General features: G+C 40.1%; 1 protein-coding gene across 2 annotated transcripts; it reads right to left on the reverse strand.

The window, feature by feature from the left end:
• Window positions 1–5,299: 5,299 nt before the first annotated feature.
• On the reverse strand, window positions 5,300–79,210 carry xylt1 (xylosyltransferase I). Of its 2 annotated transcripts, none has more exons than XM_079827680.1 (11): window positions 78,916–79,210; window positions 41,074–41,596; window positions 34,804–34,976; window positions 32,791–32,993; window positions 25,376–25,456; window positions 25,038–25,254; window positions 23,927–24,103; window positions 21,283–21,548; window positions 16,573–16,768; window positions 11,670–12,003; window positions 5,300–9,744 (listed from the first exon to the last, which is right to left on the reverse strand). In XM_079827680.1, exons 1-11 carry the CDS (start codon window positions 79,183–79,185, stop codon window positions 9,422–9,424), a joined length of 2,763 nt encoding a protein of 920 aa, XP_079683806.1. In that variant the 5' UTR covers window positions 79,186–79,210; the 3' UTR covers window positions 5,300–9,421. The 2 variants fall into 2 exon arrangements, with proteins under 2 accessions (XP_079683806.1, XP_079683807.1); XM_079827681.1 differs by lacking the exon at window positions 78,916–79,210 and adding an exon at window positions 66,844–66,977.
• Window positions 79,211–144,179: the final 64,969 nt, after the last annotated feature.

Consider the following 144,179-nt stretch of genomic DNA (forward strand, 5'->3'; position numbering starts at 1 on the left):
TCAAGAAGTTTTAAAGATATCTTAATATCCTTTTAGATTCTGGTTCTTAAACTTTTCTTTTGTTATCTTCATGTTAAAGGCCCTATGGTTCAATCCCAGAGATATGGAGATCTTAAAGGTGCACTATGTAAAATTTTTGAGAAAAAAATGTCCAAAAACCACTAGGCCAGTGTTATATATTTTGTTCAGTTGAGTACTTACAATATCCCAAATGTTTCCAACTATTTTTAAATTGTGAGAAATTGCTATTTTAACCAAGGAACCGGGACGTGTGAGGGTATCTGCGTTACCCTCGTTATCCGGTTTTATTCTGCAGAAACGCTTTACTCTTACCGCACTGTGCAACAAGTGCCACAGCAGCCGCCGAGAGAACGCACAGAGTAACGTCATAACACACTCAGATGTATCTAATGTGATAAATGACCGGAAAACTGGAAGTGGCGGCAGCGACTGTGTCATAATAAAAGTCCCCGCGCTCTTCTCATTAACAATCGCTCCAGCGGCCTTGCTCAGCTCCACAACACTCGGTCCTGCTCTGCTTCATACTACAGTTAATAATCGCATCCATGAACATGATTTCTGCCCGAGTCCTATTCCTTTTCTTTTCCACTGGCTGTGAGGTGGAGACCACATGTCCCAAGATTCTGCGCTCAAACATGGCGTCATCAAACTACGCCTTTGTTTTGAACAGGCGACCTCTAGTGGACGGAAAAGTTACATAGTGCAGCTTTAATGCGGCTCCATGAGTAAATTGGTCAATTGTACACATTTTCAGACGCCAAAAAACTAATTTGGGTCCCTTTGCATTCAGCTGATACTTTTTTCTTTTAAAGAGGAATATTTGAACAACAATGTTGAAACTAGAAATGTATAGTTTGTTTCTATCAACACAATTGCATAGAATACACCTGTGCCATAAATATTAGTCTAAAAGTTTTGACAATAAATTACATTTTACAATATTAACATTAAAGTTATTACATTATCTGATGTATTGTAAATAGGAAGTATATATGAACATTTAATATTTTAATATTTATTTTTTAGCCTTACCTGTGGATTATCTTCTCCTTCAACCACAATATTTATTAAAAATATGAATATATATAAGTAAATATGTATATATATACACATACACATATACATACACACATTATTTACTTATATATAATTTACATGTATGTAATATGTTAAAGTTAATATTATTTACATTCATATTTTTATATTTTATTTATATTATATTTTTACAGAGTGCAGGACTCCTGCATTGTCAATACAATACAAGACCAAAAATGTATGCACCTCTTGATGGAAATAACATCATACAACATCATTTTATTTTCATCAAAAGTGAAAAATGTAACATATTTTGCATTCGCTGTCATTTAGCAGTCACTAGACTAAACATTTGCCCAACGGAACAACTGACAAATAAGAAGAAATACATAGGCTCAATCCATCTGCTTGATAATTACCGCTCTGTATTTCTTAAATGTTCACTTGGGCTACATTAAACTCACTAAATTGATTTTTCTCAGAAAGCAAACAAGCATCTATACTACTTCCTAGAATCCAAAATGATGTTATTCTCTCTTGTGGAGGCAGAGGACACGGGCACTTAGCACATCAGATTGTCAGCGTGTCCCTCACAAGCCCCCTTTCTAAGCTCTTCTCTCTTGTTGCGCTGATGTGTGCTAAGCTGGACGTGTCTCTAGACACCCTGTCATAGCGTATGCCGCCGTGGTCCCAGGCCTCCATTAGGTCCTGGTCATCTGAGTGCAGCACCAATACAGCACACTAATGCAGGCCTCTGCTTCAACAGAGAGCCCATTGCTTTCAGCCTGAAACAAGGGAGCAGACACCACTTTACACTGAACATGTCCCTGTGCGCAAGGACCACTTGCTAAATTTACTTGACCTGATACACAAAGCTAATGGCTTGTTTTTAGGTGCATCTGCAGCAGCTCTTGTTTGTGAAGCCTGAAAGGGTCTTAATAATCTCTTATAGTAATAATAGCTTCTCTATCGCACAGTTTCAAATTTGGCAGAAGATGTTTTAATAAAGGCAACGTTATTACATAGATGCTCTGGAGCTTTGAAGTTCTGACATCTCTGATCACCTAGTAGTCTGTTGACTTTGAAGTGAAGTTCAGAGGCTCTACCACAGAGAAATCCACAATCAAGGTGCAGGGGCTGCTTCTAAATGAGAGACTGCTAAGTGCAACAGGCTTTAGTTTTAATCTCCTTTAGAACAAGTTTGAGCGTGTTTGGTGTCTGTACCCAATGGAGTCTAAAAGTTTTTGCAGCTCAGGAGGACCAGTCAGTAAAATATAACATGAAAACTTGCTGTCTAGGGGAAGTAGATTAGCAAGGGTTTCTGCCTGTGACCTAACATTTGTCTCTACATAATGCAAAACGACATGGGAGTCCTAACAAGGTGTACACATGCCCAGAGGGAGGTCACTCACTCATGCCGGCTGATATCTTTCCTTTCGACCACAAAGTGTAGTTGAGCTAGCGGTGATGGTGTCAACTCTACTTCAGTGGAGTATTTGTTTGTTTGTTTCAGTGGAAAACAGATAAAGATGTTCATTCACATAATCCAGGGGCTTGCACATTGAGGCCCATGTGAAATACAAAATAAATGATTGTTAAATACAGTACATTATGCAGGTAATAATTTAATAATTTGTACAGTAAGAATATAAAATTTCCAAGTATAATGCTTGGATACAATATAAAAGTCAATTATTTAATTTTAGGGTAATAGGATGCAGAAACGCAGACTCTACAGATAAATATGTACGCCTGCTTCTGTAGCCCCGCCCACCGACTCGTGGAGCTAAACGGATCGCGCTACCAAGCTATAGACATGGCGAAGAGAGTAATATATTGCGCTGTGCCTGGTTGTGGAAGAACACAGTCCCTGCATAAGCTTCCTTCGGATTATAATATTAGGAATGAGTGGTTAAACTTTATTTTTATGAATATCCAGCTCACGTGGGGAAGACTTTGCACGTGTGTTCATTTCACCGGATTCGTTTGTAAATAAGAGACTGGATTTGCAGACAGGATGATATTACATGAATGCATGAAGCTAATCACTAATGTGAGTAAAAATGTTTTATATGTGATAGTATTGCATTGTTACAGATCAAATACAATGTTACATTGTGTACATGTCTAACTAAACATAACCTACCACTTGATGTTTGAAGGAAAAATACAATCGCGGAAGTTTTGATCATGCTGTCTGCAACTTTGGCGCGTGCGTATATCCACCGATGGGGCGGGCCAAGTAATATAAAATATCATTCATATTAATTGCGGGTGGATGAGAGATAAATCATTGTGTTTGTTCCGGTTGCCGTTTGTCACACACTTTCAAAACAATGCCTCACGCGTACTCATGTGGGAGCTGAAGCTCATTAAATATGCAAAGCTTATCCAATCCTAGCCGTGGGCGTTTATTTCCAAGTCTTCTGTGCGGCACGCCCATCAAAACCCAGTATTTCTTGAGAGAGCCTCAAAACCAGGGCAGAAAAGAGCCTATTACTTATTCATTATGTTTTTGAATGTAAAAACCACGCGAACGTCACAAGTTGACCACAGACAACAGTATACATTTTTTTAAAAAGCCAGTTCATGACACCTTTAAGTTTTCACACAATTGAAAAAGAAAAGATTTTACAAGCAAATTTGTGTACACATTCAATAAGATTATATTTTAATAGTTTGTTTTGGCTTTAGACTATAAAAACCAAAATATTTAAAATATATATATATATTTTGCCTTTATAATATCATACATTGACATCCCCATATCTCTGGTATTGAATCATATAGGGCCTAAAAAAGGACGATTCCCCCCAAAAAAGTTTTAAGAATTAGAATCTTGCTAAATAAACCCATTCAGGATGATACCTTTGCACTTCATGCCATGGTCCTGATAACCCTGTTGGGGGTTATTCTGTGATAATTTAGGCTGGTTGTACATAATCCTTTACATGCCATAATAACTGCGGGAGATGTAGTCATACTTCACTGGATTATCTCACTATCTAGATTAAAAATAACACGATTGGTTAAGAAAGCATACGCGAGTCCTAAAGCGTGACTGCCAGGCTGCAGATGTTGGGTGGGGGTAGCCACAATTAATATCAGTATCTATTTAGCCCTGCAGGATTACATCAGTTTACGCTGTCAATTCAGTGACCGACAGACTAAAAAGGGGAGAGCTGTGTTTCCACGCTGCAGGTGAGACAGGTGTGTTGCGTGTAGCTGCTAGTTAGACCGCCTTTTCCTATTCAGTAAGTCGGTGGAACTTGCACAAGATCGATGGGCTAAAAGTAGCTCTTTGATCCTGGATAGAGGGATACAGGAAGTCCTGAAATCAGCCTCAGGGGACCACACACATCTTTAGGGACAGAGAGAGAGAGAGAGCGAAGAGCCCTCTGGCAGCACCAGATTCTCATCTCCACCCCCGAGTCTTGTAACGCCGTTAAAGAGCAGCGCTCCGCATGTCAGCGGCTTTATCTACTGCTAATGTGACTGTCTTTAGAAGTAGGAACCTCACAGAGATGATTCTCCAGCTGTGTGATATTCAGGCATATCTGACGAGGAGAAATGAGATGACAGAGGAGTTTTTTTTATTCAAAAATTCAGTATGAAGAAAAAAACAGCAAAACCGAGAGAACATTGATACAGAAGGCATTTACAACAGCAGTTTTTTTTTTTTTGGTTTTGTGGAGAAATGAAAGATACAGAGACATGTTCAATGCTTACAGACACAAAGGTTGGGAACAACAGCTAAGGCACAGAGGTCCCCTCCGACTTAAGAGTTTAAATAAATTGTGCAACAGTTGCTCAACAAAACATTCCAGCACAGAGAACAGCAATCTGGCATGAGATTCTCTGAAAGGCAAAAAATGTTCATTAAGAGCCGAACCACACACTCAGACTAGTACAGCCCTTCACAAACCCCTTCACATGAACGTTTTGATGGTCTACAGTGCCACTCAACACACCGACATCTGACCCACTTTGACACTTCTTCTTAAAAACAAAGTTATTTACAATACTTTATGAACGTCAGTCCAATATAAAATACTTTACATTGTCATTCCTACCAAAATAGCTATAGTACAGAAGAGATGTCTGAGTGATGTAGTAATAAATATCATTTTAATGTGAACGTTAGAATAGACATTTCAAATTGTAAGTAATGTGAAAGAAAGAGGTATGTTGCTGTATTTATGAGGTTAGATCCATCCGTTACAGTGATCTTAATGGGATAAAACTTCTGTCATTATTTACAATGAAAGTCAATGGGGTCCAATGTTGTTTCTAACCCCATTAACTTTCATTGCATGGACAAAGATATTGTTAAAAAAAAAATGTTTTTCTGTTCCACAGAACGACATGATAGGCTTGAAATATTTGGCCTTTAAAGGTGAAGTGTGCAATTTGTGTATTATTAGGCATGTTTGTCTTCATGCGGTCAGCGTTAGATCGATTCGAGGGATCCGCAGTTTCTCCAGAGCGACTACACAAGCTCTGACGACTACACCGCTGTTTTACGATTGGCTGAATTCACTGGTGACGTGTTTCATGTTTATTCTGACACCTTAGGTTGCACTTACTCTCACAAATCTGTTTTTATAACAATAAATAGACCCCACTTTATTAGTGTTTCAATTGAACTTTCCTTTATGTACTGCGTAATACAGCGTCTGTATGTACAAGAATATTGAATGAAAAGCATTTCTGTTTCTGTGTATTGGGCAAATATTGCATCTAATCCACATCATCTGTGATAAAGGACGTAGACAAAGGACGTAGTCTCTTTTTTTCGGTCTCTCATTTGTCGGTTAAATCCAGCCGCAGCCGAAGTCGAACACAACCTATTGTCTTAGGCCATGCCCCATCTCCCATTGTTCTGAAACAAGTAACCCCGCCCCAAACTCACGCCACTGCTTGAGTCAGAAGCAGACATGTTGGACTTCTCAAACAAACAGGGCTGCGTTTCTCAAAAGTATCACGAGCCATTGGTGGCCACTTAAGCTTATGATGCTTTTGGGAAACATTGGGAAAAGCCAGAGTTTGCCCTCATTGGGAAGCATTTGCACACTAAACTGGGATAGTGAAAAAGTATTTTAACATTGAAATAAAACGAAACACTTCACCTTTAAAAGTAAAATAATTCTTAACATTAATATTCAACTTTCCCGTGGCTGAATCTTCACTTATCAACAAACCAAGATCGTAAGTCAGAAGTCAATGAGATGTATGTGAATAGATAATTTCATTTAATTTCTCTTTTAAGAATATCAAATCATTTGCACTTTCACATGTACAGTACGGATGTAACACCACTTAGACAAGCATTAGACGCTCTATTAAAAAATTTAAATAACAATGCATTCCAATTTCGCACCCCGCTGGGAACATATGAATGACAAGAGTGCTTTATTGAAAATTTAAGGTCGCATCCTCCTTTGGATCACATGACAGCAATGACATTTCACTGTTTGCGCAGCCTGGGCGGGACACCACCTCTCTGAGGACCAGATAACAATCAGATTGCATACAAAGTGATGGCTAGGCCAGGGTCACAGAGTCCCAGAGGAGACACGCGCTACTCAAATGAGAGAGCGCAACAAGCCACACTAGCCCAGTTTAAATATGGAGTTGTACATTTGCAAAGTAGAAACATAAAAGGTTTGTAAAAATGGAGAAAATGTTGGTCCAATGCAAACTGTAGAGTCCAGCAAGCTTGCAATCTTCCTCACTAAAAATACATCTCAGTCAGATCTGAGAGGTCACCCTATCATTATTATGGTTGTGAGTATTCCGGACGGCCCAGTGTGGAAAATGTGACATCCAAATGGCATACGTGCAGAAGAAAGCGGCTGAGGCATCCTCCAGGCTACAGAGCCCAGGAACTGTAGAAGCCATGTTGAAATTGCGTGGATGCTATACCAACCAGTCCAGCCAATGTCTGTTTTTGTTCGTTTGAGCAATTTATGGCAAAATACCAAACACTGGCTCATATAAAAAGACTAGAATAAAGAAAATGAGAAGCAGCATGACTGGAATCTCAGTTCTTGAGGTCATTTAAGATCATTCGTCCAGTTAGTTTCCTGCTTAACATTTATGAAATGAACAGATGGACCTCAGGTGGAGGGGCGGAAAGGTCTTTACCAACGCCTGTACTAGTACCCCATCTTGTGTTTTTAGTTTGTAATATGGTTGGGATGATAGCCTTTGTAAATAAAGGCAGCTTGTTTACAAAAGGTATTGAATGAGCTGCAAAAACAGCATATAGACATTAGTCATTGACTAAAAAATATCTATTTCATTTATATAAACATGAATAAATAGCCAACTTACAACCCTCAGCTACCCAGTACCTTTGTTCAGGGGAAAAAAAAAGAGGATAAAACAATAAAAAGGCGACGAAATTACATATTTTTCGTGGTGTGCCAGCACAGCTGGCACCTTTCATTTCAAGTTTCAAGTGTCTGAAGGGGAAACAGCATACAGACAGAACAACACTTCAGACTGTCAAAAGCTACTCTACACTCTCAATTCAAGAATTGTGGCCAAGTATCATGCAAGTGTCAATCGCTCCATAGAACCCTATCCCAAAGTGATTCAACTGACTGAAAGTTGATGCCTGATTAGAAATATTAGTATACTGACAGAAACACAATTACTTTGTGCATGTTCTGTTGGCTAAATAGCAACTAATGTCTTTTCATTTACACTACCATTACTACGTTTGGGGTCATGATTTAAAAAAAGAAAGAAATTAATACACACTTTAACTTGATTAAAGGTGACAGTAAAGACATATAATGTTTGTAAAGATTTCTATTTCAAATAAATGCTGTTCTTTTGATCATTAAAGAATCCTGATTTGTTGTTTCAAGTTTTCAACAAAAATATTAAGCACAAATGTTTTTAAAATGAATAATAGCTCCTAAGAAATGTTTCTTGAGCATCAAATCATCACATTAGAATGATTTTCGAAGGATCATGTGACACTGAAGACTAGAGTAATGATGCTGACAATTCAGCTTTGCCATCACAGTAATAAATTACACTTTGAAATATATTCAAAAAATATGCATTCAAATATTTTCAACAATTCAGTGATTATTTTTAATTTGTAATAATATTTCACAATATTTCAGTGTTTTTATGTGTTTTTTGGTCAAATAAAGGCAGCTGTGGTGAACAAAAGAGTGTTCTTTAAAAAACATTAAAAAAATATTACCCTAAATCAACCCCAAACTTTTGAACGGTAGTGTATATCGCGTAACACGTTATATAACCAAAGCTGTAAATGCTCAAATTAAACATTTACTGTTCTGTTTTCAGTTAGCTTGCAAATCTTTGGCCTATAAGCCTTCTAGCACACTTCAGACCGATTAGCCTGGTAGGTTAGCATACGCTAGCTGATCAGTCTGCTAGTTTAGCATTTTTGGCCTTTTTAGCCTGCCAGCGTAGTACAATGCTAACTGACCACCCTGCTGTAACCAATTATTTTTACTATTTCATATTTGTAGCTACCACTTTGGGCTACTTGTATAACCCAAAAAGGCTATTGTGATTATACAGAAGAGGATAACGTGATACTCTTTTGAACAGGCATTACAAACTGCTACCTCTTTGCCTCCAAAGGCAACAGGATTCTGTGGAGTTTGGGATCTTGCATGGCACTGGATCACCTCTACTTGACAAAAACGAAATCTTTTATTCAAAACAATGTTTTTCAACCAATAACCTATTAAAACTAAATAGGAGACTTTATTAGGGGAGTTTCACTGTATTTGATCCAAGTGAAAAGCTTATAAAAAAGGGACATATTTTTCTGAAAACTAAAAGAAACCAGCAATGTTGTGCTAAACACAATTACGTTTGATCTGAAACATTGGTTTTAATAAGGTATAGGTTGAAAAACACATTCCATCATTCACAGTAGGTGCAAGTGTGTTTGATTTGAAATATGGAGGCTTACTATACAAACATCCCTTTTGGTCTTACAACCAGTGTTAAGGTCCTTTCTGTGCTTAATATCCCAATCCCAGCATTCAGCCATAACACCTACACACAGGCATCACCTGCTGTGTCCAGTTGATGAAGATTCAATCACAGTAATTAAAATAAATAAAATATAGAGAAGCCTGACAGCACTCACATCACTAGAGCACTCGGAGGTTGAGATAGCCAGAGGGCGCACTTTTTTAAAATAATCTTTAAAAACTTCCCAGCGTACACTTTCGCGGCCCGTGTCTTGTGTTTGAGAGAGGTCCGCTCTGCTCATATTCACACGAGCGACGCTGGAAAATAAATAATAAAAACAAAAATGACCTAAGAAATGAAAGAAGAAGAGTCTTCAGGGCAGTGAATGCTGCTACCTGATTCGTCCGTTGGTTTTGGTAGGGCCCAGCTGGGACTTTGGGTCCGGGCTGAGAGAGCTCCATACCGTTTCCCTGCAAGTCTGCATGACTGGACAGCCACTGGGGCCTGTTGAACACACGTCCACAGCTGACCACACGTCGCCCAGCAGACTGTCCACCCAGTGCTCCAGCTCGGACCCCGTAAGCTCTGCGTTGTGCTCGGCTGCCTCTACCTGACCCAGGTGGACCGGGATGTTGAGGATGGGGTTCAAGCCGTGGAAACTCTGCTCCATATAGCTGTTTTTGGCCGGCCCGTTGTGTGTTTTTAAAGCATCCTCTGTAAGAGAAGAAAAAGGGTCACACAAGCACTTAATGCAAGCGAAGCAAAACTGGGATTATGACTGAATTTGCTGGAACGTTTTACATTTTTAGACGTGAAAAATAGAGTACAGTCTTCCTGATTACATTTTTTGGGGGGGGGGGGGGGGGGGGGGTGATGACTCAAGAACATTTTCTTCAGCTAAGAGTTGTCAGGAATAAACAATGCTGGTCATTATGGGAGCAATGAACTTTAAAGTATGTTGTGTGGACGAGGTTGTTTTTGTGTGGGTACAAATCTTTAATTACTAAATAAAACCAGTGCTATTTTAGTATTTATATACTATCATAGTATTTTGAGATAGCTTTTATTTTTATATTTTCAGTATTCATTTTAGTTATGTGCTTTTGTCATTTTTGTTAGTTTTTCTTTTAAATTGATCAAAAGTGACAGTAAAGACATTTATAATGTTTCAGAATATTTCTAAGAAAGAAGCAAAAAGACGATGACTCAAGGACTCTACAGACACATGATGCTTTATGTTGTAGCTTAACATCTACGTCTTAGTATAAAAGACTAGTTTCAGTTTTAATATATTCATAGTCTCTTTTTAAGGGATGAAATAAAAATCTACAGCTGGGATTTTACAAAATCTCTATCAAAATGGATAAAAAAACGTATTTAAATATTAAATACAGCTTCACACATAAACTCGACCACTCGCCTGCATTATAACGGCTACATCCGACAGCTAAAAACGACTCATTTAGCTGTGAGGAAGGACGCATCGGCCCTGGAGGTAAAGCTGCAAATTCCTCAGGCTCCTCACACATCTCTCTCCAGCCACCCTGCACAGATTGCCCTCTGTCTCTTCCTGACACCTCTCACCAGGTTCGCCCACCTCTTCCTGCCCAATCCCTTTCCTCCCCTCCATAACATTCCATTTTACGCTCGCCAGGAAGTGCGTGGACAGGCGAGCGTTGTTGCTTACAGCATGCCGACCGACCTAGGCCGCATAAACACACTCCATAAACTTTTATTAGCTGAGGGTGCAGAGGCACTGCGAGCGAAAAGACTCGGTGCCTGCTGTAGACATTAATCATACGACAGTCTGGTAAATCATGTGCATTTATCACCCGCCCATTCCCACGACACACGCATGACAAGCCGCAATCACAACCTCTCCCTCATTAGGAGCGTTTTGAGGACAGATCCGGCTATGACCGCACACCACGCTTATATCAAAATGTCCCCTAATGGGCTAGAGATACCAATCGTGGCCCCTGCACAGTAATCTCTTTGAGTTTATTCCAATGAAAGGTGACCCGCTGTGGTGTATTACTCATTCGTGACTGTGAGCTGGGACTATTTATAGGCAACCAAGCAGCCCAGGCACATAGCTAGACGTGAAGGCAGAAAGTGCCTTTGAAAGCAGGGGGTGGGATGACCTGAAAGGTTGAGGGAGTTTAATAAACAGTGTACCATAGTGTCAGACTATGGTCTTCGAAAAGAGCATGCAAAACGCCAGAGGATTAGTCATTACATCTGGAGGAAAGAGCCTTGAATATGCAAGCTTGCAAGAACACATAAATCAAAGCTTGAAACGTAGAGTATTTTGAACTGCATTTTCTCAAGTGATCAGCTAAGTAATCATTTGATACAATGCACTTACTGTACTTACAGCTTAAGAATTACCTGCATGTAATTACATCTTTAATTAATTTCTGTAGTTACATTTATAATTACACTGTTGATACTTCCCTTACACCTTACCCTAACCTTAAACTTACCCATACCACCACACCTGTCTCTAACTTTACCCATATCCCAACTCAATATCAGCAAAAGTGTTTTGCAATAAACATGAACACAATAAGTACCGGTTTAAAAAAAAAAAGATTCATTCATGAATCATGTCGTCTTTAGTACAGTGTAACTCTCACCTTGGCGTATAGGCAGGTGTTTGTGGTGGGTTAGGGGAGTGATGAGAAAGCGTGTCTCTGCCACGGGGCTCCAGTGATGCAGAACACGTACGGTCCACATGCCGGGCCGCAGGGGCAGGTTCAGCGGAGGTCTGTAGTGTGTAAATTCAGCACTGGCGTCAATCAGGATATCATAGGTGGCAGCGATGACATTGGTGGGGTCAATCCACACCACAGTCACAGTCACATTTGACCCTTTCCCCCATTTCTGCATTCCCACAGGCTCGTCCATGGGTCCCATCAGATTCCCAAAGTTCCGAAATATCCTTTCCTTAGCATCCCAGTCTGTTCCGATCTGATGTATGAGAGAAAAGACAAAGAACAGATATATGACAATTAAACTGATGAGAAAGTCAAGAGAAGTTGCCTAATGTAGTCCCATCAGTTAGGCTCAAGTACCCATTTATTGACACAAACCAGATATGTGCTCCCATTCTCTTCAGATATCATTTAACATCAAAGTCACCTTTAAGTAATAAATAAAACAGTTTATATGGTGGGTGAATAACATCTACTGTTTAAAACTACAGTTTTTAATACTACTTTTTAAGGAAATGTCTTATGCTCACCAAGGCTGCATTAATAAAAACAGTAACAGTGTGAAATATTAAGATTTAAAATAACTAATATAATTTAAAGTGCAATTTATTCCTGCAATGGCGGGACTTTTCAGCATCCTTACTTTAGTAGTCACATGATCCTTCAGAAATCACTCTAATATGATGATTTGGTGCTCAAGAATAATTTATTACTATCAACGTTGAAACTATTTTTTCAGGATTCTTTGATGAAAGTTTATCAAAGAACAGCATTTATTTGAAACAGAAATTTTTGTAGCATTATACATGTTTTTAAATGTCACTTGTGATCCATTTTATGTGTTTGACTTTGCTAAATAAAAGTATACATTTTATTAAAGTGTTTTCGTTCTTTAATAAGGAACTGAAAAATCATCTTTAATTGGAAAAATATTTTTATATTATTATTATATAAATATATCACAACTAGTTTATTACTGTATATTATTTATTATGTTCGATTATATTTCTCATAATATTTTAAGGTTTAAAACTGTTTTAACATATGTTATCATATATCATAGGTTTAAGCAAAATCACTTCAAGGACCCCTTGGGTTCCATATACCCCTGGTTGGGAATCACTGATCTAGAGCAAAGTTGGAGAGGCAGAAACACTAAAAGAGAAGACGAACGAGTTAAGAGAAGGAGAAAGAAGGCAAGGGAGAGAGGATGAGAACACAGTCCTGGGGCTCTGAGACTTTGATGCGTGTCAGCTCGCACCCTCCAGACACTGCACAGGCCTTCATTGGTATGGAAGCTGAACACACTTTCTGTATCCTTGAAATTCAGTCCCCTAAGGAAACGGGATGCCTGAGCACTGTACATACATACCAGTGCCTCCCTAAGAGAGGCGCACAGACGGATATGCAGACAAATGAATTGCACAAGATCCCATCGTAAGTAAACAGATGGCACCAATTGGGACCGCCAGTACCAGCTGAGATGAGCACAATTGCATCAAACGATCAGCAGTGCCCAGTGTAATGTTTCTCCTACTGTGAGGTAATTTGACTTGTGGGATTGGGGGTGGTGGTGGCGGCTTGGAGCCATCAAACGCTAGCACCTTCCAGCCACTCTCAGAAACGACATCATTTCCTACTGAGGACGTGACCGACAGCAGGAGTCTCTTTACGGTCGACCAGTCCCATATCCCTCCCAGGCCGTGCCCGCACCTCAGTAAAACACGGCAAATCAATTTGATCATTCTGTTGAGAAGACGCCTGAGACCCAGCTGGACTTTAAGCACTTTACAGCTCTGCTGTCTTGTCTATGGGTGTCCCCCCTAAGGATGGATGATGGGTACTTTAATGCTTTTAGGAAGTGATGTCCAGGCAAACTCCGACATTAGCTTTTTGCTACACAGATGATTTTAGAATATTACTAGCCAAAAATGTGTATATATGATATATACTACCTTTCAAAAGTTTGGGGTTGATAAGATTATTTTATTGTTTTTGAATGAAATATCTTATGCTCATTAAGGCTGCATTTATTGATCAAACATACAGTAATAACAGTGATATGGTGAAATAATATTACAACTTAAAACAGTTTTCTATTCTAAAACAATTTAAAATGAAATGAATTACTGCGATGGCAAAGCTGAGTTTTCAACAGCCATTACTCCCGTCTTTAAAACAAATAAAAATATATCTGAGAAATTGCATGCATCACAAAACAAATAATATTTATTATTATTCACAATATTATTATTAAACAACTTAAAGTGTTAGTTCACCCAAAAATTCTGTCATTAATTCCTCACCCTCATGTCGTTCCAAACCCATAAGACCTTCGTTCATCTTCGGAACAGAAATGAAGATATTTTTGATGTAATCCAAGAGCTTTCTGATCCGTCCATATTTAATTACCACTTTCAAGGTCCAGAAATGTATAAAAAGCCATCATTAAAATAGTCCATATGACTCCAGTGGTTCAAGCTTAATTTTATGAAGTGACAAGAATACTTTTTTGCACAAAACCCCCCAAAATAAGGACTTTATCCAACAATCTCTTCTCATCTGTGCCAGTCTCCTACGCTGTTGACGTAGTGTAAACAGTGGAGTGCTTTCGAGTTCTGCGGCTTCAGTAGAACTCAGGCTTCAGTAGAACAGTAGTCACTTCATTCTCGTCACTTCATAACATTAAAGTTGAACCACTGGAGTCCCATGGACTATTTTAATGATGTCTTTACTAGATTTCTGGGCCTTGAAAGTGGTAATTAAATAGCTGTCTATGGATGGTCAGAGAGCTCTCAGATTTCATCAAAAATATCTTAATTTGTGTTCCGAAGATGAACGAAGGTTTCTGCAGGTTTCACCAAGTGAAACTTAAGACTTGTAAAGATATTTTTAAGACTATTATGAATTAAATTTAAGACCTATATCACTTATATCATTTATTCAAATTCAACAAAGTATCAGTAAACTTGCAATTACCCATAGCTCAATCCCACCAGGTTTTCACAATATATATATTGTGAAAAGTTTTTTTTTTTTGTTAATCAAAATGACTGATTTTGTGGTGGTAAATTTTGCAGCTTAGAGTGGGAAATATGACCAAAATCTTACAAGCAAACCACAGCAATAAGCAATTACTTAATAGAAGTAAAATGTTCTAAAGTAATTAAGTTTTCAAGTAAGCGGTCAGTAATAAAATAAGAACTTATAAACAAATGACAATAGGATAAATAAATACAACATAAAGATACAGATACAAACAGTTTCAGTACTGTTTTTTTTCCTCGTTGTTGTTGTTTTTGTTGTTGGCTTAACATGACACAGACAGGAGCAGTTATAGGCTATATTAGATTGCTTTCACTTTAAGACCTACAGTAATGCGCAGATCCAATACTGACACACGTCCCAATCTTGTTCACTCAAGACATAACCACCAATATAGACATAATAATGTGTGTATTTGATCGTTCAAGGGCAATAAGCCTAAATAGAACACATTCGGTATATCTGACATCGGTCCGTGTGTCAGTGCCCAATTGAGTTTGTGGTTTACATCGCTTTTATTCTCTTTTTTAGTGCTGTCATACTTTTTAATTTGGTCATTCATTCACTTTGCGTAATCGCTTTGCCTTGTCCTTGGCGCTTATGCGAGACGGCTGGTGAAAAAGATTCGCCTTCGCTCTCACGAACTCGGAACTGGAGAACTATTAGCTGAAGAATAAAATCAGCTTTATTCACTGACTTTACTCAGTGTCTGTGGTAGGCTACAATCAGAAAAAGACTGGCTGTAATATACGATGCATGTTGGTCTCATTTGTAGTCGTAATACAGCAAATTATATTTGGACTAGCGAAAGAAAATCTACAACACCCCGGATTTAAAAACAAACAAATACACGCACACACATTCTAAAGTGCTGCGGGAGCATTTCAATGAGCATTAGAGGTAGCGTTACATGGACATAGGGAAAGACATGATTAAAATGATTTAAGACCTAGAACTCAATACTTCAGCGAGTTAAGACTTTTTAAGACTTAACATTTTGAATTTGAAATTTTTGACATTTTTAAGACCCCATGGAAACCCTGTAATGACACATTTTTTTGTTTGTTTTTTGGTTGAACTAACCCTTTAATTAAACATAGTAGATTGAATGTACACCTTTGGATTAAATAATTTATGCCAGTTTCATCGGCGTAAGCAAGAGATCATTTTTTCATTTCAACAGAATATAAAGAAGTAAAAAATATCCTATTAACTAGCTATAGATCTTCATATCCTGTTTTAAGTCATCTATATGCATCTAACTCTAGTGTCTGAAACCACACATGTACCTTGGCTTCCAACAGATAAACTGAGGGCAGTTCAGCATGAAGTCATTATTTTAACCCCACACTCGTGGCAGACAAATCACTGATTACACCAAAGGGCAAGATGACAGGTATGGCGCTGCCTGACAGCTAAATCAATGAAGAACGTCTGAATTATTGGTTGTTTAACGGAGTATGTCAAGCACAATGTGCAGCAGTGTAAGATTGCCAATAATATTCTGAGGTCAATTTTCTTAGCAATGCATAAATTCTGAGGGTAGTGTGGGGCAATTCTGCACCTATAGACTGCCAGGACATTTTTACTGCAGTGAGCCAGAACGAAATAAGCATTGTCTTAAAACTTTTATTCAATAAAAACTGCATGACGACAGTTAGTTCATAAATAAAAATGACCAACAGAGGACACATAAACATGCCACCCATCAACCTTTAACTATTACAGTATTAAAAAAAATGCTTCTTCTCCAGTGTGTGTGTGTGTTGTGTTTACTAACCTCTGCAAACTGCAGTCGGTTGAATGTATTGGGTGGATTGGTGAACTTGAAGAACTGTTTGGGCATGACCCAGGTCTCCAGGGTTTCTAGTTTGCTGGTTGCCAGGTTGGTGGCGTGATGCCTGACCAGGTATCCCTGGAACTCATCAGACAGGAAGTAGATGTGGACAGACACAGGATGTCCCATGGCATAATACCTACAGGCAGAAAAGATGTCATTCTGAAGTCAGCCATAATAATAATAATAATAATTCACAATCCTTAAATTTAGGGCCCAAAATTAACTTTTTGCCACACAAAGGCATCTTCATTGGGGATTTTTTTCAGTAATATTTCTTACTGGCTATGATATAAAAATATCTATTTTGCATTATATTTATTTGAAAATATATATGCTTGTCCCTAATGTATTTCTTTTTGCTGGCTAAACATAAAGAATATTCCACATTCGATTTTCCCACATACTTAGTCTAGATTTTTTCTTAAATACACTACTGCTAAAAAGTTTGGGGTCAGAAAAAAATAATTTTTCTTTTTGAAAGTAATACTTTTATTCTGCAATAACAAATTAAATTGATCAAAGGTAACAGTAAAGAAATGTATAATGTTAGCTGGGAAGGAAATAGCCACTCCAAACTCACAGAAAGCAAATTCTAGCACAATGCTGATGATTTTTTTATGAACAAAATTAATACTTTTATTCAGCAAGGACACATTACACAGATCAAAAGTGACAGTAAAGACTTTCAGAAAAAGATGACTATTTCAAATGAATTCTGTTCTTTTTATTCATCAAAGAATCCTGAAAAAAGCTTCAGTTTCTACAAGTATATTAAAGGGTTAGTTCACCCAAAAATGAAAATTCTGTCATTAATTACTCACCCTTATGTCGTTCGAGACCCGTAAGACCTCCGTTCATATTCGGAACACAAATGAAGATATTTTTGTTGAAAGCTGATGGCTGAGAAAGGCTTCAGATAGGCCTCCATTGGCATTCAGTACACTTATACTCCCAAGACCGATAAAAGGCACTTAAAATGTCATTACAAAGTCCATCTCACCACAGTGACTCTACAATAATCTTACGATGCGACGACAATAGTTTTTGTGCGCAAAAAAAATCAAAATAACACCTTTATCCAGCTTGTTATTGTCTTCCGTGTGTGCCTCCACGACGCATGCGCGAGAATATGACGTAGCGCCGGGGTTTGGGAATCCATGAAATGCACACTCTAACCCCATTTTGAGCACTACGCCGAGACCTAAAGCACGATCAATGTAGAATTCAACAGCTTAGACACGCGCGTCTTCCTCTGATTGTAAACAAATCACTTCTGGGTCATCTGTCCGAACGCCGGATCTACGTCATATTCTCGCGAATGCGTCGTGGAGGCACACACGGAAGGCAAGAACAAGCTGGATAAAGGTGTTATTTTGATTTTTTTGGCGCACAAAAACTATTGTCGTCGCATCGTAAGATTATTGTAGAGTCACTGTGGTGAGATGGACTTTGTAACGATGTTTTTAGTGCCTTTTATCGGTCTTGGGAGTATAAGTGTACTGAATGCCAATGGAGGCCTATATGAAGCCTTTCTCAGCCATCAGCTTTCAACAAAAATAAAATATCTTCATTTGTGTTCCGAATATGAACGGAGATCTTACGGGTCTCGAACGACGTGAGGGTGAGTAATTAATGACAGAATTTTCATTTTTGGGTGAACTAACCCTTTAAGCAGATCCTTTTGTATCCACAAATACATTAAACAGTTAAGTGTTTCCAACATTGATAATAATAATAATTGTTTCTTGAACACCAAATAATTATATCAGAATGATTTCTGAAGGATCATGTGACACTGAAGACTGGAGTAATGATGCTGAAAATGCAGCTTTACCATCACATGAATAAATTACAAATAAATATTATATATGTATATAATATATATATATATATATATATTTTTTTAATTATTATTAGAAAACAGTTATTTTAAATTGTAATAATATTTCATAATATTACTGTTTTAACTGTATTTTTGATCAAATAAATGCCTTGGTGAACACAAGTGACAAGAAAAAAAGAAAAAAATCTTATTGACCCCAAACCTTTGAACTGTAGTGTATATGTTGTTTTGCAATAAGACATTTTGCACTGTAAAAACCAATATAGGACTTCCTTAAGACCAACTAGTTGACTAGTAATGGTCTTCTCAGGGCTTCGTTAACACCGAAAGCCCTTCAAAAAAATAAAATAAATAAATTCTGAATAGTAACAAAACCGATATTTTCCGAGCGAAGTTTATTTTCTCTAGACGTGGGGTTGTAGAGAGGTGATTGAGGCGCCAGGCTATGAGACACTGAGGCAGACAGACAGAAGGAGGAGCAGCAGGAGCTGATAGAGACGCAGGCGTTCATGCGGAGCGGATGGCTGCTCTTGCGGCGATCTCCACCCTGAGCTCCGTCGCCGTGCTCTCATCAGTATTCCAGCACAGGCTGGAGGTGCTCCATCCCAGCATCGCTTGCCTGACAAGCAGAACAGCAAATATTTACACCGGAGCGGCCGCCCTCCCCCCTCCTCCTCCGTCCTCTGTCACCGCAGGAGGTGGGCAGCACGCAGGGACTAACAGAGCAGCTATTCAAGCGGCCCACCTCAGCCTCTCACCGCTGATGTCACAGAGGGCTGCAAAAAAAATAGAGCTCTCCCTCACTCGCAGACCCTGAGCGCCACCACCCAACCCCCACCGACCAGCAACAACCTCCTCCTTGTGCCTGACGAGTCCCTCTGCAGGGTCCAAATACTGTGGCTCGCTTGTCAGAATGCACCAGCGCTCCCCTCACACAGAAACAGCAGCGACGCCAGGCATTACTGCACTGATAAACACATAAACACAGCAACCAGACTGACAAACTCGGTGCCTTATCCTCTCTCGGCTCTTTCCATCCCTCTCTCTCTTTTCTATCTCAGTAATGACAGATGTTTGGACAGCTGAGGAACTTCAGATCTGCTGCAAGTGAGATCAAACAAAGCTGCACTTCCATCGGCAGACAGCATAAATGAGTGTACACTTATTTCGCTTTCAGAATATCCAGAATGCCAATATACATACGGTTTCAAACAAAACATAATTACAATGAAAAACCCACAATAACAAAAACCCACTTCACTTGAAAACGATGAAATTCTTCCATCATAAACAACATGAACTAAGTTATTATACATAACTAAGTTATAAGTCTAAGTTATTTAGAACAGAGATTGGTGGGACGCCACCTAGAAAGGTTGATCTGGAGTCGCAGACAGAAGGCGATTTTTTTTTTCTTTCAAAAATCTGAACTAAAATCTGCAATATTTCACAATCCAATTTTTTTTTAATGAAGGCTTTAATGGATAAATATGAATGGGTTATGCAGTAAACAGTTAGCCTGACATCGTCATACTCAATTCTAGTCAGAATATGAGTCTGATACTGCTCCGTTGGGCTGTGATTATGGGGCGTGTTTCAACCGAACCAGGAAAGACCTCAATTGGATAGACCCACAACCAATCAGAGCAACGGAGCGACGCATAACGTTAGTTGTCAAATGTCAACAGAACTCGACTGCACTGTGTTGCCAAGTCCGCGGGTTGAAGCGACCCCAATTATGTGATATACAGACCCAGGAATGCAAATTTTAGCAGGCATCCCTTCCAAAATAACACATATTTTACCCCCCAAATGCCTTTTTTTTTTTCAGGAGAATAGATATACAAGATAATTACTCGTCTACGGATCAAGTCCAGACCGAACTGCCTGAGCTCAAATGTTGTGGGCGGGTCTAAGTTCGGCTGGCATCCAGGCTAGTTAACAGTAAAAACCGAAAAAGATCAGCTAATAAATTTACTGTTATAATATAATGAACACAAAATTAATAATCAAAATGTATCAAAACACAGTGAGCTGTACATTTTATTGAAACCAAAATATATTTATTTAAATATAAATCAAATGTAGGCTGTGCACATGGTATTTTGAATCCTCCACATATATTTTGCAGTATTAACTTTATCAAATAATTAATCTATAATTTTAAATGATTAAAAAAAATCTTATTATTTCACATATTTTTCTAGATGACATCAAAGGCTGTGTATCCAATCAAACCCATTAATCTCTCACAGCCAAATGAGGTGCTCTCTTGAAACCCTTGAAAACCATGAATACTAAAAGGTAAAACAAATTACAACCCAAACCACATTAAAAACAGTTTCACTTGCAATGAGGATAAACGGTTTATGTCGACTATAATTTGAGCAATGAATTATTGGTTGCTGAGCACAGAATCATCAACATGCAATACTGTTTGAGAACCAATTTTGGATGTGTTGGGTCATCTCCACCTCCTAAAATGTGGGTCGAGAAGCAAACCCACTGATTTATGAAAATGTGCAAGCTGCTCTTTGCCATACAACAAAAGTCAATGGCAACCCCAAACTTTCAAGCTTCAAGTCAAGTCACCTTCATTTATATAGCGCTTTTTACAATACAGATTGTTTCAAAGCAGCTCATTCAAAAAAGTTATTATACAGGTCAAAATGACTTTAACGTGGTTAAATCTCCTAAACAATACATTCAGATTATAGCTCAGTTGTTATTTACAGAAAATCCTGAAAATGTAGGCAACTAATTTTGTGCTCCAATTTAAAAAAGAAACAAATGTACTGTGTACTGACCTGCAGCTGTTGTCGTTGGGGTCACCCTGTAACGAGTTGGCAGTTCGTGCCAGACCCAATCGGGCGAAGCCATGATAGTAAGTGAGATGTGCGTCGGACAGGCTGTGAATACCATCCTCTTCATCAAAAACATTCTCCCAGTAGGCCTTGAGACCCGGCGTGCCCTGCAACATACTCCCGAACAGGAAGACGTCCAGCTGGTTCACTATCTCTTGATTTACACTGGCTTCAAACTTCCTTGCAAAGAATGTGGGCCTGGTGGTTTGCTGATGGAGACAAAGACAGAGAGAAAAAGAAAGAGAGTGTGAGTGTGAAGACAGAGACGCTGATAGACACGACAGCCTGCTGAGACCTTAGAAACAAGAAGAGAAAGAGAGATAGTGACAGAGCAAAGAGACTGAAAACCGAAAAGCGTGGCACACCATCCAGTATGATGTGCTAGAAAGGGGAAAAAGCTAAAAGAAATCAGAGACAGAAATTCTCCAGAGATAATTGACGGCAAAAAATAAAAATCAAAGTGGCATATGTCTGGTATGAAATGGTGGTGTTGCTTATTATTCACATCCAACTTGGCTCCCCGCAGACTTACATGTGTAACATAAGACAGATAAGAAGAGGGACAACATCTGAGGAGAACCAAAGATACCAAAAATCGTCATGCTTGAAATAGCTTTCAGGTGACAGCAGACCCCTGTCAGACATCTTTCAAGAGACCGTCTTAGAAGATGGAAAAATGAAAACACAAACCTCGAAAGGAATGAAAATTCCCCAAAATGTAAGATTCTGTCATCTTTTACTCATTTCCAAGTCGTTTCAAACCGGTATGACTTTCTTTATTCCATGCAACACAAAAGGAAAAAAATCGTGAACTAATCATTCAGACTGTTAATGAACCGATTCATTGGAAAGAGAGACGAAGACGAGTCAAACGATTCGAATGATGCATAAACAATTAATTCAGACGAGATCAAATAATATATATATATATATATATATATATATTTTTTTTTTTTATAATAATAATAATTGCATGTAAAACAGCAACCACTACAATGCTTTAAAATATTTCCTTTGTGACTTTTTTTGATGAATTTTCATTTTTGGGTGAACTGTCCCTTTAAAGAGAATTCAGTGATTTGTTCTTCGCAAACAGTTATAGAAGGCAAAAATGTGTGAGAAAGGAGAAAGCGAAAAAGAATGTATTAATAAAAGTGATTTGGGGAGCAAGTCCAGGAAGCTCTTTTATATGTTTTGGACCGTTATAGGGTGAGGGGGTAAGAAATGCTCGGATAAAAACTGAACTGCCATGACACATTTCAAGCCTCCCTTCTTCTCCCATTGTCCATTTTCTTCAGAGCTGTCTGTGAGAAAGGAGGTATTGTCACAGGATAATTACTCAACACTCACTATGGGTATGCCTTCAGTGATAATGACCCGCTAAACGCTCACATGCCCTTCCCCCAGCACAGGCCTGAATGAGTTAACCTCACACTCTGTGAAAGACTCCATTATATAGAGGAGTTGTGGCTGCAAACATTTAGCAACGCTCGAAATACGGTGATGATGGTTCTGGGTTTTTAGCCCTCATTCAGAAGAGGAAACACTATTTATAAATAAAACACGGCCAAAATAATGTTCAAATAAAATGTTACTTAAATTAGAACATATGAACATCAAGATTCACCATTATGATGTTCCAAAAAAAAAAAGTGGCTTCATCAGCTGGGCAGTTGTGGAAAAAAAAAAAGTGAGCAAAAGTGGCAAAAGCTGCCTGATGTGGCACAAGGCGATGATGTCATGGTTTGGCACACGAGCGCACAGAAGGGAGTTTATGAGGAAACGGCCTGCCGAACAGACCGCTGCATCGTTTAATGTGAAACCATACCGCAAACACGACATGAAGGTAAATAGAGCAAGAGAGAGAGAAAACCAAAAAGGGGAGAAAATGCATAGTTGCAGTTCTATTGCAGCCGAATGGAAAAAAATAAAGCACAGCCAGCTATGTGAAAATCACCAGGCTGGGAATGACGAGTTTAAAACTCATTTCAACTGGGCCTGTAGCTCCATTTACAGTAGAGAGAGTGAGTCACTGGGGTCGGGCATGACTATGTTAGGATTGACTCTGTACTGGAGGCTAATGAGAGACTTCCAGACCAAAGGTAGGGGGGAGAGAAAGGAATTGGCTGCTGTGGTCAAGCTCCACAGCCTCATTCCACTATACTAGATGCACTACCAGAATCCTTTTGATGAGAGACCGCCTTGCAATTGATCCCTCATCGTCCTTTTCTGCCGGGCAGAGTTAATTACAGATCCCTTGTGTAGGCACGAGTTAGCAAGGCTTTCCTTTAGTTGAGTCTCATTGGATTTCTAATCACGATTGAAATCACTACTGACTGGAGAGCTTGTCTCACACTATTAGGTGTTTGTTTAAGGTAAATTAAAGGCCTATTGTGCTTATTCAGACTAAACAGGACGCGGCGTAGGTCTCCTTCAGGCGTGAGGTCAGCGCTGTCACTGAAAAGGCTTTAAAAGAGTTTAACTAATGATCAGGTTCATTGAACTGTTCCTGTTAGCGCCGGCTGCACTGATACAGTCGGACAACGAGAGGACTGAGAGCATCATGGGAAGGGTACAAGACGCTCACCTGGAAACGGGGCAGGTCGGAGGGCTTGAAGTCGTTCGGCGAGCAGCCGCACCAGTCCACGATGTGCTTGTATTGACACTTGCAGCCCAGCTTTCGATTCCAGTTAGTGATGCGAAGGTTGTTGTCCACCATGCTCTCGCAGTGCGGACTGTTCTCCAGAACTGTGTGGAAGAAGGACTGCGAAGACAGAGCGAGAATCGGGGAGAAGGATGATAAATAGGAAGGGACGGTAGGAGGTGAAGAAAACAGATGACTAAGAGGTTGAAACAGAATAATGACATCTGATAAAATAAAGATGGATGTCTAACAGAATAGCCCTGTCAGGAGGTCTAGTGTGTTAAATGTCTACATCAGTAAAAAAGGGCCAATTGCCTTCTCAAGCCACAATATCCAATATCTCAGTGGTGAATAACTAGATCTAGACAGAGTGAAGAATCCAATTTCGCTGTGCCACAGCAAAAAGCCCTTCATTAAAACTAACACATTGACACAGTCATTTCAAATGAGCAAATACACAATGCAAATGAGCAAATAAAACTATGCAAATTCATTCTCGCTTTTTGGAAATTTACTCAATTTATCATCGTAAACTTCAAACTCTGTGAATAAGTGAGAAAAATTAATGGAATGCCAATCTAGTGAATTAATGTAGCAGAATCTTTGTAATAGTGTGCAATGCACAAGTCATTTTCTTGATCATTATTAGTCTTGTTTTTTATTAGCCTTAAAACTAAATACATTTAATTTACAAGCAAAGACCTTTTTTCAGAGAATATATAATATTATGTCATGATTATATAACAATATTAAACTTTTATTTTTAAAATAATTTTTTACCCCATTTTATTCTGGTTTTAAACATAAACCCAACTCGTACATATATTTAGATTTACGTTTAAAACAATAAAAAAAACAGAGTAAAAGTAATCTAATATATATATATATATATATATATATATATATATATATATATATATATATATATATATATATATATATATATATATATATATATTATCCAAATATAAATATGCACATTTCAAGCAAATTTATGTTTTTTAAAGAGTGTGTATAGTTTTATGAACATTTTGAGCACATTTTGCCGTCTCACCTCCGCAGGTAGAAGCGTGTACGCGTAGAAACGCTTCATGTTGGTCACAAGGTCGTCTTGAGAGTTGATAACGTACTCAACGAACATTCGGTTGAGCAGAAACCAGTCAGAGCCTCCATCCACGGATATGCCTTCTGGAATTTTCCTGTCTCCAAGCCGCCACATATGGGTGTCACACTCGAAGAAAAGCCGGTCCAAACCTTGTTTTCTGATGAATCTGTTGGCAATTATCAACAATGCAAATTACAAATGTATTTTTATTAGTTATAAAAGGCACCCTTCTGTGCGACTGACTCGGGCACCGTAAACCATCAGCACGATCACACGTCAGCACTCACCGAGCGTTATCTCTCCCGTGAGACTTGATGAAATTCATATCTCTGTATTTGGACAGGAAGGCCACCAGCTGATCATTGGTCCTGAGGAGAGATCGAAATAGTGTTGGAAGGGGAAACAGAAAGAGAGAAAGAGTAACAGAGAATTTGCTAATCAGGCTAATGAGCCACAGTGTAAATGAGCGCGGAGCATGAGGGATTCTGGGCGAGTCCAAGCTCACTTACAGAGCCAGATTCAGCCCCAAATGCCAGCTGCCCTGTTTCACCGCATGTCGCAATGCATTGCCTGAATGTTTGTAGTCATTTTTCCCCATATACACTGCTCTCTCATGTTTGTCTTTTCACTGCAGGCTTCTGGTGGAGGGGAAATGACTTCAAACAGAAGATAAAAAGAATAATCAAATCTTTATTTAATTGCTACAATACTGGGGTCGATGGAATTTGAAAAATGCCTTGCTTAAAGGATCAGCGGCTCATGGCTCAGATTTTTAGGGATCAAACCAGCAACTTTTTGGTTACTAGCTTTGGCTGTGAACAAAAATCAACAATCCTATATCAGCATGCAAATAAATACAAGAAAGAAGACCAATCACAGTACGCAAACTACTGTTAGATGGTAAATGTGAGCAATGAAAGTCAATGGGAGACTTTAATGTTAAAGGTGCCAAACCATATATATTTTATTTTTAAATTCTTATTAACCTTAAAATTCACTTCTTATAAAGCTTACAAAATAGCAGTCCTCAGGTTGAAATGATCTACAAAAATGTACTTGAAGTGAATTGATCTGAATTAATTGCGAAAATAAGTAAAGAATACGGTGTCGTATTTTGTGTCCAAAAAAAGGCAACAAAAGTTTCTTTACAACCAAACAGTAACAGATAGCTGAGGTGAATTTGTTGATGTTTGCATGTGAATTTTAGCTCCATAGTAAACACTCTGTCATCCTATCATTGCATGATGTCATCAACATGCCTACAGCTGCACACGTCAATCACATAGGATTTTATCTCACACGTCTCGTTTCAATAGCTATATCAGTCAACATTCGTTATGAGACCACATTAAATGTTAAACTGCTGTGTTAAAAAGATGAACACGCACAAATGCACTCTGACCTGCAGTGTCTTTTCTGTTGCTTGTCTGTTTGAAAAAGATAAGCATGGGAAACTCAGTGTGGCATTTGAAATGAAACCCTGCTCGTGTTCATTGCATGTACAGCTGCCAGTCACTCTCTGCGCTGGCTAAACTCAGACCTCAGGTTATTAGAGTGCTGTATTCTGTAACCCAGCTACCAGTGAGATTTGAAATCTGACTGCAGTGCCGTCAAAACGGTGCAATAATAATGAGCATCAGTCCAACTGGGAGAGAACAGGAGAAAGAGAGAGACAGAGAGGATGTTTACGCTTCATTTTTGAGGTCTCTTCGTGGGATGGAAATTTTCTGTAGGCATGGAATACTCAGATAACCTTCTACAATTGCACAGTATGCAACCAGAGCAAACCGTGAGGAATACTCTTGTAATACAATGCACCCAACTTAAATTTTACTTTTAAATTAGAATAAACCTTGTACTCCACCTTAAAGGGTTAGTTCACCCAAAAATGAAAATTAACCCATGATTTTTACTCACCCTCAAGTCCTCCTAGGTGTATATGACATTCTTCTTTACGAATACAATCGGAGTCATATAAAAAAAGTCCTGGCTAATCCAAGCTTTATAATGGCAGTGAATTGTTTAAAGTTTGAAATATGGATATTTTTCTTACACAAACGCCCCACTTTGCTTCAGAAGGCCTTTATTAACCTCCCGGAGCCGTGTGGAGCAGTTATATGATGGATAGATGCACTTTTATGGACTTCATAAACGAGACAACAATTCACCGCCATTATAAAGCTTAGATTAGCCAGGACTTTTTTAAATATAACTCTGATTTTTTTCGTCTGAAAGAAGAATGTCATATACACCTAGGATGACTTGAGGATGAGTAAATTGAGGATTGAATTACATTTTTGGGTGAACTGACCCTTTAACGCTTGTATTTACATTTGCATTCATTTTCAATAACTGAATTCTCAATTAAACATGCAACATTGTGAGGTCATGTGGCAACAATGATCAGCATCGTAAAGTTTAATAGATTATTGCATTAAGCATACTATTTTTTGATATAGTAGCCTGTACACAGTATATTTAGTGTAGTATGAAGTAAGCAGTAAACTAGCATTCCATTCTGAACATTGTCAGAGACATGCAGACTGGGATTCAAGGCAATGTTCGAAATAGCATACTAAAGCTGGGAACAGGGAAGTATAAGGAGTTTGTACTATATATCGATATATTTTTATAAATGATAGGATGAGGCAATATAGTTTATATGAATATACAGTATTTTGATATTATGAATGCATCTGAAAAATAGAGGACGACACTGAGTAAGCTGCTGCGGAGAAAGTGCATAATCAATTTGTCCTTAACATGAGACAAGCTTTATATTAAGGGCTTCAAAAAAACAGATATGGTTAACTTGAATAGTTTAACACGGCTTGCCCTGTCAGATGCTCTGACAAATACTTGTGCTGTTTAATGAGTTTGAGATGTGGTGTTTTCCTCAGGGCAGAACTTCCCTTTGACAGGTATATTCTCCATCTGTAAATGTTAGAAAGTCAAGAAAAATATTCAATTTTGCTGTCAGAAGCGGACGAGCCTTTAAGCAAGCGAATGAAACCAAATTTGTTTTGTTTGGTTTTGCTTTTTCTTGACTATTGGACTGAAAAATGTTAATCGTTCTTAAATAAAACTGGATAAAAAAAATCTATTTTTTTTTCAAGATGAAGAATCTTACTCTTTGAAGCATTCATAATGGAATAATGCCACCTGTTTAACTTATTTAAAAAAATGTAAATAATGCATAGTATTTACTAAACTAGTTATTCATTCCGAGAAGTCTGCAGAGCTGCTCCGTTCCAGAAGAGGGCATCATGGAGGCCATGTGACCACATGGGAAGAGGAGAACAACACAATCCAGACTCATTGTTTTCCCCTTTTCTCTCTTCATGAAAAGGCTATAAATACAGCTGCGCTGACTTAAAAACAGGGCCGGAGAAAAAGAGCAAGATGGTGCGGATAAATGGAAGAAAAGAGCCTGGCGCTTCCAACAAAGCCACAGTGTAACAGAGCCCTCCGCCTCTGGCGTCCAGCCTCGCCTATAGAGGAGAGAGCTTTTTGTCAGCCCCTTTCACAGGCATCCATGCAGAAGGATGGACATCAGGAGGGAATTAGAGGGGAAAAATAAGCGGCTAAGTCACCAGACACAGGTACTGCATGTCCCGCGGCACAGCAGTCACGACATGCAGACAAAGCGCTCTGCGAAAGGGCTGTGCACAGGTCTTTAGGAAGGCCAACACTGAAGATGTCCCCCCAGGACCTCTAACACGCGTTGTCATACGCAATTAGTCGGTAATGGGAGCAGCAGCTATGAAGCCAAGCGAAGTCTGCAGTGTCAGCAAACACACTGTGGCTCTAGACTGGAAGTCAGGCATGCATTCGAACATTGTCTGTCTCTCTCTGTCTATCTCTCACCTCACTTCCTGTCGTGCACTCGCTTTCTCTGTTAAAGCTATTGGTGCCTGAATGAAAAAAAAAACATTGAATGTCTGGATGATAACCCTTCATGCCTATCAAAGATGAGGTCTAATGGAGTCCAAATAGGCTCCGCCCTCTTGATCTGTCAGTCTGTGTCCACTCTTGTCCAATCAGAGCAGATCACCAACCTACAGCAATAGAGTGCAACAGTTGGTTACCGAAAGTAAACATCCCTTTTATTTTCTCCGTAGGGCAATTGATTTTTCACATTAACTTATAAACCCAATTCACATTTATTTGTATAGCGCTTTTCACAATACATATCGTTTCAAAGCAGCTACATTACAATTTAAAGTGATTTGTCCACGTTATGCATTTCAGAAATGTACATATACAAAGCACACAGATTAGCTAACAATGAATTATTAATCAATAATATAATAATTAAATAAATAAAGGCACAGAAATAAGTGAAATAGGAATACACGTTGTAACAATGATCTACTGCAAGACCTACTGCAAGCTATGAGGTTGTTAATAATATGCTTTTGTTGGAGCATCAGCCTGCATGATTTTTAAATAATCATGTTCAACAGCAAAATTCCTGGTGAAAAACTAAAGAGAAATCTTCACCAATCAGAGAATTGCTACAAGCAAAATTGCACCAGGGCTGTGCGATATGGACAAAAAAAAAAAAAAAAACATCTATCACGATTTTTCCTGCCAATATTTGTGGGCACAATATCTTTGCATAAATTATATTGTGACGTTGGTTATTTCTTTATGCCTTTTTTTTTTAAATCTCTTTTCGTATGTTATGCAGTTCGCAAATGTCTGTATTATCGCCACAACGTTCTACGTGGTGCTCATAGTAAAGGAAGTTCAACTTTTAAAAAACGCATCTCTAGACCAGCGTCTCATGTTTTTAACTGCAAAAATGCATGCGGTGTGAATGGCCCTTTTGCCGCAGTGAAAGATTGACAGGTCTCGCAAATTACCTGGATCGGATACATCATCTCTCCTTTTTTTGGTCCTTATCCTGCCTTGAATTCACCTTCCCTGTTTCTGTGCTTTCTTCCAAGTCATAATGGTAAACAGACTCGGTTCTGCTCTTGCGCTAGATTAAGGTGCGCTGCATTCAGATTGCACACCACAGTTCACGTCACATCTTTTACATGCTCAAATTCGTTACATACATCATCTCACTACAGTGGTTCTACAATAACTTTATGGAGTGACGAGAATAGTTTTTGTGCGCAAAAAAACCCTAAATAACAACTTATATAGTGATGACGATTTCAAAACAAGGCATCATGAAGCTTCGAAGCGTTATGAATCAGTGAGTCGATTCAGCAGTTTGGATCGCCAAATTTCAGCAGTTTGGCGGTTTGACACGCGATCTGAATCATGATTTGACTCACTGATTCATAACGCTTCAAAGCTTCATGATGCCGTGTTTTGAAATCGTCATCACTATATAAGTCGTTATTTAGGGTTTTTTTGAGCACAAAAACTATTCTCGTCACTCCATAAAGTTATTGTAGAACCACTGTAGTGAGATGGACTTTGTAACGACGTCTTTAGTACCTTTTATGGGTCTTGAGAGTGTAAAGTACATTGTGCCAATGGAGGCCTTTCAGAGCCATCAGATTTCAACTAAAATATCTTCATTTGTGTTCTGAAGATCTTACGGGTGTCGAACGACATGAGGGTAAGTAATTAATGACAGAATTTTCATTTTTGGGTGAACTAACCCTTTAAATATCTGCAATACACGTAAAATATAGCTTTATATAAATATCTAAACATTCTTAAAATAAATAAATTTACCTGAGAGGCGAAATTGGTAAAGATAATAGGACTTGTTTTCAAATAATTCAATTGAATTAAAATGTGCTTTTCTTACCCCATTGGTAAAAAGTTAAGCATAAATCCAAGTATTTAGCAGGAATGCAGAGATATTAAATTTTTTCATTTTGTCTAATACACTAAAAAGTAAAACACTAAAAACTCAAAATCAATCAATGTATTTACTAAAAAATAAAATGAATTATTTGATGCATCATATTATTGGCATTATAATGTCCAATATGAAAAATGGATTTTCATACTTTGCAATAAACAAAATATATTGTTTCTCTATATGCAATAAACATCTTTAAATCAATAGTTTTATATTTCACCATCATTTTAATTTTTTATTATACCGTTTGCAAGGCTCGATGGGATTGTAGTTCTTTCTCTAATCTTAACCATTTTGTTCGATTTTCAAATACTTTCTTGCTTCAAATTAAAGACTGTAATGTTGTATTCATGTTGCAATTTGAAGAAATATGGAATGTTGACTAAATTACTTGAACAGCTATATTTGGAAAAAAAAAAATCATTCTAGAATTAGTGGGGTGATTGTTTTGCATGGGGAGTGCTAAATAAAAATGTTTAAAAGCTGGACAAATGTATTTATTTTTTTACTCCTGAAGACTCCTATTTTTTTGTGCGAACCATCATTTTAGGGCTGAACGATTTTGTATTTTTTGTTCGCATTAAACCATATTGCAAAATCGACTACTACTGCTGCTCTCTATATACTTTTACTCCACAGATAGAAAGAAACAGAATGATGCTTTGTGGTAACAACCCTTCATTAAAAGTAAATAGGCATACTTCTTAACTTAAATAAAGATATTTTCTTCCAACTTCTTATCTTTTGTTGAAGTTATTTTCCTTACAGCTTCCCCTCTGCTGACCCCTGTTTTTGTTATGATAGTGGACTGAAAAATAACTCTCCATCACCTCAGCCGGAGGAGCTGGATCGGACTCCTTAATGGACCGATTTGTCCTCATGTTTTAGAGAAATGGCGTTTCTACACAGTATAATACAAATGATAGCAACTACATCACTGCACCACACACACACACGCACACGCACACACTGACAAGCTACTTATAGCTTGCACCTGAACCCGTCTCAGCGCTAGAGATGAAAAGAATCATTTTATTTTTCTTTGATGTTCTGCTTTAAAGAGGCTTTGGCTCACAGCTAACTTCCCTCTCTGGTCTGGAGGTGTGGCATGCGAAGGAGTGATAGAGAGGCAGGATTAACCTTGAACGGCTGTGTGGGACAGGCCAGAATTCATCACACGGCCGTATCGATCTCTAACACCCTGATTTCTGAGGGCTGCAGAAAATGACATGGCTGTAGTATTGATTGTAGCCGGGGGAATAGCTGGGTTACTCAACCTCTCATCCCGCTCTCATTATGGACTGAAGAGTTATGCACACTAATGGCATTTATCACGGTGATAATTCAAATCTTCAGACAGTTCGGCTTACAGACAGAAATGCCACATTGAGTTACAGGTAATGTGATGAGATGCTGAAATACAGGAGTCTTTTATTTGACTTTTTTCAAATGTGAAAAATATTTAGGGTAGACTTTAAGTTCCTTGGTTTGCTTTGGTGTTGTGGCTCCGCCATTATTGAATTGAGCTTATTCTGCATAAAAAGAGTACAATCTCCACAAGACAAGATGCTTAAATGTAATCCCTCAACAGTTCTATGAACCATCAAGCTTGTTGACACCAGATCAAACAGCCAATGGTGATCTCAATTACCCATAATCCCCTGCTAAACTAAATTGTGACATTGCTTGGAACTAATCTCCTAACAGCCCACAGCTACACGCTACTCAGGTGCTAACTCAATTGTTCTCTGTGGCAACCAATAAACTTGAATTGTTCCTGAGAGAAAACAATGACAAACAAAGCAATGCAAATGATATCAACAGAATAATCAGCTAAAAGTAGAGTAATGAGAGAGAATGATTACTCACCTGATTGGGTAATCAGCAGCGCTCAGGTTGATGAAGAAATCCCAGGACCAATCTCGCATGGCAAGCAGGTCCTTCATGCTCTTCAGATACATGGTGAGCAGGCTGGCACCGCCCCATATCGTAGACATGCGCCACGATGTGACCCGGACGTTGGGATACTGGTGAGCCAGAGCCACCATCTGCCGGTGCAGGTAGTTAGATCGCTGCACAGGCAAAAAGACAGGCTCTGGTTAATTTGGAGCCTGAGAACTTTATCTGGGATCAGTCAGTCAAACGTGACTAGAGTTATCATGAGATAAACAAAGTCTGACCTTGTGGGGAAAAACAGATTGAATGAACAGTCAGGTGGCACAGTTTCATGTACCGTGTACACACCTACACATATTCTTAATATATTTGTCCTGTTCTCCTAGTAAAAATATGTAAAAAAAGATCAATTTACTTGAGAAACAAAAATCTCCTTACCTTAACCCCATTCACAATGGTAAACTTGTAATAATGTGTTATAATTAGAGTGGTATGGTGGATTTACGCAGGAAATTCAAGCATGTCTTTGTGTCATTACGTCACGTCTGTACAGAGTACAGCGCTTCCGGATTTTACAGAAAGACACCAGCTCACAATTGGCCGAGCACGATCCCATGATCACATGCATGCATTGTGGTGCTTGCATGAATTGTGTAGGAGACTGGCACGGAAGAGAAGAGATTGTTGATTAATGTGGCTATTTTTGTTTGTTTTTGCGCACAAAAAGTATTCTTGTTGCTTCATAACATTAAGGTTGAACCACTGGAGTCACAGAAACTATTTTAACAATGTCTTTACTAACTTTCTGGGACTTGAAAGTTGCAATTTCGTTCAGATTTCATCAAAAATATATTTATTTGTGTTCTGAAGATGAATGACGGTCTTATGGGTTTGGAACAACATGAGGGTGAGGAATTAATGACAGAATTTACATTTTTCTGTGAACTAACCCTTTAAAATTCTGCCCGATAGCCAATAATTATTTTCATGTTATGGCCAATACCCGATAAATGCCAGATATTTATATTCAATACTGCTTTTTCTAAAAAATAAATAAAAATAAGACTAACACTAAAATTTAGTGAAGATTATGCTGAAAATAAATATTTATCAAACAATTTTACTTCTCAAGTACACATACCTTGTTTTAAGGGAGTTTACATATTTTACTAGAAAACAAGACAAACATTTTTTTGTAGAATAGTGCTTGTGACAAAGTGACACTACGTTGTTCTTGAGATACACGCATCTGAGTTTTTGTATTTTCTGTGTTACACCGCCCCACCTTTTAACTCCTCTCTTTTCCTCTGCTTGTTTTATGGAGTCATAAAGCTTGTCTCCACGATGATGGACTGATTGAAAAGCAGCTCTTTATCCTGCTCTTTCAAAATTACAAGACAGCATACTCACCCTACGCATTCCTGCCATAAATTCAAGTAGCTTATTAAGTGTATTTTTGTATGTGTGTAATTAAGGGAGGGGGGTTGCAGCATTATGTGTGTGTGAACAAACAGCCTTTCATGATCACACTCTATCACTTGCCAAGCTGAGAGAGTAAATGGTGTGAAAGACACTGAAGTATGGTTCTTTAATAATCCTCCATCAGGCTTTTGAAACGGCTTACTGAATGAATGGAGTGGTTTGGAGCCCACTGTTTACCCATCCTCCTCTCTCACCATCCCCCACTATCAGAGATTGTGGACTATACACCCAACAACCGACTAGTTAATTAATGAGTTCAAATAGTTTATTTATACTTTATATATCCTTTTAAAAAAAACATTTTTTTTAAATTTAAAAGTTGTAAAGTTGTAGAGCTGTTAACATGTATAACAATTTTTTTTTTTTAAATTTAAAAAAAAAGAATACAAAAAGGATATATAAAGTATAAATAAACTATTTGGACCACAACTGTTCAATCTTTTCAGATTATTCAATCTCACCATTATACAAATATAAAAAATTGGATGTGTGGTAAAGTCATACCTGGTCCACATGAATGTAGTAGAAATGGGACGTGTGGTATATGGCCTTGAAGAGACGCTGCACCTGGCGAGAGGCCCGTCCATGGACCACCAACATGAAGGCTATCCGCACCGGTACCGCAGGCACAGTCTCCATCGAGTCCTCCTCCCATTGCACATTCACATTCACTTTGCCTGCGCAAACACACATGTTGGGTTTTCATGTTTTATGGGGACTTTCCATAGGTGCAATGGTTTTCATACCGTACATACCGTATATTCTATCCCCCTACACTGCCCCTGTCCCTAAACCTACCCATCACAGGAGACATTCTGCATTTTTATTTTTTACATTTTCAAAAAACATCACTTAGTCTGATTTATAAGACGTTTTCCTCATGGGGACCAAAAATGTCCCCTCAAGGACGAGGATTTTGGATATTGCCATCTTTGTGGGGACATTTTGTCCCCATAACGTAGGGATTACCAGTCCCCACACACACACACACACAAGCGCACGCACGCACGCACGCACGCACGTCTAAACATAAAACATTATTAGGCTGTCAGTTGTCAAAATAATTTCAGTAATTGCATCCTGTAGTAGATTTTCAGGGGCATTTTCACTTTTATGAGGGTTTATCTGTAATTTTTTCATTTTATTGATACACACTACTGTTCTTAAAAAATAATAATACTTTTATTCGTCAAGGATACATTACATTGATCAAATGTGACAGTAAAAAACATTAATAATGTTACAAAAGATTTATCTTTCAAATAATTGCTGTTATTTTGAACTTTCTTTTCATCAAAGAATCTTGATACATCAATACTTCTTCCAAAATGTGTTTTTGTCTTACCCGAATTCACTATAAGCCTGTTATAAGCGTTTATATTTTAGACCAAGCAAAATGCTTTTCACAGGAAACTGCATGCGCATGTCTCGTCATATGTTCATCGTCATGAACAGAGATAAGTTGCTCTAGCTACTTTGACGTGTGTTTGGTGTGGGAATGGTGTAGGCTAGTTGTCACAAAGAGCAAGAAAGGTTGACATGGAGCAGCTAAATCTCAAACCTCTGGGGAATCACCCATTTGAAAAGAAAAAAACTGAACAGAGGAGAGTCTGCTGGAAAAAAAGAGAAGAGACAGAGCTCGTAATAAAACAAGAATCAACATTGGCTTGGCTTTTCGGAGAAGGGGAGAACTGAGGGATTTGAAATGTTGTAAAAGCGACACAAAGATTGCGTTTTTATTACTCAACAGGTGAGTAAGTATGACTATTCAAGTATGACAAGTGACTATTTTATTGAACAGATAAACTGCCATATGTAGCTCTGTAACAGAACTCATTGTAAAGCATGATCTATTGTGAAGGGTCATTTCATTTTGGTTGTTGTAGCGCTGTGCTGGAACTTATTTAAGGAAGTACTGTGTCTTAATGGGTCTTAATGTTCTTCCGCAAAATGCATGTGGTTTTGTTTTTTAACCGCTACACCCCAAATGTTTGAATGGTACTGTACAATTTTCACTTGAACAATTATGGCTAAAAATAGCTAAAAGCAATGCTTTCGTTTTAGTGAATTGATGGGAAAAAAAACACTATTTTAGTTTACAACTCATTCAGGGGTCCGTTCTTGATACATCACTTAATACATCCGAGATGGTTTGACAGATGCCAGATCTTCTAATCGTGATAACTGATCTCTGACTAATTTGGTTCTTCAAACAAATTTATGGATTTGATATTTGAAAATATCTGTATTAAATTTGAGATGACTGCGCGTTCTCATGTTCCCTGAAGAGGGCAGATGCATCAATACTTGAAACCACGATCAGCAATGCAGCGATTGGCTGGCGGCAAGAGAGCAACATAATGACATCATATAATTAAAAAAGACACTTGGCGAAAAACTTGACAAATTTCTGGACCTTAATAAGGAAACGGCCAAGCAACCAAAACGACACAAAACGGCCAAGCAACCAAACCCCCCCCCCCCCCCCCCCCCCCCCAAAAAAAACCCCACATGATTCCCAATTATTTATATTCACGATTTCTAGTATTTGTACAGCCTTTACATTTTTATTTCAATATTGTAATTAGCAATTCATTAAATTTTACGCAACAGCATTAATTAAAGTTTCTTAAGGTCAAGTTTTCTGCATCTCCTGTGCCGCATCAAGCCACTCCTATAATATCTGTCACCACTCAAATGAATGCACATTAACTGTACAGCATGTGTGTAAGACTCCAATAAAATTATAAAGTAATTATTCCATCATGAATAAATCTCTCAATCAGTAAAACTGACTGTGTCTAAAGTATTATAGATTACACAACATTATAATATTATTTTTCAAAATACATTTTTTATTATTATTATTTTAAACTATTATTGCTCCTGGTTCGGTAAGGAACTCTTGTAATAAAGTAGCAGTGGCTGGGACATATTTTAAGTATCAACACCGCTTAAAAAGATGCAATCTAATCCTGTTTACATGAAATAAGCTGCTCCTGAGAAGGTTTAAGCTTATGGACGCTATAACAGCAAGTCCAGTATGAACTTCGAAGAGCCAAACTATGCAAGATCATGCCAAATGAGTTAGCCACGTATGAAGAACAGACCCCTGGAAGTCGCCATCTTTGACATTTACTTTCGCCAATATGGTTACAGTTGTTATTCATGAATATTGTGGGAATAGAAAAGGGGCTTTGTTTGTATTATAAGAACGGGACAATTCAGGAGACACTCCTGCAAATAAATATAGTTGTCACTCTCAAAAACGGACTGTGTGACGCAGTCATTGAGAGTATCCCTCAATGGTCGCAGATGAAACTGAAAAGCCTCTGTAACACTTAAACCGAGTTGAGGGCACCTCAATTCATCTGAGACACTGCAATAACGCTGGAATCCAGAACCACAGCAATCCACCACATGATCACCTATTGGCCTGTAAGTGTTCCACTGATACCATCTCCACAATAGCTGATACAAGACACCACCCCCTCCTTCCTTCAGACATACATTCAGTGCTCACAAATAGCTTGGCACTGACCACAAGGGCTGAGCCTCGGTCGTTTGTGGCTTTCTAAAAATGCACACAGAATAAATACATGGCGGACTTCTCTCCATGTCATGGTATAGCCTGCCACTTCTAAAGAAGGGCACGCTGAATTACTCATTACAGGCCACGAGGTTAATTTTAAAAGCTCATATGAAATTACACTGAAGGCACTACGTTTTGGAGTAAGGCCATGCTGACTGAAGGCATGGGCCATAAGGGGGTAATGACTATAATCTGAGAGCTTAGCCTGTCGTTACGGTCCCAAACTGCACCGGTCTCCTAGACCCTGTGATGGAGCCTGAAAGGGAGTTGGAGATGGCACCGCTCCTGGCCCTCGGGGAGGACCTGGCTGACCCTGGATGGGTGGTGGCTGGGAAAGGCATGATTGTCCTTTATTAAAGGCAATTACACCATCTTAACTCCTCTGATTCCTCTGTCTTTATGGGGTGTGGACTGGCCTGTACATTATCTGTCCCTGTTTCATTAAGTTTCCTACATGTTCTCAGTGAAACACTGGCCCTTCTATCAGAGTATGTGAACATCTAGGAATAGAAGTGGAGTTGTGTGATTTCGCCTGAAGCAGTGAGCATTTTCAAAGTTGGAGCATCTGTGTTGCCTCTCGCTCCAAGGACTTTCCGATACCGCTCCATCACAAGCATGACACACAATGCTAGAATTTTCTGCATGTTAAACACGGTGTTAATAGACTTTGTTGTAAAATTGAAAGAGAGACTCACCACTAACAAAAGTTTGGGTTTGGAAAGATGCTTTTACTGTTTTTGAAAGAAGTCTCTCAAGCTTGCCTTTTATCTGATTAAAATACAGTGAAAGCAGTAATATTGTAAAATATTACTACAATTTAAAATACATTTAAATAACTGTTTTCTATTTTAACATACTGAAAAATATAATTTATTCCTGTGATGACAAAGCTGAATTTTCAGCATTATTACTCCAGTCTTTAGTGTCCTTCAGAAATCATTCTAATATGCTGATTTGCTGCTCAAGAATCATTTATTACAATCATTAGTTAAAAACAGTGCTGCCTAATGTATCTGTGAAAACAGTGATACTTTATTTTCAGAATTATTTGATGAATAGAAAGTCTAAAAGAACAGCATTTATTTGAAACAGAAATATTTTGTAATGTAATAAATGTCTTTAATGTAATTTTTTTGATCAATCTAATGCACCCTTGCTGAATAAATGTATTCATTTATATAAAAAGAATTTTACTGACCCCAAACCTTTGAATGGTAAAAAGGAAAAAGAGGAAAAAAAGTGTTTTAAATAACAAGCTAAGGATTTAAAACGAGTAGAGTAGAGTAGAGCAGAACGAATATACAGTACAAGCAGTTTAGGAATAGATGGGCCCCTAAAGAAAAAATGGAATAGAATAGAATGGATATGCTCCTTTCAGTTAAAAGAGCACAACGTTTGGTTAGAAACATTGCTTGTTTTTACTCTAGTAAACGCATGGACAGGCCTGGATAATATCGTTTTCTACTAATAGACTAAATTTCACTACCGTAAACCAATTTCATAATACCCCTGTTTTCAGATTTAAAAAAAGGAATCTTCACAAAGAGCTTTTGAAATTTCAATACTTCTCCATTCAAGTAAAAGGCAGCCAAAAAGGGCCACTGAGTTTAGAAACTTTGATAGCACTGTCAGTTCAGTAAATCTGTTCTGCAGATTTCTCTCAAAAGTCAACAGAGAAAATGTTAAAAATGTGCAGATTCCTTGTGGGCCCTCATGACCGACAGCCCGGACCACATTTGAAACTCATTCATCCAACAATGTTCATTAAAAACCTGCTGTTTTCTTCAAACTTATGTTGCTTCTGTGCTAATTGCCAACTCTGAGGCAAACCACTCACTTGTTTGCCATCAAAGTCATCGTCTGTTACCACATAATGCAATTACCGTTTATAAATACATTCAAACACCATCCATGTGGCTTGGTCGGTCTACTGTACTTGCTGGAAATAGAAGCGCTCCTGCCCCGCCCCAGCCCCTTAAAACCTCTGCATGTCCCAGACTCATGTCTCTGTGGTGATGTCCCTGTCATATCTGTCAAAACCCATTCTGGTTTCCGGAAGTTTCTCTAGGCACAGGCTCTGAGCCCTGAGAAGATCTGTCACTGTTCTATTTGAACGCATCCATAGTCCTGATTTGTGTTCAGACGACTGAGCACTGCATAATTGCATGAATATGTTTTCTGTAGTCAGCTATGGGAGATGGAGAGGGGAAAAAAAGACACCGTGCAGCAATTACATCCGTCTAACCTCGTGCGGAAATCCAGAATCTCATTTCCAGCCTGTCTCTGATTGTAATTACAAGTGCTGTAAATGTCTGTTACCAGCCCCGTGACTCTTAATACACTACTTCCATAAACCTCCACAGACAGGATGGCAATTAATTTGGGAAAACCATCATTATTTTGAGCATTATTTATCTTAAATTCCCATAAACCCCAGCTAATGTTTTGTTTCATGCCAGTGCAGGTTGATGATAATAATTAGTCCTTATCCCAAAAGAAAACGTCATGACATTGAGTTAAAGACCCAACAAGCAGTTTTCTGTCCTGTGGTGGCGTACTTTTCTTTATAAACAGGAAGTTTGTCCAGGAAATATCAAATGGCTCATCCATTTGCAGTTGCAGAGGGGGTGGGACATTCTCTGTCTAGAAAACATCTGATTGGACAAAAAAAACGATGTAGTGTAGAATGAGTAATCAATATTTTGGTCAATTTTCCTGGAAAATAATGACTTTTAAATGCGTATATCTGAAAGCCGCGATGAAATGGAAGTAGTGACAGATCTACAGAGTGTAACGGATTATATAGAAATGAAAAAAGTAGGGCGGGAACTTAACAGTTGTTGATTGGATTTTGAAATGTGGGTTTTGTGCATGGGTGGGTTTATGCAGATTCAAAGGACTGGAAAAGTCCGGCATGCGTCACCAGAGAGAATTCAGTTATTTAGACTGTGAGAGTTATGACACTTTGATTAAACATTACAAACATAAAAAATTAAACGCATGTATGGATGAATCGTTCACAATAGGATCAATAACATGCATTTACAAATAGGGTGAATTTTCATGCCGACTTCAAGTCAAAGCTTCAAAGCTAATAAACAAGGACTAAAAGCCACAAGAGTATAATCTTGTTTTATGAGATCTATAACATGGAGTATGAAGTGTAAAGAGAGTCTACTCACCCTCTACGGGGCAAAAACGGGTGACCTTCTCAGGCATGAGCTGGCGTTCTTTGTGGCGGCAGTAGACCTCCACTATCTGCTGCCGGCACTCCTTGGTCTTGGCGCGAGAAAGGGCGGAGATTGCCTCTTTGCCGCTGATCTCGCATTTGGGAGGCTGGTCGTATTTGATGTCTGCAGTGGGTGGGGCCGATCGCTTGGCCTGCTGGAGGTGGTGACGGTGCTGCTGGGTTTGCTGTGGACGAAGGGTGGGATTGGCTCTCCGGTGGAGCTCGGAGCGCGTCTGATTGTAGCCCCCTTTGTTCTGTGCATACTGAATGACCTCATTAGAGTTCTTGCTCAGGCTTTGCTGCGCATGCGCCTTCTCCAGAAGGCCTTGTTTGTGCTTGCTGGGCGCATGTCTCTGTGTCTGCGAACGTGCACCGAAATTACTGTTGTCTATGTTCTCAAAGTCTTTGGGAACAGAGTTCTCATTGTTGCTGTCCACGCGGACTTTCTCCTTGGGCCGGTGCGAGTAGTAGCCTTCCTGAAAGATGAAGAAAAAACAGCTGAAATCAGTTACTGCTACCAACACAACATCAATGTCGCGCTAGATAAAAACAACAGGTTTTATACCTTATTTACTTTTATAAGTCATCAGACATACCTTTTCATGATCTTTTTTTTGGTTGAGCAATATTAGTGGCAAGTAAAAATCCAATTGTTTAACATTAAAACAGACACACAGAATAGACTTACCTATCAACCACATAGAACACCCTAGTAACTGCTTATCAACATGTTAACAGTCTTTCATAACACCTTACCAATCGCATACCAATGACCTGGCAACCGCCCACAGCACTACTCACAGTTGTACATTTAAGAAAGCATTTACTTCCTTGCGTGCTGTAAAAGCCTGTGTATTCACGTGTGTGCGCGTATATGTTATTGAACAACAGTACAAATATTCATAAGCGCAAGCAACATTATCTGCCTTTAACCAAACAGTAATTCACAGGGAGCATGACCTCGCATGGGACATTTCTCACTGTCACTGTTGATGAAATATTCCACTGGCAACAGTGTGTGCAACAGGAAGGAGGTTGCAGCCATGCCCTGAGCCTTGATCTGATTGCAGGAGACATCTCTGTAGCTGTGAAAGCTTTAGGAGAGGATATAATCTTTGACATGGTGTGACTACATGGTGTTTAGCAAAATGCACTATTTATATATTTTGGTGATCATATTAGCAATCCATTTACTAATTTCAGCTCGAACATACTGTACAAGGTAAATGTCAACTCCGTCTTGTACTGAGAATAAAGACGTTGATTTTTAATTCATATTAAACTTTTCACACAACAACGGCTATATAAAACATAATACATTACCACCACTGGAAAGTTTATTTTATTTTTATTCTGCAAGCATGCATTAAATTGATCAAACACGTAATTGGGTCTTTCAACTCCAAGACGGGACTACATAACGGTCAATCCGTTATAGTGAATGTTTGGATATCATAGCCTTAACTCAACATTACATTTCGACATTACAACACGTTCTCGCTAACTTCCCCATGCATCACGTCCCCGGACTTCTCAAACCGTTCCAACGCCCTGTCAACTGCTCTTACTTATCCACTGATTACTGCGCCGGTCTTAAAGGATACATAACAGTAGACAGCAAGAGAGGCATTAATAGGAGGAAATGGAGACAAACAAACAGAGAAAATCAAAGAGTAGGAGATGAGGACAGGAAGTAAGACTAGGCTCTGCTGCAACACTCATTTCCTTACTGTTGGTGCAATTTGTCTACAGAGCATTCATTAAAGCTTGTTGTGAGCACAACAGAGTGTTATTTGTGAGGGAAAACTTTCGAAGACAAATCCCTGTTTCGTCACCCGCACTTTGGCCCTCTAAAGGCTGCCGTTTAGAGCAGACTGCACTCCCGTCTGCTCCTCCTCCTCTTTCAGGAGCTTTCAGGAGGAAATTACAGTGCCCCGGATTAATAGCCTGAGCAACCACAGGAGGTAAGTTAGGCTGCTGGAGAGAAGACTATCGATCGCTTGCAAAAATCTGTCATTTCCCAAGGTGCTCTGGGAGCCCTGCTCTGCACCGCTGAGCACCTTGGCAGTCGCAGACCTTCTGTATTCTCTCTCTCAAGGGGAGGAGGCTCCCCGCTCTCTTGCATCATCCATCAGAAGAAGGGTGGGAGTCGCACACTCGTTTATCAAGCACACTTTTATCTGGCTCTTCTTCTGCCTCTCTGATGGCGAAGAACATCACGGGCCACACACACACACACAAACACTAGAACTGGGCGGTATGGTGATTTATACGGTAGAAATGTGTCAAACGGCAGAGATTCTGCTATATTGTCAACACTGACGTGCAATTAAAAAAAATCTAAGAAAACCGGAAAGTACAGTCTACTGTAACTGTGCCACAGATTAGCACTTCTAGTGTACACAGCTTCATTGATGACTGTTTCTGGTGTAACTGTGGGTATATATGACATAAAATATACGAGAGAAGACATTCCTGCAATCATTGGCATAGCAGTGAGGACCGCTCCGAGACTGGAATGCTGCTTTTCCTGTTCTCTCAATGCCTCACGTCAGAGACTGTTTGACAACTATAGTTATATGTAACTGTACACCTTAATGGTTTAAATGAATGAATAAGGTTTGAGGGAGAGTGCACACATGAAACATAAAACCAAACAACACTCCCTTAACCTGTCCTCCGACCTCACAGTCCAGCAGCTAATACGTGTATACTGTGGGAATAATAAAATGCTATTTAAAAAAAATCACTTTGATCCAGGCTGACTCTATCTCTCCTGTGGGGTGAATCACACAAATCCTGCCAGGAACATAATTTCTTAAAGAACTAATTAATGATATAAGAAACATTAATAGGAAAAAGTATCCTCTTTTGCACTGTGGCAGTATTTTCATGACAATCTCAATGACATTTACACCCAAAGTACAGCCAAGAACACTTGCTGGCTAGATGTGTGACCTGACATGTTTTTGTGAGATTCATCTCAAGTTACCTTTATTTATATAGTGCTTTATACAAACAGATAGTTTCAAAGCAGCTTCAAAAGTAATAAACACAAAAATAATACAATTAATGACTTTAAAAAGCCATTAAACGTATCACTCTTTATATCAGATACAGTAGAATTTAAGCAATTAATGTATTTATTTAACAATAAACTATGCTTAAATTAAGTTACATTTATTTAATACTATAAAAGATGTTGTCAAACCTCTAATCCAGTGGTTCTCAACCATCACAAAAATCTACATTTTGTAAATCTTATAATATAACTCCATGGGCATTTTTATTATGAATTATAATGATATGTTCCTGGTTATGCAAAGCTATAAAATATTTGATCAGGTAGAAATTCAGAGTAAAATATTTTGAAAGATCCTTCTCTTTAATCCATATCCAGTAAATCCTGAAAAACTGGAAAAGTCATAGGGCCTTTGTTGTGGATGATGAGGCGCCCTGGAGTCTAAAATATCGAGAACCACACCTCTAACATAAAGTATGAACAATAATATTGATGCTTTGACTACCATTCAACACTGCACTGACTTCAGCTGAACAACAGAAATGCATTATTTTCCTGTTATCACTGTAAAAGTGCTTTTAAACAATCTGTATTGTATAAAGCGCTATATAAATAAAGGTGTCTTGATTAATAACTAAAGATGTGCTCAAATTCAATAAAATGTTGATAATGGTCATCCATTACTCCTACAAGTCATAGTAGTAGCACTAGCACCCAAGTGTAGGAGATGGACATACTGGTAAATCGCATCTCAGCAGAAGCTTGTTGGACTAACAGCAATGGGACTGATGGAATGGAAAGACTGTTAGTCAACTATTAGGAGAGTCATAAATTCTTCAGTCCCCTGTAAAGCTGACGCAAAAGGACATCAGGAAACATTACATGACTCAGCTTAAGGCTGCAGGATCCAAGCTTTGACTGTGCATGAGGCTTACAGAAGGGGAAAAAATGCATGGGGAATGGATGTGTGAGCTGGTGCACATATGGAAGTAGACATGAAAAGTGCATTCATGCAATGAAACTGTCACTATGACTCAAGACAATGGGCAAGGAACTAAAGCATCACTTTCCATGAATAATCTCATAGCCTCTGACCAAACATCACCTTTAAACTTGCTTGGCTGATAAAGCTTTTGTACCGGGAAATGCAGGTCTTCAATACAAAAGTCACTTCTAATCACTACTTATAACCATATGTAACACCTCACAGTTTGCTTCTCCCAGCAAAAGGTCAGCAAAGTTTGCCTCACCCTGTGCCCCAGGGCTGCAGGGGTCACCTTCCTAGAGGCTGCCCTCTCCCTGACCTCCCTGCCTGGGTGGCTGCGCAGGGTCAGTGCAGGATGAGTCACAGAAAGCTCCAGCAGGATGGGGAGGAGGAGTGTGGGGTGTGCACACTAGACACAGAAGGTGAGATTGCGAGCTGGTTATAGTATGCGGGACGGGCACTGAAACCCAACTCTGACCTTTCCTACACCACAGAGAGCAACTCCATCAATCATCGTGACTGTCTACAAGCTACTCAATCAAACTGAACCGATGGCAGCGATCCACATCAAATCCTCATTCACAGAGTGTGTGTCTGAATCTTAATAAAAACAGCCACAGTTAACCTGCTCGGAAAGGTCAAACTGTGGACAAGTACAAAAGAACACTAGGGATATGCTTGGCGTACTACATACTGCACACATTATATACAGTACTAAGACTAGTAAGCTGTAGTAAGACTAGTAAGAGTTAGCTGTTGTTGGCAGTATTATCAAATCAAGAGTCAAAAAGAGGAAAACATATTAAAATCACAGGGAAATGGAGGGTCAAATCGATGTACATGAGATACAGAAGGCCATTATTAGGGTAGAGCGCCATTTCCAAAATTTTTAATTAATTTGATTTCAGGTAGCAAATGGAATGCAGAATTGCAATATGAATTTAACGAGGAAAAATACAAATAAAAATTCACAAATAATTACAATACAATGCATGCGTTTTTTTATATAACTATATAAGTAAGGTTTGTCAAGAGAAACTTTGAATTATGTCTTGAGAAACCCTTATCTGAAAATGTAGGTTTAAAAAGTCGTAAAGTTAAGACATTTGTCTGAAATGTCAATTACAGAAATGTTTACTCATTAAAAAAATTGGTTGGAAGAACACTTCTATTGCCAGAATGCCATTACAGGTTGAATTTTTAATCAATGGAATATATGATTTTTAAAATGATATTTATCATATTCCAATTCAATGTCCTGTGGGGTGTGGCCAATACAATTTAAATTAATTTTAATTTAAATTGTATTGGAGTTAATTTTTCTACACTGAATTTTGCCTGGTAATTATGTATTCAGAAAATCTGCATATTGTGCACAGTATTCAAGCTATTCACTACAGAAATTATAAAGAGTAGAATGCTATTCCAAAAGACTCAATGGCATCATCCAAAATTTCTACAACGCTCTCAGGGTGTTTATATCTTGCTGCCATCACCCTGTGCTTTCATCCCGGAGATGGAGGCCAAGCTAAACCGAACTGAATTAAAATTGATTCAGATATTAGGTAGATTGTGTGAAAATTGCCAATGGGCTTTCATCACCTCTGCAAACAGAACAGTTGTTCCTAACAATGGGGCAGACACAGAGGACAGGCAGAGAGAAAGAACTTGATGCATAACAAGAACCACAGAGGAAGTATTTCATTTTTTTTTCAAGCCAAACATGCAGTCTAACACACATGCATGCAAACCACACTTACGAAAACATAACCAGTACAGTACAGTATTCGCATACCTAGAGACATCGCTCTGCCTATTTTCTCTCACACACTGTTTTGCTCTGAGCCTTGTTCCTGTCCTGTGGTGATTCAGTCTAATGAAGGGGCTGGTCCCATAGCCATTCTTGCTCGCAGCTCTGAGTGGGCTACTGGGAAAAATAGCGAAAATCGCTTCCACTAGAGATGACAAATAAGCTCAGCTCAGCCCCCCAGGCGGAAAAAGAGCAGGTCTGCATGAGACACTCCGCGGACTGTCAGTGCTACAACACCTTCTTCTACAAGGCCAACATGAGTCAAAGAGATGCCGCAAAGCCTGAACAAGAATACTACATTAGAGAAGATCTGGAGGCAATAGGAGAAATGGTGGGAAATGCTCTTCAAGAGAAAGAGAACCTATGTGGTTCATGGTTAGTAAGACTTAAAGAAACAAAAACAAAAAAATGTTTGCAACATTTCACTTCCTCAATATGACATTTTTCAGAGTTAAACAGAATGTTCATTGCAGAAAAGTTTCAAGAAGAACAATTCATTGCAAAGCATGAAGCCAGACCAAATGAGAGTTTGCTAAAATAGTGCACATCTATATTATTTCTCTATTGGTTAACATTATCCAATTACCCATATTTCAAAGGAAGAGCAAGTTATTACAGTTGGATTAAAGGACAACAAAGCGTTGCTTTTTATTTGGAAAAATGTGCACGATCAAACGATTGCAATATAACCAGGAACAGTTTTGTTGGTCATATTGTGATGACAGTTATGACCACTTCCATCGCATTTACACAAATATAAAGTCTGTAATTTAGAATCACTTAGTTACTTTCCACTATGCACACCCAAAAAACACTCAGATAAACCCATTTAGAATCCTGACAAAAATTCATGATGGATGGGAAAGGTACTCGGCTCAAACGGTCTTTGATAACTAGCTACAAAACATGATCACGGGACTTCAAACGACGACTCCTCTGCATGGCAACTTCAATGTTTATGAAGCTTCTGAACTTGAAAGCACACAGCTTACTTTTCCAGTGCGTAAGGATAGAGGCCATCATCAGTCCTTGATCAAGGCCTGCCACAACATGACTGATCGTTTGTACGCAGACGTAGCAGAAATCTTCCCAACTATAACGAAAAATCATAGAAAAGCACCCGACCTACTTCTTACTAAGCTGTATTTACTCCACTAATTGATCAAAATGTACCTTTTTTTGGGGTTTATCATGATAAAGAGCTAAAGAAAAGGCTAATTTAGAGATTAGAACAGTTTAAGAATAAAACCACAATAATTTTATTTAAAAGTGTTTTATCGGCTTTTATCTCTGATACATACTTACAGACTTCACCATTAATAGATTAACAGAACCAATACAAGGACACAAGCACTAATTGTTTGGGCACTAATGACAGTTCCTCAAGCATGAACATTTACATTTGAACCCCTATCTGGTCTGTGATTTGTGCACTAAGCTGGTAAGCTGTGCGGGACTAAGCTCAGAATCATCAGTTTTGGATTCTCTGTGAAGAGTACAGAGATTCCCCATAAGCCTCTGCTTGAGGCGCTTTGTGGCGTTTTTCCTATTGAACGCAGCCCCAAGCTTGCTGAGCACCTGTTGGCATGAGGCCTGATTGGCATCATCCTCTTCCCTCTGAAGTGCAGGGCCCACAGCCCTCACCAGTGCAAATGAGCAAACATTAAGCCAGGCTTAGCCTGCTGCTTTAAGGTTTAAGGCCACGGCTTTTGTATCAAGTGGTCAACAGTAATCCATTATGGTAGGGATTTCTGGCACTGTCTCAGAAAATGCTTTCCTAAGTCTGAGGGATACGGAGTCACACAGCTCAACTAGTGAAAGCTGGCCATTTTAAGAAGGTTGCCAGTCTTCTGTATCTGGGTTGGGCAAAATTTAAAAGTGAAGAAATGGCTCCATTTGAACTGAATAGAACTGCCAACAAAGTCTAACTTATCTTTTTTGCTCACCAGCCACAGTGGCTAGTGGTTTTCCAAAGTTACAAGCCACTCAGCATTTTGACTGGCCACAATTATCAATACCATGGGGAAAAACTGCCATTAAAATATATATTTTTTAAATTATCTTATAATTTGGCAACAGATATATTAGGCTGCTGTAACTTTAAAACCCGATGCACAGATCCATTATACTGTTACATGTGTTTTCTTTCTCAACTGTTTACGTTCACTTAAAACATAACTGACTGTGTTTATGTGAATACTCGCCAAGACCAGCATTTTGACATTATTTTGTGTATATTTGATTGTTTAAGCGCAATAAGCAGCGTAAAAGAACTCAATTTAGTATTGAGAGGCGGCTTTATGTGTGTGCAATTTAGCATAGTATGTGGGAATGAGTAAAATTATGCACAATATATAAGCAATCCCACGCCAACAAGCCCTGTAATCAACAATATTCATCCGGAGCATGAATATTGCATCTGTAATAGTGTATCTATTCTGTGGAAAATGAGTATTGGAAGTGATTCAGATATTTAAGTATCGTATCGTATATGCATCAACACAACTACTTTATTATTTCAGATGCCTTTTTTAAAAGACTACAATAGAAAAATGTAGCCTATATATATTTTATATAACATTCAACCCGTCAAAATGGCTAGTAGGACTTAATGCGTTACACGCCACTGCTGAAATCCACCTGCATTTGTCAAGCCCTGCGCACAAACCTAGGGCCAGTTACATTAAACATTCTTAATAATAATAATATTCTTATTAATAGCTTTTCTCTTCTTAAGAATAAAGTTAACAATATTTTGTATTCCCAAAAACCTGTTATTTTCATCTGTAAAAAAAGATTAAATATTTAATATAGCTTAAAATTGCAACCAAAATAAATTCGAATAAATATGTAAGAATGTTCCTAAGAAATTCCTTAAGAAAATCTTAAGATTTTCGTGAATCTGGCCTCTGATCTGTTTCAGAGAACAGCATCACATTCCACGCATGTTCTTTAGTTAAACCGGTTACATCAAAACAAACAAACTACCACCTTTCCGTCGACAGGAAGCCTTCGTTAATGAGGGGGGTAAAACCAGAGTGTTTAAAGAGGCATACAAATGAGGCAGCGCAGCAATTAGACAGAATCCACAATGGATGCGGCCACTCTCGGCTAAGGATTTCTTAATGAATGCTCAAGGTGCTGCTTGTGAGACAGATTGCTCAACATGTGGCCTCCTCGCATAAGAAGTGGTCTGGGACTCGGGCCCCAATGCCTTTACATAACCACCCCTTTCAGCCAGGAAGCGTGGGAGAACTACAGCTTTGTGTGGGCGACAGGACCGCTGGGCGTATGTCTAAAAAGCAGGTCTGTGTAGGAAGACCCACTGCTTGTTCATTCCGCTTGTGTAAACAGGCTAAAACCCACCGTGCTCAGAAATACCTTTCCACGAACCAGGACCGAGAACAGCCCCACCCTGGCTCGGTTCCTTCGGTTCTCTCAGCCACACGCACCACCAACAGAACACTGAAACGGGGGGTATTTTGGGCTAATCTCTTCTCTGATTGCTAATAGTAAGGTATATACATGGAACAACCCAGATTTGGATATAATGACAGCAGCAAGGTCAGTGCAAAAGGCGGTTTTCCAGGCCTGTTATTTGGGAGGCATCAACCAACAGAGAGCTAAAACATACAGGCTGCTCTCTGTGGCCCATGTGGAAGAATTAGAAGAACATCAAACAGACTCCCAAAAGTGGACCGGCAGAACTCGTCTCGGGTCAGTCTTCTCTTGCTTTGTTTTTTCAGCAAATGCCGGTGCCATGCTAACAACCCCAAACTCTGCAGATGTAGAGTTTGGCGCGATCAGGTTATACACACATGGGACTTGACGGATGGCTTCTCTGGTCCGGTCGTGCACAAGCATACGGAGTATCAATACACCATCTGTAATAGAAAACCTGAGAAGCACCGGACCGTTAATTGGCATACCATTCCATCCTTGCCATCCCGATTTCAAAGGCTCTGGCCAACAGCACAACTCAGCAGGTCTCAATTTGACTTTTTAGTATTGCATTAGTACGCAGATCCACAATCAAAAGCCACTTTTGTCTGAAAACAACGATCAAACTGCATTAAATTTACATAGTTAGCAAATGAATAATATAAATATATATCAGCTGGTACCAGCAATCCGGCCATTTTCTTTATAAGTTACTAATCAGTAGAAAACCAGCATGTGGGGAAACTACAGTACCTTGTAAAATCTAATTACACAACAATTGCAGTCATTGTGTTGATTAAATAAAAAGTATGTTTCTATACAAGTCATTCAAACAAACCATTTCCTAATTATCCCCCATTAAGAGCTACTTTATAAAACTGTGAATTGACACAAAACAGGCGAACAAGCAGTAAAAAATAACCAAACTGAAAGCCATATTATAATTAGAAGCTTTTGCAGTCATGCAAAAGGGAACGGAAGGTACATCCAAATTTCTCTGCTGCTCTGCTACAAGTCACTGTAGGCCTATATCTAAAAATATTTAATGACAATTATAGACTAGATGTGAGGAGGGAACCAATTTAGACAAACATTGGCAGCACACGCGATGCATCATTTATTGGAGTGTGACGCAGAGCAGATGTCGATACAAGAAAATCAATGGCGAGAATAGTGATGCAACTGTCCTGTTCAGCATTGGGGTGCCCTTTTACAGACAGCAGAACACTGCAATGCCAGCAGACGCTCGAAAAACACTCTCCTTCTGTTCATGACTCAATACTTTTGCTGTTTTCTCTGCTCTGCTGCTACTGCATATCAAAACATGCTGTTTGAATATTCATACATTATTTCTCCACACACCTTTCAATCCGATTGAGAGTTCTGAGGTCGGTTTGTTTGTCTGAAACAAAGACATTTTTCTTTTTTTTTGTTTTGTTAGATAGCTCTATCCCACAGAGCTCAATAAATCTGCAAAATCACCCTGAATAAGTACTGATCACCTCTCCTCTGAGTCTCCATCTCCATTAACAGATCTCATTTACATCCATCCATCACAGCGCAATTCCATCAGCTCGTATCCAATTCTGATATTAACCCATGGCTGTTGTCCATGCATTAATGTACCCCTCAGATTGGAAACCAAATAACAATATTATCCACATCTGACGTCCCAGTTCTGCATTTAATCCAAGCTCAGCCTGGCATTTGCTTAATTTATCTCTTTCAGGTCTCAGCAGTTTAATTATCAATATTCCCTCAAGAAGCCAACTACCTCTTGGCATTCTGTCCTTGTAAGTAATACTATGTTCTTATGACCTACCCGATTTAAAACAAATGTTAAATACGTCTCTTATGCTCACCAAGGCTACATTTGTTTGACCAAAAATACAATAAAACTCTAACATTGTGAAATATTTTTACAGTTTAAAGTAACAGTTTTCTATTTTAATATTCATTTATGTGATGGCAAAGCAAAGTTACTCCAGTCTTCAGTGTCAAATCCTTCAGAAATCTTTCTAATATGATTATTTGCAGCTCAATTTTTTTTTTTTTTTACTATTATCAATGGTGGAAACAGTTTTGATGCTTAATATTTTTGTGGAACCGGTAATAATTAGTTTTTCAGGATTCTCGATGAATAGAAAGTTGAAAAGAACAGCCGTTTTAATTCTAAATCTTTTGTAACATTGTTAGTCACTTTGTATTACAAACATGTATTCTTTGTGAATGGTATCATTCACTTGAAGTGGACACAACACAACTTTTACAAACAAAAAGTGTTCTAATTGAACAGTACCAATGTATACCCTGTAATTTACGCACACTGGCCCAACCCGGTAACCAAGTTTAGTCTTACTCATTATTAGGGCTGGACCAGAATATTCGTTTGGTGGGTTGGTATTCGATTTTTATCGATTTTTTTCTCGCACACCTGGCATCCCCCTCGAATCAGTTCTCATTCGCACTTGAATATGTTTACACTATAAAATCTGGTGAAATACAATACTCTTTTTTCTTTTTTTTTTACAGTGCCAATTCGGGGGCGGGTTGCTTGAATGGTGGGTTCATTAGCATATTATTAATGAAAAATCAAAACGACGGTGGGGGGCGGTGCCGAGGTGGGCAAGTGATATAACCGGTGTTATGCCTGAACACCGGTAACACCAGCTATCACAGCAAGCCTATTAACTACCCGTTATGATCAATCTAAATTAATCTACTGCGAATCACTAGTGCAATGTCCGTTCTCGGAGCATATAAGCCCTGCCTGCATGAGGCGCGCCCCTTCTCGAGATTCCTGCCTTTATTAGAGAGAAGAATATATTCAGCCCCCTCCCTCCGAATATTCTGTGTTGATTACTACCAGAGCTTTGAAGCTCAAAAAATGGTATTTGGACCAGCTCTACTCTTTACATAGGCCAAAATATTCTGCTTGGCCAGAGATGTATAATAGTAGAAGGTAGCTGCAGGCTCCGATATGAACCTGCCCACCACTTGCCCACATACAACCAATTTTCCAACAATCTACCAACAAGTACAGCTAACCCTAATCTCTAACACCTTCAAGCCTGAGACTGGCTTAACCATGCACTGGTTATATGCATATGCAAATGTTGTTTTGCATGCTTGTATCCCCACCTGGCATCTTAACAAGCAAGACCAAAAAAAACTGATTGTAGTTTTCAGAGTGTATCTTAGAGTATTTTTTATTTAAAAGTATAAAATGTATTAATTTTATTTGTTAATTCATTTTACAATCTTAATATCACCATTTATCAGTTATCGCCAATAACATGAAAAGAATTAATCGGCAGAATATTAATGAGTGCATCCCTAGTCCCACCACTACACTCTTCAGACATTTATTTAAGAAGTGTTTACACAGAGCTCTTCAATTTGACTGTGCAGTAAAATGAGAGGAGGAGAGGCTGTGCGAAAACGCTGAGATGCAGGGAACTGCGCTATCTTTAAGCCCTTAATTTGAAACAATGATGGGACATGAGTGGAGAACCCCACTTCAAAGACTCATGTGCCTATTAAAACTTGAAAAGAATCTCATAAAAGGAGGGAAAGGCCTCAAAATTTGGAAGAAGAGATTAGAACAACTCTTCACATGACACAGTCAGAGGGACTGCCAGGCTATGAGGGGGAAAAAGCCACATTTACTTCTCACAGCAAGTGAGTGAGTGAGTGAGAGAGAGAGAGAGAGAGAGAGAGAGAGAGAGAGAGAGAGAGAGAGAGAGAGAGAGAGAGAGAGAGAGAGAGAGAGAGAGAGAGAGAGAGAGAGAGAGAGCTCTGAATGCAGAGGTGACGAATGACTGAAGAATTCGAGCAGAAATTAATTCTCAGATTGGGGGTGAGTCTAAGCCCTTGGCCCTCATATCTGGCTTTTCCTGAGTTCTTCTGACAGCTCTTCCACATGCTGCCAGTCTACTTCCACTCTAACCCAGGCCAGTATCACGTCAGCATCCTATCATGTGAGTTATCAGTATGTGTGTGAGTGTGTGTGAGTGTGTGTGAGTGTGTGTGTGTGTGTGTGTGAGATGGTTCCTACGATTGATCCTGTTACACCTGAAGTTCTTTGTCTCTCCCTACAACTTGTAGACACAGATGCAGGATTCCCTGCCTGCCTGGGAGCTGTTATGAAGTATTGATTTCCTTTAGAGTATGCGGCTGTGGTCAGGGCTATATGCTGAATGTGGTTGCATTGTACATCACTGTGCTTGTGGGAGAAAAGAAAAAAAGAACACTGAGGTTTATGGATGAGTCTGACGCTGTGACTACAGATGCAATCCCACAATGCACTTTTCTGCTGGCAAGAGAGATTTGTCACTAAAAAGAAAGTACTAAAAAACAGCAAGGTGGACATGTACCATGGCAACACCATGGTATGACTGAAGTGTCTTGGATGGCATATAAATATAGCAATTGTTCATGTTCAGTACCATCATGTCGTTTATAAATAAGTACAATTTACTTATTGTGTTCATATTGTACTGCAAAATCCTTTTGCTGGTATTGAAGTGGGATACGGGTAAAGTTATGGACAGGTGTGGTGATATGGGTAAGTTTAAGGATTAGGTGTAAAGGATGGGTCAACAGTGTAATTATAAATGTAATTAGAGAAATTAGTTACAGATGTAATTACATGCAGGTATTTTTTTAAATGTAAGTAGAATATAAATATATATGTATGTTAGTACATAGTAGTTAAGGCCACCTAATATAAAGTGGGTCTGAATTTTGCTCATTAGTTGTATGGGAATATTGTATAGGCTATAAAATAAATTTCAATAAATTAATTAATTATACTTGTATTGCTATTTTGTAAAAAAAAAAAAAAAAAAAAAACATTTATAAAATTATATATATATTTATATATATTTATTATTTTTTCCAAAATACTGTTAGTATGTATTTTGCCAATCTGAGAGAAAATAAAATCTATGTTTTGTTTATTGTCTTGTAGGGCACTATTTAATATGCCATAAAAAAATATGTATAAACTAATCAATTATTTTGAATTGAAATTGAACTGAAAACGACTGTAATACTCCAAAAAAATGCTTTTGGAAACAAAGGAAAGGAAGAGGCAACACATTTGCGTAGGATCATATGCATATGCGAGGGTCCTTGGTCCTTGCTGTCTGCAAATTTATTTGTTGTTTATTTGCTCTATAACCGACAAACTGGCCTAAAACAAAAACAAAAATATCTGTAGCCATTTGAAAGGGGTATTAGAGAGAACTAAATGTTCTTCTTTTTGTCCTTCTTCAGCGTGTCTCCATCTCTGGTCTGTGTTCATGTCCTGTTTACAAACTTCGTTATATTTCCACATAAATTACATTTTGGGAAATGATTGCAAGGCAGTTTGTGTGCAAGTCCGGAATAGAGATTGGCCAAAATAAAAATATAAACTGTCCAGTTGCCGATCAGGTGTTTGGAGCAAAAACCGTCAGGTTCAGATTTATGGCCGGTCGAGCAGTACATCAACAGGCAGGACAGGGGACCTGTAATAGAGAAGGAGACTCCCTCTCTTGGGCAAAACTGGTCTGCAATGGGCGGTAGAGATTTGAAATGGTGTAGCTGAAGGAGTGTGTGAACGCCATCAACAGATGATCTCTAGGGCTGTGGCCTTTTCTCTTGGCCAGAATCAGCATCCCTTCAGACCCTATGGGATCAGTTAGCCTGTGCAGTGCTATTCATCAGACAACTAAATCCTTCCCATTACAAAGTGAGAGAGAGAAAAAGGATGAGCAATATAGAGGCAGAATTAGAATTGTGAGAGAGAGAGAGAGAGAGAAAGAGAGAGAGAGAGAGAGAAGAGAGAGAGAGAGAGAGAGAGAGAGAGAGAAGAGAGAGAGAGAGAGAGAGAGAGAGAGAGAGAGCACACCAGGGGGAAAAGAATGATTAGGGAACTTTGAGGCAGCCATAGACTTTAATTACACTAACTATGCTGGTTTGGAGGGGAAGTGTTTTAATACCGCCATAAACTGCCCTAAAATGCGTCGCAGACCATTCTGACACAGTCAGGCAGCAGACTGCGGGCACAGTGGCACAATCCTTCCACGTCGTCTCGATGTTGAAGAGCAATAACAGCGGGCTGAGGTAGATCAGCAGCAAGACTTACACACTCGGTGACGTCTTTTATGAGCAGTGCTGCCTTAATGTCATGGAGGCTGTAACCAACACTTACACTAAATCAACCTAAATAGAAACTTAAATGGCAAAGCGACTGAAAACTAATGTTAGAGAAAAAGAACGCAAACATATGCAAATAACAGCTCTAAGGATAATTACGGTCATTTATTTGCCCCCTCCTATTGGCACAAGGGTGGATTACAGAAGCAAAGCTTGACTCTTAGAGCCAGTGCTTTGGCAGCCTTTCAGTCACCATTACTCAGTGGTGTCTCAATTGGATCTTTTCAGCGAGCTCAAGATCATCTGGGAGGCTCTTGCACTCACTCACTCATTTAGTGTACATGCGTTTCAGCATGTGCACGATGTTTCATGGTGGTACTTGAACTATTTCTAGGGCTGGGAGGTATGAAGATTCATCTATATTGCTTTTACAGCTTGGAATATCTACAACGATGTACATAACTATACTATACTCTCTAACAGAGCAGTGGCGGCGCCAGGGGGGGGGCTAGGTGGTGCTGCAGCTCCCCCTATAATAGCCATAGCACCTGCCCAGCACCCCCAAGAAATGTCTGTAATTTTTTTATATTTATATTTTAATGTCATGTTTGAATATTCTTTTTCATGTTTTTAAAAAAGGAATTAAATAATAATTTAAAATTATATATATTTTAGTCTAAAATAACATGAGGCCCAAACAGGTGATCTTCTTTGGCCAATGGGTTCGGCGCCCGAAAACCTCTGACCTTAACTCATTTCAGCTTGTTTTGGATAGCGAGTTTTAGCAAAGTAAAATAACGTTACACCAAAATGGATAATTTTTTGCTCCCTAAACGTCCACGTTCTGAGTCACATCCTGAAACGAGAAACGAGACTGTGAAGGTGCAGGCACAACACTCGTCGTCACAGAGCCTCAGGAACAAGAAAATCCTGGGGATGAACTTGAAGACGGAGAATCAGCGGCGGCGGTTTCCATTGAGGATGCTAACGTTACGGTTTGTGCTGCAGGTCAGACTAGGGTTGCCACCCGTCCCGTAAAATACGGAATCGTCCCGTATTTACAAGCAAAATGACGCGTCCCGTATCAAACCAATACGGGATGCAAATTGTCCCATATTTTACATAGGTCCACACATAGTTCAATTAACATACAGATTTTGCAGTGTGGAGAATACTGATAGCAAATATAAAGAAATCAATTTCACAATAAGTAGTACAGGAGCTCATGTGTGCGTGATTGCGTTTTAGCGGCTTTGTTGCCATAGCGGCGGAGTCTCGAGAACATGAGCTGTGCCGTGTGCCTGTAAACTTACACGTTTTTTTAAAAACATGTCGAGCTCGCGTCGCGTCCACCGTTTGAACGCAAGAGGATCTCCAGATATAGAGCTATATTTGCTTTTAAAGAAATCAGTTTCTAAGAACTACAGCAAACGGCCAGTAGGCGACTACAGACATTCCTCCCGGGTTGGTGACATCAACAGGCTCAATATTTACATAAACCCCTCCTCCGAGAATATTAAATAAGGGGGGGTGAGGCCATTTTGTATCGCGGCGCTGTTGTGGTATAGTTAGGCTGGAGTGTTGTTGCCGCGATGCCAAGGAAACGCTGTTATTTTCATCCTGATTTCAGGTCTGGGGTACTTGCTCTGTTCAGCCTTCCTTGGGACGGGGGTGCGTTGCAGAGCGTTTAACATACAGCATGTTATATGCACGTGTGTTTGAGACGGGGAACAGGCGCGCGCGGGGCTCCCTGCAGCACATCTCACGGAGGAAAACATCCACCGTCTTCGCGATTTCAATGCCGGATTTGCACAACGTCAGCTGCGTGAAAAAAACACTGCCAGTGCGTGGATGCACGACGCGCGCGCTGCACATTTCACGGAGGAAAACTTCCACAAACTTCGCGAGTTCAATGCAGGATATGCACAACGGCTTGTCCTGAAAGCTGGATTTACAAACAGAAGCTGTTTACGGGCCACAACCTGTAAGTCTGATTTATTTTTCATCGATGTGTTTTCCTGTAATAGGTTGTAGCAAGGAAGTAAACAGATGACAACGCTGTTCTGCAAACCAGTCTGTTAAATGCTCATTCTTACTTAACGTTATCCGACGAACACCTAACGTTACAAACACTAACGTTAAAATCTCAACAGCGAACTTGGCATTAGTGTAAATGATTCTTTGATTAGAGCTTTTATGTATTGTTTATCTACAGGCATGCTAAACATGGTTCTGTGTGTGATTTGGCTAACTTACTAGTTAAAGCCAGTGCTTAGTGTTCGTTTTGGGTTAGTTCTTGCGACAGATATTTGGCTATAATCGTTCTAAAAAGACAAAAGTTAAAGTGCCATTCAGTAGCGATCACTATAGATCCGCAGTCTTTACTCTTGAGGACTGAACAGGTTCTGCTCGATCATCTTCACTCAAATGTTCTGGGTCTGATTCGGGCTCATATGGTTTTATTGACGCCGTTGTTTCTAATACTGACCAAAGCACAGCCTCCGGTAAAGGTAAGGGGCGTGACGTTTCCGACAAACGTGCACTAGGCGGTTAGCGAATCACAACACACTGGGTCAGCTAACCAATCTGAGCCCATTGCGTATTTTTGAGGGACTGGCTTCATACAACCCGGAAACCATCAGACCGTTTTACAAGGAGGGACAGAGCAGTGTAGAATAAAGGTCAAATATATGAAAAATAAGGCAATTTTTTTTTAAACGAAGCATGAACACATGTTACAGTGCACCCCACAAACACAGTCAAGCCTTCAAAAGAATGTGTTTTACCACCCCTTTAAAGGGACAGTTCACCCAAAAATGAAAATTCTGTCATCATTTACTCACCCTCAAGTTGTTCCAAACATGTATATATTTCTTTGTTATGTTGAACACACAGGAAGATTACTATGGAAGTCAATGGTGCCCCCAAAGCAGCCTGGTTACAAACTTTCTTCTAAATATCTTCTTTTGTGTTCAGCAGAACAAAGAAACTCATACAGGTTTGGACATCATGAGGGCGAGTAAATGATGACAGAATTTTCATTTTGGGTGAACTATCCCTTTAAAGTGCACCAAATAGGCTCTAAAGAGTTCTTTAGAAATAAATGAATGGGTGTCCCTTATTTGGCCACACTAAAGGTGGCAACCCTAGGTCAGACTAGTGTGTTGGTAACTGGCTGTGTGATTTCATGATCTGAGCATTTTAGGCCGAAGCGTGTGTCTGTTGCTGCTCCGTTGTATTCAGGGCTCGACTGTGACATAATTGTGTGAAATAATATTTTCAGAGGTTTACATTGGCAGGCTTATGTATGTTGTATCTATAGCCCTTGTGTTGAATACTTAGGCCTATTATAATTATATATATATATGTATATGCCTATAGTTGCGGAACGAATATAGTTAATGCGGGCATGTACGCATTAATTTATACCAGGGTGGTCCAATGCGACTCCATAATGCCATAATGCCATAATGACGCCGCAAAATTCAAAGCACCTTCTCTTAAAGAGCACCTATCATGGAATTTTGAAATTTACCTTTCATGTAGTGTGTAACATAGATCTAAGTGAACAAAAACATCCTGCATAGTTTTAAAATATGACAGTACACCGTATATATAGTTATTTTCTTTCAAAAGTAAGAGTCGACTCTGAGTCATTTTTAAGAATCGTAAGAAGACCGAAGCTTTTTCTCTGACTAGATGACGTCAACTTGTCAAGTTATTTGAATACGATACGCCCACTTATTGCGCTCCAAGACGCCAGTGAAAACTAGAAAACATCATGGCGACGAGACCCTGTGTTCTGTGCGACTCAAAAGCAAACTTTTTTCATCTGCCCAAGGATGAGCATTTGAAGACTAAGTGGCTTGAAGACAAACCATACATCGTCGCGATTGAGTGTTTTTTAGTCGTCAAATGTATGTTTCGCGATCTCAGGAAGCTTTTATTATGGACTACTATTATGGCACATGGTATCTTCTTCGTCTGTCTGTACATGGACTACATGTGCACAGAGCGCCCTCCGGCTGCCAGTATGAATTGAAAACAACACATAAGAGACTCAATCGTTCATGATTAGGCTATATCTGCGCATTTTGAGGAAGTATTGAATAAAAAATACTCCTCTGTTTAGAAATTTGACACAGACATATGAGAATCTATCAATATGTCTCCTCATCTGCACACTTTTGAACTAAAAGCCCTGAGGGATGTTGATTTGTCGCGAGTCTTCGTGAGGAGAATAGAGGAGTTTTTTTATGAATGAGATCAGCTGAGGCTCATATTACAATCAAACGGTACAGACGCGGTTTTCATATTCATAACTCCTGACACATATTAACAAATTACTGTCACTATAAGACTTTGATGGGCGTTTCGTTTCCGAAAATATCTGCACAGACTATACCAATCACAGCTGACTGGGTCATCGGACCAATTACCACAGATTAGCGTCACGTAAAGGCGGGGTTTTGAAAAGTGAATCACTAAAGGAATCATTTGAGAATCGCTGTCAAAACAGGTAAAAATAAATGCATATTATAAGAAAACTAAAGTCTTTTTTGTCATTGCATGCATGCAAAACTTTTGTTGGGGACTTCTAAAATAATATTTGGAACATTTTAAATGCCATGATAGGTGCTCTTTAAGTGTTGAGCATCCCCATAGCACCTGCAACAGAAAATCTCTGGAGCCGCCACTGTAACAGAGCTGCACGATTAACCACACAGTATCGTTATTTCTGTCTTACAAACATTCAAATTATTGGATATAATGTATAATAATATACTGGGATGAAAGTTTATATTTCAGATATAAAAATCAGTGTTTCGGACATACCGTGATTCTAAAAAATAGAGTAAATCAACTGAAAGTAACTTGATGCTTCAAATAAAAGACTATCAAATACATCGTTACACCAGTAGGTGGCGACAAGTGTCTGTTAAAAATATATTTGCCATTCATTCAAAAACGCTGATTCATTCAGTAATGAAGCAATTGAAGTCTTCATGGGTGAGTCATTGAATCATTCATTCAAACCTACTTTAAAAAATGTTTAATTCAAATTAATAAAAAAAAACTGTTTAATAGACTGCAGAAATATTATTAATAATAATAAGTTTAATGTACAAAATGCCTTTCTCAAGCTAAAGGACGCTTCACAATAACAATATGGAACAACAGTCATTTCAAACATAATCAGTTAAATGGACAGTAGACATTTGCCCAGATTCTCAATTTATTCAGAATTGTGCAGCTCTATTCTCCAAACTATAAATTTTTATTACCTTGACATTCCTGTAGGTTAAACAGTACAGCATAGAGCAGACAATGGAGGACTTGGGTTCGATTTAACAGGAGTGAACGGATAATGTAATGCAAACAGTGTTGTTCCCATTCAGTCGGTTCGTTTGGTATATCACATGAGTATCTAACGCTCTCGCACCATTCGCTGAAGACACCTTTTTTTCACGCCTGAAAGGCCATCCTTGGCTCCCTCAAAGTTCCCTAATCATTCTTTTCCCCCTGGAGTATAAAAATAAAAGCTAATCTTAATATTAATAAATACTATAACTAAGGCAATGAAAGTGCCCGCAAAATAAATACATGAACTATAAATGAAAACGTACAATAGCAATTAGACAAATGATTTTTATTTAATGGATGATGAAACTAAAAAATGTCCTACAGACTTACACTGATGGAGAGACCTGAGCCATATCTCAAAATACACTTTTTTGGCTAGCAAGAAACAGCTCAGAACATGCCCTGGCAACCACTCAAAACACTCTAGCAACACTTTAGCATGGGTGAACAGCACTAAAACTAGCTTAAAATTGTAATTGACCATTAACTGACACCTCTCAGTTCAGAGGCTCCATCCATCCACTCTTAACTATGGAGAAAGAGAGGGCACAAGCAAAGTCAGTTTCCTCACTTCATTAGTATTCCTTTCATTCGGCTATTCAACCTTTTCAGGTTGTGAATTTGGCCTTAAATGGATACCCCATTTCTCTTCTTTGGAGTTTCTAAAAGGGCACCCCAAAGTGAAAAAGTCGAACTGAGAGCTGTGCTTCAGTGACTGGTCTGTCCCCGTACACCAGACACTTGACATTAAGTGATTCTCTCTCTACAGCTTACAGCGAAAAAGAACAGATCGTGTGGTAGGGTGATTCATAAATCAGATGATTCACCTGTCCACCGAATCACACTCAAAAAAAAAAAAACCTGTCTCCCAAGAGACAGACACCTTACCAGGCTACCAACCACATGGTATACTACTCACAGCCAGACATTTGACAAAAAGGTTGTTCTACAGTCTCGCCCACTAAGAACCGCCCACTTAGAGAGGATAAGTTATATTCTAATACTATTTTGTCTAAATTAGTAAAAAATACACAGCAAGTACATTTACAAACAATTAGAATCAAGGACTGGAACTAACCGGTTCATAAACAATTTTATACAATCAGATTAGAGCATTCCAGACAAAGAAAGTGCTTTCTAGGTTGTCTGCAATATGCATCAGAGGGTCTGAAGGAAAGAAGAAAAAAAAGCGAGCGGTCCGGTGGTATCAGTGGTCCGGGCAAACAATCAGTTAATAAAGATACTAGCAACACAAAGTATTATCAAACCCTCTGGGATTGCTGAGGATTACACCAGGGATTGGTGTAGATGCTGGATTATGTGTTTTATTTTGTTTTTTCAAAGGAGAAAATACACATAAATTGCAGTTTTCTCCTTTAACATGGAGCCTGCACTTAATCACTGCTAGAGACTATGGGTGCATCTCAATCAGCTCCCTAGTTCAGTAGTCAGGGCACTGCTCAGGTAGTCTGCCATTTTAAGGGCCGTCTCAATCGCAGAATCCTTCCAGTGCACTGAAACGTTCACTCACTAAAAAGTCCCACAATGCACGCAAAACCCAGGATGCATCGATGCTGCTCACTATGTTCCCTTAACGAAAGTGATATATTATATTTCAGGATAAACATACATCGCGTTAGACAGGTAATGAACACAATCTATCTTTTTATAACATTTATAATTTATTTATGTCTAAAATGTATGTAACAAGCAAAGTATTTATCTTAATGTAGGCCTACTTTAAAGGGCAACTATTATGCCCCTTTTTACAAGATATAATATAAGTCTCAGGTGTCCCCAGAGTGTCTGTGAAGTTTCAGATCAAAATTCCTAACAGATCATTTAATATACCATTTTTAAAATGCCAATTGTTGGGGTTGAGAAAAATGAGCTGTCCTCCTTTAAATGCAAATGAGCTGCTGCTCCCCACCCCAGAGGGCGGAGCCTTCACAGCTCGTGAACACGCGAATGAAGTTCACATGAAAACAGTTGATTATGTCTGTGCACGTATGCAGCAAGTACAGCAATCCTGTGTGTATATTAGATCTGTGTAACATTACTAAAGTGAAAGCTGTGTAATATACATATTCATATTAACAGCATATATAGCAGTACCTACTGCTATACACTCACCTAAAGGATTATTAGGAACACCATACTAATACTGTGTTTGACCCCTTTTGGCCTTCAGAACTGCCTTAATTCTACGTGGCATTGATTCAACAAGGTGCTGAAAGCATTCTTTAGAAATGTTGGCCCATATTGATAGGATAGCATCTTGCAGTTGATGGAGATTTGTGGGAAGCACATCCAGGGCACGAAGCTCCCGTTCCACCACATCCCAAAGTTGCTCTATTGGGTTGAGATCTGGTGACTGTGGGGGCCATTTTAGTACAGTGAACTCATTGTCATGTTCAGGAAACCAATTTGAAATGATTCGAGCTTTGTGACATGGTGCATTATCCTGCTGGAAGTAGCCATCAGAGGATGGGTACATGGTAGTCATAAAGGGATGGACATGGTCAGAAACAATGCTCAGGTAGGCCGTGGCATTTAAACGATGCCCAATTGGCACTAAGGGGCCTAAAGTGTGCCAAGAAAACATCCCCCACACCATTATACCACCACCACCACCAGCTTGCACAGTGGTAACAAGGCATGATGGATCCATGTTCTCATTCTGTTTACGCCAAATTCTGACTCTACCATCTGAATGTCTCAACAGAAATCGAGACTCAGGCCAGGTAACATTTTTCCAGTCTTCAACTGTCCAATTTTGGTGAGCTTGTGCAAATTGTAGCCTCTTTTTCCTATTTGTAGTGGAGATGAGTGGTACCCGGTGGGGTCTTCTGCTGTTGTAGCCCATCCGCCTCAAGGTTGTGCGTGTTGTGGCTTCACAAATGCTTTGCTGCATACCTCGGTTGTAACAAGTGGTTATTTCAGTCAAAGTTGCTCTTCTATCAGCTTGAATCAGTCTGCCCATTCTCCTCTGACCTCTAGCATCAACAAGGCATTTTCGCCCACAGGACTGCTGCATACTGGATGTTTTTCCCTTTTCACACCATTCTTTGTAAACCTTAGAAATGGTTGTGCGTGAAAATCCCAGTAACTGAGCAGATTGTGAAATACTCAGACCAGCCCGTCTGGCACCAACAACCAGTTCAGGAGATTGTCTTGACCAGGACCACACCCCTAAACGCATTGAAGCAACTGCCATGTGATTGGTTGATTAGATAATTGCATTAATAAGAAATTGAACAGGTGTTCCTAATAATCCTTTAGGTGAGTGTATATGCTGTTAATATGAATTAAAAAACAAAAGATAAACAGACAATCACTCACTGCACTTGACTGAATAACTTTAGTAGCTTTATTAAGAACACATTTCTTACTTGAATGCTGCTGTTAAATGCTCCGGCAAGGAGATGAACATGGCGGACTGTGTACAGCTCTCTGAGGGCGGGGTCTATGCTAATACGGCAGTGTCCATCAACACTCGTGGGCGGGGCCTGTAAAATGTGACTTTACATTGCCCAGAATCTGCAAATCACTTGTTCTGAGACACTACTCATTATTTATGGGGATTTAAAAAAAGGAGTGGGTGGATGTTTACCATTATAGGGTGGTTGTGTACACACACTGCCAACACACATTTCTGTACACATAAACATTACAACATTAGGCAGGATGTGGAACAGTGTTTTGTCAATAAAATAAATAATGGGCCTTTTATCTGATTAATTGAAAAAAAAAAAACTAATCGATAATCAAAATAATCGTTAGTTATAGCCCTGGTTCAAACACCATGTAAAAGTGAATTTTGCATAATAGGTGCCCTTTAAATAACATTACAAGTAATGTCAGAAAGATATCAGCTCTGCTGTTGTTCATAAATACCAGTAATGATGTTGTGCAATGAGGACGTTGTCCCTTTGCCGGAAATAATCATTAGAGTCCCAATGTGTAGTGAGCCAGCGTCCTTTACTGTCCTTACCAGTGCCCGAATTTTTGTACACGATATACTGATTCACTAGATTGGGAGCTAGGGAACTGATTGAGATGCACCCTAAGCCTGGATGCTCAAGGCGCTTCTCCGGTTAGCCTGCGACTGCATCTTCCAGTCACACAGTGGGCTTGGGAGGCTCTAGTTCCCTGTCAGAAATCAATTGCAAACTTTGCGTTTACACCCGCTGGTTGCACAAACAACGATCAGAGACGCACAGACCAGCTGTTTAGAAGGATTCACAGGGGGTACATCTAAAAGAGTGCGAACAGGACCCTCTGTTCTGCCAGGATGAGTCGGGGCCAGGGGGATCTAACCGTGGGTGGCAGAGGGAGTTTATTAGCATTCAGAGGCTCAGTGGGAATTCACACCAATGTGTGATATACTCGCATTCTCTTGCTTGCCGCTAAAAAAGAGAGCAGAAGAGTCACGTGATCGGGGCTGTGAAAGAGCCTGCGTCTTGGTCACATGTAGCCGACATGATCCACAAGCCCCAGCAGGCATTGCCTAGAATTATGCCCTTCCAGCGCACTTTAATTAGGTCTCTGTTGTGGGACGCATATTGTATAATGGAATAGGTGAAATGGCATTTGTGGCTAGAAAAAAGTAGACAAAGCTATTTGTGATTATATTATATTCAGATAATATTCTCTTCGTTTACCACAATAAATTTATCGCTGACATTCACAGACGTCCACAAATGATTCTCCACTGAATGCAGAAATGACAAGAGGATCATTAGCTTTGGCGTCTACAAAACAAAAATGAGATATGAAAGGTCTTGGAAAACAGAAGACGTCTGCAAACGGGGCCTTGAAAATTCACATCGTGATTTAAATTCTCTGAATTTCACACTCAAGCATAAAACAACACCAGGCCTTATTCCTAGGATGCCTCTCGCTATCTGCATAAGACAAAAACAAACAAACACAAAAACTAGTTTAAGATGCTTACCAATGGGATTTTTGTCTTTCCCTTTGGGATTATGGATTTGAAGTATTTGTTTTTGCATCTGCTAAAATCCATGGCTGATATTAGCCCGTATGTAATGAGGTTGTTGTAGAGTAGCGTGATTATCTGATGCTGGGTGGATTATGGTGGCTGCTTGATGCCGATGGATACACGGACGAGCTGGTTTGGCCCACGTTCAGCGCAGGAATGCAGAGGACACAATATACACGGCGGAGAGAAACAGACTGTGAGACCAAGCAGACAGGAAGAGAGAGAGAGAGAGAGACACAGAAAGACAGACAGACATAACAGACTCAGAGACCTTATGTACTGAGTCCCGTTAACCTGTTTAGCTAAAGAAGATATTTGAGTGTGTGTGTGTGTGTGTGTGTGTGTGTGTGTGTGTGTGTGTGTGTGTGTGTGTGTGTGTGTGTGTGTGTGTGTGTGTGTGTGATATGTTTGAATGCCATGTGTGTGAATAAAGTTGGACGTGTTGTAGTGTGTGTGGGTGAAATAGAGACAGACTGAAAGACAGAGAGATGGGAAACAGAGAGAGAGAGACAATGAGAGAGAAACAGACACACAGAGAGAGAGAGAGAGAGAGAGAAAGAGAGAGAGAGAGAGAGAGAGAGAGAGAGAGAGAGAGAGAGAGAGAGAGAGAGAGAGAGAGATTAGAGAGAGATTCCTCAGATTACAAAACTTTACTGATAAATGGGCAATATTAAAAATCTATAATATTTTGTAAAATAAAATAAATAAAATCAAGTGAATTTAGGCACCATCGTATTATAATGTACAGTATGAAAATGGATATTCAATTTGAGATGTTATTATATTAACTTTAAGTGAGTATTACATTAACGTAAAATGGAGGAAATGGTTTTCATTCAAATCAATTAATCAAAAATACTTTATACAGCAAAAATACTTTCAAACTCAAAATTTTAAAATGCTTTACACGCATAAACAAGGGATTAACACAAACTGCAAACAATGAAAATAATTTAAAAATTGTTTACAGCAGCCATATCATCCTGTTGCCCAAGACTGGTTTCTCACTGAAGCTAAGCAGGGTTGTGTCTGGTCTGTACCTGGATGGGAAACTAGGTAGCTGCTGGAAGAGGTGTTAGTGAGGCCAGTAGGGGGGGCTCCCCCTGGGGTCTGTGTGGGTCCTAACCAAGCCTGTAGCACTCCTCTCAGAAACGGAAGCCTCCACGCCCCATAACCCCTCCCCTCCGTGTTTTCTAATGGCAAGAGATAAACTAAACAATCAAATTACACTTCAAATTTTTTTTCCCCCAAAGTTGCTGTCATTGTAGGCAGATATTATCATGATGATTTAATTTCAAGGGGATTCGCTTTTTAAATAAGTTTAGTTTTAGTAAGTTATTTGATGCTATAAAAACGGGGGGTGTGATGTCATGATTGACAGCTGAGATTGATGGCTTCTCTGAGTGAAGTTGTCACTGAGGCACTAACAGACTTTTTCTGGATTTTTGGGTGGAGATTGGAGCTTTAGCTTTAATTTCTACATTTCCATAACTGTTAATTTCACACCGACATAATTAATTGTTCTGCATCTGCGAGAGTGTGGGCAGGAGTTTGATATCGCACCTCTACTTCCTGCTCTATACCGCGCAGATTCCGGTCGCGAGATCACTACTGTGCAGACTCGGTCTCAAATCTGCGCAAGATGTCAGCGCCATATTTGGACCTCCGGAGGCTTCAATTACTTCAGCGGAAGCGAATGAAGTCGTGTCGTCCATATTTTTTTATGGTCTATGGTCCTAACACCCTAGTATAGTGATGGGGACACTATACTGTAACAAGCACCGTCCTTCGGATGAGACATTAAACCGAGGTCCTGACTCTCTGTGGTCATTAAAAATCCCAGGATGTCCTTTCGAAAGAGCTGCAACCCCAGCATCCTGGTCAAATTTGCCCACTGGCCTCTGTCCATCCTGGCCTCCTAATCATCCCCATATATTAGGGGTGTAACAATATATCGGTCACAATATATTGCAATAAAAAAATGCAACAATATGTATCGCGGATTTTGACAATAAATAGTGTGTATAGTTCACCCAAAATGAAAATGACCATGTGAGGAAAAAAATTCAAGTTTACAGAGTTTTAGTGTCAGTACTACATAACTACTATATATAATGTTGAATAATGAAATGGGGGAATATTTGTTATTTGTGGGTCCTGATAATGCCAAATTATGTTACCAGTAAAAAGTGGCCTCCATTATTTTAAATATAGTCATTAGTCAGTGACAGAGTGCAAGCATACTCATCTAAAATAATTCTGTATTTTCAGCTTCAGAATCATGAATATTTTCGTCCTGTGCATTGGGTTACCAGCACCAAGTCCAAGCCTATTCATTTCCACCACCCCAATGTCATACCAAATGTAAGCATTTTAAATCAACAGTACATTTTTTTGTTAACCTTTTACCATGTGTCTTTGAGTATCGCAATATTATATCGCAAGTTCAGTATCATGATATGTATCGAATCGTGACATGAGGGAATCGTTACACCCCTACCATATACTGATTGGCTTCACTCGGTCTCCTCTCCACCAACAAGCTGGTGTGTGGTGGGCGTTCTGACACAATATGGCTGCCGTCGCATCATCCAGGTGGAGGCTGCACATTGGTGGTGTTTGAGGAGATTCCCCCTTTCTATATGTTAAACGCATTGAGTACCCAGAAAAGCGCTATATAAATGTAACAAATTACTATTATTACAATAAAACAGTAAACTGTTAGAAGAATATAGTAAAATAAGAACAATCAAGAATAACAAATTGTTAATAAAGCAAAATAAAGCATGCCCCGGAAGTTATGGTGGCCACTGAGACTAAATGTAAAAGCAATTGTGAGTGAGTAGAGTCCATTATTTATCATGCCAATAAAGCTCATGGACAAAGAGACAGATGCAAAAAGAGAGAGACAGAAGTAGTGGGGGGGTGCTAGGTCAGGGCACTACCTGTCTGGATGGTGGTAGTAAAGCAGCCAGTGAATGCCAGAGTTTATTTTCTTTCGGCCGTCACTGACTGAGCTGCAACACAAGCCTCATTCATCTGACCAACACACGGTTACAGTCAGACTGTCATACCTCGACACTCACAGTTACACCCTGACCAACGCTTTCCACTGCTCACAGGGAACGTATTCACGTGAACACACAGCACCTCTCTTCATCTGCAGCGTCAACCGCTCGCCCCGACGGTGTATTTAAGCAGTTAAGCAGTGTTCATAAGTGTATAGGGATTTGTAAAGGTTTTTTTTAATTCAGCTAAAAGGTTACACTGTGGAATATCAATCTCCTATTGGTCGCACCTCTTCATGTGACACAAATTCGCAGGTCACAGTTCACCGAACTTGAACTTTGTAACTCAGCGAAATGCATAACTTCTTCACTTGTGCTTGCACTTCCTGTCTCTCGCATGCATGTGAATGGAAGTCAATGGAACGAAAAGTGCAGCGTGACCGTTAGGGTTGGGCGATGTCCCCTAAATTGGCAGTTGACGATGTTTACAGTAAAACATCGTGATGGTCGATGATATCGTCGTTTAATTATGTAAATAGGTAGATAATATACTATATCTCTTTACATAAATACTATTTTCTACTTAAAACTATCATTTCGTTATTTTTACTAACCCAAATAATGAATCATCCGCTAGGTTGCACGTGAGGGGAAAAAAATAGGTTCCTTCCACTAAGAGTTGAGCTCTTTTTTTAAAAAATATATCTCTTTACATAAATACTATTTTCTACTCTTAAAAAAATAATTTCGTTATTTTACTAACCCAGTGTTTTGTATGTGAATGCTGTTGCAACTTGCACGTGAATATTACCACAGGAGTGAAGCACAAAGCTTTTAGCCTAGAAAGGAAATAATGGTCAGATAGCACTTTTTCATTCTGCTTTGCAATCTGGATCTGGTCACTCGATTTTCCGTGAATTTTAACAATAGGCCCAGTCCATTTTATCCCAATGGACATGGACATCTCGTTTCTTTTCCTAAATCTTCACTCACGTCGCCATTTTCGCAGGGGATTATAATCGTTTCTTCCTTTCGTTTGCTTATAATTAAGTCTATTAACTATTCACATCCTTTACTGCGGTAAAGTATAAAAAACACTGAAGGACGAATACCTTTTTACTTCAAATTGTATTTAACACAGTTTGTTCTTGTTATTAAACTTGGTTAGGCGCGTCAAGAATAGCGGTCTATTTGAATAGCGCATTTCACACACACGCCGCCGTGATTTTAGTTTCGTTTTCTCTGGCAGTGAATAATCAAACATTGCCTAAATGTCTTGCCCTTGTGGAAGATAAAATCCGCTCTTCAGAACTTTTACAACAAGTGTTGCCTTGCAACATCAGGAGAAAACTTGAAGATATTCGAGAAGGTGTCTATCCAGCTCGTGTCCCACATTCCTCTCAAAGCGCAGAGGTATATGACGCATCTTTGCAGAGAAATAGTATGAATAAAATATTTTTCTAACTAATATTTAATTTTCTTATATTCTTGAGGTAACGATTATTTACTGAAAATCGTTTAAATGTTTTATAGGCTGTGTTGTTTCACTGACGGAAGTGCTAAAATAAACACGCATGCATATGGATGTTTCAGCCTCAAATGATTTCAAAATGTAGGCTATGCATATATCTGGCATAGACTACAGTATTTAAAATAGCATAGGCTATATGCATTAGTTACATTCTCAATTTAATTTACAGAGCAATTCCTGCTAAGTTTTTAGTTTAACTAATACTATAGAAGAGGATTAGTGTGTGTCGCACTCGCAACGGGGGCGTGGCATCACGATGGTCGCGCTCCATCGTGATGTCGGTCATTGTCCATCGGCACAACCCTAGTGACCGTCCCTTAACACTGTTAAATGTAATCTTTAGCACATCTCAAAATGAATACCCATATTTCATACTGTACATTATAATGTGATGCCTAAATTCAGGATAGCGTTACTGATTTCAGTTTTCAGTGTTTTATTTTTAATGAATTAACTTAAGAGAAAGTGTAGGCTACAGAGTTATCTCGGCCATATGAAAATAATTTGCTTCAGAAAGAATTCTAATATTGATTCATCCCTAATATTCGGCATATAATTAATCCAAACAAGACCGCACACATCTCAAAAAAGACCTCACACAAATAACACTATTATCCCGGCCACTACTCACAAGAATCCTTAGGCCCCGCCCCCTCCTATTTCCACACAATGGGTGATAACAAATAGGCGGCAACAATGACAGGAGTGAGATGGAATTAAGGGCCTGTAGCAGCGTACTTAGCCAAGTATGAATAGCGACCGACCACAGTTATGTTAATGGTAGAATTACGGTCCACCAATTTGCTGTTTTTCCTATCTGTGACAAGCCACTATTGTGCTGTCAAGCTTACATAACAATTAGATCACTTTTTATGGACATGTTTACAAAGGACATAAAGCACTGCTAGCAAAATATTCGAACACAATAGACATTCAGCCACTTGAAAGCATTTTCACGATAGTGGCTGAGCCAGGAAAAGAAAGTCTTTATCACGGTGCTCGGTGTAAACTATAAAATCAGCCTGAGCGCCTGCTTTCTTTTTAGTAGATGAAGTCATTGGCGAGGCAATGGGACCGAGCCCGCTCATTAAGAGAGCACATCATGGAATTGTTTCTGATAACCATCAGCTTAACACAGAGAAACAAATCAATAGGTGTTGGCTCGGTTCATTACGTAACAGTCAGAGAGAGATGAAAGTGCTCTTTTCGGTCTTTTCTGCACTTCTGGAACGAAGGTAACCTCATGAAAACAAATTTGACTTCGCCTCTAGTCTTTGAAAGCCATGCAAAAACAACCTGGCTCAACAATCTTTACAAGGTCTGATATATACTCCCCTTTCTGTTTAAGAGCTAATGGAGAGGAGGAATGCTAACAGGGCAGCTGTCCAACTGAAGCTGGGGCAAATGAGCACCCTGGGGCAACTTCTGATGATCAAGCAAAACAACGACCAGCCTGGATCAAATGTTGAGAGAGATAGAGAGAGAGAGAGAGGCAACAGAGACAGAGAGATGGCCTGGAAGCACTCAGGCATACTGACGGAGTGTGAGTCAGCACTGCACGGCGAGGAGAGGATGGAACAACTCAATAACAGGAAAAGACTGAGAGAAAGACAATGTATCCACAACAGTTTCTGCTAAGAAAATTAGGTGCGTGACTGGGAATGACACAGTCGGCTGGACAAAAGTGGAAAATGTGTTTATTTTGCGTGGTAACGCAAAAGGGAATAGGCCAGGTAGAGTGTAGCACTACCGAAACACCCGGACAACAAACACTTGTGCTGCTTTTTAGACAGACACAAATGCACACATGCATAACTTGTAAACACTGACAGATATTTTTGTTACTTTTTACTTAAAGATTTGTCCCCTCAAAAACTTTTTTATTATTATTTTTTTTTATTATTATTATTAAAGGAAATTGTGTCATTGGGAAATTTTAAATGTCAGAAAGCACAGAAACTCTGACGTACACAAGCTTGGCTTTGTGATTTGAGGGTGCAAGTGAGGACTATGAGGAATAGCCTTTATTATTCCAAAGCTTTGTCTGCCTAGTCTATGGATGCACTCTCTGGAGCCCTGCTATAGGAAAGCTCCCTCCACATGCTACAGTGAGTGAGAAAGAGCCACACAGGTGTGTGTGAGTGTGTTTATGTGGACACTTGTGTCACTCTCGGTCCCCAGAGCCCCTCCCTCTGGGATCCCTCCACTAATTCAGGTGGCGAGTGGTCGGCAGATAACGAGCACATTCACATTCAGTACACAAGCTGAGCACGGCATATGAGATTGATCACCATCAAACCAGACTCCCCTCCCATCAGGAACGTCCTGCGGCGACAGTACCCGAGCGGTGTTTGAGCATGTGGGACCGGCTGACCTGAGGAGAATCAGAACATGCAGTAACAAGACAAATGTGGCGTTCCGCTCACCTGGTGCGCAGCGGCATCTGGCTAATGAGAGCATGTTAAAGCAAATGAAGGAAGTACCCTTTATTGCGGCATTAACACAGGCCCCAAAAGACGCCAAACACATGTGGAACTAACTTAATGGCCAGCATCACAGCCCTTCACTGCCATGTTTTCCTCCAGCAGAAATGTTTCAATTAGTGAGGTTGACTAATTTATCTAGATTTTTTTGTTGTTTTAATAGAGAAAGAGAAATAGACTATATACCTAAAACATGGAATACAAAAATAAAAAATAAAATATAAAATTATATATACATATATACATACATACACCGATCAGGCATAACATTATGAAAGATGAAGTAAATAACACAGATTATTTCTTCATCACATCGCCTGTTAGTGGGTGGGATATATTAGGCAGGAAGTGAACATTTTGTTTCATTCCTCAAAGTTGATATGTTAGAAAAATGGGCAAGCGTAAGGGCCAAATTGTGATGGTTAGATGACTGGGTCAGAGCATCTTTTTTTAACTGTAGCTCTTGTGGGGTGTTCCCGGTCTGCAGTGGTCAGTATCTATCAAAAGTGGTCCAAGGAAGGAACAGTGGGGAACCAGCGACAGGGTCATGGGCGGCCAAGGCTCATTTATGCACGTGGGGAGCAAAGGCTGGCCCGTGTGGTCCGATCAATCAGACGAGCTACTGTAGATCAAATTGCTCAAGAAGTTAATGCTGGTTCTGATAGAAAGGTGTCAGAATACACAGTGCATCGCAGTTTGTTGCATATGGAGCTGCATAGCCGCAGACCAGTCAGGGTGCCCATGCTGACCCCTGTCCACCGCCGAAAGCGCCAACAGTGGGCTTGTGAGCATCAGAACTGGACCACAGAGCAATGGAAGAAGTTGGCCTGGTCTGATGAATCAAGTTGTTTCCTTTTACATCACGTGGATGGCTTATCTGGGGAACACATGGCACCAGGATGCACTATGGGAAGAAGGCAAGCCAGCAGAGGCAGTGTGATACTTTGGGCAATGTTCTGCTGGGAAACCTTGGAGCCTGCCATCCATGTGGATGTTACACGTACCACCTACCCAAGCGTTGTTGCAGACCATGTACACGCTTTCATGGAAACGGTATTCCTTGGTGGCTTTGGCCTCTTTAAGCAGGATAATGTGCCCTGCCACAAAGCAAAAATGGTTCAGGAATGATTTGAGGAGCACAACAACGAGTTTGAGGTGTTGACTTGGCCTCCAAATTCCCCAGATCTCAATCCAATCGAGCATCTGTGGGATGTGCTGAACAAACAAGTCCAATCCATGGAGGCCCTACCTCGCAACTTACAGGACTAAAAGGATATGTTGCTAACATCTTGGTGGTAGATACCGCAGCACACCTAGTGGCATTCATGCATCAATGGGTCAGGGCTGTTTTGGCAGCAAAAGTGGGACCAAAACAATATTAGGAAGGTGGTCATAATGTTATGATCGGTGTATATGTATGTATGTATGTATGTATATATATATACATGTATAGCACATACATATATAGCACATCTATATGTTTAGCACATCCTTTTATAGTTAAATTTAATTTAATCTAGCTGCATCTGGTGTTGCATTTGGGCTTGGAAATTCCTTGCTTAGGTAGTACAAAAGCATTTATTCACATAAGTAAACTATCCCCAAAAAGTTTCAACTAAAATGGACTCAAAAAATTAGAGCCAATTTTGCCATTTACAGAAAATCCCACATTTATCTGAAGTTTAATCCACTTCCTATTGTGCACAGCCAACATCCCCATTTCCAAAATTAATGGAACTTCCAGTTTCGGTTTCAGGAAGGAATACACAGTCCACAAACCATACAAGAACTCCAGTGCTTGAATACCCAAATAACATGCAAACGGTGATGTCAATGTAGGACCAGACGAAGTCTGTGGAAATTGGGCAGAATAGATTTAAACAGTCAAATATGTTAATCAGAGTCAAATGAGTCAAAAGATGAACACGCAAAAAAGGAGATTTTTTTTCCTACAATTCAGCAGCGTTTTCGGTGGGCGCAGATTGCGTGTGGGTTTGGGTTAATGCCATATGTAAGAAAGCAGCACAGTGGCGCACAAGAGGTGAGAGGTCACCTGTGTCTCACATCTCTTTAATCAAAAAGGCTGAAGTGCAGACAATTTGTGCCGGCAGAGTTGTGACTATGGTATTAAAGAGCAGTCGGAATAAAGTGCAGTGCAGAAAGGGAATAGGCCAGGTAGAGTGTAGCACTACCGAAACACCCGGACAACAAACACTTGTGCAGCTTTTTAGACAGACACAAATGCACTACAGTCTGATCATCTGCACCAGCAAAGCGAGAAAAGACAAATGACCTGAAATTACTCAAAACAACAAATTAGCCATGAGGAAATCCAATAGTGACGTGACTTTAAGACGAAGATTAATTTCGGACAAAAGCAGACTGATAGGTATCTATTTCTTGTCTGAGGGACTCAGCGGGTTTGAGAGCCTTCAGGGGGTTCGGATGCATCTTCTGAACAACTCTCTGGTTTCTAACACTCGCTCCAGACTTCCCACCTCGCTGATTCCATGCCGTCTCAGGACGAGGATCGAGATAAACAGCTGAAACAATCGCACGGCTACAGGCTCCCGCTTTAATCCTCTGCCAATCCTGTTTGCCAGAATAAACAGCCCACCGAGGGCACAAACAAATCCAAGAGCAGAGCAGATATGGAAGAGAGGAGCGTATACACAAGAGCACGGACGAAAAGGTGACCGACGCTGGGGTCATGCCACACTCTATTGAATCGGGTGGTATTCCTGCAGCAGAGTCGGATCCAAGCAGGATGATGGCTCTACAGGGAGCATAGCATAGCAGACGACACCGAAAGACGGACACACTTCACACCGCCCGAGCCAGTCACTCTGCTGACAGGCACACATTTACTGGACATTAACACTCCTGCCAAACTGCGACAACTTGAAGGCAAAACTGTCGGAGAAGCAAGTCCTGCTGAGAATTCGGTATACAAAGGTGCTGTCGATTAGTGCTGGAGGGATTATAACGTGCACTTTAGACTGCAGGATTAAATACGACCACAGAAGAATAGAATTATCACATTAGACACAGATAGAGCAACAAGTCTATGGGGATATTAGCGAGAGACTAAATGAGATGGAACGTCGCTCCAGGCTCGTTGTAGTTTACATCACACCTGGATTAGAAAGCTAAATTAACACCTCTGCAATTAAAAAGTACCGTACCACATGGTAGCCAAATGGCGATGTTAGTATTTGCCTGCAGTGAAAATCTGTTCCAGCCCTCACATTTTTACAGTCTCCAGATTTACATGAACACAGTCAGGATGATATTTCTTTAATGAGGAAAAAGCTGTTCAAACACAGCTATTGATGACAGAAAGGTTTCTAATTAGATTAGGCAAAGCTATGTTTGAGAGATTTATGTTAATGAGATGCAACATGATAATTAGTATCAATTAATTGTAAAAAATGATGCAGACTGATGAGGGAGTGTAGCGCTTTTACTGAGGTGGGACTTTTAATGCATTCTGTGTGAATGAATTTAATGTTTTATACACCTTAGCTGTGTCTGTGCATTGATTCATATTCTGTGCATCATACATTTAGCATAACTTAACATACATCAATTCCCAAAAATGCTTTCTAGGTATGTAGCCAACTAAGTTAAGACACAGTCTTATAGAGATGGATACATAAAATCCAGTTTCTCTCTCAAGTGGTGTGCAAAATTTCCATTGCGAAAACAAAGCAATTTTAACTTTTTTGCTTCACAAGAAGCTAATACACAGTAAAAAGAGAAAACAGCTATTTTAACTGATCTGACCCAACTCTCACTAATGTTACCTAATGCAGTCGGGTCATTGTCCTCAACGCAAGGCATGGAGGGTCTGTCAGCAAAGCTGCAGGCAAAGACTCAGAGCAGGAGCATCATGTCCAGATAGATCAGCCAGCATTTCAAAGCACAAAATTATTGTTATGGATGTTATGAATCCACAAAAACAATAGTAAAATGTGTCTATTTTAAACTGCCGCTAGTGAGGACAACAATCTTTGGTGCTTTTTGTGTCAGTGTTTGGAAAATTAGCTTGACAAAGGATTTTATAATTGAACAGACTCAATTATATACACACACACACACACATTATATATATATATATATATATATATATATATATATATATATATATATATATATATATATATATATATATATATATATATATATATATATAACGTTTTAAGAATAGATTAAAAAACAGTATTTAAATCAAATGTACAAAAAATAAATAATATTGCCTGAGACACATTGATGTGGATTCAAAACTCAAGGGGTTCAAGGCAAGTTTTAAAAATGCCATTAAGACCACGCTAAATACCATGTGGACGTTTCATAAGAATGACCAGTCAGGTTATTTCAGTCATACCAATCCATATTTTGATTTAAATAATACTTACCGGTAATTTGCTATCACATGAAACCCATTTTCATTTACCTAACAAAACATTTCTATAGGCCTAGTTGTAATGTAAAACTGATCGATAAGAAATAGAGGGCATTTAATAATCAAATGGACGCATTCGCATTATATCTCATACATCATTTCTCTCTACATAAAGGTCATGACGAGATCACTCACAGCACACATCACCAACAATATGGCATGAAGATTATCTGAAAGCTACGCATGAGAGCTGAACTGCCTATTCCGCCGACGTACACAATTACAATAGCAACAACTTAATGGGAGTTTTAACGGACAGCGATCCGTCACACAAGATGCTAAAGTATCCAACAAAACTGCATCTTACGCGCCGCGCGCGACTGTCACATTCTCAGCTGCGGTTTACAGTCATGATAACAAAGGCTACATTTCAGCACATCACGAACAAATCATTCTGCCGCCGCCGTTCATGTAAACACAAACACCCCGAAACGTTGGGTCTGGGGATAATTTACGAAAGAGAACGGGCCCGACCCGTTATGAAGGCGGACCGTGAGGAATGAATGGTACTCGACGAACGGGGAAATTCCGCCTTACCGGTTGCTGCTGTTTATGTCGAATGGACGCTTTCCCAAGCGGCGGCTGGTGATGCCTCCTCTGGAAGCCGCTCTTCGGGTACTCGCTGTAGGCTTTGTTGATGCCGATTCGGTCCCTCTTCTCTCTGCCGTTGTCTTTTCGGTCTTCTCCCGTGTCCAGACTGCTGAAGTTCCACACGATGAGCGTTTGGACCAGCAGCACTGTCAGCGCGGCTATTAACGCTGACCGCGATCGGCGAGCCATCTTACGGGCGCACAGACTGCCGAACATCTTCACCCTGAAGCGGCGAGGTGCCACTGCCGTGCGCCGACAGTCCGCTTTGTGGCTCAGCGTCGCGAAAGGAGCGTGGAGAGGGAGAGAGGGGGCGGTTGGCAAGGGCTCCGCTGGAGGAGAGAGAGAGAGCGCGCGGATGAAATATGGTCTGCGCCCCCTCGCGGTGACACATGCGAACTACACGGGGGTCATTCCATGTAATGGGCGCCTTTTCCATTTTGAAAGGGTAGTTCTTATCAATTTCAATGAACGTTTCATCAGACAAACAATTACTAAATTGATGTATTAGTTAATCTAAACATTTTTATACATTTTTAGATATATCTGTGCCTTTAAAAAAGCAACAGGCGTGAGGGGAGGAGGGTTGACAGTTTTACAGTTCATTACCAGCCATGTGGTCAGGGCAAGGTCATGGTGATACTACAAAAGGTGTTTATTAAAAAAGAGAATTTATATATACTCCTTTATATATATATATATATATATATATATATATATATATATATATATATATATATATATATATATATATATATATATATATATATATATATATATATATATATATATATATATATATATATATATATATATATATATATATATATATATATATATATATATATATATATATATATATATATATATATTATTATTTTTTTTTTTCAGTGATTGGCTCATGACTACTGTGTGCAATTCCACAAACCCTGAAGACCTTAATAATAATAATAAAAAAAAAAAATGTAAATAATTGTATAGTAACTGCAGTCTGATAAAGTAGAGTATTTTAAAATGTAAGATAAGTACTTAAAATTTGGAATCTGATTACGTAATTCAGATATCAGTTACAACTACCCATTGTATATATTTTTTTCTTTTTCTTGTCATCCAGATCAATCACAGGAAAAACTGTAAATGCCGGACAAAACAAGACCCTATGCGCAATACTTTTATTGTTCAAATATATCAGAAGGCTGTGGAACCCTTTTCAACTGTTTGTATATTTGTATCTTTTTCTTTCCCGTTTAAGTATTATTTTATGTTCTGCAATACATTGTCACCAAATAAGACATAATTTATGTTATGTTGTGTTGAAATAAAAAAGAAAGAGAATTTAATGTTGATATTTCTACAAATATCATGTTGTTATGATATGACACATTAAATACATGTATTTTTTTTTAAATAAAAAAAGTTAAATAAAAAAAATAAAAAATAGAGAGAGGAAATAAAAAAATTTAATATATAGAGAGGAAATAAAAAAACTAAAAATATCGAGAGGAAATAAAAAAAACTAAATATATAGAGAGGAAATAAAAAAAAAAAAATATTGAGAGGAAATAAAAAAAACTAAATATATATAGAGGAAATAAAAATGCTTTCATTTGTATTTCTGTTTCAAATAAAAGTGCAATTGTTAATACAGCGAGGAGTAAGAAAGACATGAGTGGGGACAGGCATCCTCATGAAGAAAGATGTAAAAAATGTATTGGATTTTTGTAGATGTGTTAAGAAAAATGCTTAAAATAGCATATGGGCATATTTGTGGAATGACCCGTGTGAAGTTTGTTGAAGGGACCAGAAAAACCTTGCTTGCTCAAGAATAAATCTTTTGCGAGACTTCTTAAAATGTAAATGGAGATAAAAATACCCCAAACCACAAATTACTGTAAATGTCCATGTGAAAAATTAGTTTCAAAACTGTGAGGTTCCCCTTTTTGGCTAGTCGTTTGTGTGTGTGTGTGTAGCTGTTCCTCAGGGGTGAAGGTGAATGGCTACATCATCTTTCAACCAGCCTTTATTATTGTTCACCCGATCAATGGCTGCTAATTGATAGTGTTAACCTGTCAGATTTAGAAAAAGAGAGATAACCCTGGAGAGCCATCAAAATGACTTCCCAATACAATGGACCCAGGTGAAGCATTGCCTACAGTTTTTTAATCAAGACTGAGGCCATCTTTCATCCCGCATAGCACGGCACAGGCTCGCACGACAAAGAGACTCAGTTTCCATGGGAATACCCTCAGTGTCCCTTTTTCCTTTCCTCTAGAAGTTCAGGAGACAGAGAAAAAAAGAGCAAGTGCTTTGGTTCTTGCGATTCTGCTTAGACATCTCAGAGCTACGTGAGCACTGCTGTTTGTTTCACAGCATTCTTGACATCATTAAAGTTGAATCAGCTACCCCGATGTGGCTGCTCTATAATTCACAGCTCTCTCATTGGGATGGAGATCACAAAGCTTTGATGAATTTGAAAGAAAGCACAGGGCACAGTCACACTTCATTCCCCTCGCAGAATGGCTGTGGAACTGACAGAAAGTCCTTCGGGCAGCAGATGCTGAGGTGTGCAGTTATAAGGGGCTATGCATTGAGACATTCACTGTCAGTATATGCGTGTGTGGGACGTTAGATCTAACAGAAGGGGTATTGGGGTAAGAAGCCAGAAGCCATATGCCTCCTCCTCTGCAAGAACTTCTTACGGTCTCCAAACCAGGGTTAATCAATCTACAAAATGAGATGTTCTGATGAACTGATGGCAGTTTACATGGCTTTTTTTTCACTAAAAATCATTAAGTTGACATGGCTAATATCTGCCATCATTGTAACATTTACCTATTTAGATTAAGTGCAGTTCCTTTCAAAGGTTTGGGGTTGGTAAGATATTTTGATATTTTTGAAAGAAGTCCATTATGCTCACCTTGGGTGCACTAATTTGATCAAAACTACAGTCAAAACAGTAATATTGTAAAATACTGTATTATTACAATTTAAATACACTGAATCAGTGTCACATGATCCTTCAGAAATCCTTCTAATATGCTGATTTTCTGCTCAAGATTATTTAAGAAACATTTATTATTATTATCAATGAAAACATTTGTGATGCTTTATATTTTGTGGAATCCGTAGTACTTTTTTTTAAAGGATTATTTGACGAATAAACAGTTTAAAAGCACAGCATTTATTTGAAACAAAAATCTTTTGTAAAAATGTATTTATTGTCACTTTTCATCAATTTAACGCATCCTTGCTACATACAATTATTAATTTATTTAAAATGATTTCTATGCATATTGTGCTAATTATTTGCATGTTTCTACGAGAAATGCAAATCATGGCTAGGAAATTGTGTGTTGTCTAACAGTATTGACAACACATGAATATTCATCATATAACACATGAATATTCATCATATAAAACACCGGCCTTAAGACTTACATGAAACACCAATCTTCTCCACTCCAGGGTTCATGCCTGCATGCAAAAATGAGGCACACATGAAAAAAAATTTTTTTCATTGTCTTTTTTATTTTAAGTAAATAAAAATATATTTAAGTAAATATCTTGAAATGTCAGGTTGCCATGACTTAAAATTCTACTAATTAAAACAGATTTCTTAAGGATCATTTTAAAAGGAAATGGATTTGCATTCCCTTTGTTTACATGGTTCTAAACTGTTGTAAAAAAAAAGTATGTTTGTGATCTTAAAGAATTGGCAACATCACAAGAATATTTTTCACAAGACACAAAACTGAAATACTTTGAAATGACACTCACACAAACATCAAGACTTATAGCATACATGAAACATGACAAGAATAACATTTACTTGATCATTTTGAGTAGAATAACTCATTCAAGATTAAACAACAGCAAAAACCAGCAAAAAGTCAAACCATTTTAATGAATCATACTGGGAATCCTGCCTCTTTCTCTTTGTCTGCCTTTCTGTTGATGGCGACAAACAAGTCCTCCTTGTGTTGACAGGCTGATCAGCTGGGCCTGCTGGCTTGTAAAGCACATCTGTTTCAGTTTCGCCAGCGGTTACCAAAGCATCTCCTGAATTCTTTGTATTTTTGAGGGCTGCAGCCCGTAGACAGTTAGTGCACATCCTCAGACCTCCACTTCATTCACTCTCTTAAGACCGTGGAGAGCATTTGAATCGGTCATGCCCATAAGAGCACAGCTGTGAATAAATCCATGGATCAGTGAATCCCTCCCTGAAAAGGACATGCATGCAAAATCATTTAATTTTCATCATCCTTATAAAAAGATTCAAGATTAAAGAGCGGCTAGATAATGGGCACACACTACTGTTTTTTCTTTCTCACTGTTTTCTTGTTCTCTACATCATTTCAAGTAAGACATCTTTGAATCCTCCCACTATGGTTTAGCCTTGGCTGACTCATTCACAGTCGTAATTCCATACATCAGATCCACCGCTGAGCCACATCAGGCAGAGCCGAGGCAAATGACACATCTTCGGTTGAACCTCCGACCCTTTGCACAGTCCAAATGGAACACAACAGTGACACACTCATCACAGTCAACCATGAAACACTGACGCATTCCCAGGCACGACGTTTACTCAGACTGGAGTTAAATTGCTGTATTATGTGGATTCGAGAGGAAATTAAGAGGCTTGGGGGGAAAGGCCTATCCCAGCCTGTTCAGCCTGTTGTTTTCGCATTTTCCTCTCATGCAGGCTGTGATTTATGGCATCGCTCATTGAAAGTGGGAGATTGAAGTCATAGAGCGCTTCCCATCAGGGCCCCGCCACTGACCTTGACCTCAGACACCGCCGGGCTCTCATCTGTCACAGCGCTCGCATCCATCAGTATCCAGGCTGCTGATACGGATCCTGTGCTTACAGACAGGGCTCTTTTTTTATCCCCATTCATCGATCCGCTGAATAATTTATCATTGTTAATTTTTCCTGACAAATTGTTTCCTCTCTTGCTCACGTTTCCCGTGACGACTCGGAGTTCATTCTGTTTTTGTTTACGTTCACTCTGACATTGTGGGTTATGAGGTAGTGATTCTTTTGGCACCTGGAAGAGATGCTTTTGCATTACAGTTTTTATCAATCGCTTTGGCTTATTTTTTGAAACATCAAAGTGCAATTGTCACAACCTTAAATTAACCTAGATATTGTGTCAGTAAATCGGCCAATGGTACCAAAATGTTGTCATCAAGAGAGCTGTAGGCCTACCGGTGAAATAAAATAAGTTTAAGGTTTCTTTTTTCCAAGTAACAATTTTTATATGGATTTATTTAGTAGTATGTAATTTTCGCTGCTAGATGTCGTATATTCAAAACAATAACAAAGGCATAGCATGATGATGCTCTGAAGAAGTGTAGAATGATGCTGGGAGTCTTCACCTCTACTGCCGATGGAAATCCCACAGGACTCAAAAATCATGTTCATGGATGAGGTAATGAAATGTTGTCACATTCGCCAACTGGTGTGCCTCTGATCGCCACCAGAGGGCATTCCTTCCGTCTCCTGTGCTATCTCATCATGAACTCCATTTCCCAGTTTACCAATTCCCAGTATCCATTGCCTGTTCTCATTATGTTAAGGTGTCCAGGTTTCTGAAATGGAAACCGGGGACATTTCCTATTTTAGTGGTCAAAATATAACTAACAATCTCATTTCTTATTATCTATTGACTAAAAACGGGGACAATATATATATTGCTCTGCTCTCGGTTACGTTCTTCATGAAGTAGAGTCAGCGTATCTCACAACGCCATCTGCTGGTGAAAATAATCACTATACGATTCGATTGCTCCTATAACCAGCAGGCTATGTAAATGTTGGGCTTTTTTGCAATGCATCTGCGGGTTGTTTTGAACGAGCTGTAAAACGGGGACATTTCTGGGGACAGCTCCAGTCGGGGACAGGACACCAAAAACCCGGAAAACGGGGACGTCTGGTCACCCTACATTATGAGTGACTACATTCAGCTGTGTGTCAGTATCAGGTTAGCTTTACCTATTTAAGCCCTTCACTCACTGTCTTCACTCACTCTTTGCAAAGTCTTGTAAGTGTCACACTACATTTCTGAGCGCTCTCCCTCTGGTTAACCGTTTTGGTTTTGATTTTCTCCCGGATTTTCTTGTGTTTTTCTACCATGTTATCTTTTTTGTTTATCTGCCCTGAGTTTTGCCCTATTGCCGTTTTTATGGATCATGATCCTGGATTGCCCTAATGCAGTGGCTCCTCAACCTGTGTTTCAGAGCAGTTTGTGCACATGTTTTATAAGCGTTACGTTTGATCACAATTTTTTTCATTCTAAATGAATTAGCTGCAAGTAACATAATGTTTAATGCAAATGTACTACTCATACATGTCACTTTATTTGTCGTAATGCAGCGCAGTTTTACGTGTTCAAAACAATTATGCTAGTATATTTTAACTTACCCTTAGCATTTGCAAAAAGGCTGACTTACTAGTATTTATGTATAACACATACTGTATTTAATTACACTGCCATTGACCTGTTCACCAGTTAAACAGTATTAGGAAATGCCACACTGATATTGATTCTCGTTTTATTTCTTCTCTTATCCAAAACTCTTCTTGGGTCCTTTGATTCATCCGTGTGTTTACGTTTCTTGGAATGATCTTTGGGGACAGAACCTGCTGCAAATGATTACGAATAATTGCGGTCCATGACGACTGTGAAACAACAAAAGAGTGGCGTGCTAGACGTTACAACTACTTCCGCATTTTTTTCATGAGAATAACACAAACATGATGCCATTGGTAAATTGAGTAAATTTCACATCCAAAATACACTAAAAACTAGCCTGGATGCCAGCCGAAATTAGCCCCATCCACAACATTTGAGGTCGGGCAGTTCAGTCTGGACTTGATCCGTTGTGGAGTAACTATGCCTGAACAGGAGCTGTTCGGACCAATGAAATTGTCAAGGTGGGCTTTAGACTATGATGGGCAGATGATAAACAGTAACACAAGCATCCACGTCACCAAAAAGCGCTTGGGTTGAATTAATTCTAATCCTAAACGGAGAACTTGTTCGTACATGCATTCACTAGAGCCCAACCGATATATCGGCAGCCGATTCTCCGGAAAAAATGGCGTTTGGGGGGTAAAATTATGTTTTTTTTTATAGCAGGGTTGCCTGCTAAAATTCACATTCCTGGGAATATCACATAACTGGGTCGCTTCAACCCGCAGGCATGGAAAAACAGCCAGCGGGAAAACAGCGGACTTGACAACACTGTGTGCTGTTGACATTTGACAACTAACATTATGCGTCGCTCCGTTGCTCTGATTGGTTGTAGGTCTATCCAATTGAGGTCTTTCCTGGTTCGGTTGAAACACGCCCCCTAATCACAGCCCAACGGAGCAGTATCAGACTCATATTTTGACTAGAATTGAGTATGACAATGTCAGGCTACACTAAAACATGAGTAAGCACGCAAATTGGCCTGTAGGCACACTGAATTTTGGTGAGAAAACTATTGTTTAGAGATCTGAACTTGCAAAAAAAAAAAGTCCTTCAAGCATTGAGCCAAAGCGAATGAGAAAAACTGTAAATTGCATACTGAGTTTATGGCAGTGAAGGTCAGGTCTGTCAGATGTGTCTATCTGTCGCTCAGTCTCCCTGTGTGCCACCTGTGCCTCCTCACGCTTCTTTGACCTTCCACAGCTGCCACAGCACCTTGGAGCAACACCCCTCATGCTCCACAGGGGGCTCAAGCCGTGACGAGGCCATCCATTTCCCACAGTGCACCTGCAGCCATCCTGCACGCCCTGCCCGGAACCTTGTTAGAGCAATAAAAATAGTAGCATGGAATAGAATAGGATAGGGACAAAAACCTACCGCACCAGCCAAGATATTCTCATAGGACCACCACAGTTCAGCAAAGCAGGTTAGACCAATTAAACAAGCGTCAGCTGCTTTCGCTGATTAGCATTCACACCTCACACTGTGCGAGAGAGAGAGAGAGAGAGAGAGAGAGAAAAAGATGATTTCATATGGAACATGTTTCATATGGAGCAGCTTCTTAGGCTCAAACATAAGCTAATTTATTGAGCCAGTTAAGCAAAGCAGCCAGGGATAGATAGCGGGATGGAGAGCGAGTATTATGTGGCGAGGTTATGGCTTGTTGCACAAAGTTTAATCACGGTTGGACGTCCCTGCACACATTCATCTGTGGGATTACACCTCTGACAGGAAGACGATGCTTCACATACTGATAAGAGTTTGCTTTTGTCCCCCCCCCCCGTCGTCATCACGGCTCTGTTGCTCTTCACTGCACTTGGCCATCTAATTCTCCCCAGGCAGAGGTCATTACATTTCCTGTCTAAGCGTGAGTATTTGGGCTACACAGATCGATGGTCTTGGTAAATGCCAGTCAAGACTGTGTGTTGGGTCCATTTCGAGACTAGTCAATTGCGGCATGTGCAGGATTTAGGCGGCCCCGATTACAGGACATGCTCGACAGAGGTGATTGTGGAAGGGAGATCAATGTCTCCAATGGCTCACCTTTGTCACTCGGGGAGCATTTGCAGTTCACAGGAGGGATAGTTGTTGTGTGGCTTACTCTCAGTGTCTTCTGTAAAGCAGCTAATTTCACAAAACCTACCAGGAAGATGTCCCGGCAGAATCACTGCTGAGAATAATTTGAAAAAAATGTAAAAAGAAAGAAACTTAAAATGAACCCTTTGTCGACAAATAAGAGGATTTGGGGGAATTTTGTCAGAATGCAAACAAAACATATTATTAAAATGGTAAATAATACATAAGGCAGTAATTGCTTTAATGTATGATGATTAGAAAATGTTTAAATTGCTGATCCTTTTGCAAAAATGAGAATATAATAATATTTAATTTGTAATAATTGTTTAAAAATAATACAATTTGGCAGTATTTCAACACAATACATATACATTAAATAAAGGGCTTTACTGTCTTTGGGATTTTTTTAATTCTTTCTTTCTTACATTTTTTCAGGGGGTGAAATTAGTGTCTAATGTAGTAAGGTATGAAATACAATATTAAATACGGTATAATTCTTTTGTACTGAAAACGCAATTAGTTACCAAATAGGTTAACAAACAAGAATTATTCAACTCAGATAATTCAGTGCCAAGAGTACAACTCAGAGCTGAATCTCAGATCTCTTGCAGTTCAAAGTATGAAAAGACAAATAATGCTAAATCTTTTATTTCACTTTAAATCTGACACATCAGAGGAGAGTTTGGGGAATTGCCTGTTCCATTATGTGGTTAGTCTGAATAATGCAAAAGTGGATGTCTCTCTCTCTCATTCGCTCTCTCCTTCATCTGAAAAGAGAAATAGCAGAGGAAGCCCCAGGCAGTTTGGGAGCTGGATTGGAGGAAGCAAGTGTTGCAGCCTATAAAATGCCTCCTTCACCTTTGTGTAACCATAGTGTGACAGGTTTATGCATGATCTTCACCTTCTCTGTTTCTGACCCCATGTGAGGATCTCATGGACTCTCTTTTCCTTCTCTTTCTCGCTCCTTCAAAGCCTGTTTATATACAGTCATGGCCAAAAGTGTTGGCACCACTGACATTTTTTCCAGAAAATGAAGTATTTCTCACAGAAAAGTATTGCAATTTCACATGTTTTGTTATGCACATGTTTATTTCCTTTGTGTGTATTGGAACAACACAAAAAAAACAAAAAGCAGATTTGACATAATTTCACATAAAACTCCAAAAATGGGCCGGAAAAAATTATTGGCACCCTTTACTTAATATTTGGTTGCACACCCTTTGGAAAAAATAACTAAAATCAATAGCTTCCTATAACCATCAATAAGCTTCTTACACCTCTCACCCGGAATTCTGGACCACTCTTCTTTTACAAACTTACAAACATTACAAAAGTATGTTTGGGGTCATTGTCCTGCAGGAAGACCTATGATCTCGGACGCAAACCCAGCTTTCTGACACTGGGCTCTACATTACGACCCAAAATCTCAGATTTCATGATGCCTTGCACACAGTCAAGGCACCCAGTGCTAGAGGCAGCAAAACAACCCCAAAACATCTTTGAACCTCCACCATATTTGACTGTAGGTATACTGTGTTCTTTTCTTTATTGGCTTCATTCCGTTTTCAGTAAACAGTAGAATGATGTGCTTTACCAAAAGGTCCACAAGACGTTTTCCCATTAGGATTTTGGCTTACTCATAACTGTAGTCTTGCTTTTTGTGTCTTTGTGTCAGCTTTGGGGTCCTCCTGGGTCTCCTGCCATAGCGTTTCATTTCATTCAAATATCGACATATAGTTCGCGCTGACACTGATGCACCCTGAGCCTGCAGGACAGCTTGAATTTCTTTGGAACTTGTTTGGGGCTGCTTATCCACCATCTGGACTATCCTGCGTTGCAACCTTTCATACATTTTTCTCTTCCGTCCACGTACAGGGAGATTATAGCTACAGTGCCATGGGTTGCAAACTTCTTGATCATGTTGTGCACTGTGGACAAAGGAACATCTAGATCTCTGGAGATGGACTTGTAACCTTAAGATTGTTGATATTTTTCCACAATTTTGGTTCTCAAGTCCTCAGACAATTCTCTTCTCCTCTTTCTGTTCTCCATGCTTAGTGTGGCACACACAGAAACACAATGCAAAGACTGAGTCAACTTCTCTCCTTTTTATCTGCTTTCAGGTGTGATTTTTTTATATTGCCCACACATGTTACTTGCCCCAGGTGAGTTTAAAGGAGCATCACATGCTTGAAACAAACTTATTTATCCACAATTTTGAAAGGGTGCCAATAATTTTTTCCGGCCCATTTTTTGAGTTTTGTGAAATTATGTCAAATTAGCCCATTTTTCATCAGTTTTTTTGTGTTGTTCCAATACACACAAAGGAAATAAACGTTTATAGCAAAACGTGTAATTTCAATACTTATCTGAGAAAAAATTTCATCGGTGCCAACATTTTTGGCCCTGACTGTATAAGATATATAAGAGGTCTGTTCCAAAAACTAGCAAGATGCATTATACTAATATACTAATATCAATGTACTAGAAGTATACTTGTAAGTGTACTAGTTCAATACTACTTGGGACGAAATTGGCCCACTTTTTAGTAAAAGTATACTTTTAATTATACTTTAAGTGTAACAGTAGTAAACTTTGAGGTTACAAGCACGTTTTTAGTTTGTACTGCAACTATACTACAGGTGAACTTATAGGTGTATTGATAGTTTATTAGTCAAATACTTGTAGTACATTTTTTTAGTTTATGAATGTACACTTTGAAGAATAACTCTAAACTACTAGTTTAGTAGTTTAAATACTGTTAGTATATACTTGTACATTTTCTTTAAGCGTTATTTTGAACGTTATTTTGTACTATTTTTGCACTTTAAATATACAACTATGTTCCTATTTAGGTATTTATTTTTTATACTTGAAAAATACCTTAACTTTTACTCTTTCCATTAAGAAAACATTTTATTCTAGCTTCATGCATCCTTTATTATCAACACTTGAAGTTTAAAAAAAGCTAAATTTTGCTTTGGCGCGACGAAGGCTGTCCCAATTTGAAGGCTCCCACAAATGCGGCCTTCGTTACCCGTAATGAAGGATACAACAGATGGATCCTTCTCAGCCTTTCCTACCCCATAATTCATTACGTGCCAGTGACGACTGGATTTTTTTTTTGGAGAGATATTGCAGAATTACACTTTTAAATGTAGGTATTGGGTTTCAACTTACTCAAACATCAGTAACTAGGGTGACCACCATCAAACAAACCAAATGTGGGACGATTACAAAGTTTGTGTGGGACATGTTACCAACACTAAAACATAACCTGAAACTGTTGTATAATCTTAAATTCAACATCACTGAGCCCAAAGGCAGCATTATGCAGATAACTACTTTTGAAACAGTTCTGACCAAGTGCAACTAAAATCCAACTAAACAAATAATGAAACAAATAAAACAACATTAAATTAGTTAATCTTATATATACAGAACTATCCATTCGTTTTCTGACGGGGAACACATGGAACGAATCACCGCTCCACATTTTGATTGACAGCCGTCACAACCTACTAGTGACCGTGTTTACTCCTTTCTTTTCAACCATTGGATATGGTTTAAAAAACGGCTTTTGTATTTGTGTAAGGCGGGATGTTACTTCTGACGAAGAGCTGTTAAATATAGGTGAAAAACGATGAAAAATCAACAGACTGGTGAAAATGCGGGACATTTTCTCAATATGATCATTAAAAATCAACAGACTGGTGAAAATGCGGGACATTTTCTCAATATGCGACATGCGGGACAAGGGGTGAAAATGCTCTGCAGTACAACGCAAACTTACCATGAACAACACCTCTGTTCAGCATTAGTTAATACTCTTTATTATATAAAGAAATGGACCATGGTGAACATATTTAGACAGTTTGTGAAACCTGTTTTGTTTTTCAGACAGTTTAATAACTTTCAAAAAAGTCTAGTACAAACGTTAGTCACTCATCAACGGCAGCTGTCACAGTTGCTAGGCGACAAGAACATTCTTTCGTAGGCTAGACCGTCCCATTTAACAACTCTCAGTCCGACCTTTGCAGCCTTCGAAGGCATGGCATTTGAAGTCCGAGTCCTTCGAGGGATGCAGCCTTTGAATTGGGACACAGCCTTGGCTGAATCCGACATGGCCCCCCTAATCCCTCAATCACTATTCCCTACGTTAGTCCACTAATACAGTTCAATTGAAGGAGTGAATGAAAATGAGTTAGTGAATTCGGACAGCTGTTCAGACAAAATGTAGGTCTAGGTGGAGGCACATTTTTTTCAATGAGCCAATGTGTTTGGAGTAATAAAAAGCTATTTTATATTGTATATGTCTGTATGCTTAATGGAGTTTTGCGCCATTAGCTTAGCCACATGCTAACATCAAACTCAATTCAAAATCAACTAGAAGCTGCATCTCCCATAAAGATGGCTATTTTTGTGGTGTTCGCGGTTGCTATTCTGTATGTAGAGTGCTTCAAATCAATCACTTATGAGGTGTCATGACAGGATGGTAAAGGTATATCTTAGAAGGTATCAATCTATGTATGCAGTAGGCAGCTCTCTAGCTCTTGGCGCAGCAATAGAAACATCAGGCTCTGCAATCAATGATGTAAACTTGTATTAAGTGTCTTGATTTAGATATAGAAATATTCAAGCACTTGGCAGGGTTAAGCGCCTCCTCAACATCTGTAAGGGTGATTCAGAACGGCTCTGTGGGATCTGCACATGGGTCCGGTTTGTGCTTATTTTCAAAGGCCACATATTTTCTGTCCCATGTAAAACTGATTAATTTGCTTATTCGGGGTGTCTAAATCTATGTCACATTAAGAGAAGTGAATAAGCTCCTCAAAGCACAATCTTAAGTCAGACGAAGCGCAGTGAGAGGTCGCTCACGGCAGCACTCGTTCCAGCCCGGGGCAGCTGCTTTGTCCAATCTGCTTCAGCACTGAGACACTGTTCAATGACAGGTTGCTCCTAGAATACCAACATCCTCAGCAGGACCAAGAGCATGCATAAGAAAACAATAAGACAAGGCATGTCCTCCGGCTTAATATAGGAGAGAGAGTGCACACTGACAGAATGTTTACATGTAATGCGAGTTTGATTACTCCACCGGAAAAATACGCTATCAAAAAGGGCTGAAAGTCCGTTTATAATTTGTGATCGCATAGTTACAATTTATGTGTTGTGTCAGTGTGCGGCATGCCATATATTATGGCTTATCAGATAGCAAAATTGGTGGAGAAGAAAGAAAAGAGTTCATAAGTGTGCTATAGTGGAGACCGCCATGCAGGCCTAATTGATTATCTAGGTAGAACATCCATCAGCGGTCAGCATTTTATATCGGGTGGAAATGCTTTCAACAAGCTCTCTGGTTTTTTGTGTGTTTCACAGGCACAGATCAACAAGGCTCTGGTCACAATTCTAAATATAATTTGTAGGATCAAAGGACTTCTAGTGAAAGCAACTTTTAAAGACTTTCATTTCACAAATCAGCTGTACCTAAATATATTTTCTATTTATGAAGCATTATTTCCATGCTCCATAAAACCTTTCCTTTACACATCCCTGGAGGAACCGCCATTATATTTGAGTCCCTTTCTGTTTCTATGGGTGTATAACAACCATTATAACTGTGGGCCCCCACTTTTAGGAGATAATCGTTATATTTTAAAGAGTTTTTTAATGGCCTTTCACTCATCTACCAACATCCAAAGAGAGGGTCCATTGCATGAAAAAGTTAAAAGAGCCCCACTCTAACTGTTTTGCTGAAATGTGGCTATTGGTAGGTTAGCGCAGCCCATTAAAAAAACTCTAAAATAGAATGATTATCTAATATGATGAGCGACTTGCAAGGGACCTTCATCCTAAAACTGTAGGTCGCTATATTCTTCCTTTTAAAAAAGGGTCTATGAATATATTCAAATGATCACAATAATCTCTGTATTTACAAAACAGAATGAAAAAATATTATGAATAACACATTAATAAAAATGACAATTTGAAAAGTTGATGTACCCTTGAGTCGTTACCTAAATGATCCACGGCTGTTTTTTGTTTTGTTTTGTGATGGTTGTTCTTTAGTCCCTTGTTTGTACTGCATGAGCAGTTAAACTGCCCAACGTTCTTCAGAAACATCTCCAGGTCCTGCAAATTCTTCAGTTTTTCAAAAACTATTTGAATTTGAAGATCAAGGTAAATTGTACTCAATTTGTCTTCTGGGAAACATGTAAATATCTTCTGTTGCTTCCGACGGGCTCTTAATGCATCATGTTTCCTTCTGGAGCATCAGTGAATGTAAGGACCTTTTTAAATAGTTGTGTTTGAGTCCCTCAATCGTCCTCAGTGTGAAAAGATGGATCCCAAAATCATATAGTCACTGCTGGAGAGGGTTCAAATATGCAAAAGATGCTGGACAACTGAAGAATTGGCAGGGCCTGGAGGATTTTTCTAAATCCTTTTTTCAGAAACAGACAGTTTCTGCCAGTCTCATGTTAATCTGGAGTACCTATAGAGCAGCATTGTATCCTTCATATCTCCTTTAGATGAGTCTTTAGATGTATCGTATTTATAAAAGACAGATACGCTGTACTAATTATTTCCGAAAACAGCCGATCTCATGGCGGCGTGCAGTGGGCGGAGATAAAGAGTCATGAGCATGCGCACACAGACACAAACACACACACACACACACACACACACACACACACACACACACACACACACACACACACACACACACACACACACACACACACACACACACACACACACACACACACACACACACACACACACACACACACACACACACACACACACACACACGCACACACAATACATCATGGGGCATTATCCCTGGATAACTTTCGATTCACTATACGTCCGTGTTGTTTTCATTTTATGCACTTATGCACCGATTGCCAACAAAACACAGACATTTTGATGCAGTTTCACTTACCGCCTGAGGTTTCGACTCATGACCGGGAACAAACAAACACACTTGCTGAACTTGTTGCTGCTCCAGCAAAACGAACCGCATCCACTGTTTCCTTAACGCTGGGTTATTTGGGAAGGTGAACAAGGTTCTCTCCCTCACAACCAAAAACACACTTCTTTTGTAACATTGTTGATTTGTTGTAGTTTTCACCAAAGCTTGTGCTATTTTGCTATAGGTACTATTACGCTGTTTCGTGAGGTATCTTCATGCACAAACACTGCCTACAAAGTCATTGCTTGTTAAGGCAGCGAGGCAACAAGTCAGCTGCCTAAGTTTTTGGATGTACCCCTTGTCTGGCCTTGAATGTGGAAACAGACTCCTTACCTGCTCTAAGCCTTGTTTATCTCCTGTGTCGATTTCTCTGTGTCTCATTCATCTTCGTGCCTAAAACCTGTAGATTATAGGTATATTGGTATATTTTGTGTTCTCAATTTTTCCATGGACCCACGGACACTCTTTCACAGTCTGAAAAGCCTTGAGTTGGGATGAAGGTCAAATAACATAATTAATATTTAATATCTAAGAAATTCCGGCACAAAAAGTAAATTGCCTGAGTAGTGTCCACAACAAAAGTACAGTATAATACATTTTATATTCATGGTTCTTGCCAAATATTTCAGGCCTAATTTCTTAACTTTATAAAATTCTAGCATGACTGACATTTCAAGAAATTGTTGCAAGTGAATGTTGTTGGAACAGTGACCCATGATACAAGTAAATGCTTTCATGTGATGTCCAAAGACACAAATGTACCATTCTGCTTTTTGTATTTTGTGACAGGGTCAGGTGTTATTGGCCTCAGCTCAACTTATGAACTCATTTGACTGTCACTACAGTCATTAGAGTACAAGGTATGTGGCAGAGATCCTGTGAGCTCAACTAAGATAAAATTCATTCCAGTCCTGATATATATTTAGGTCTACCAAGGTCCCTGTGTCCTTAGTCTAATGCCACTAGATATCCCCCAGCCCAGCTGTCTGAGCAGATTAATATTGTTATCTGTACAAATTTCCTCGAGCTAGTCCATGACTACACACCGTGTTCAGCAGAAGAGTTCAAAACAGCTAGGCAGCTCCTGCCACAGATGCTCCTACAATCTAAGCCGCCGTTCAGTGCAGATGTATCAAGCCATCGTCCTAGTAAGACCTGATGCTGTTTTTGTGGGAATGTGTCTCGGCTGGTTATTTTCAGTTTAGGAGGTGCATTGAGATAAAGACAAAAACAGCATTCCATTATAGGAAGCAGTACCTGGGTGAAACAAAGTGTCCACAGAGACACAAAGAAAGACCAAAAGAAAAGTAGCAAGGGGGAGTAGTGTGCAGTGGAGGGATAGACAAAAGCACAAATAGACAACAAGCATAAGCCTGCTAGCTTGGTGCTTACTTGGTAAGTTGGCAGATGTTTTTTTAATCCAAATTCTAAGCAATTTCGTCCCCTTGGAATTATAAGGTTCTATCTGACATTTTTGTCAAAATTGAGTTATTCACTTATTCTGTGACAACTTATTTACATTATGTGATGTTGTTTTTTAAGTTTTTAAGTTTTTTGGAACTTTTTAGTTAGAAAATAAAAAGGTTCTTTCTACACAGTCAAATGGAATGCAAAAAACTTTAAAGCTCAATATCTCCAAACCAGTCAGAATGCAGATAGAACCTTATAATTCCAAGGTGGCGATTTCAGTTCATTTACAAACAGGTTCAGTTCCCAATAGTAACTGGAGGTCAAGGGCCCAATGGTAATTGGGCAATCAAGTAATTGTGAGGTTTGGACTGCCGTTCCAGAGGTTGAACTTTAACCATTGACTAACAGTCCAGACCTTCATCCACAACACTTCCATCACCCGCAACAGGGTCTCCACATAAATATTGGTCACAATAAAAATGTTATTTATATGTATATGTATATATATATATATATATATATATATATATATATATATATATATATATATATATATATATATATATATATATATATATATATATATATATATATATATATACAACATTCCTGTCAAACAAACATTTTTCTAACCCTGACCCTTAATGACCAGCTACAATAACTACCCTAAAATCAGTGTGTTGTTATTTCCCCCTTTATCAACAGGTTAAAGTACAGCTAGAGTCTCTTCAGTTGCTGGTCCTTTATGATGGAAAAGCAGAACAACAGCAGACAACCTGACCTGTCACTCATATGACATTACAGCAAAAGCAAACCACATTCCCCATTAACAAAAACAAGTCCTTCCCTACATTTTGTCTTGTTTGAGAAGTGTTTTACTTGTCACAATAAGGAAGAAAAATCTATTGCAGCTTCTGTTTTATGCCGACTTTAAAGACATACTACATCAGGCATCATGCACAGCTCACACATCCCCTCTCTCCATCCGTATCCGCTCAACCTGCTTAACAGATGTTAATGCTTTTGTTATGGAGGAGAGACAAAGGAATGATTGTGAGTGAGAAAATAGGGTGGTATCACAAACATGGCCCCCACAGACTGGCAAAAGCAGCAGCAATCATAGAGCACATCATTGTTATTGTACTGATCAGATCATTGAATTATATTTAGCCAAAGGACAGAACGGCCCAGCAGGGGAGATGCTGCTATCATCTGGACCATGTTAAAGAGTGATGCCTCCCTATTGTTTCAGAATTACCATTTAATATAGAGAAAGTTGGGATTCTGGGCTACATCGGCCATGCCTGCTGTCCCAGCACTGTCTTCAAAGGAGCTGGTCTGGACCTCTTCAAAACCACTGAAATGAGTGGAAACACTGGATGCCCAGGAAAGCTGGGGACAATTTAGAATGAGCACACATAATTAATTGCATAATATGCCATTTGTTTGGTTATCATGCATGTTTGATTTTTCATTGTATAAATATGCAAACAGCTATGCCATAAATGGCACGACAAATCAGTCACAAACAACTCATGCACAATATGTAATAAATATTTACATTTATACAATATTTAGTGTTATTTACATTATACCATTCACCATTCAAAAGTTTGGGGGTGGTAAGATTTGTTATTGTTTCCGAAATATTATTTCAAGTTTTCTATTTGAATATTTTTTTAAATTTCATTTTAAATATATGCTAAAGCTGAATTTTTCAGCAGCCATTTTCAGTGTCACATGATCCTTCAGAAATCAGTCTAATATGCTGATTTGCTGCTCAAGAATCATTTCCTATCATTATCAATTTTGAAAGCAGTTGTGCTACTCAATATTTCTGTGGAAACTGTATTTTTTTTCAGGAAAAAAACAGCATTTATATGAAATAGAAGTCTTTTGTAACATTATAATATCTTTACTGTCACTTTTAATCCTAATGTATCCTTAAATGTATTGACCCCAAAGTTTTGAACTGTAGTGTGCACAAATGTATAAAACCTTTAATTATATATTTAAAATGACAGATTTTTTGTTTTCTAACCTGTTTTCTTTTCTTAAGGATCCGAAAAAATCTTAAGATTAATTGTTCTGTTTTATAGCATTTTATTAACGAATTAAAACCAAAATCTATCCAAATACAGGGGGTAATAAAACTGTTTAAGTACCCCTAGGATGGTAATCACAGGTCTAAATGACCACTGGCAGTAGCCTTTTGTACTGCACTGAAGGGAAGTAAAAATCCCACGGGCCTCATCAAAACATATTTGGACACAAAGACCTTTTATACCTCTCATGAGAAAGAAAAAAATATTATGGTGTACCTAGTTAAGGTGCTAGGTTACAATAAACAGCCAAAGGAACACTAAAATCTCTTCATTATAGTATCAACATCATTTGACATGTTTTTGCAGAGGTGTGAAAAGCAGGCGGTCATTCTCCTTTCTGCCCACATAAAACTGTCTAATTACAAAGGAAATAATTGTGGCCTTTTAACACGATCACAAACAGTGGAAACAAAGGTCCAGCCGATCTCTAAGTCTGTCATGGTTTCACTAACCTGTAGCTGTGGAACAGCAGGCTTGCGATTGGCTGTCATGGCAACTGATTTCTGACAGTACCGTACAGAGGCAGACACACCAGCAGTCTCAAATTCATTTGACACACATGAGGTCTCCAGCCTTTCAGACGCTTAATTGAATACAATGGCCCCATGAGACGTTCAACCAATAGTGTCACTTTTACCTAACACGATCCACACTGAGATGCATGATATGATACAGTGTGAAAGGATGCAACACAATTCAGAAAATGTCCAGATGTAAGCCCAGAGGACAGAAAAATCAACAGAGAGACCTTTTTAATATCGTAATTGTTTATTCTAAAAAGTAATTCATTTAAATAGAGAGCATACTGCTAAAAAGAAAACAAAAAACATTGCATTGTTTCTCTTCCAGAACAGGAGTTTAATTAATGCCAAGGATCCTAAAATATGATTCAATTGTAATATTTTCACAGCTAAAAATTCGGACAAAAAATTATAATATATTTCTAAATAAAATGATTGGCTTTTATATTGTCAATATTATCTCTTCATCACGGCACCTGTTAGTGGGTGGGATATATTAGGCAGCAAGTAATTTTGTTATAAGCAGAAAAAATGGGCAAGCGCAAGTATTTGAGCGAGTTTGACAAGGGCCAAATTGTGAAGGCTAGACGACTGGGTCAGCGCATCTCCAAAACTGCAGCTCTTGTGGGGTCTTCCCGGTCTGTAGTGGTCAGTATCTGTCAAAAGTGGTCCAAGGAAGGAACAGTGGTGAACCAGTGACAGGGTCATGGGCGGCCAAGGCTCATTGATACATGTGGGAAGCAAAGGCTGGCCCGTGTGGTCAGATGAAACAGACGAGCTACTGTAGCTCAAATTGCTCAAGAAACTGGTTCTGATAGAAAGGTGCCTAATATTGTGTTGGTCCCCCTTATGCCACCTTCCATTTCTCCATGGTCCAGTTCTGATGCTCACGTGCCCACTGTTGGCGCTTTCGGCGGTGGACAGGGGTCAGCATGGGCACCCTGACTGGTCTGTGGCTATGCAGCTCCATATGCAACAAACTGCGATGCACTGTGTATTCTGACACCTTTCTATCAGAACCAGCATTAACTTCTTGAGCAGTTGCAGCTACAGTAGCCCATCAGTTTGATCGGACCACATGGACCATTCTAGGCATGCAGACTGCTTCTACAAACATTTGTGAAAGAATGGGTCTCTCTCAGCAGCTCAGTGAATTCAAGCGTGGTACAGTGATAGGGAACAACAGCAACTCAGCCATGGAGTATTAGACCACGTAAAATCACAGAGCGGGGTCAGTGCATGCATTAGTCACCAACTTTCTGCAGAGTCAACAGCTACAGAACTCCAAACTTTGTGTGGCCTTCAGATTAGCTCAAGAACAGTGCGTAGAGAGCTTCATGGAACAGGTTTCCTTGGCCGAGGTGCCAGGGACAGTACCTCAGGTGAGTTAATGAGAGAACGAAAAAACGGTTTTAATTTGGATACATAAAAAAAACAGATGAATTCTCCTGTACACCGGAGGAAGTTTGAGGCGGACTGCCACTGGACTAAGGACTTTAGTGACAGTGAACGGGCCAATAAATTTGGGAGCAAGCTACAAACGGTGCGGAGAGGAATGTTCTGAGTAGAAAGCCAATCTTTTTGACCAATGACGTATTCGGGAGGCTTTGACCGGTGGCGATAGGCCTGGGCCGTAGTACGCGCTCGCACCCGGAGGAGAGCCAATCTGGCCATCTCCCAGGTACGACGGCACCTCTGGACAAAACCGTGAGCAGATGGAACCAAAATAAAACTACGAATGTCACGAGACAGAAAAATAGTATGTTTAACTTCTGGATGAAAAGTGACCTTGGAACAATGACCCTAATGGATGATGTCGGACACAAACAAACGACTCGGTGGACAACCGGAAGGAGGTGTTACCCCTTGTAAGGCATTGCAAACCTTCAATTCGATCTCCCAGGTGACCGCAGAAATGGCCAGTTTCTCCAGCATGATGGAATCAGGAGAGGATGGACATTCGGATCGATCTAAAATGCGAGACAAGGCATCGCGCTTGATGTTTTTAGAATCCGGACGGAACGAAATCGAAAAATCAAATCGACCGAAAAAAAGTGCCCACCGAGCCTGTCTAGAGTTGAAGCTCTTAGCGGATCCAATGTACTCTCCTGTTACGGTTCTTGGGATCGGTCCAACCAACCAATGACGCTCTTTGTTACCAATATCGTAGTTACGTTCTACGGGTGACAAATGATGGGAATAAAACACGCAAGGGTGCACCTTGCCATCCGTGGAAGAGCGCTGGGAAAGAACCCCGCTGGCCCCCACCTCTGACGCGTCAACCTCCACCACAAACTGACACAAGGGATCAGGGGTCACGAGATTGGGAGCCAAAACAAATCGGCTTTTAACATTGGAAAATGCATCTTCAGATGTACAAGACCACCTGAACGTCACCCTGGTGGACCAGTGGACTGTAATTACAAATTAAATGCCAGTAAAAATTGGCAAAGCCCAGAAACCTCTGTAGGGCCTTACAGGATCTCTTGTCAGGATCCATGTGCACCCCCTTGGATGAGACGATAAACCCCAAGAAAGGAACAGACTGGGCATTAAAAATGCATTTCTCCACCTTGACAAAAAGCTCATTCTCAAGCAGCCTCTGAAGCACTTGCCTAACATGCTGAATATGTTCCTGGAGAGAAATCAATATGTCATCCAGGTAAACCTATATGAACTGATCGACCATGTCTCTCAGCACGTCATTGACGAGTCTTTGGAAGGCTGCGGGAGCATTGGACAACCCAAATGGCATGACCAGATATTCAAAATGACCCCTGGGGGTATTAGAAGCAGTCTTTCATTCATCCCCCTCCCTAATGCGGACCAAATGATTAGCATTACGGAGATCCAACTTTGTAAAACAGGAGGCCCCCTGCAACTGCTCGAAGGCCGACGACATCAATGGGAAAGGATACGTATTGTTTGTTGTGATGTTGTTCAGCCCCCAATAGTCAATGCAAGGTCGCAGAGAACCATCCTTCTTCTCCACAAAGAAGAACTCCATGCCAGCAGGAGAGGAAGAAGGGCGGATGACCTTGTCTGCAAAAGGATCAGAAATATATTTCTCCATGGCCTACCTTTCAGGAGCAGAAAGCGAGTATAACCTGCCTTTAGGTGGCAATATATCTATAGCACAATAGGACAAAGCAGAGGGAGAGAAGCAGCTTGAAACTTACTAAAAACTTCTTTCAAGTCCAGGTACTCCTCGGACACATTAGGCAGGTCCATGGAATCCTCCTGCAGCATAGAACACGACACAGAAGTACAAGCAGACACCAAACAAGACGCATGACAATAACTGCTCCAGGAACAAACAGTGTTCTGTTGCCAATTAATGTGTGGGTTGTGACGGGACAGCCAAGGATGATCAAGGACCACGGGAGCAAGAGGGGAATCAATAAGCACGAGCCGGATCTTTTCAGTGTGATTACCCGACGTGATGAGCTTGATGGGACCAGTAGACCGGGTGACTGATGGCATGGCTTGACTGCTGAGTGTATGGACAGATATGGGCAGAGACAGTGTGATCACCTGAATTCCTAGTTGTAAGGCAAACGTAGCGAAGTTACCCTCTGCTCCAGAGTCCAATAAAGCCTGACGGGTGTGGAATGTGGTGGCCCATTGTAATCTGAACAGAAGAAGAGTAGCTGAAGAGGATTTCTTGAAGGAGGAAAACCTCCGGTCTACTGACGGGCTTGGGTACTGACCGTAAAGACTCCACCTCAGGAAAAAGGAAACTGACGAGTGCGCCAATGACGCCATTGTAGAAAACTATCAACTCGACTGACGATCCGCTCGCTCAGATGGCAGGAAAACATACGGTTGGGTTGGCACAGTGGGCACTGCACAGAAAACAAGTTATGGTTAGGGTTTGGTTCAGGGTTTGTTACTTGTACTTATGCATAATGTACTGTTTTTACTATAGTACAGGTAGTAACGTGTAGCTACATCACTTTAAAATAAAGTATTACCTAAAACTTTTTTTGTATAGATTTTTTTGGGGGGGTTGGGGTGGGGTGTAAAATAATAACACCTAATCTCATGATTTCTGACTAGTCTTTAGATATTTTCTCAAATGTTGTGAATGAAAAAAGCCTTATTTTAAACACGTTTACTTTGGCAGCCCAGAAAGACCCCTTGTGGACTTTTTTGGAAAAACCATGCTGTAGAGTATCTTAATTTCAAAAATGGTTCAGATTGATCAAGACACCTTTATTGCAAAGATTTGAAAACAGAGATATCCATTATGTCCCCTGATCTATGAAAGACAATCTTTGAGCATTCCTCTGGGGATACACAAATACATACATTAAATGCACAATTACATATGGCACATATATAGAAGAGCTTTTTGAGCCATATTTTATTGTACATCAGATCTTGTGCATTTTGTGTGCAGAAAGCAGAGCTTTCATCTAGATTTAATGAGCGTGGCAGTAAAGCTGTCTAAAAGGTCTTCACAGTGCTATAGATTCTGTTGCCACATTAAGAGCAGAACGAATTGTGTTTGTGAGGAACGGCCTATCATGCCTCACCGGGTGACACATGGAGGCCAAACTTAAACGGCTCCTTAGAAGTTCAGTGACAGATTACCAGCTAACACCTTAAGAATGTTTAATCAAGCCTGGCCTATCGGTGTCTGTGTCTTGTGTGCATTTGTGTGATATTAAGACAGTTGGAGGCAGACATTTAGAAACAACAATGGAAGCCTCCCTTTAAAAGCTCACAAAGATGGTGAGCTACCTTGGTGAGGCCTCAAAGGCTACAAGAGTCTTGCTGAGAGCTGGGAATATAGACTAGAATCACATTTTCACCACACTGCTGGTTTTAACTTTTGGTTTGTACATTTTTATTTTAGCTGTAAATGAAAAAGAACATCCTTAACCACACTTCACTTCCAGGACAGAGTGTTACGGGAGCATTTAACTACGTAGCAACACTGCTAACTACATTTTTCAGTAGCAAAAAGCAGCACAGCCTTTTCTAAAGCAGTGTTACTTTTAAACTAACACTTGAAGCAAATTAGCATAAACAAGTATATAACTATTTTAATCTCATTTACAACCAAGCAAACTGATGCAAATAATTAATTGTTTAAAAAAAAAATCTAAATAAGAGTCTATAACCATGAGAGTAAGGTGCCATAACTGATAATCCAACTGTAAAGAGAGGGGGCTTTTGAGGACGGTGCAGAGCTGGTTACGGACAGGGACCAGGAGGAGCCAGAGTGAAGGTCTTTTGGCTGAAGGTCCAAGGGGGACCTGAGGACTGACTGACGGAGAGGTGGAGCTGAACGTGACCCAGGCAGAGCTGAAAGGCCAGGGCAACATCCACGGCCCGGAAGCCCAAGGTGGAGCCCCTGACAGGGTGAAGACAGGGGCTCGGCGGACCAGGGCAACAAGCTGGAGAGAAGCAGGAGCCATTTTTGCTTTGTGGCAGGGCACATTATCCTGCTGAAAGAGGCCACTGCCACCAGGGAATACCGTTTCCATGAAAGGATGTACATGGTCTGCAACAACGCTTAGGTAGGTGGTACGTGTCAAAGTAACATCCACATGGATGGCAGGCTCCAAGGTTTCCCAGCAGAACATTGCCTAAAGCATCACACTGCCTTTGCTGGCTTGCCTTCTTTCCATAGTGCATCCTGGTACCATGTGTTCTCCAGGTAAGTGACATACACGCACCTGGCCATCCACGTGATGTAAAAGAAAATGTGATTCATCAGACAAGGCCACCTTCTTCCATTGCTCTGGTCCAGTTCTGATGCTCACGTGCCCACTGTTGGTGCTTTTGGCAGTGGACAGGGGTCAGCATGGGCACCCTGACTGGTCTGCGGCTATGCAGACCCATCCGCAACAAACTGCAATGCACAGTTTCCATCAGAACCAGCATTAACTCCTTAAGCAATTTGAGCTACAGTAGTTCGTCTGTTTCATCTGACCACACGGGCCAGCCTTCGCTCCCCACATGCATCAATGAGTCTTGGCCGCCCATGACCCTGTTGCCCGTTCCCCACTGTTCCTTTCTTGGACCAATTTTGATAGATACTGACCACTACAGTTCGGGAACACCCCACAAGAGCTGCAGTTTTGGAGATGCTCTGACCCAGTCGTCTAGCCATTACAATTGGCCCTTGTCAAACTCACTCAAATACTTACACTTGCCCATTTTTCCTGCTTCTAACACATCAACTTTGAGGAAAAAATGTTGACTTGCTGCCTAATATATCCCACCCACTAACAGGTGCCGTGATGAAGAGATAATCAGTGTTATTCACTTCACCAGTCATAATGTTATGCCTGATCGGTGTACACACACACACACACACACACACACACACACACACACACACACACACACACACACACACACACACACACACACACACACACACACACACACACACACACACACACACACACACACACACACACACACACACACACACACACACACACACACACACACTGAGATTGAGATCCTCTCTAGTTTGAGATAAATACTGAACTAATTCCAATTGTAAAAATAGCTAAACATATATTAAAAGGTGTGTTAAATAGGCTAGGATCAGTGTAGTTAGCTTGTAGGTAACAAAAACCCTTATTTCTACTGTAACAACTTTAAAATATGAATAGCTTGTAATTTGGGAAGCTAGAGTTTCAAAGTAGCTTCCACATTACTTTTAGGACTGCAGACCTCGAGGTGAGCGAGAGGCACATGGCATTTATGAGACGGGGTGTTTATGTCCCAGAGGTTCAAAATAACTGAGGCACCTCAGCAGGGTAGAGCATTAGAGCAGAAAAACAAACCAATGTTTACCATCCTCACACCTCCAACTTTTCTCGTTGCCTCTGTTTTCCATGGGTCTATTTGTGCAGTCTATGGACCACTGCTTTTTCCTGTTTGTCTTTACCAACTTTAAATGAGAAGCAGTGAGAAGCTAAGTTTGGGAATAGCATAGACACACACACACACACACACACACACACACACACACACACACACACACACACACACACACACACACACACACACACACACACACACACACACACACACACACACACACACACACACACACACACACACACACACACAGTTCAATATATCCATACACTAAAGGGTTTGAAGGGTTATGGGCTGAGAAAAAGGCTAGATTAGAAGCTTCTCCAAAGTCCTTTCAGACTGGCTGTCTTGAAGGTCAGAGCGAGTTGGGGGAGCAATCTGGATCAGATACCTCAAATGGCAATTGCTCTGCCAACTTTCAGGGCGATTGAACAGCTCTTTCTGTGAAATGAACTTACTTTCTCTTTCTCTTTCTCGACCTCTTTGTCTCTTTTGATCTTTTCTCTTTTTTGCCACTCCCCATCTGTTCCCTATAATCATCAAATTCACACATTTTATGTGACGCCAGCCTTGGTTTTCGGCTCACACAGGTGACTGTCTAACATCGTGTGCTTTTTGCTGAAATGCCATGGAAATGTACATCTCAGACTGGTTCTATATAATAAGAGACCAAAATGTCTAAAAATAGAGTGTGAAAAATTATTTCTTCCTCCCTTTCTATCCACTTTATTGACCAGAAAGTTTCAGCTCATGAGGGAGCCATAATGAGAACCTCAGCTTGGTGGATCAAAGTAGAAACCCTTGAGGCTTTTCTCAAAAAACCTACTATCAATCAACGGGGACGATACCAATTTGGGCTTTGATAGGCAACAGAGAGATACTTTAAAAGGATCTAAAAATGTATAAAAGCTCAAATCAGTGACATTTACAGATGCGTGTGTTAATTCATTAAACCGCTGCCCTTTATGGAATGAGAAACCTTTGATTTCTATTAATAAAGCAAGTCGAACAGAATCACGTTCATTGGAATGAACGGCTGAGTTTATTGCAGCTGCCGCATGAAACGCACCACTTTATCATATGTGAGGTTTGTGAGTCCTCTGTGCACGTGTCAGCATCCCCCTGGGCAATAGTACAAACACGGAAGGGTGGGATGATCAGAAACACCTGGACCTCGTTACCCATCAACGAAGGGGCAAGGTAAACAAAATGCCTTTGAGACTTGATTTACCTAGATGGTAAATCTCAATGTGTAAAACTATTCAAATGTGGGATAAATGTGGGATGTAAAATCTATCTATCTATCTATCTATCTATCTATCTATCTATCTATCTATCTATCTATCTATCTATCTATCTATCTATCTATCTATCTATCTATCTATCTATCTATCTATCTATCTATCTATCTATCTATCTATCTATCTATCTATCTATCTATCTATCTATCTATCTATCTATCTATCTATCTATCTATCTATCTATCTATCTATCTAATCTATCTACACCCGCCAGTCTGTCCTGCTATCTATTTATACATTCAATTTAAAATTTAGATTCTAAACAGCGCACAACCCTGCCGTTCAAAGAGAAAAACACAACACCACCAAAGAACTATGGGTGCTGTACTTCAAAACATGCTTGCACATCACACAACATATAAACAGCACAATAAACAAAATATGGGTAATTTCCTAAGCATTTACTGCATAGCTTCTACAAAGATTACCGAAGAATTGAAACTCTAGTTCCCATTATGAATCCCTTTGTTTTTCAAAGAGTATTATCTCTGAAGTGGTCAATTCAAGCCAACAGTATCTAGAAAATCAGAATGTTTTAAAATGAATATGTGCTGGGAAGGATTATCTTGATCTTCCATTAAATTTTTTTCGAAACAGTCCCTCAGCGATGAGGCGAAAAGGTGAGTAGCTTTGAAAGTATATCTCTTGTGTCTGTGCGATATTGGCTCTACAGGCTCCAATTTACACACACCCCCAGCTGGTTTATTGTCGACCTTGTCTTTCAATACGGCCTCTGCGGCTGAATTTATAGAGCATTATAAAATCATACAAACAGAAAGCGAGGGAGCGAGAGTAAGAGAAAGAAGCCACGGATGAGTGTCCTCACTGAGTTCACAGAAAACAAGGCCAATGGCCTCCTCCTCTAACAGAGCTAGAATGAGAAGAGGGCATTTCATAACAGATGAAAGCCAAAATAAACATTGTGATCTCATTGGGCTGTGAAAAGACTGTCTGGGACCAATAAGAGGCCATCGCTGAGACAAGGGTTGGGTTCTTCTATCCAGCCAACAAAACAACATCACACACTTTACAATGTCTGATGTCTGGCAACAGAAGCCAGAAGTTTGCGGGTTGGAATGACCCTGTTAACCCCTGGTAGATGCTGTAACCAGTGCTTGAAGTGGGCCGGTATATGCACCGATATGCAGTACCAGCACTTCTATATTTTAATCTGTTGCATACCCTCACTTTTTTTGCGTACCGGCACTTCTCACATGTCGCGGGTACTCTGTCTGCCCCGTCTCTGGAATGAGATTTCAACCCTCGAGAGTACCACCACTTTTTTTTCCCACTTCAAGCACTGGCTGTAACTACATCATCTTCTACACCAGACCCTACACCAGCCAAACAACTGCAATTGAGATTAATGGGAATGTTAACAGATTTTATACTTCTTTGACAGGTTTGTTCCTGCAATGAATGTTGTGGATAAACATTAGAACATGATCATAATCATTAGTCTGCCCAAACAGAAGTACTGTTACCTGTGCATTTTGATACTGGGCGAGGATGTTTGAATTTAACTCGGTTCTCCATGTACATTCCTTCTTGTCATTTTTTCCTGGGTGGAAGAAATGTATTTATAATGAGAACAGAACAATGTATATTTAAATAAGTTCTGTAAAGGTAAATATTTAGCTCTAAACCAAGAATATAGCCCTATTTTACCTGGAGCTACACATATTTTAAGTAATAGTGGAATTGGCCTAGAATGAGGCTTAACCGCAATCCATCACAGCGGCTTACACTGCCATAAAACCCACCTAAAGTCTTTTGTCTTTTATTATTATTATTTTGCTTAACATGATGGCACACCAAACATTCTACAAATTACCTGCCCCTTGATTCTTTGTTAATTAAACACTTTGACTGCAGGGCTTTTACGCCATTTAAAACTTTTTTCATGTTTGAATCTATTCTGCTGATTTCTCAAAATCAGAGCAGAAAATGCAAAAATCTAAAAGTACAAACATATATCATATAAAACATATTATATTGCAACTGATTAGAGCGTTTGGTTTATATGCATAAATTGAACATGTTTGTCAACCTTCCTATGCTAATCTGACACAGGGGATAAAGTAAAGGGATAAAAAAAAGCATAGAGAAAGAGAGAGATGTATTTTTATTTTATTTTATGAATCTGTTGTTTTGCACTATTACTATTATCTACTACTATTTTCATTTTGGACAGTTTTTTTGTATATTTGCATGTATCAGGTTTACTATAATCAACTAAAACCATACAAATTAGTTAACTGAACATTAACTGAAATAAAATAAAATGAACTTATTTTATTTCAGCTAGTTGTCAAAGCAACATTTCTAATTTTTATTCAGTTTATTTCTACTAAAATAACTTAAACTGAAATAAAGTGAACAAAAACTACTTTGATGTACAGATATAGATATTAAAAAAGAATAAAAAATACTAACACTTAAAATAAATTAAAATGAAAACCGCAAAAAAATAACTCAAAATAATAATAAAAACTACAAGAGTATCTCAATTATATTAAACTGACACATTTGAATGTAAAATATTTGTCACGTCACTAAAGACGTACTAACTGAAACAGACAGAAAAAGTGAAACAACTGTAGTCTAAATCCAGCATTTTTGCATCCTAGCAAATCCTGTTGCATACAAACTTTTAGCTTATATTAAAAAGAAAAGCCTAGTGACAAAAGAAATATTATGCTATATATCCCTGTCAAAAATGCTGATCAATGTTCTTAAAACAGTGTTCTCAAATATTTGCCAATAAATATATATATAAAAAAAACCTAGATATATGTGCACTATAAGAACTGCCTGCAATGGCTTTCCAAATGAATGGGGCCGAAACCCGAAATCATGCACAGAGAGCGGGCCTGAGCAAGTGAAAGAAGAAGAGATGTGAAATATGTGCCTAATAAGAGGTGAAGGTGGCACGTTGCACACCAGCTGCCAGGGCACTGACGCGGCACAAATAACTGCAGGGGAAAGTCAAATAAACGGATAGAGTCATCGCCCAGAGCGCAGGAGAACAGAGAGTGAGATGGGTGTGGATGCTACAGACCAGAGCTGCAGTCTGGTGCACAACAGCGCCGGCCTCTCAGGTTAGAGGTCATATTAATGCTCTCTGACAACACATTCCCTTTGGTGTCAGCCTGTTTGTACAGTCAGTCACGCCAGGAATGTCAGGTAGAACAGAGAGAGCCTTGCTGGAAAAGGCAGCATTATCTCTGCTAGCATGAGCTCATCCATCTGAATGCATTGATGGACATTTGCGTTGAAAAAAACCCCCTGTACATTAACCGCAGCAAAAAATACATGTTTACAGTATTCTCTGTCAGCTGTTTAGAATCAGAACAAACTATGGATAAATTGGGAATTAAATTTTCTAATAAATAGATCAAATCAGAGAAAAAAATATTCTTTATATTCTTTATCAGACACGGTTTAAAATCAGCACAAACATTGTCAGAATTATGACTGAATGATTCTTCCACATCAGTTATTTTCAATTAATCAGTCAAATCAGGAGAGAGAGAGAGAGAAATGTCACATTTTTCAGAATCATGAACAAGAGAGAAAAGGCATTACATTTTTCTTGAAAATATCTTAGCAAAGATAAGCATGTTTAGAGTATTCTCTGTCAGCTGTTTAGAATTAGAACCCACAATGTTCAAATTGGGGAACAGTCAAGAAAAATGTGAATTTATTTCAGCAATAAAAAGACTCCCTCAAAAGGCCCTCAAGGGCTGGAGAGATCAGAGTTGGAGCTATACGAATCAGTTATTTTAATTGAGACAGTCAAATCAGAAGAGAAAAAAGTTTTTTTTTTAAATTACAATGATAATATTTCAGCAATAGACATGTGTATCCATCGGCAAATGATATGCGAATAAAGAATGAATAACTCATTTGAATTGGTTCTTTTTACTGAATTGGTTGAATCAAGAAAGCAAAATGTTACATTTTTTCTTACAATTTCAGTAAAGGGACGTGTTTACAGTATTCTCTGTCAGCTGTTTACAATGAGAACAAACAATGTTTGAATCGAGAATGAGTGTCTCGTTTGAATTAATTAGTTGAATCAATCTGAATCATGAAACTCAATTCAATTTTAAATTGAATCAATTTTATTTAATAAATGACTCACTCAGATGGTTGGTACATCTACTTTCTCTAAACGGTAGCTTTCAGCTTACCGTAGCTAATATTCCTATAGAATAGCTTGTATTGTATGCTGCGTTCCAGGCAGGTTTTTGAGCCCGTAAGTTACAACTTCAAACCACAACTCACGGCTTTGTAGCATTCCAGGCAAAGTCACGCCAAACTGCCTGAGCGCAAGGAATTGTGTGGTAACGTTATTTAACGTTATTTCTATATTTGTTTTATAAACAGCATAAAAAGCATCCGTATGGGGCTGTCATTGTTGTCTCGGGGGCTATGTGACGTCAGATCTCGTAATTGGGAGTACATCGATCTAGTACGAGTTCACGGTTGGGAAGTCACGGGTTTGACTGCCGTTCCAGTCCACTTTCACAGGTAGAAGGTTGGAAAAACATGGGTTACGGATTACCTGGAACGCGGCATTAGATACACTATATTGCCAAAAGTATTGGGACACCCCTCCAAATTACTGAATTCAGGTGTTCCAATCACTTCAATGGCGACTTACAAATGAGGAGAGTAATAGAAGCAATCAGACAAACAAGGGGCAACAGCATGCAAGTGCTGTAACAAGTTAGTCTAGCACAGTATACACACAGGTATTTTTATAAGAAAAACGAATAGAATAGTTAAGTTAGTTAAGTGAGTTAGCTAAGTAAGTCTTAATTGGTCAGGTGTTTTATGAAAATGGCTACAGACTCGGCTGATTGAATTGAGATAGGCAGGTTGTTCCACCATGTGGGAACGGTCCAGGAAAAGGTCAATGAGAGTGATTTCTTTTTTTTTTCAGGGGTTGGGCTTGGCCCCTTAGTTCCAGTGAAAGGAACTTTTAATGCTTCAGCATACCAAGACATTTTGGACAATTTCATGCTCCCAGCTTTGTGGGAACAGTTTGGGGTTGGCACCTTCCTGTTCCATTATGACTGCACACCAGTGCACAAAGCAAGGTCAATAAAGACATGGATGAGCGAGTCCTGACCTCAAACTGATACCTTTGGGATGAATTATATTAAATCCATATTAAACCCTACGGATTAAGAATGGGATGTCATTAAAGTTCATGTGCATGTAAAGCCAGGCTTCCCAAAACTTTTGCCAATATAGTGTAGCTACATTTCATCACAATGTTTAAATGACAAAACATGGCATAGAATTATAAATGTAACTAATTTTGCAAGTTTGGAATCAACATACACTGGTCCAATTATGGATACCAGATTTAGCCCTTTTTGGTGATTTAAAGGTGTGATTTTGCTCTGAGAGGACTGTGGTGCCTGCCATCCATCCCATGAGGCTCCACCGAAGCGAAGTAGAGAAAAAGGCAAAAGGCAGAAGAGACACTGTGGGCACAGGGTCAGTTAAAAATTGCTCAGACGTGTAAGAGGCTGGGACATTCATGAACAGACTGCATTGATTTAGGTTAGCATTCTGTCACAGTAGCACACAGACTCAACCCACCCACAGGTGTTTGTTAGTGTGGCTTCTCTTGCTAGCGAGTAATGGCCCTTATTTCTCCCTGCAAGCCGCACATACCGGCAAACATAAGTAAAACAAAAGCCTACACACACACCAATGACATACTCCAATAGAGCCGGAGTTAGATGGATGACTTTTACAGTCCTATTCTGACAATCTGGTAGGGAAAACGAGGAGATGTGATTTATGAATATGAGCGAAGCATTTTGTGAATGCGTGGGTGTGCGTGCATTTGTGTCTGCTCGTGCAGCGTCATTGAGCACTGCCGTCACAGATTCTTCGGCTGGCAGAACGCCACCATTGCGTGAGCTGCCATCGGTGCTCTGACTCAGCCTCGTCATGAGGAGAGAGGGAGAGAGAGAGAGAGAGAGAGAGAGAGAGAGAGAGAGAGAGAGAGAGAGAAAAAAAACAACTTCAGGCCATCTGCAAGCCCGTCAGGAGGCCAGCAGGTCCCCATGAAGCCATTTAAACACTGCTGGAGCGCCAGCCTGGGCTGGCACTCACCGCTAATTCTGCCCCGCTACCAGTGCCATCTTGGTGGGTGGGGTCGGCTGTTGCTTTAGTTGTTTTCTCATCATTATGCATTCATTTCCGTGGAATCTATCCCAGACTTCGAGGTGACCTACTGGATAGAAATAAGCTAGACCTAAAAAGAAAAACAGTGTTCGGTGAATTTCATTACCTCTATCTATCTATCTATCTATCTATCTATCTATCTATCTATCTATCTATCTATCTATCTATCTATCTATCTATCTATCTATCTATCTATCTATCTATCTATCTATCTATCTATCTATCTATCTATCTATCTATCTATCTATCTATCTATCTATCTATCTATCTATCTATCTATCTATCTATCTATCTATCTATCTGTCTGTCTGAATAATTACCATCCAGTTTCCTATAATTTATGTAATTTTGTCATCATTTTATTTGATTATTTGTGCCTTACTGCTGCATAGGAATGTCATTTTGTCCTTTTTGAAACTGAGCCAGACAAGGTTTACTTCTTTGTTAATGGAATATAACACTTATTTCAACTATTTAAGACAGACATAAAACCCATTTTTTTCATGGACTTTTCAAATTTTTTTTTTTTTTACATAATTGTCATTGTTTAATATCCTTAAATACCATACAAATTCAGGTAATCTCTGGGGAAAATGTGGGATCAAATGGGTTAAGGAACAGCATCCCTATATTATGAACTATTAACAGACATCACCATGCAGCTACAAGGAGTGGCTATTTCCAGCTCAGGTGCAGCATTGCCATGGTTACCGCGGTGCGTTTCATAGGAGACAGCAGGCAAAGATTACAGGAACATGGGGAGGAGAATTTCTAGAGAAGCAAAAGGCAAGAGACTGAGACAAACAGAAACAAATTCGATACTCAGAACATGCGAGTTATACTAAAATATGACTATAAACGTGTGACTTCACATGCACATTAAAGCAGACACATCACCCCACCTACATGCTTGCACACACATATCTATGCTGATGTATAGGCCTGAGTGCTGAACTGTAAAGTCTAGCGGATGATCTACTGCAGAATCTGTGCTAACCTCCTCACCGACCAGCGCTCCATCACTCAGCCCAGATGAGGAGTTATAGAAGATGGCTCTGCCTCCCTGCCTGGCCCTGTGGTAGGAGCTACAGATAAGATGAAAGGCCCTCCAGAGAGTCATACAATAACAGCAGAGAGGACAAGAGGAAAATTGTGAGTGCTGATCGCTGCCCTGCGCTCCTTTGCTGGCAACGCGGCCACTTTCATCTGATTCCAGGAGAAATGACAGCCGTTTGGAATCTCATTTCCCCCATACAAACACAGAAAGTGGGAGAAATCTGTAAAGAATGCAAAGATTTCAGCCCGTCAAGAGCGATCAATTTGCCTCAAGTAGCTCAGTGAAACCAGAGCAAGAGCTTCAGGGTGAAATTATTCACATCCTCTCGCTACTTCAAAAGGACATTTCTGAAAAGGCATCAGAGATGCAAAACATTTCATTAAGATTCTTGGAGGGGATAAACACAAAAATCCTATGTCCATCAAGGTAATTCACAAGGAATAAAAAGGAAAAACAATGTTAACACAAAAATAAAGGTTCCAAAAGGTTTTTTTTTCCTCAGCAATGCCAACTTTTTCCGGTCTCTAAAAGAACCTTTCAGTGAACAATTCTAAAAAGAACCATGTTACTCTTAGTGGAAATTAACATTTTAATAATCTAAAGAACCTTTTTCCTATAAAGAACCTTTTGTGGAATGGAAAGTGGAAGTTGAAGGCTCTTCATGGAACCGTTGATGCCAATAAAGAACCTTTATTTTTAAGAGTGTATAGTGATAAGTATGGAAGCTTGTTTCCATGGAATACATGGTTTTTTCATACATTTGCAAAAAAAAAAAATCCTGTAATTGCCACTTTGTAAACTTGTGAGTTTACATCTCGCAATAGGCTTCTGACTTAAAGGGTTAGTTCACCCAAAAATGAAAATTCTGTCATTAATTACTTACCCTCATGTCGTTCGACTCCCGTAAGACCTCTGTTCATCTTCGGAACAGAAATGAAGATATTTTAGTTGAAATCCGATGGCTCAGAAAGGCCTCCATTGGCACAATGTACTTTACACTCTCAAGACCCATAAAAGGTACTAAAGATGTCGTTACAAAGTCCATCTCACTACAGTGGTTCTACAATAACTTTATGAAGCGAAGAGAATAGTTTTTGTGCACAAAAAAACCCTAAATAACGACTTATATAGTGATGAACGATTTCAAAACATTGCATCATGAAGCTTCGGTCGATTCAGCGGTTTGGATCGCCAAAGTCACGTGATTTCAGCAGTTTGACACACAATCCGAATCATGATTCGACTCACTGATTCATAACGCTTCGAAGCTTCATGATGCTGTGTTTTGAAATCGTCATCACTATATAAGTCGTTATTTCGGGTTTTTTTGCGCACAAAAACTATTCTCTTCGCTTCATAAAGTTATTGTAGAACCACTGTAGTGAGATGGACTTTGTAACGACGTCTTTAGTACCTTTTATGGGTCTTGAGAGTGTAAAGTGCATTGTGCCAATGGAGGCCTTTCTGAGCCATCGGATTTCGACTAAATATCTTCATTTGTGTTCCAAAGATGAACGGAGGTCTTACGGGTGTCGAACGACATGAGGGTAAGTAATTAATAACCCTTTAACTTTGCAATTTTTATTACATGATTTATTTTGGCTTTCTCTACAGAATAAACAAATAAAAAAAGTAATTGCGCCTTTTTATCTCACAATTCTGATCTTTTCCCCCCAGAACTCCACATTTATCTCACGCAATTCTTTTTATATCTCACAAATTCTGACTTTTTAATGATTATTGTGATTAAATATAAATTATATTGTGAAATATAAACTCAGAATGGCAAGATAAAGTCGTACCTTTTTTTTAAATTCCATGGCTGAAACAAGCTTATATTGAAGTGAATGTGTCCCTTACCTCCAAAAAAACGTGTCTTCCAAAAGATATGAAGCACAGTGCAATTGTAAAAGTCCTCATCCATTTGCAGCACCTGTCACTCGGTGAAGAGCAGCCCGTGATGATTTTACCATGAGAAGGGAACTCGCCATACACCTGCCAGATAAGAACTAGCGCTTTCCACTGAGAGGCTTAATCCACCATCATGGAGAGTGACATGAACACTGGTGTGGGGTTGAACTGACGGATGGGGAGGCTCCTCACTGCAAAAGCCATCCATGTTGAGCCTGATTGCACTGGATGAAAGTACAGAACCTGCAGCACCGCACTTCATCACCTGGGCCAACATGTCTCCAATAGCACAACCAGCCCAGACACCTTTCTTGTGAGCAGACAGTCCATCTCACGACAGATCCCTACCCTTGTGATGCCGCGGGCCTTCTAAAGCGGGGATTAAAGTGAGAAATAGCAGCAGAGAGACTTTTTTAGCTGTACCTCAGTGAGACAGTGTGCATTTAATGCTTTGATGACATCATACATCATATTATAGGGTCACGCTAGTGTTGCGATTAAGTCCAAATATACCACAGCGGCCACATGAAATTGCACATAAAGATATTTCATTTGGCCGAATTGCAGCCAGAGACATTTGGGTAAGCTTAGCCCTGAGCTTAAATACAGCCATGGAATGAATTAAGGCGCTATCTGTGTCCCAATCCTTTCTACGCTTTAATGCAGGTTGATTAAAGCAGATGGATATTATGGGCTCATCAGTAACTTAAATAAATTTATGATGTAATTCAATCAGCTGTTGTTTCAAATATCTGATTAAAACCGATTTAGCAAGAGCCCTTATTGGTTACATCCTGGAATTGAGTAACAAGGAGAAAGTGTAAAGTCAGAATTGTTAAAAGTCTCCAAACATGAAGTAATAGGACATTACCAATCAGAAACATTGCCATAATATATTAATTCAATTCAAAACATGGTTTGAAGACATAATTAGGAATCACTTTTTTATGATACAAATAAAAAGACGAAATTTAAATGCAGCAATATGATGTGAAAACATGGAAAAAGTGCCTTGATAAATTGTTAAAATCCTCAGTATTTGGGCATTTCTTCAACTTCGGACCCTTCGGACCCAAAAAAGTTAGTGTACTTGCTTATCAAGGAGAAGACATTGAAGAACATGCTTAAGATGGCATCAAAGTAACATACTGTATTACTCACTAACAGAACATATAACTTTTTTTATATTGCATTTCTTGTAATTTATTCAAATTATGAAAAAGTGTGAAAATGTTATTTAATTGAGTGTATTTAAGATATATACAAAAATTATCCGTTGCATACAATATATTTTTCCCTAAATGTTAAAAATGTAATTTCCACCACTGTCAATCCCTAGCCTAACCCCTCAACAAATCAGGTCCTCCCTCGAAATTGGGTATAAAGATATTTTGCGAGCCCCACAGGGGAGCTGAAGCTCATTAAATATGCAAAACTGTTTTCCAATCCTAGCCGTGGGCGTTTACTTCCAAGTCTTCAGTGCGACACGCCCATCAAAACCCAGTATTTCTTGATAGAGCCTCAAAACCAGGGTAGAAAATAGCCTATTACTTATTCATTATGATGTTTTTGAATGTAAAAACCCTGCAAACGTCATAAGTTGACCTCAGACAACAGTATACATTTTTTTTAAAAAGCCAGTTCATGACACCTTTATTCCACAAGGTGGCAGTGTCTGACACACCATGATGATTTCACTCATAGTTACTGCAGGCAGAAAACAAAAGAATAGGAAAATCATCAGCACAACTTGAAATGTCTCAACGATTTACTACAGAGCAAGTACTGAACGCAATCAAATATTAGTGTCACTGTCACTTGATGATGGATCTGGTGATGAAGCTGTCAGCAATCAAAATATTGATTTTAAAGATGTTGAAAATGATAGTTTGGAGAATATGTTTGAGATGGTGAATATGAGGCAGATGCTGAATGTACTGGGAAATGAGCTCTGATGAGCACAGTGATGATGGTATACAACATCTGCTCAAACGGATCCCTTCCAAGCTCCAAATGGTAACAAAATATGGGTAAACACACTTTACACTTTTATTTAACATTAGTTAACGTGAACTAATAATGAACTGCTTTTATAAAGCATTTATTTGTTTTTATTAATGTTAATTTGGACATTTACTAATGCATTATTGAAATATTGTTAACATTAGTTAATGCACTGTGAACTAACATGAACAAACCATTAACAGCTGGATTTTTATTAATAATGTTAACATAGATTAACTAATGCTGAACAGAGGTGTTGTTCATGGTTAGTTCATGTTAACTAATGCATTCACTAATGTTAACTAATACAATCTTTTTGTAAAGTGTTACCAAAATATGCTTTATTTTATTCTTCTGTAATTTTTACTCTAATATCAGGAGAGTTTTATATGATCATATCAGGTAGAAATGCATCCGTGTTATAAATAGGTCCGAATCGCTAAAGACCTAAATATGTAATAATGATTGGCAAAGGGGTTAACTGGTAGGGTTGATAGGGACCTGATTTCGAGGGAGGAACCAATTTGTCATGACACCTGTTCTACTCACAACGCTTCGAGCAGGATTTGAACCAGCATTTCCGGCATTAAATGCTAGTGCACCTCTTGAGGCCAGAGGATTGAGGCTTACCTGCACAGCTCTTTACTAGCTGGCCTGTTACACTAGCAAAGACATGCTATTTAATTCCAGATATTCAGAAGCAAAGACTATACTGTCATTTTCTAAAGAGCACCAGAGCCTTTAGATGTTAGAGTAGCGTATATACTTTTACCTGATTCACAGTAGACATGGCGTCTCCTGCCTTCAACAGCTTCTTTTCAACACTTCTAAGCCCGATGAGACAAACAGTGAGAGCTCAAAAGCATCTCAATGAGATTTTAATTGAGCGCATGAAGAATGAAAAAGCCCCAGAAATTACATTTCATTTTATCAGTGATTTTAAAAGTATGAATTAGCTCTATTGAACAAGAGCTTTCACACAGGGGAACTTTTTGAGGCGTGAGAGTTTTGCGAGATTACAAAACGGAGCTCATAAGGGACAAATGGTTTCAGGCTATCAATATAATGAATTTAGGGACTTTAGCACCTCCTTCTGATGCACTTAAAGAAATCTTGGTTGAAGATAGCCAGTTTTATACACTATATTGCATATATATATATATATACACTCACCTAAAGGATTATTAGGAACACCATACTAATACTGTGTTTGACCCCTTTCGCCTTCAGAACTGCCTTAGTTCTACGTGGCATTGATTCAACAAGGTGCTGAAAGCATTCTTTAGAAATGTTGGCCCATATTGATAGGATAGCATCTTGCAGTTGATGGAGATTTGTGGGAAGCACATCCAGGGCACGAAGCTCCCGTTCCACCACATCCCGAAGATGCTCTATTGGGTGGAGATCTGGTGACTGTGGGGGCCATTTTAGTACAGTGAACTCATTGTCATGTTCAAGAAACCAATTTGAAATGATTCGAGCTTTGTGACATGGTGCATTATCCTGCTGGAAGTAGCCATCAGAGGATGGGTACATGGTGGTCATAAAGGGATGGACATGGTCAGAAACAATGCTCAGGTAGGCCGTGGCATTTAAACGATGCCCAATTGGCACTAAGGGGCCTAAAGTGTGCCAAGAAAACATCCCCCACACCATTACACCACCACCACCAGCCTGCACAGTGGTAACAAGGCATGATGGATCCATGTTCTCATTCTGTTTACGCCAAATTCTGACTCTACCATCTGAATGTCTCAACAGAAATCGAGACTCATCAGACCAGGCAACATTTTTCCAGTCTTCAACTGTCAACTGTAACTGCGCTTATCTCCGTCGTTGGTATAAGTTGCAGTGGGTGGAAATAGACAAGAAATGTACAGTTTTCTTCCATCTTTCTGATAACGTTTCTTTAGTCTTCTGGCAACCCTGTAGATTGAACCATCTACAGGAGTCCACTCTTACAGTACACAATATATAAAAGTTTTGGGATGCCTGCTTTACATGCCCAAACTTTAATGACATCCCATTCTTAAGCCGATGGGTTAAATATGGAGTTGGCCCACCCTTTGCAGCTATAACAGCTTCAACTATTCTGGGAAGGCTTTCCACAAGGTTTAGGAGTGTGTCTATAGGAATTTTTGACCATTCTTCTAGAAGCGCATTTGTGAGGTCACACACTGATGTTGGACGACAAGGCCTGGCTCGCAGTCTCCGCTCTGATTCATCCCAAAGGTGTTCTATCGGGTTGAGGTCAGGACACCAAACTCACTCATCCATGTCTTTATGGACCTTGCTTTGTGCACTGGTGTGCAGTAATGTTGGAACAGGATGGGGCCATCCCCAAACTGTTCCCACAAAGTTGGCAGCATTGTCCAAAAAGTCTTGGTATGCTGAAGCATTAAGAGTTCCTTTCACTGGAACTAAGGGGCCAAGCCCAACCCCTGAAAAACAACCCTACAGCATAATCCCCCTCCACAAAACTTTACACTTGGCACAATGTAGTCAGGCAAATACCGCTCTCCTGGCAACCACCAAACCCAGATTCACCCAACGGATTGCCAGACAGAGAAGTGGGATTCGTCACTCCAGAGAACACGTTTCCACTGCTCTAGAGTCCAGTGGCGGTGTGCTTTACACCACTGCATCCAACGCTTTGCATTGCACTTGGTGATGCAAGGCTTGGATGCAGCTGCTCGGCTATGGAAACCCATTCCATGAAGCTCTCTACGCACTGTTCTTGAGCCAATCTGAAGGCCACATGAAGTTTGGAGGTCTGTAGCTATTGACTCTGCAGAAAGTTGGCAACTTCTGCGCATTGGCAACTTCTGTGCACTGTGCACCTCAGCATGCGCTGACCCCGCTCTGTGATTTTACATGGCCTACCACTTCATGACTGAGTTGCTGTTGTTCCCAATTGCTTCCACTTTGTTATAATACCACTAACAGTTCACCGTGGAATATTCAGTAGTGAGTACATTTTATGAACAGACTTATTGCACAGGTGAGTTCACTGAGCTCCTGAGAGCAACCCATTCTTTCACAAAATGTTTATATAAGCAGTCTGCATGCCTAGGTGCTGGATTTTATACACCTTTGGCCATTGATGTGATTGGAACACCTGAATTCAATGATTTGGTGGGGTGTCCCAATACTTTTGGCAATATAGTGTATGTGTGTGTGTGTTTCCCGTTTATATGGGATGCAATATCCTACAACACAGCCAATTTTACTCATCTCTCGCTTAGTAACTTTCACACCTGAGGGTTCAGAATTATACATTCAAGTCAGACCACATCAGAAGCCGTCGGGTTGTAGTCTCTATGTGAATTCAATGCCCAGCCTCACATAAAAAAATGACACACACACACACACACACACACACACACACACACACACAAACACACAAACACACACAAACACACACACACACACACACACACACACACACACACACACACACACACACACACACACACACACACACACACACACACACACACACACACACACACACACACACACACACACACACACACACACACACACACACACACACACACTCACACTCTCCTGGCCTTGCAGAATAAACAGGAGGAGGTCAGTCAGGGATCGGATTGCCTCAGGCTGCAGTCAAACTCTCATGTTGACAACTTGGTATCATCTAACTGAGTTTGACTTCTGTCTTTCGCGTGGCATATTACTAATGGATATGGGGCGTAAAATTACCGCCTCCCATCTGGGACACTGGCAAGCAACAACAAAAGCCGGTGTCCCAACGTCCTCCACCAACCAACTACCGGAGACACGTAGAAGCTAATTAGCAGATCAACCCACAGCTCATCTATCATGTATAAGGGGAGGGAAGGTGAAGGAATGTTGAAAAGTAGGAAAATCCTGTGTTTGCAGTTTTCCGCCCCAGTTTGAGCAGAGGCGCACAAGGAAGGAATTGTTGATGCTTTATTATCAGTGCACATCAAAATTACAGCCAACAGAAACAATAGGTTACTGTTAGAAACTAGAGATTCACACTATGTTGGTACCACGTTGGATAATGGCTAATATTAGCATTTTTTTTTTTTTTTTATTATCAGTATTTTACAATATTGGATATAGAATATATTAACTGATTTTGGGTATTTAATAAAAACAAAACATCTATCTTTGCCTATTTGTACATTATGATGCTAAATTCACTAATATTCAGTCATTCATTTAAAAAATCCAAACAAATTCTTGCAATTTTATATATATAAAAAAAGTAGGCCTAATTTGCACCACCACAATATATCATTTGAGATATGGGAAATATCAATAATAAAAGCACAATATTATTTATTTAATATTTATTTCATTTAAATCATTTTTATTTATTTTATTTTTATGTTAATTATTTATTAATTATTGATCATTTTAATTATTTTGTTTGTACTCATCTATTTTTGTTTATCAGTAACATCAAAATAAATATCAGTTTATTGGTATCAGTCAGTTTATTTTACATTAAACTGAAAAATGACTAACTGAATATTAATTACAATAAATATTAAAATGACTGACTGATTACTAAAATGACTTCGGCATGAAATGTAAATTCACCCTACCCATTTTACTATAGTTATAAATTAAATGCTGCCTTCATGTGCTATCGGAATTATCATAAATACGAGTTTCCTAGTTAAAAATTGGACATGAATGCCCTCTCAAGTTGTATTTACCACTGGGAAGTTCAGGGAAAATGTTGATACCCAAGTTCTAAAGATGGGCAGGCCACAAACTTTAAACATGAGGGGAGAAAGATTGCTGCTGTGACTGGTAGCCTATTCATTGTTCGTTTTTTACCCCGCTACATCGCCTTGTCTTGTTGTTAAAGTAGTGTATATTTACATATATAAATAATCATTTGAAGCATATTGCATGTATTATACACTGCAAAAATAGCCTGTATTTGACCAAAATTCCAGAATTGTTAGCAAGCTGACTATAGATAGCATGGTAAATGTTTATATGGTTGTCAATGAATGGGACACTAAATATAATTTTGGCTATAATACGATTTTCCCATTAAATAAGTAAGAATAAACCTGGTGTCCCTTCATGGTTCCTGTTCTTTCCGACAACAAAGCACTTGAATGGGACAAGCTCGTAAACACGACTAAAGAAGTATGGAAAGTAGGACATTTCCGACAGCACGTGAAGGCTGCGTTACAACCGCCTGCAAGCTCGCATTCAGATCTGTCTTCTTCCAATCAACAAATGATGGATAGAACCAAGTCCCGCCAAACATTTGTTCTTTCTTTTTGATAATACATTTCACTCTGATGTATGAAAAGATCTGTTGTTACTTCCGTTACATCAGTGTATTCCTAGTGGCAACATAGTTTTCATTTTTTGAGAAGCTCAACACACCCCACTGTTTTGCCGAATAGAAGAGCAGGATTTATCTTCTTCATCCTGAAGTGACCTTTACAGCTCTAGAGGGGGATCTATTGATTGGCAGTGGCAAAACATTTGGCTGGTCCTCTGTAGTATTTTTCCACGGAGACCAAAGTGCTAGAACAACAGCAGTGGTGGCTGATATTCATGGAGTCTGTTTTAATTGACATCTTACAAACACAACCTGACAGCTTTCTCACACGAGAGCAGAAGACAGCGGGTGTCCTCTCATCAGTCGCTTCCTCATGGCCTTGTCTGGCTGGTTTGATGCTGACTGAACGGTGTGTGTGGGTTTGTGTGTGCGCACATACGTGCTCTTTTGAAAATCTTAGTGTTGTTTTGATCTCGGCGTGAGTGAAATGTAAGCATAGATACGGGGTCTGTTTTGCTCTTACATCGTGTCTTAACCAGAGGTGACATGATAAAACAACAAGCGATATTCTTCCATGTAAATCCGAGTTTGTGTCCTAAACAAGCGGCAAACTCCCCCAGTTTCTCTTGAAGCCAATACGGAAGTGACTTAAATTGCAATTCCTCGACTGGCCTCTAGGGACAGGCTCCAGAAGGGAGCAGAATCTCATTGAGCCCCATGTTAAAATGCCCAACTTTACAGAAGAAATAAACATGTTTACAGCCTGGTACAAATTGTGGTTTTGGTCTAGATATCTAATTTTGTTAAAATAAAATGAAAATGTATTGTATTTAGTTTTTTAAATACATGTATGATGAAGGGACTACTCTATCGAGAGATCGGGCCCAGAAACAACTGGCGGTTCCACAGTGTGTTCGAGAGATGGTGTTACATCTGAGTCACTCGATTCCTTGGGCAGGCCACCTGGGGAAAAATAAGACTACTGCAAGAATCAAAAAGTATTTTTCGGTTTGAAAGTAGATGTGGCCCAATTTTGTAAAAGCTGTCCTGTTTGTCAAAAGGTTTCCCTCGTACCGTCAAGAGCACCACTTAAACCACTGCCTATTATTGGTACCCCGTTTGAGAGGCTTGGAATGGATGTCGTTGGTCCAGTGGAGAGGAGTTGCTCAGGGAACCGTTTCATGCTGGTGTTAACAGACTGTGCCACCAGATTCCCAGAGGTATTTCTGTTAAGATCTGTGAAAGAGAACCCTGTAGCTACTTCCCTGGTCCAGTTATTTTCCAGGGTCAGATTTCCTGCAGTAATTCTAACCGACTAGGGCACTAATTTCATGTCTACTTTGTTGAAGCAGGTCTACCAGCTCTTAGGAATTAAAGAGTCTGCGTACTACCCCCTATCATCCCCAAAACGGATAGGCTTATTGAGCGATTTAACCAGACTTTGAAGCAGATGCTAGGAAAGTTTGTCAGTGAGACTGGGATCAATGGTTGCCCTATCTTCTATTCGCTTATCGAGAAATCCCTCAGGCTTCCACAGGCTTTTCTCCTTTAAAGCTGTTGTATGGCCTTGCTGTCAGGGGCCCATTGGATCTGCTCCAGGAGATGTGGGAAGGAAGTCCTGAAAAAAAAGAGACCACCAGTGTTGTGCAAATGAGGGAACGTTTGCAGAAGATGAATACTTTGGCTCAAAATCATTTGGCGGAAGCCAGGGAACGGCAGAAGATCTGGTATGACCCTCTGGCTCAAGAAAGAAATCTGGAGGTTGGTCAAAAGGTGCTGGTCATGTTGCCCAGTCGGGAGAATAAACTACTTGCAAAATGGCAGGATCCCTTTGAAATCAAGAAACGCCTGGGTCCGACGACCTATGAAATCAGTATGCCTGGTCAAGATCGTTCCAGTCGAGTGATGCATGTTAACTTGTTGAAGGAGTTGGTTCCCCGTCCTGAGAAGTCAGTCACTGATGATTTGCTGTGTTGAAGAGGTGGAATCGGATGAGCAGTATCTGCCACAGCCAGTTCCTGGAGACATTGGGCTAGATAATCTAAAAGATTCCCAGTAGTCACAAATACAAGCTCCTTTCACTTCGAAGGTATTTTCTGAATATCCTGGGTTTACCAACTTTATTGAACATGATGTGGTACTGAAACCTGATGCTGTTGTGAAACATCAGAGTTATAGGATACCTGAGCGACTCCAGGGGACATTGAAGGAGGAGGTAGACATATTGCTCCACCTGGGGATTATTGAGCCTTCGAATAGTCAAGTCAAGTCACCTTTATTTATAAAGCGCTTTTTACAATGCCGATTGTTTCAAAGCAGCTTCACAGTGTTAAACAGGAAAATAATGCAACAGAATCTGATTCAGCTGTACAGCCGCTCTGGAGAAAACGGTGATGTTATCCAGCTAATTTCAATTATCATATAGTGACAATGCGGGCAGATCAGTAATTTAGTTGAAAACTTATTTGAATATTTAGTTGAAAATTGAGTGAGTGGTGTCATCCAATAGTCCTTGTGCCAAAGAAGCATGGGAGTATTAGATTCTGTATTGATTTCCGATATTTGAATTCGGTATCCAAGTTTGATTCCTACCCTACCCCTCACAGAAGTGACTTGATCGGCTGGGCCAGTCCAAATATTTGACATCAATGGACCTCTCAAAAGGATATTGGCAGATTCCACTGACTCAATCCCCTCAGCCATTGACTGCATTCCAGACACCAGGAGGCCTCTTCCATTTTAAGGTGTTACCTTTCGGCCTTCACAACATCGTGGCAACATTCCAGAGGTTAATGGATCAGATATTTCGTGGTTTACCTTTTGCTGCTGCATATCTTGACGATATTGTTGTTTACAGGGACACCTGGGAGGAACATGTGCAGCATCTCCAAGAAGTCTTGCAGCATCTTCAGAGGGCCGGCCTCACCGTCAACTCCACTAGGTGTGCTGTAGCTAAACAAGAGACAAGAGAATACCTGGGCTATGTCATTGGCTAGGGTGTTGTGCGACCGCAGGTGAAGAAAGTTCAAGCCTTGGAGAAGAGTGTGGTGCCCCAGACACGCAAGGACCTGCAATCGTTTTTTGGGTATGGCTGGATTTTACCATCGTTTTGTCCTTAACTTTTCCAGCAGGGCTACTCCACTAACGGACATGATGGGGGCACGTTGCCCAAATCAACTGCAGTGGACTGAGGAGAGATTGCAAGCCTTCCGGGATATTCAAGGAGCTTCGAGAACTGACACGGTGCTACACAATCCTGACTTTAGTCGACCCTTCATTGTACAGACTGATGCCTCTGAGAGGGGAGTAGGAGCTGTCCTATTGCAAGGACCACCAGAGAGCCGACAGCCAGTGGCTTACATAAGTTGTAAGTTTACTCTGGAGACGGATCATAAAGCATTGCAGACATGGTCCGCTGCAGACACATCCTGCCGTGACAAAAATTAGCGTCCAGGCAGGAACAAAGAAGCATTAAGCATTTTTTTCATTTTTTCGGACATACAGTACCATTTGCTGAGGTTGCCCGGGGGAGGAGGAAAAGTTGATGTCTTTAATAATTAATTTATTTAGTTGTACATTTATGGTATTTAATTACATTTAGCTTTTCTTTATCTTGATTTAATCTATCTCTATGTTTGGTTCAATTTTGATTTACTTGATGTTATATGTGTCACAATTATGTTTTGTCATGTCTGCACCTGTTCTCGTTAGTCCCTGATTAGTTAATCTCTCTCCACCTGTGCCTGTTTAGTTCCCTCATTCACCCTGTGTATTTATACTCCCTGTTCTGTTCAGTTCTTTGTCGGTTATTGTTTGTGTGAACATGTCCTGAACCTTCTCTGTTTGTTATTTGGATTAAAGACTTTGTTATCACCATCTCCTTCGTTGTGTGCTTTCTACAGCCACCAACGGATTACAATATGTTGAATGTAAAGTTTCATTGTTTTCCCTCTTAATTTGTAATGGACCCATCTTTTCCTTTTATAAGCTGTGGCTTTGTTCATTTGAGTAGGTCATTTTTAGTTTGTTGGTTTGTTTTCTGTCTGAATTGTTTTGACCTTATTTTCTGTTTGTTTATTTGCTTTTGTGTTGTAAGAAATTTATGAGCTTGTAAAGTTTTTTCTTGAGTTCAAATTAAGACCCATTTTTCAATGGAAAGCTTGTGTTCCTTGTTCCTGACTTCTCGATCCCTCACAGCGGGCAACTGGATAATGTTAAAGTCGGCATGAAACGGACGTTTCGATAGTCTTTTCTTCCCTATTGTGATGTACATCCGATGAAACTGCTTCTCGAACTCGGAACTTCTGTCCATCATTCATTTATTGGATATGGATATGGAGACTTTTCATAGTCTAATCAGTTCCCAATGGAAAAAATTGAGGATTATATGGATAAAGAAATCCATTTGGCAACAGGATAAGGAAAAGCAATTGTTAAATGCTATAATAATGCAATTTAAATGTTGCACTTAATTGTTATCTCAATGCTTGATGATACATTTAAATAAATAAAATAAGCAGTTTTGATAATGTTTGTTTATTTGTCAATTAGATTTTTTTTTGTTGCATTTGTATTATTTAATTAATAAAAACAAAATCAAGGAAACAATGATCAATTTAAGTTTTACACCAAGTCCTTTATATAAGTCCTGCTCTATATTTGTCTCATTGAATATTACCAAAGTAAATGGGTTAAATAATATTCATCTCACATTCAACTTTAAATGTCAAATATGTTCTGACTGGCTTTGATTGTGTCACAATGCGCATCAGTTTTGTGTTCAATGTGGACAGACAAATTGCTTGTTGCTTGCGCAGTGTTAGGCTAGTGTGTGCATGTTCATTATCAACAGCGTCAGGCGCATTGGGGTACATCTGTCGGTACTGCTGTTATCTCTGTACTGCTGGGGCAGCAGAGCTCGATGAACCCTTCTGTTCTGGGAACAGGCACAGCAGACACTCACACTCTGATTTCTGAACATCTGATGCTGGCAGGAGGACCACGGCCACCGCGTATCACAACACCCTCCCCCATAATGCCCTTATCAACTGGCATGATGGCCCATGGGCAAGAAGCTGGAGGCAATGTCAGTTTAATTAGTGGGCCACTGGAGCCCTCGGTGTACAGAAATGTGAGTATCATGCAGAGCCAAACACAGGTCTGACTTCACAAGTGTCACCTAAGTAACCTTTACAAAAACCTCCCTACCTGTATCTCCCTATCACATATTGTTTATCTTTCTCCCATGATTTGAAATAGGACATGATCCTGGATTAACATCCTTTGTTAGTCCTGGAATAATCATAGACTCAACCCATAAACCTAGGGATGGACTGGAACTAAAAAACAACCCACTTTTCTCTGCCGTTCATAAGTTTGGAGTCAGTATGATTTTTTTTATGATATTCATAATTTTATTCAGAAAGGACACTCTTATAATCACTGATCATAATAGTAATAATAATAAGAAGAAGAAATGTTTATTGAGCATCAAATCACATTAGAATGATTTCTGAAGGATCATGTGACACTGAAGACTGGAGTAATGATGCTGAAAATTCAACTTTGACATCACAGGAATTAATTATGTATGTGAGTATTGATCAATGTTATAATTTCATTGGAGCAAAGCAATTGTGATGCTTACAGTATAGCAGATATGCTGTATGGATCAGTTTCACGCCACCTTTAGTTTAGCCTCTCATTGATTTTCTTAAAGTGTTAGTTCACCCAAAAATTCTGCCATCATTTACTCCCCCTCATGTCATTCTAAAACCATAAGACTTACATTCATCATCGAAACACAAATTAAGATATTTTCATTAAATCGGAGAGATTTCTCTCCCTGCTTTGAAAGTCTATTCACCCAAAACTCAGAAGCTTCATACGTTCATACAGAGATTGTAAAATAAATCCATATTAACCGAGCGGTTTAATCCAAGTTCCCTTTCGAAAGGGAACTCGCGCTGCGTCAGCTTCGACGCTACGGGGAACGCCTCCAGCGTGACTGGTGCCTGAAATCACATTGAATCACGTCAATCCTATTGACCGGCGACAGCCTATGATGTCATCAAGGTGCGACCAGGAAGTATATAAGGGCGCCTTGCCAACATGACAGTATCTTTTCGTCTTCAGGGACTGTTTTGCCTGTCTTCACGTGAAACGTCTACAAGAAGGATAACAATGAAGTGTGCCACTTCTGCAGGTGTGTTTTGAATGTGTATCTTGCGCTTTGGATACACACACACTTTGCGTTTACTGTCTGGGAGAAGAGCATACATGAGAGGTTTGCGAACCTCTTGTGAAAGTACTTGTGAAAGTATTTGTGAGCGTTGTCCTCTGGAAACGCTCCGCTCTCGGTGGGACCTCTTCTCGAGAGGAGAGGTTTCAGCATCTGGGAACGGCCACGCTCGAGCTGAGGCTGAGCGGCGTCCAAATACCAAAAGCGCTTCCCAGATGGATCGGGCTCGTCGCTTGGAGACAGTTATGGCTCTTGAGGACGATCCAGATCACGAGAGGCGGACCTCGGAGGAAGGAGCTGGATTTATGTTCCTCCTCCTCGTCTGCTGCTCTTCCACTCGAGCAGAGGATGGGTGAGTCAGTTAAAAATGCTGAAGCTTTTCTTACCATCCTGTCCCATGTACGGGAGTTGCTGGAAGTCATGGAACGCGCTGCGGGTAGACTGCAGCTGCCTTTGCGGTGCGTGAGGAGAAAGGCTGAGCGTCCAAACAGTTCGGACGATCGGTTTCTCTCCGCCCATGACCTCCCAACTCCTGGGAGTCTTCCATTCCTTCCAGATCTCCATCAGCAGATCTCGAGGGAATGGAAGAAACCTTACTCAGCCCCGCATCTGTCGACATCGGCGAGCTAGATGTCGCTGATGTCTAGGGACTGCCTGGCTGGGTATGTGTCGATGCCGCCCGTGGACGAGATGTTATGTTAATCTCGCCTTTGGGCGGCCGGCGACACTGTGGCTCCCACCCTGCCGGTCTAAACGCTGAATGGCAGGGCGTACATGTCAGTGGGTCGCGCTGCAGCGGCTTTGCACACCACAGCTGTGTTGCAGGCTGTGTTGCAGGCAGACCTGCTGAGGGACCTCGATCAGGGGGGAGGGACCCCCTGAGGCGGTAGTCGAGTCGCGCCGGACCGCGGTTTTTGCTCTCCAGGCCACCGTTCAGATAGCGCCGATGGCGGCGAGGGTGGCCACGGAGAGACATCTGTGGTTAAACCGTTTGGACATCGGGGAGAAGGAAAAAATTCTTTCTCCCTGATGCCCCGGTTTCGCCATCTGAACTTTTCGCACCTCCGTAGAGGCGGTGGTGGGGAGGTTCGGAGAGGCGAAGGCGCGCTCGGCGGCATTCAGATGCATTCCGCTGAGGTCCGGGACCGCGCCCAGGCAGTCGGGTGTCCCCGGCCCGTCCCAGTCTGAGGGCTGGAGACGGGAATAGCGAGCCAACGTCGCCTCTCGAGCGCCCCGCTGCGGAGGACTGGGGCGCAGGGGAGGCGGGACACCCGCGACAGGAAGAGGAAGGAAGCCGGGGCTGGTAACCGGAACCAGCGCAGGCAGCAGACTCCACCCCCCGAGGAGCGCGGAGATGAACGCTGCCTTTTTTCCCTTCCTCTGGTTTTTCCCCCGGGCGCTTTTACATCAGGCCGGTGGCCTATGATGAGCAGAAAATGTAAGATTCTGCCGGCTCGCCTGGCTTGTTTGGTGAAAGCGCCCCCCTCAGGATGGCGGGCGGATACTAGCCTTATGGCTGGCTGGAAGCACCGCTGGGAGCGATCGGTGAGTCCCCCTCTCTGAGGGTGAAACATTTTCAAAACTATGTTTTTCAGAACTCCTATACCTTCGCTCGCCTGAGAGGTTTTCTGGGGAAATTTGGATCGCCGCTGGATCTTCGCAGGGCCTGCAGCTCCCCGTGAGTAAGCTAAGAACGATCTTCTTTGCAACATTATGATGGTTGTGTGTGAATACTTCACTTTCTGCTAGAGAGTTTGCTGCCTCTCCGTGCTATATTTTTTCCCCATTGTTTGGGTAACTGAATCGCGCTCTCGCCTGAGGGCTTGTAGTGTAAGGGGTGAGCTGTGTTTTTTCCTAGCGTAAAGTGAAAAGTAGCTGAAGACCGGGTACGCGCTAATGCACAAGCTGTAGTGAGATCTGCGCCCAGCTCTGCGGAGCTTTGAAAAAGGTTTTTTTTTAGAGGTGATAATATTTCTTTCCCGGGCCCTGAGTAGATCTAGTGCGGACTTATGTCGCACCACTTGGCCTAGGCTTTGTCAAGGATGGGGGCGTTTCCCTTTTAATAAAGGTGTTCGCCCCTGGCCTGTCTTTTCATTTAAAAACATGGCGTTGTTTATGCATCCTTGTTTCAGCCTCCTCTGTTACAGAGTCGTCAGGCCAAGGCCCGCCCCCTTCTCTGGTGGAATTAAGCGTCTTTCGCCGGTTTGCGGTTAGACTTTATCTGCTGTTTCCGCCTTTCGGAGCTTGGTGGCCGCCATCTGCTGGCGGCCCCCGGCCTCTTCCTGGAGGATGGTACGGCCGGTGGTTTTTCACATTTCTGTGATATTGTTCCTTTGCTTTATGTCTCTGCTTCACCTCCTTTAGGGCCCGGGTTGAGCAGAACATCGGATAATCCTTCTGTCGGTATGGTTCTGGTCGGATGCTCCCCTGAGGCCCGAGCATTGCCAATGACTGACGCCCTCGCAATCAAGGTTGGCCGCTGCATGGAAAGAAAGACAGCCGCCCCGATGCAGGTGACGTAAGCTGTACTCCCCTCGCTTTAGAGGGTCTTTGCTGAGCACTTCTGCTGAGTACACTGCTGTTGGCAATGTGATTAGGTCCATGTTTGTAGGCCCTGCCCAAGAGACTGCGCCGTCCTGGGGGCCCTAGGACACGACGAAGCAGGTTGTCCCTAGCTGCCTCTGGGATGGAGCCAGCCCCAGGTGCGGGTATAGGAGCCAGCTGGCTCTGAGGGGCCAGCTTGGACGGTCTGGGCAGTTGGACTTCAGGACAGGTAGTAGGCGCTAACCGGCCTCCTTGCAGGAAAGTCCCGACACTATGGCCCACGAGTGGGCCTCGGAGGCTCTTCTCCACTGGTGTCGACGTCAGCAGTGACCCGTCATTGGCCCTGGGGATGAGTCCCCAGGTGTTAACTGGTTTTCCAGGCCTTCGTCAGCAGTAGACAGCTGCCGTCAGCCCAGGTAGCAGCAGCCAGCATTCTTAGAGTAAGGCTCCCAGTCTGGGTTTCCTTCGCTCAGGAGTTAGGCCCTGTTTGGCCTCCCTGAGAGCCTGCTGTGGTCAGCAGGCACTGTTTGGTCTCCCCTGAGGGGGCACCATAGGCATTAAGTCCCTCGACGGCTGGTACGAGCTGCTGAATAGGTGGTAGGCGCTACTGGGCCTCCCTATGGGCCTGCTGTGGGGTAAGCAGGCCCACTTGACCTCCTCTGCGGATGGCGTTCCTGGGCCCCAGTCACTGGATGGCTAGCACGAGTGTTAGCAGGTAGTAGGCCTCATCCGGCCTCCCTGAGTGACCTCCCTGGAGGCAAACTCCCGGAAATGAAGTACTATGAGTAGCAGCTTCTGCTATCAGGTGGTAGGCATGGTGGCCTCCCTGACGATGAGCTCACGGTTCCGGTTCCCAGTCACTGTGGTAATGAGCGTGATGTGCGAAGCACGACGGACGGCATGCTCTGCTACCAGGTGGAGGCATTGCGCCTCCCTGGAATCGTTCCCCGGTCCCCAGTTTTGGTAACGGATCGTAGCATGGGTTGCTATCAGGCAAAGCTGCACGGGCTTCCCTGAGGGGATTCGCTTTGGAGTAGTAGGCCCACGTGGCCTCCTCTGAGGGCACGCTCTGGTCTCATGGTTCCTGGATAAATCCAGTCAATGAGCAGAGGCCGGCTCCCCGGCCGCTGTGGTGTGCATAAAGTGCTATAAGTGGCACTTTTTTGCTATCAGGTGGTAGGCATGGTACCTCCCTGAAAGCGAGCTCCCGGTCCCCAGCCGCTGTGGTGAGCTTGAGGCGCTATGAGTAGCACACTCAGTTTGGCTATGAGTGCCCGATGTCTTGCAGTTGGTAGGTCCGCTTGGCCTTCCTGATTAAGCGAGTCCCTGGTCTTCCCAGCTACCTCGAGGGCTAGCACGACTGCGATCAGGTATCAGGCCCGTTGGCCTTCCTGAGGACGAGCGCTGCTTTGGATGCGCGAGCGGTCTATCAGGTTACCAGGTGGAGGCCTCTCTCGGCCTCCCTGGGGGACGAGTTCCCTAGGCGGGAACACACAACTGGCTTTTTTGCTGACAGCTAGTGGCTACCCGCTATCAGGCACCGCCCTCTGGCCGTTTGCGAGACCTGAAGGCGGTGTTCTTACCCTAGCACGACGAAGTGTCACTGCGGCTATGTGGTCCCGACAGGACGGGACCTTCATAGTAGGCCTACGGCATGGTTGCCTACCGGGCAGGCTTATGAGCTCCTCTCAAACGAGGGTCTATTGTGAGCTTACAGCCTCCTGGGGCTGTTCTATTGGTGGTAGGTCCCGAGGGGGCCCTCCCGATATATTCAGCCTATAAGGCCTTTGGCCTCCTAAGCACGTTTTAAAATAAGTGCTTGGTAGATCCGAGGATCGAGCGGCCCCTCGCTAGCAAAGGTTTGAAAAGCACTTCGCTGAGCGCTGCTCTCCGGGATAACCCGTCCCTGAGGTCCGGCTAGTCGGTGATGCTGCCCTTTCTTGCAGCACCCTAGCGGGATGTCTCTTCGGAGGCGAGTACCAGAGGCTCTGTACTGTACAGACAGGGTTGACCGTATTACGTGTCCCATACTAGACTGGGTCACCTGGTCAGGTCTCCCTGGTGGCATTCGGTGATAATCTCCCGAATAGTGATTGGCATAGGGTTCCCTCGTAGTTCCCTTGCCACGTTCCCTTAAAGGAACCCCTTCTGAGTCGAATGGGTTGGTTCCAGGCCTTTGAGCAAGGCCTGGGAAGGAACTCATACGTGTGAAGTTTTCCTTCTCAGGCGATAAGCTTGGGCTTTGACCGTAGGGAGCGCTGTCACTGACAGCCTAACGTGACCAGAAGGGGAGTGGTTCAGGCTTTTCAGCAAGATTTGCTTGTCTTGACAGTTGTCACTGCCAGTGGGCATGCACTCCCGTCGGCATGGCGGCGTTGGTATATCGTTCCCCGTAGCGTCGAAGCTGACGCAGCGCGAGTTCCCTTTCGAAAGGGAACGTCTCAGGTTACAAATGTAACCATTGTTCCCTGAGAACAGGGAACGAGACGCTGCGTCGCTTTGCCATGCCGCAGGGCCTGCCTGCCGAAACAGTCCCTTCAGACGATAGATACTGTCATGTTGGCAAGGCGCCCTTATATACTTCCTGGTCGCACCTTGATGACATCATAGGCTGTCGCCGGTCAATAGGATTGACGTGATTCAATGTGATTTCAGGCACCAGTCACGCTGGAGGCGTTCCCCGTAGCGTCGAAGCTGACGCAGCGTCTCGTTCCCTGTTCTCAGGGAACAATGGTTACATTTGTAACCTGAGACGTCTTCTGTAGAGACACAATCACTGTGTGATGAACAGATTTAATTTAGGCTTTTATAAACACTGATCAGTGAATGTACAGCTCAACCATCTTTTGGGTTTGGAATGATATGTGGGTGAGTAACTGATGAAGGAAATTTCCATTTTGGGGGAACCCTTAAATATGGACCCTAAAGCATTCTTTTTAATATCTTCTATTATGTTTTTTTTTTCTAAAGAAAGAAACTCATACAGTTTTATTTGATGACAGAAATATTTTTTTTTGGTGAACTATCCCTTTAGGCCTAAGCCTAAACCACCCCCTAAGATACTGTGGGCCCTATCCCGGCGCAAAGAGGCGCGACGCAAGTGTTTTTTTGCTAGCTTCAACCCAACGCAGTTATTATTTTCACGTCCTACGTTTAAATAACAAATCCATTTGCGCCCATTTGTGCCCCCATCGGCGTGCTGGTCTAAAAACAAGGTGTGTTCAGGCGCATTGTTTATGCTATTTTGAGGCAACTGAAATACACTGCACCATTGACCAACTGAAACCTGGTCTAAAATCAATAGCGCAATATTATTTTGTTAGTTAAAGAGCGTACTAGTAATATGCGCCTATAGGCGGGTCCATAATGCACGTACACTTTGCTTATTACACACACACAGGGATGCCCAGCAGCACACAAACATTTTTAAATATGAAAAATTAAAGGATTGAAATGTAAAAGATTAGTATTGTGTACATAAATATAAAAAATGCCTACATGTCATAATGGATAGTCATTGCATGTATCAGAATTACCTATTTGCAGTAATAACGAATTAAATGGGCTAATTATTTGGCCAATCGTGGCAATACACACCACATCTATATTCCACCATGTAAATAGCGAATCTGCCATGGTGCAAGTGCAACTGGCTTTTAAAGTGAATGGAAGATGATACTCTGATTGGTTTATTGCAGGTTATGCCCAAAACACACCCATTTATTCATTAAGAGAATAGGGACAACCCTTTTAGACCATGCAACCATTTTTCCCTTCGTTAAAAACTAGCAAAAGTGGATTCGGACACACTCTAAATGCACTTGCGCCATGCGCTTTTGACCATGCGCTTAGAGCGTTAAAATAGGGCCCTGTAAGTGGTTGATAAAAATTGCTGTTGGCCTAACCTCAGATCTGAGCTCAACCCTATCCATAACACGTATCTTATTTCGAAAATCTAATTGGTTGATACGTATGTTGCTCCAGGACCAACAAGGATGTCCAATGTGGGTAAATCATGTTACGCACTCTCTCATTCACAGCCTCCCTCTACTCGTTCACCCAAACTCCTCCCACAAACTGAATTAATATCCAGTCTGCATGCTTATTTACCTCTTCTGATCTTCCTCTTCCTGTCTTTTGCAATCCAACACTTAAAGTAACAAGAATATAAGAGTAAATACTGCTTGCTGTACAGTTATGTCCCAGTGAGAGCTAGTGGGCATATATACACAAGTTCACAGATGTCAAGACAGTTGATCAATTCCCTTGAGCACATTTCTTTGTGTACGAGGGTTTGGATATCTTAGTGTGAATGAGTGTGTAGGTGTGTGTAAAATAACTCACCCTTACTTGGGATTCTACCCCTGGTATCAATCACACACACCACTGTGCTGATCCCAAGACACAACAGTGAAGCCTCCATCATCATCATCTGTCTGTTGCTGAAGAAGAATGAGTGCAGGGGAAAAGCATGAGTCTAGGATGAAAGAGCAGCTGTGAGGATGATGGTTCTCAGGGATCGTACAAAATGAGTAAAAATAAATGTCCAGATGGACCATACTGAGATGCTGAATAAAAGATGATTATTTTTCCTATGTTTCCATCAGAAGTGAAAACTTGCCCAGATAAAAGTTAGGGCTCTTGAGAAGGAATAGATGAATCATGCACTGTCAAATAAATTAAAATGAATCGGTATTGTCTTGTTGTATAAACATACTTAAACTAAATATATTTTTAATTTAGTATATTAAAAAAATTGAAGTCCAATGTATTTATAAAGCAGTTTAAAAACTACAGAGTAGACCAAAGTGCTGTACAATAAAATCATAAAATACATTAAAAGAACAGCATCTATTCAAATAGAAATCATTTGTAACATTATAAATGTCTTTACTGTTACTTTTGATCAATTTAACGCATGCTTGCTGGATAAAAGTATTATGTTATTCTAAAAAAAAACTTCTGTCCCCACACTTTTGAATGCTATTGTACATAAAAATAAATAAAAAAGAGAAAAATTGCATTAAAAAAGAAAAAGAAACACACCTGAGAATATCAGAGATTGACTGGAACATTAAAAAGTGGGGATTTACAATACCAGAATGGATCCCAGTGGTTGGAAGGCCATATTTTTTCCCTTTAATATAATATGCAAAGATAAATCATGCAACAGCAGCATACATTAATTAGTACAGAAAAACAGGGTCATTTTTTTTGAAAATCACAAATCGCATAAATAATTTGATGCCTAAAAAAGCTCTCTGTCATGTAGGCCTACAACATGCAACTGGACAGCTCTCTAGATAAAACAAAAAGCGGATCTTTTTAGTTCCGGCCTTGGTCTCATTCTCTCAAAGCAGTGATGAAGAGAAGGGTAACATTATGAATTCTCCATTGACTAACAGCTGCTGAGAGGCTCCTTCACATACAATAAATCAAGCCCTTAATGTCATTCTTCACAGAGTACCGCACCAGCGCTCGTCTCTCCTGAAATGATCATTCACATGTTAATATGCATATGTATAGCTCAATGATGCTACTGTCACTCATGACCTTCACAGCAAACAGCTTCCATTTCCTCCCTGTGTTTCCCCCCACCTCATTACATGTTTACATCTATTCATCTCTGAACTCATAAGCATATTAGGTGAAACTTTACCGCACAGTCTTTGCACAAAACAGCTAGAGCGGTATATATATATATATAGGCAGCCAGGGTCAACCTTAATTACAGAGAGTGCAAGTTTTATGTGGCTAGTATTAATAAGTGCTTGCTTGCTCATATCCAGCCGAACCTCAAGCAACACATTTTTTAATTGATGCAGTGGGACCGTGTCGACACAGGACTCACGCTGCCTGAGAGAGTGTGAAATAAAAGACTCTTTCTTTGGGAGAAATCCATATCTTAGCACATCAACAACCTCACTGTGGCTACATAAGCATCGGTGGACATTTTAAAGGGATATTTCACCAAAAATATCATTCCAAACTTGTATGACTTTCTTCAGAAGAAATTCTGCAAAATGCCTTTGTACATACGATGAAAGTAATTGTTCACTACAGTTCGAAAGTTTGGGGCCGGTAAGATTTTCTAATGTTTTGGAAAGAAATATCTCATGCTCACCAAAGCTGCATTTATTTGATAAAAAAAAAAACAGTAAAACAGCAATATTGTGAAATATATATATATATATATATATATATATATATATATATATATATATATATATATATATATATATATATATATATATATATATATATATATATATATATATATATATATATATATATATATATATATATATAAATCTCTTTGAATATATTTCAAAGTGTAATTTATTCCTGTGATGTCAAAGCTGAATTCTCATCATTACTCAGTGTCACATAATCCTTCAGAAATCCTTCTAATATGATGATTTACTGCTAAAGGAACATGTATTATAATTATTAACTTTGAAAACAGTTGTGCCGCCTAATTGTTTTGTGGAAACTTTAAAACGTTTTTTTCGTCTTACGATTCTTTGATGAATAGAAAGATCAATAGAACAGCATTCATTTGAAATGGAAATCTCTTGTAACATTATAAATGTCTTTAATGCATCCTCGCGGAATTAAAAAAACAAAATGCTAAGAAAAATGTACAGAAAAAGCTAAGAAATTACTTATTTTCCACAGAAGAAAGAGAGGCTTACAGGTTTGGAACGACATGAGGGTGAGTAAACAAAGTCAGATTTTCATTTTTGGGTGAGCTATCCCTTACCATCACGCATGTCATTTCACCCAAGCCTGTTTAATAGATGTCAAAACCGTTGTAAACAACAAAACGTCAAAATGATCAGAGCTATGTGTTGCACAGTAACCGCATCTCAAACGGCCTGTTCTATTTTCATCCTGTAGTGATTTGACTGCGTCTTGTACGAGCGGTACTATCTTTCCCAGGCAAACGTCAGTTGCAGCGACAGGAGGGTCAGCAGGGACAACAAGGATCCAAGAACTCATTTGTTTCCAGAGCGCAGGGTTCTCCATTTCAGGCCTTTAGGGAATGTCGGAGGCACCTTGAAGCATAGGTGGAACAGATGTCCCTGCACAGAAGCAACTGAGGACACGCTACTGACGTGTGGCAGAATGTACTCCTGAAGGGGGTCTGCCATCGGGACATGAGTCAAACACACCCCTCCCTGTCGGACCACCCAAACTATTATTTAAGAGATCGGAGCAGCTTTTCTGGCTGTTTCCTTTGAATTTCTTGACATTTGTAATGGCATTACAGCACTGCTCTTACATAAATGTCTCTGACAGACCTAATAGTAACTTACTTTCTAGCCCTGACATCATAATGGGTTACAGCAGGGCACGGGGAGTGCGGTACGCAGCGTGATGCAGCCTCCTCCTCAGCGTGACGGATGATAAATCCATCCACTTGTCCAACAGAAAGCACTTCTGCTACCCCAAGAGGAACACATCCATAAAGATATCAGAGCCAAACTAGCCCACAAACATTCATCCATCATAAACGAGTGGAGCCCGCGGCCAGACGAGTCTGAGAGCTGTTAGAGAGCTGAAGTGCCCCAGTACTGACTCATTCACTGCCAGGGAACCCGGCTGTCATCAGTGACCTCTGGGTGTCTGACTGGATGACCCTTACGGTGATAGACAAATTGCTTGCTGCATGGAGGACCATGGGACAATCCGACCTGGGACTACCGCAAATAGAGGAAAAAACTCCATGAGCAGGCATTCCAAAAAAAATATTTCTGCTCAATTTACTCAGGCTAATTAAAATGAGGTAATGCAATCCTTGATTTTTATCATGTGCAATAAATTTGAAATAATAAATTACAAATACTTCATGAGGTTGCATTGCGACTACATTAAGGGGAATTTCATTTACATACTGATTCAGATCAATAGCAAATAATAGCTTACAGTACAATTGTGTAAACGTTTTGTTCCCTTATACAGTTTCCACTTGTAATCTGTTTCAAATGAGGCTTTTTTATTTTTGAACTGACTAAGTGTTTTTCTCCATTCTGATTCACGGTAGTTTTTAAATCACATGACTGCATATTTTAACCTTTTTGTTACATAAAAACAGCAGATAAAATGTTTAGTGTTGCCACATTGCATTCCAGCCCACATAAGAACAACACAAATTTTACTGAAATTTATGCTGTTCAAATAGCCAGTTCATTCCTAGATATACGCAGTAAATATTTGCTGTCCAAATGTCCAGTTCATTCCAATAGGACATTCTAGTAATGAGAAGATCGGATCATTTTATTGACTCACGCATTCAATCTCATTCAGCAAAATTTATGTATCTTTATTCAAGTGATTTTCTTTATTTAAGCAGAGTTAAAATGTAATAGTATATATTCAATAGCCAAATTCCCTGAACACATCCACCTATGCAATCTTTGATCATATTTTGAGTTAGGAAATCATTATAATTATGCATGCAGCCAAAGATAAATGACATAACTAATTTAACTGAGTTTTCATTCATTTTTCACGACAGACACAATGAACACATTGTTCATGAACAACCTATCACTACACTCTAAAAAAAAAAGGTTCTATAAGGCACCAAAAATGGTTCTTGGCTATATAGCACCAATTTTAGTGCTTCAGTGGTTCTTCAGCGGTTCTTCAGAGGTGCTATATAGCACCTTAGTCAAAGAGCTGGTGAAGAACCTCTGTAGAACCACTGTAGAACCACTGAAGCACCAAAATTGGTGCTATATAGCACTAAAAAAGGTTCCCCTATGATTACGAGCCAAGAATTATTTTTGGTGCCATATAGAACCTTTTTTTTTTAGAGTGTAGGATCTGTAAAGCTTGTCTCAGTTAGCAACTGTAATTAAGAGGGGCGGAGCATCAATTGATCGGTAAGCCCCTCCCCTCTAACCCAGATGAGCCAATGGCAGTTGAGTATTAGTTGCACTAGGACCGGAACTCGGACATCTTTAAGTTTCAGCGCCATAGATAATCATTGGAAAATCCCAAGGCGTTTTTGTAAAAAATAGGCTAAAGATTGCGTCATAACCACGCGACTCTCGGCGCGCAGTAGAGAAATTACCTAATAGACCCAAGGAGAAGCTCGCAGGCAATCTTTTACTGTCTATGAGGCAATCAGGGGGACATGGAGGCATAAAGTCCGATAAAGTTAAGGGAAAAGCATGTGAAGAAGCCTATAGAGAGCCAAAAGCAACGGGACAAAATATTTCAACAACGTGATTCAGATTTCCCTTTGCACAACTACTAGAAGACTTGAAACTGTCATATAGGTTGCTCACGTCACATCTAAGTCAAGCTCAGTCTGAGACTGCGCAGTACGTCAGCCATCAGGAAGTGAGTGCTTCTACTTGACTTCACTTTTTCTTTGTGGAAAATCCGAAGCTCTCATCGGTTTGATGGTGTTTATGCTACAAAAATGGTAAAACGATGTGTCTGGGATATTGTAACACTGATTCCAGGTGTCCTGAGAGACTTTTCCGGTTGTCATATTCTCATTAAGTTACGATTAAAGTTAGTGAGTCCCTGCTAACATACAAACCGAAATAACAAACTGTTCTCACGTCATGTAACGTTAACAGTGTAGGTCAAAAACACATACATTTCTGTGCGTTTAGATATGTTTAAGGTCTTCATGATCTGTCTTACTATGGAGGGACTCCTATTTTGATGGGTATTATATATGGAGCAATGCGGGTAGTGAAAGGGAGAGCTCGCACTCACAGTTGTTTTCAGATACAAAGTTTACAGTTTATTAGCACCCCTGAAAAGGCATAATGTCTGTATATGTTTGTTTACCGTTAGTTGTATGAGTTTATAGATGAATGAGACGAGTTTGTGAATGAGACGTTAATGCGCACTTCTTATGCTTTGTTTGTTCAGCTCTTAATATGGTGATTTTTTGGAGTGAAAAAGGATGCAATAAACTTAATAAACCATCGTTTAAGTTTGGCCATCAATCGGAGGGGGTCCGCTACATTCTCCAAAACAACTTGGGATAAGGCAACTCCGTTTGTTTGTCCGAGTAAGCAACAGTAACTAAGGGGGGCGGGGCTTACCGATAGGTCAGTTGTGATGTAGAGTGGAGCTTGTTCCTATTCTCTGCACTTCCGGATAACATTACACACTTTACAAGGCTGTTTCTTTATTTTTCTTGTCCAAATAGAAGTTTATCAGCATGGTAATGTGTGATTTTGCTAGCTAATAGTTAACTGAAAATGATTCAGTTGAGCTTTGGACTTGACATTTGAAATGTACTCATTCCGGTTCTATTTCCACTGCACAAGGTGTCTGAATCGAGTGTATAGTCAAGTTTAATGTTAAATAAAGCCACAACTAAAATAAGTTCAGCCAAAGAATTAGCTTTTGAGAGCCAATGACATAGACACTAATACCTGGCAACATTACTGAAAGAAACTTCTGTGCTTGGAACAAAATACTTCAGTGTGAAGTGTAGGAGGCTATGCTAATTTCGCATGTAGCTGTTTAAAGATATAAAGCGCCACTAAATTTAGAAAAACCATCCACAATCAAGCCAACCGACAATCACTGTGCAGAAACATACTCCTCCTCTGCCTATGCTGGGTTTACATGCTCTAATTACCATGAAGCTATTTGCAACCACACGGCAAAGATAAACCTCCATGGCCGCAATCAGAATTACACATTATTCTTTGAAATCACTACCACCTTAATTATGACCGCACAAGCTGTGTCATTTCTGAGACGATGATTGAAGGCTGTTGCCTCGATTACACAGACAGCCGACAGACTGACGGATGAAATCCATGCAGGCAGTCCACTTAAAAAGTAGAGGAGTGTGTTTTGCATGCATATGACTAAGTTTATGTGTGGGAACGTTTCTGTCAGAGCCTGAGAGTAAAAGCTAAGTTTTTAATCTTTCCATCAACTCTGTATCAATCAGACTCACCAGTATTCTGAGTCAGCGGCGAAGCTTGCGGCTCTCATATCATTCGCTCTGCAACTTCGATGAAAAGGTCCACAAGACTCAGCAATCACCTGAGCCCCAGAGACCTGTCAGCTTCCGTCAGCCCCTCGACCTGCTGTGCTGCTGCGGAAACAAAGGCCTATGTGGGAGGCTGTCACTCTCCAAAGAGTCTGCAATCACGAAAAACATAGCTCTTTCAAACCCCGCACCATTGGCCGCATAAGTCCGTTGATGGTATTATAGTAATTTGATGCAAGGATAATTTTTAGGTCACGTTATTTCTGTTGTCGGTCAAACCCCGCTGGCCTGACATACCGAAGACACACATGGCACTGACATGGGTGAGAATTGGGAGTGGATTAATGGCATGGTTTCATACAGTGATTGCCAAGCTGAAAAAAATGCCATGGTCTGACTGAGTTTAAGAGAATAATGAGAGAACAGGATTTTCAAAGCCAGGCTTAAATAAATAGGAAGTGGCAAACTACTTTGGTGGTAGTATGGCACAGTGGTGGTACCAGATGGTAAGACTATGGTACTCTGAGATCCTGTATAGTGAGGTGTAAAAGTCTGAGATCACATTGAAAATAGATGTCAATATTTAATTTAAATCTGGAAATACCAAAAGATTTACATTTTTGAAAAAATCATTATTACATAAAATTAACAAGATATATTTCAGATTCTGCACTATTTCTAGTTCACTCATCAAATAAGCAAATTTTGCGGAAGAACATTGTTTTGGTTGTGTTTCAGCTCTGCGTGACAGTGTGGATGAATATGGTTATCCTACTGCTGATAAATATATTATATTTGGGTATGGTGGAATATTCGAGGGAACTCGCACTGCGTCGTAAGAATGACTCTTTGGGGGACGCTCCCTTAGCGTAGCGGATCTGAAGCATGAAGGAAACTAGACCGATCTTGACTGGTGCTACGTCATGGCGTAGTAAGTGACGGCATACCCGGAAGTATAAAGTGACGCCAGAACACAACAGCGCCAGTTTTTCGTAATGTAGCAAGTCACTCCCAGGCATGGAGAGGTGTGGCAAGGCGACGCAGTGTCTCGTTCCCTTCTCAGGGAACAAGGGTTATAGTCATAACCCGAGACGTTATCCTACTGCTGATAAAACATTCAATACAAGGCTTAAGAGAGACCAGTTTCAAGCAGCCATAAACATGGTACTTTCTTGAAAAAAATGTCCAGCACAGCGCTACAACAACCATAATTAAATGACCCTTAACTATAGAAATGG

This window comes from Gobio gobio (genome assembly GCF_949357685.1).
Source record: "Gobio gobio genome assembly, chromosome: 1".
In the NCBI taxonomy this organism is placed as follows: Eukaryota; Metazoa; Chordata; class Actinopteri; order Cypriniformes; family Gobionidae; genus Gobio; species Gobio gobio.

Bases quoted from the DNA above. Each gene is read 5' to 3' on its own strand.
- xylt1 (XM_079827680.1), bottom strand. From the start codon at position 79,185: ATGTTCGGCAGTCTGTGCGCCCGTAAGATGGCTCGCCGATCGCGGTCA. The intron at 25,457-32,790 runs GTGAGTAATCAT...ATCTCTCCTCAG, and splicing joins GCTGCTGATTACCCAATCAG to GACCAATGATCAGCTGGTGG. The intron at 25,255-25,375 runs GTGAGTGCTGAC...AATTGCCAACAG, and splicing joins CACGGGAGAGATAACGCTCG to ATTCATCAGAAAACAAGGTT.